At 40.7% G+C, this 121896-nt stretch overlaps 8 protein-coding genes across 10 annotated transcripts; 3 read left to right on the forward strand and 5 right to left on the reverse strand.

Annotated features, from left to right (window-relative positions):
* Positions 1–32977: 32977 nt before the first annotated feature.
* hmx2 (H6 family homeobox 2) lies at positions 32978–35318 on the reverse strand. The gene is made up of 2 exons (XM_069692591.1): positions 34869–35318; positions 32978–34174 (listed from the first exon to the last, which is right to left on the reverse strand). Exons 1-2 carry the CDS (start codon positions 35140–35142, stop codon positions 33627–33629), a joined length of 822 nt encoding a protein of 273 aa, XP_069548692.1. The 5' UTR covers positions 35143–35318; the 3' UTR covers positions 32978–33626.
* Positions 35319–40995: 5677 nt separating this feature from the next.
* Positions 40996–44137, reverse strand: hmx3a (H6 family homeobox 3a). Its single transcript, XM_069692842.1, has 2 exons — positions 43472–44137; positions 40996–42559 (listed from the first exon to the last, which is right to left on the reverse strand). The coding sequence occupies exons 1-2, from the start codon at positions 43758–43760 to the stop codon at positions 41934–41936; spliced, it is 915 nt and encodes a 304-aa protein (XP_069548943.1). The 5' UTR covers positions 43761–44137; the 3' UTR covers positions 40996–41933.
* A 20091-nt stretch (positions 44138–64228) lies between these two features.
* Positions 64229–68218, forward strand: ikzf5 (IKAROS family zinc finger 5). Its single transcript, XM_069692853.1, has 4 exons — positions 64229–64313; positions 64454–64621; positions 65034–65207; positions 65289–68218. The coding sequence occupies exons 2-4, from the start codon at positions 64489–64491 to the stop codon at positions 66251–66253; spliced, it is 1272 nt and encodes a 423-aa protein (XP_069548954.1). The 5' UTR covers positions 64229–64313; positions 64454–64488; the 3' UTR covers positions 66254–68218.
* Positions 68219–68323: 105 nt separating this feature from the next.
* Positions 68324–74416, reverse strand: LOC138617667 (CUB and zona pellucida-like domain-containing protein 1). Of its 2 annotated transcripts, XM_069692843.1 has the most exons (15): positions 74321–74416; positions 73598–73642; positions 73420–73518; positions 72726–72770; positions 72548–72646; positions 71833–71868; positions 71655–71753; positions 71535–71570; positions 71317–71461; positions 70916–71121; positions 70344–70516; positions 69994–70224; positions 69755–69915; positions 68634–68878; positions 68324–68504 (listed from the first exon to the last, which is right to left on the reverse strand). In XM_069692843.1, exons 1-15 carry the CDS (start codon positions 74382–74384, stop codon positions 68458–68460), a joined length of 1731 nt encoding a protein of 576 aa, XP_069548944.1. In that variant the 5' UTR covers positions 74385–74416; the 3' UTR covers positions 68324–68457. The 2 variants fall into 2 exon arrangements, with proteins under 2 accessions (XP_069548944.1, XP_069548945.1); XM_069692844.1 differs by lacking the exons at positions 71833–71868; positions 72548–72646.
* Positions 74417–74439: 23 nt separating this feature from the next.
* Positions 74440–76762, reverse strand: LOC138617668 (CUB and zona pellucida-like domain-containing protein 1). The gene is made up of 5 exons (XM_069692845.1): positions 76698–76762; positions 76404–76457; positions 75263–75407; positions 74958–75154; positions 74440–74816 (listed from the first exon to the last, which is right to left on the reverse strand). Exons 1-5 carry the CDS (start codon positions 76747–76749, stop codon positions 74671–74673), a joined length of 594 nt encoding a protein of 197 aa, XP_069548946.1. The 5' UTR covers positions 76750–76762; the 3' UTR covers positions 74440–74670.
* Positions 76763–79236: 2474 nt separating this feature from the next.
* agt (angiotensinogen) lies at positions 79237–83615 on the forward strand. Of its 2 annotated transcripts, none has more exons than XM_069692846.1 (7): positions 79237–79343; positions 80716–81166; positions 81302–81668; positions 81937–82061; positions 82233–82381; positions 82715–82871; positions 82963–83615. In XM_069692846.1, the coding sequence occupies exons 2-7, from the start codon at positions 80759–80761 to the stop codon at positions 83137–83139; spliced, it is 1383 nt and encodes a 460-aa protein (XP_069548947.1). In that variant the 5' UTR covers positions 79237–79343; positions 80716–80758; the 3' UTR covers positions 83140–83615. The 2 variants fall into 2 exon arrangements, with proteins under 2 accessions (XP_069548947.1, XP_069548948.1); XM_069692847.1 differs by having other exon boundaries at positions 79286–79343; positions 80737–81166.
* Positions 83616–84294: 679 nt separating this feature from the next.
* Positions 84295–94043, reverse strand: cog2 (component of oligomeric golgi complex 2). The gene is made up of 18 exons (XM_069692848.1): positions 93881–94043; positions 92695–92856; positions 92304–92369; positions 92136–92216; positions 91840–91943; positions 91508–91616; positions 91135–91314; positions 90757–90881; positions 89848–89974; positions 89568–89707; positions 88624–88685; positions 88377–88528; positions 88082–88267; positions 87798–87870; positions 87359–87501; positions 85487–85626; positions 85095–85278; positions 84295–84925 (listed from the first exon to the last, which is right to left on the reverse strand). Exons 1-18 carry the CDS (start codon positions 93935–93937, stop codon positions 84827–84829), a joined length of 2190 nt encoding a protein of 729 aa, XP_069548949.1. The 5' UTR covers positions 93938–94043; the 3' UTR covers positions 84295–84826.
* A 952-nt stretch (positions 94044–94995) lies between these two features.
* Positions 94996–119726, forward strand: pgbd5 (piggyBac transposable element derived 5). Its single transcript, XM_069692850.1, has 7 exons — positions 94996–95731; positions 101264–101694; positions 106095–106229; positions 109048–109228; positions 111031–111228; positions 112551–112656; positions 113865–119726. Exons 1-7 carry the CDS (start codon positions 95338–95340, stop codon positions 114058–114060), a joined length of 1641 nt encoding a protein of 546 aa, XP_069548951.1. The 5' UTR covers positions 94996–95337; the 3' UTR covers positions 114061–119726.
* Positions 119727–121896: the final 2170 nt, after the last annotated feature.

The raw sequence follows: 121896 nt of genomic DNA on the forward strand, positions 1-121896 counted from the left end.
GCACAGAATGTTTATAAAAGTGGGCGTAACTTGTGGGTCTGAAAAAAGAGGCTGATGTGAAAGTGCCATAGAGCACAATACCACCGGTTGCCTCTAGGGGTTGGCTAAAAAAAAACCTCCATAGACTCACATTCAACTTTTCTTATGAAATACAAAGTCACTAAAGTCTTTCCACAAATTATTATGATCTTGTTAGCTAAAGTTAATCCTTCTTATTAGTTTTCTGGTGATCCAACTGAAAATAACCCTGTCATTAATCAGATATGAGTCCTCAAAAAGCCATATTTCTGGGGGCGTGTGTTTGATTGACAGGTCTGTGGTGCAGTCAGGTTCCCACTATAAGTCGGCGGGGTGCAGTGTTCTTGGGTTTCCAATCAGATCAAGTCAGATCCACTGTTCGTTTCTTCCCAGCTCATCCTAATATAGTCACCTCTGGCTCCAAACAGCTCGGAGCTAGCAGGATGGCGATGGCCAAAAAGTCAAATTTGAGTTTTCATAACGGCAGTTCACAAACCAATGGGTGACATTACTGTTGGTTGCCACTTGGAGGGAGGTCAGATGACAAAGTACAAAAAGTTATAAAGTTGGGAGGAGGTCGGCGGTAGGTGGATGGAACAACCAGAGCTTTCCCCCAGACGACCGGTGTTTGAGTCTGAGTAAGCAACAGTTAACGTGGATTTCTTTTAGATAATGAAAGCAAGTTACATACATAATGTTACGTATTTAATTTACGTATCGTATGTTAACTAAGTTAAGTAAAGTTCGTAACAATACTTGTATAAAATTACTTAATGTAACCCAAGCGACGGTCTTTTCCTGAATTTCACCACGCGATTTCTATATTGCAAACCTACGACACCTTACTTTTCATGCATATGCTTGGCAAAACCTGACACTGCCACAGTATCCTCTAGTGAACTGACAGGGGTGTTACACACTTTGGCGTGATACTGGGTTGTAATAGATGTATTATCTCCGTCTGCTGTGGCACTATCAAACCAAAGCCAAATAAGTCCGTTGGGAAGACCCAGACTATAACTTTTTTTTCCCCCTTTAAATACAACCCAGAACCGCTCACGTCACGGTTTTGATTTAAGCCAGCCATGAGGATTAATATATGAATATCCAGAAAATATTTCATGTACAGTATATGAGCTAATGAGCTTAATCTTAACAGTCTTTCATTGATGTTGGTTCTCCATGAAATAGTCCAAATCTAGACATAATTTTAAATCAGTTAAAAAAAAATGTCTCTTTGGCCCTTAAAGGCAAAGACGATACATCCTGTATCAGGTCACTTTATCCAGGTGAGTTCATAGCTGGAAGACTGGGTTACCTTATACTGTATTTTCCATCCCAGACATGCTCTGTACCATCAGACACAGCATACAATCTGGTCATGCACACTTGCCAAGGACACTACCAAAATATCCAAGTCCTTTGATTAAACAGGGTAGAAACGTCAGTCAAATGTTATCATGAATGTACATGTTTGGTTGTTTAGTATAATTTTAGTTTCTTATTATGGCCAAAGAATAGATGGCTTTAAAGGCCAATGAATATTGCATATCATGTAATGTCAGTGGTTTTCATGCTATTCCAAAAAGTTATCGCACATCTACAGACATTTCTGGAATGTGAGGTTGTCCTCCTCAAGTGAGATGTTCGGTGGACAGCAGTAGTTAAAATAATCAGACTGCCATTATCGCACAACCCACAGGAGCCTACAGACATAATTCATAACCCACAAGAGCCGTGGAGATGACGGGTGTGTCTCTTTCATCAAGGGGAAAACTTATGTTTGATTGAGGAATTCTTTGAGTTTTTTTTTTGCCAAATTTCTGAGACAGCTTTTCCTCTCTGTAATGATAGTTGTGGTTGGGTGTTCTTGTAAAAGCATTCATATTAATGTTAAGGTAGGTGTTTGTGATGCAGTTTTTACTTTCCTTGGATATAATCTTTTTTTTCTTTTGTTTATTGTATCCTAGTGCTACAAGCTTTTGACAAAGTGACCTCTCATATTTTTGTCATTATGATGAAAGTTCTGTCTCTATTATGCTTTTATATATTCTGGTTCTTTGTAAAAGCAACCTCTCAGCTGCTTCCATACCAGGACCAATTCACCTGACCCAATCCATTCACCTCAAGCCTCTCTCTGAGTCAATCGTAAATCATGAAAAAAATGGCTGAAAAAATGACAACGGTGACAGTAAATAAATGTTTGTTGTTTCTTTCCCTTCCTTGTTTCCCACCCTCTTTCTTTCTCTACTCTTTGTAATGGATGGGATATTGTTGGTGCTGCCCTCTGGGCAGGCAGAGTTGTTTACTTGGGTGTAAAGTCCCTCATCCACCAAGGGTCTCTGTAGGGGATGTTCCTGCAGCAGCCTCTCTCCTAACCTCCCTATAGCTCCAAAAGTTAATAGCATGAAGGAGACGTGATTTATATATCAGCCGTAGCCCACCACCAACAAACTGACTTCTTTGTGCTCATGGCCTGTTCAACCAGCTCCATTAATCAATAAAGATCACATTTAGAATTCACTCCAAACTCAGTAGATGATGATTTAATTTCTGGAGAGTTTTTTCTAAATAAATAGTCACCCACATTTTGGAAGTAGCTTCAGGCAACACGACTGAGTTTTCATTGTTCCTGGTGTGAAACTTTTTCAAGAGAGGATGCAACATGGACATGTAAAATATCAACATGTTAAAGCTGAAATAAAACTCAATTCTTTCTATAGAAGCTTTTGATTTAGGAAATGAATGCATGAAAAGACAGAAGGATTATATGTTGATTACGTTTAGCAGAAGTTTCCATTTGTTTACAAGCCGTGTGACCAACAATGCAGTGAGCCATTTCATCTGGCCATTAACTCAAAGGGTCATTTTCACGTGGACCTTCACATAATGCCATTCAGCTGAAGTATTGCCTGCCTGTTTCACCTTTAGATAGCCCCTTATTCAAAGCTTCCTGATGTTTTTAACGCTTTCGATTCTATTCAGATTACGATCACAAATGCATGTTTAAGGGAAATTTCCCATAAATTGAAAGCCAAAGACAAATGTCGGTAGAATTCATACATTAATCATAAAGCACGAGTTATTACTTTAGGCGTCTACATTGCTGTGGCATATTGTGCAGTGTAAAGGGAAATTTGTTTGCCATACTATTACTGGAAGTATGTAAAGTTGAGTACGCATATGAACAATTGCATGTTTTACACAATGTCATCTGTCATATAAACGTTACCACTGATTAAGATAAACAAATTAGCACTTCATAAGCTGCTCACATAAAGGTGTCACTTGCTTATCTATTATGACTGTACCCTACTTGTTCCAACAGGCCTTTTAACAGGATATCTTCAGTTGAGATTACAAGGTGTCTTGTTTAGAAATGAAAAATGAGGAGTTCATGCTTCTTGGCAGTAACACTTTTCATATTAGTTTTTTTTTTTTTTTTTTTTTTGAAAGAAAGACGTCTGCACTGACACTAATCCCTGTTGTGTCAGCCAGTGGTTGCCAAATGATAGTATATCATTTCCCTGACGACGTGCATCAGTATGTGTGTGTGCATGTGCGAGTGCATTCTTTTCATTTTGGAATATACCGGCACATTTTGTCACTGTAACATAAGCTTTACCATCGAGAGCCATGGCAGGGCTCAATTTAACCACAACTGTTTACAGCTGTCAATATAGGGACCAACACCACAATAAATGCATTAAATTGCATCTGGCCCCATGTCACTGAAAATAAGGTGAGTGGACAGGCTGTGTAGGTGATGCTGGCTCTCACTATTATTACACGGCTGTGTCTTAAGGGTTGTCTGGGCTGCTGTCCATTGGATTTAATCAGCCTCTATTACCTGCTACCCTTTTCACAGTTAAAATAATCACCCACAATTACCCACATAAAGGGGAGAGCTGACAGGAGAGTCAGGGGCAGAGAAATCACACACAAAGTAATTTCTCTCCACCTTGGTTGCTTACGTGGCTTTTGATGTTTTGGGGTGTATAACAAAAGGATTGAGGGGTGTCTGGCACGACCCTCCTCTGTAGTAGATATGGAAATACCCTTTAAAGCACACACACACACACACACACACACACACACACACACACACACACACACACACACACACACACACACACACACACACACACACACACACACACACACACACGCAAGATACAGACAAGCATGCACAAGATGCAGACCCAGACATAATATAGACAGAAATTACATGGTGTCACATACATATACAGGACACACTCTCAGAAGTAAAGCCACATATTTACAGTATATACAATGAAAAATGTTTTTAATACATGAACAAATACAGGCACATACACAATATGCATGCTCACACATACATGAATGCAGTGCACAAGGATGTACAACCACACACACGCACACGCATGCACACAGACACCCACCACCACCACCATTAACTAAAGAGGACCGTACAATTTATTGTATGTTACAGATGAAAGAAAAAGTGAAAATAATTCAATAATTGAGCACCTCTAAAATGAAGAAAATAGAACCATGAGAGAAGGGGCATTGTGATCTACTGTACTTTAATCCTCAGCACGCCGCTGTAAAATAAGAGACACCATTAAATGTACCTTTGAAATAAATGGGCCCAATTACCAGGACGGCTGGGACTCTCTAATGAAGCTTTTGTCAAGGCTGACAAACATGGTAAAGGCACTCTCAAAACTGGGTGAGGAGCAGGAGGTAGACATGGGGGAAATCATTCAAAACTGATCTTTCACATAAAAGGTAAATTCACACAAATGGTAATGGCAGCAAAGTTATGATGCAGGGTCCACAGAAAACACAGCTGAAATCTGCCTATTTGACGAGATAAAGAGTGAATGATAGCAGTCGCAGCCGCATAAGAGCAGAGTAAAAAAAATGACCCACAATTAAAATAAAAACATGCTAAATGTAGACAATATGAACATTAGTCGCAATCATCACCAAGAGGGTTGCTCAGTTACATTAGCTGTGATGTGTTCAGGAAGTAAGTCGTGTTAAATTGGTTTAGGAGAGTTGTTTTGATAATGGCGTTTTGTTGAATCTCCCCTTTTTAATTATCGGGTCAGAGGGTAGCAGCTCAAACTCCCTCTCTTTCATCCCTCTTCACAACAGTGAGTGCTGCGACCCTTCCCACAGCAATACAGAATGCTGAGCCGCTGCTGTAAAACATAGCCTCATTTACTGTAGTTGAAGCTCTTTTTCTGAGAGCAGTATGAACAAAGAAATGCGGTTGCTTTGCATAAAAAGCATAAAATCAGGTGCGCTAATTGTGATTGTCTTTTTCTCAAGCAACAACTTGCCTTGTTGGGAATTCAAAAAAGAAGTATTTATCTGAAGGATGATGAAAACTCCAAATCAATGAGATAAGATCTGTGATATGGCATATCATCTGATGACCTCTATATGCCAATGACCCAGTTCTTTCCTTGGAAAATTGCACTGCTCGATTTCGATCGATCCAAGAGAGAACCAGACCTTAGACATGGATCTCGTAGATGATTTTGGACACAACAGCTTGTCAAAGGGTAAAGGTTAAGGCCATGAGTGTATGTTGAGGCCCAGACACAGGTCAGAAGGTCTCAGTCAGGGTCAATACCCCAGGTGACCCCAAGTCTGCACTCACAGTTGCATGTTGCACTCACGTCTCTGTGTATTATGCACCACTTTCACTGATGCTTCCCTTCTTTGTTGCAAGAGGAGGACAGGCAGTGAGACTTCACGTAGTCAACTTTGGAGGTCGTCAATCCTAATGTTCTGACTCTTCCCAAATTTTTGGAGACTTACTTGAAGATATGATTTTTAACTGGTGACATGTTTCAGAAATCTTTGACAGAAAATTATGCTTTGCTCTAAGAGATATCTGTATAACATATTATAATATAATTGGCTTTCATATGCTCTATATACGCATATAGAGAGCAATGGAGTTGATAGTACCTTAACACAAATCCAGTCAAGACTTCTCTGGACTCTAATTTGCATTTCTCTTTTGTTTTGACTTAAAAGCAATTATTTAATACAAATAAGCACAGTATATGCAATAGATTAAAATTATACACATAAATACTGAAGACAATTCAGTCAAAACAGGTACAAGCAGAAGCTGACTTGGTTTTAAAAAAATAATTCCTTTTTAGGGTGCTTTGTAAAGATCTCCAGGTCGTCAGAGCATAGAAACTAAAAGCAGATCTTCCAAGCTCAGTGCACACATGAGTGATGGCCAGTCACTAGATTGAGTATGATATTGTACAGAAGTAAAATAAGATGGCTGCTTCTCAATAAAGGCCTTGTTCATAAACAAATACATGTCACTGACATAATTGAAGTGAATGTAAATGTCTTTGTCTATGAATGAACAAACGTTTTGATGAATAAAAAGAGTATTTGTTCATACCTAACCCAAATAACATGTCAAATAAGAAGTATGGAAATATATGGAAAGGTTACCTCTTCACTACTATTTTTATTAAAATAAATTGGTTTTTTGATAAGAAAGAATTGTTATAACTATTTAAACAAATACAAAAACATACAGGTTAAGATAATTTCATAAAATCACCACATTAACATGAGAAATGACTTAAAGAGTATCTAAGAGGTTAACATGTAAGTTAAACACATGATCTGCAATGCAGCCATTTCAGTCTCAGCTGGTGCGTTAAACATAACAGAGTGTAATGTGTACTGTCATCCTACTGTACTATTAATTTCTTCATTACTGTGTTATATATGCGTATGATTAACACTCATTGCATGGCTCAGCTCCCAATCTCTCTGTCGGAGGCCTCCACTAAAGACAGCTCAAGCTTGAGAGATTTTTTCTTCAGTCATTTAAATTTTTACACTTCCATTTACCCGCCTTTTAATTTAGCGTATAATGATGCCATTAGAACAAAATCCATCTGGAAGTTCTGTTGGGAGCGGTTAATGTTCCATGGCTTTTTGCTGCTAATGCCATCGCGCCTGCATTGGCAACAGATGCTCTGAAAGCAACAGATACATTCTCTCCCAACATCATTACAATCACGCCCGTGTCCAGGATAAATGTTGCCGCTTGTTCAGGACTATCATACCTGCAATGGGACTGTAAAACACAAAGGAGACTGCAGACTATATCGCCGGCAATGAATTCAAATTTTTCAAGCTGTTTATTCACAAGCTCGGGGTGTAAGAGCGTATCTCTTATCCCACACAAACGTGAAAGGCAGTAAGTCTCTGAGATGGGATGGTAAGGGGAACAAATGAGAAAGGTAAGCATGCACATAATTAAAATTTGCAAGTGTTTGGTTTAAACAGTGCACATGCAGCGTTTTGTCATAACAAAATCTCAACTCTTCTGCTCCCATTGAAGCCATTATAGTGACCCCACTCCCACCCACCAATGAACAACCTTGGACAGTTCATCTTCTGTGATATGAAAGCTACAGAAAAGGGCAAAAAAATTGTTTTCAGTTGCAATTTAGGTGATTAAGTACTGTAGATAATTAATTGGAATAACAAACAATTTCCTCCATGGTGGATTACTGATTAGTCCTGCTCCCCTATGCTGCCATGGCCTTTTTATCTTTTCTGCTTCAATTATGTTAATGCTAACTTTCTCTCCCAGAAATTATTGTGATTAATTTTGTCCTGTTTTGAATTACAATTGCACTGGCTGCTAGCACTTTAAAGCATTCATTAATTCCCAATTAGATTGGTGGGCTCATTTTCTCCAGTGCTGCTCGGTTCTGTAGCGCTTTGTGTTTAATGTGCTAATTGGGTGAGATTAAAAACAACTAACCTCTTATGAGAGGAGAAAAGTTATTCAACGGGTACATTAGCATACTTTATCCCGGGATGCTTAATTAGATATTGCCGCAATAATCATGACAACTGACTAACAACTGTTGTCAGCAGTTGGATACTAAAACTGAAGTAAGTTTTGGGTAAAGTTTAATGGATGTGGCGCACGTTGGCTTTCCCCAGTTCTGCGCATCTTGCTAATGTGTTGTCTGTGCTTATCTCCAATCATCCAACATGTCTAAGACAGTGTGGTGTTTTTTTTTTGTTTTTTTTAGATATCTGCATTTCATGTCTTTTCATGTCCTTTGTTACAACCACTCGAGCAGCATTAACAGCTCACTACTCCATTTACCCAAGACTTGGATTGTCTCTAACTCATTTACCACCATCAGAGGATCGACGCTTCAGGCAAACATGAGTGGGGTTGGATATAAGGAAAAAAGAATGCTTTCATGTCCCGATGTGATCTCTTCAAATGAGACCTGGAACCTGGGAGTGAAATATTGTTTCGCTGTGTGTAGGACACAAGCTTTTTCATCAGAAGATGAGAGATACTGGTGTGTGTAAGCACAGGAACTGGTCTTGAGAGGTTTGGTAAAGAACTGGGATTGTGCAGATCAAAGGAATATAAACCTTGATCATTGCATCTACCAGAACTCTATAGAGGTTTCTGAGGTCTATACTTTTTCTCAGATTTTACCAATACTTCAGTCTGTCTTGTCCTTTAAGTTTAAGTAATATAATTATAAAATTTATCTCAAGCCTTTTACAGACGTGCTTGACTCCTTGCGTGTTTCCAACCTTATCCCTTACTCATGGCTTCGTTGGTTTATAGTACTGCATCAGGCTTTCAGTCGACGTGTCTCGGCCAACATGTCCTAGAAAATAAAACTGCAAAATATGTTCTTAATCATTGCCCCTCAGAAAAACACATATAGAGCTTTATTCTAAGTGCAAGGTCGACAGCACATGTCACAGGTACATTTAAGGCGTGTCTCAATCCACTTCTGCTTGTTCAAAATCAGTCCATGGTTCAAATGAACAGCACTATCCCAAATCAAATCCAACATTTTGTTGACCCATTCAGCCACACCGACCTCCTTCAACATAACATCATGAATGACTGATAATTACATCCACCAGCAGAGTTTTTTTTTTTACTTCAACATCTATACGAGGTGCGATCAATAAGTTCAGAGACGGTTCCTGATATCCACAAAGGAAGTGCAGCACAGTAATACACATGACCCAGGGGGAAGCAACAAGTTTCGGCAGTACGTTTTCAAAGTTACATCACTTGGCGAGGTGTTTTGAGTGGCATTTGCGTTGCAAGAGGGGCAGGACGTCACTGTACAAGACCAAAGAAGGCAAGTCAGATCAGAAGCGCAACCAAGAGCTTGCTGGTGTTTTTCTTTCTTGTGCATCATGATTCATCCACCAAAGTTAAACTGTCAAAGCCAAGTTCTACTGTGCCATTCTGAAGCGTCTCAGAGGCACAAACGACCTGGTACTGCGGTGCAATGGTAACTGAGTTCTCCAAAATTACAAATGCACCCGCTCACAGTGCTTTGAAAATGAGTTTATTGCTCGCAATAACAGAATTGTTGCTCTACACCCAACCTACTTGCTGTTTTTTGCTCCTTGCAACATCTTTCCGTTGCCCAAAATCAAGTTGGGACAGAAGGGCCTTAATTTTGGCTCTATGAGGATATCCAAAGTAAACTGCTTATTATGCGGGACACAGTTACAGAACAGGACTTCTGGGGAGCATCCAAGCTGGGCAAATAAGCTGGGAGCAGTGCATAGCTGCACAGGGGGATTTTTGGTCATAGGCACATCTCCTTACCTTTGCTCGCACCTTATATGTTGCATTGGGCCATTTTCTGGAATGGCTGATGTTTTTACTTCTGTTGACAGAGTATTTTGCAGCTAATAATTTCTTTAAAATCTGAATTTATATGTCCAGCGTCTGTGCTAGGGCCGAATAAATTTGCAAACTGTTGGTTGTTTTTTTAGGTTTCCATCTCTGTGAAAGGTTTCCCTAAGTCTTAGATATGTGATTGCTCAGTGGGTATAATCAGTCCATGTAGATTTAAAATGTGCCCCATACAGAATCTACTCCACACATATAGCACTACAAGACCCAGAAGGAACTGGACACGGCCACAAGTGTGGATAAGTGAGTATAATGACATCTGGTGTAAATAATAATGAAGAGGGGGTACTATCATCTCAGTTCCTATGTTGCTTTAACCTCTTTCATGTCTCAAGTGCTTGGACACTGGCAAAATCTATTAGTACCCTTTTAGAATTACAATGCAGTGAATATCATCCTATCTAGTGTTTTGTTCAGGTAATTCATGGAGCACTTTGAACAAAACTGAAGCATCAAGATGAAAACCATTGTGCCTTGTGTACAAATGGACACTTGCTTATTTCATTGCACACATTTCATCTATATGGAAATGAAATGATGCACTCTCAAGCCTTGTTTGCTTGTTTGTGTTGTCCAGCAGGGACAATGGAAGGAAAATAAGAATTGGCTGTGTGCTGGGAACTTTTGTGAAGGAAGCTCTTGTGGCATTATTTCAGGGCAAGAGGAAAAGAGGGCTGGATAAAAGAGATGTCCAGTGTCACAGGCAGCCCAAATTCCTATTTTGGTGAATAGTACACAGGTTTTTGTGAGTATGATTGCCATTTTTGCGGTCATGAATACATGCTTTCTTAAAGATACAAAAAAGTAATTAGGCTGTATAACCCTTCAGTTGTTTATTTTTGGTTTAGCACAGTTGAAGAAAAAGGGAAAGTAACAGCAATTTGCGTATTTCTTAACAAACTGGTTGTGCACTTTAAAACTATGTTCTCTTTTATTTTGATATGTCCTAACCGGACCATAAATATATTACAGATAACGCAGTATTATGATTTAAATGTCAAATAAATTAGGTCAATATCAAAATGAACGCGCATGTGCGTAGTGGGGAATAGAGGTTAATAACTTGTGAAGCAGCTACCGAAGGAAGCAGAAAGACGAGACTTAAAAGTTCAAACAAACAGGCAGAGCGGATGAAAATATGAGAATATTATCAAGATATTGTTACTTTCAAGAAGGAGGACAATAGATAAGAAATAAAGGAAAATCAGAGTCATATTGATTAAGAAAACAAGGAATTGAATGAGATGATTTCTGTATGTCTTATTTGGATTTGGTCAAACAGGTGAGTCACATCAATGTGATTTAGGAGATAGAAAGATCAAATACTTCACATGGATTTCCAAGATGAGCATGTACAAAGGCATGCCTTCCAATATCAAACATGGTATTTTTAAATGTGCATGTAGTTGATTGAGAAAAGAAGCATCTTCAAGCCTTTCAGCCACAACCTTTTCAATTCCCAACTTCCATTTCCTGCCTGAAACAGAGTACAAAGAGATCATTGTCTGCTGGTCGTGTCCACTGGCATTGGGAAGTTAAGGCGGAGAGAATTAGGAAGGGGCAGGAACAGGTCTCCCAACTACAAGGTAACAAGGGAAAACCAATCCCACCTGGAATTATCTTGATACTGGAGACACAAGGCTCACCAGACAGCGGATCAATGGGTCTCTGGGAGGAGAAGGAAAGGAGGAGGGGTCCAAAGCAGGATATTGCCCCAAAAGAAAGTGTGCCACGCTGTGTCCAAATTACCCCCAAAGTTGTGGAGGATCCAGTTACCTGTTCAGATGTTTTAGTTTGAATGTTCACTTGTCTGTTTTGGCTGTATGCCCACGCTACACCTACCAAGGATCTGGCTTTGGGACTAGTATTACAGATTACAATGACACAGAAGTGTCCAACAAGCTTTATTCTGTTTAGATTTACTACACAACATAAAGCACATGTCAAGCTGACATGAGAAAAAGCTTTGTTGGATTGGATCCGGTTGTCATTTGGAGGTGAAATTGCTTCTCAATTTGAATTACTTTAACAGATTTTGATCTGGTTTTGGAGGTCAAGCAAGGAAAACAAGCAAGTTTGGAAAAAGTTATACAGCAATTAAGTGATCAACAAGATGAATTGAGCATCAGAAGAATGGATCTGAATGGTTTAAAACAAAGGTTTGCACAGGGTCTCCAATAGTGTGTGTCATTGCTGGTGCCTTTTACTTTCACGACAAATGTTCATACAGACTGAAACACAAAAAAAGTGACTTACTTATAACTGTCAGCATTTACAAAATGCCTGACAAAATTAAGTTAAAATTTCAAATACAATGTTAAGTGATGCCTCATTCATTGCTATCACATAATAGCAACATTTTAAACAGTAACTAACAGAAAAAACAAAGCCTACAGTGGGTACGGAAAGTATTCAGACCCCTTTACATTTTTCACTCTTTGTTTCATTGCAGCCATTTGTTAAAATCAAAAAATCAAAAGAAGAATTGTATCTGGTTAACGATAAAGCGGATTATTGATGTCTGTGTTCTTTCTGCACATACCCTCCCTTTTAAATGCGCGGGAACATATGCTTCTTCCTAAACTTTTCCAAAAATGGCAGCTTCCAAACTAAACTGGAGCACAGCTGATTATCTATGATACAAACTCTTAGAGAACTGAACATTACTGACACCTGGCATGCATTGTTATCAAGCTGTTTCTTGATTAAGAGCAACAAAAAAATTGCAAATCCTGCCCTGAACAGATGATTACCCATCCTTTTTTTTTTTTTTTTTTATTAACCATTTTATTCAGCGAAGACCTGCCCTACTCTGGCTCTGATTGGCTAGTACTTGATGTCTTTGTTGTTTGGTTGGTGAGATGGTGGATATGAGGATCAAAGCCAATGATAAGAAGACTAGTGGCGGATTTTTGCAGGATACAGTTGGGGGAAAAAAATGGGTCAAATTTTGAAAACACTAGAATGCATTAGATCACATCCATGGAAACAGTTGATCCAAAATAATCAATAAGAATGAAAAAAACATTGTGTATGTAACAACAGCTATTGAAGTACAACTCCACTGGCCTTCCTTTGATATTTCATTGTTTTTGTAAGGCAGCTTCCAGGATCCATTACTGATCAGTTAACAAGTGATATATTCATAAAGTCTTTAGGAACATGCTGAGAAAAAAAATCTGACTTTGCCCCTTAACCTAGCTAAGAAGTTTTCTTTAACAGTCTCTCCACCACTCTCATCTCCAGACGCTACCTGTTTACTTCCCAGTACAAGCAGATTCATTAAGACTGAGGCTCTCTTGTTTTCCTTTATCCACCAGCGCACATTGCTCTTCCCCTCGCCTGTTGTCTGCCTTTATGAAAGCATTAGGCATCCTCTTTGAGCCAACACACATTGGAAATGAAAGAGCAGAACACTCTTGGTCCTCGCCCTCCCAGTCACCACCACCATCCCAGCCCTACAATGCACTCTCGTCTAGTGCCATGTTTCAAGCGAATGTCATCATCCAACATCTATGAATGAGTAGAGCGCGCCACGTCACATATTGATCCACTCCCTTTGTGAGGCCTTCCAAGCTTGTGATAATTAGCATCGTCCATTAGCGACTTTGCCGAGCTAACATACCCATTAAGAGTCAAAGCTTCTGTTCTTCTCTGTGAACATTCATTTGGCCCGGATTTTCTTCTTTAAAGAGCATAATAAGGGAATGGTAAAATACATTGTGGATAGATGAAAAGTGGAAAATATAAAGTGGGTGTTTAAATGCATTAAAAGGCATCTAGATTTAATTAACACCCTAGATAGCTGGCAGCTTTGTTCGTGTGCTGTAAATGATCATCTTAGGAAAGAAGAGAGCTATAATTTTGAGTATGTTTTTTAAAGGTGCTTGCGGAGACATTGCAGGGTTAGGGTCACAACCCAAAGTTATAACTTCTCTTGGCCCACTTTACTACCAAAAGAGTCCAACACAATACAGCACGTTTTTACTCATCCCCTGTATTTTTGCAATTTGCCTTTATTAGGTAAGGAAAAGGTGTGATGCTGAGAGACTTGTTAGGAACAAGCACACGACTTCCTGACTCATACTGACGATGTTCATTTCATAAAAGTGGACAACAATAGATAAAACAGGAGATGGACAGGTTTGTGAATGATGATGTAATACTTCAGGAAGAATACGATGTTCGGAGATCCATCTATACAGAACATAAAAAGTAGCTTCAAACAAAACATGTTGACACTTTGTGGAATTGTTCCTTCGGCGGTCCAGACCGGGGTATTGATTGCAGAACAAGAGGTTCACATCTACCTGTTTACTTTCTCTGTTTACTGTTTGCATTTCTCTGGTAAGCAAAGATATTATTTCTCTGTTGAGGACCCTAGAAAAGCAGCCACCCTGCGCTCAGTGTTCGACCCCAGCACCCACTGTAGCACTACTGATATAATGAGACACTGTGGAGAGAAACTACTAGTACCAGTAGAACCTCTCGGTGAGACATCCAAACAGTCGCTTCCACTCTCGCCTGTATGGATGGCGTTCTGGGAGGCATGCATGTCATGTTGACCTTACTGCCCATCAGCTGGGTAAGAGGGGAAATGAGTACAGGGTATGAGAAGGAGGGAGCGCCAAAGTAAAGTGCTCACCCTGAGCCATTATGATTAACCATCAGCAGTTTTTGTGTAATCATCGGCTACGTGCACACTGCAGAATCCTGTATGGAAAGAGCTGCAGAGGAAAATCAATCACATTATATTACTGTGGACATGCTTTATTGACCTCTGTTGGTGTTCGCACATTTCATACTTGATTTGTATCTACTGGCGGGCATTTAGAACAATGTGGGCAATTTGGGCAATGAGGAAAAACAGGGCAGCATTTTCAAGCCCGAAGCCCATGTTTATAGATTGAGTGCTACTTCACGAAAAAGAGCAACCTATTTAGATGCACTTCCTGCATACATCTCATGAAATACTCAGAAGCGATTGATGAAACCGTTTGTGTGTGTGTGTGAGTGTATACGTATATGTATGTACATCAGGGCTGCTCCCCAATATGCTACTAACCGTTAATCGACCAAGTTTTCACTCGTTGTTTAGTCGTACCGAGGAACAAAATCCCCTTACGCTGCACTCAATCAGACATGTTGTCAGTAACTTACAACATTTGTTACCAGCCAAGCCTTCTCCTTTAGGAAGGTGTTCTTGTGTGTAAACAGGGGGTGACATGTTCAGTAGGCCCTTGTTGTGGGAAGTGAACAACTCTCTCATGTGAGTAGTAGCGTTAGTAGCACCTAGTCGCAGCCACTGTGAAGCGCACGCGACAGCCGTGATTAAGTTGCTTAATCAGCCAGAAAGTATCTACATAAGCAGAGTTTCAGCATAACAATTCTCCAAATGTGTGCACCATCTTCACTGCCCCAATAAGGGAAATAAAGGCCTGGTTCATGCAACGTTACAACAGCGTTGGTCACACGCTGTGCAATAGGTTTTATATTATAGGCTTTCTGAATTGTGTACACCTTCCACCTTATCTTCCCCTCTCTGTCACTCTCTCTCAGATACTCTCTTGCTATTAGCTAAGATTCAATATACTGTGTTGAACTAAATTAACAAGTGTTCAGTCTTCTTGCTGGTTGTTGAGACACATTCAAACTCATTACAGCTTTTGCCGGTAGCGTTGTCATTAACAGGCAACTCACTTTGTGCATGCGTTTGTAAAAGTTATATTTTAAAATCTCATTATTATCATTTTGTATTCCTCTGTAATGTAGCACAGTGTTAACAATAGTATAAAATATATAAAAAGATATAAAGTAAGTGATTAAATAAATTATATTACCTGCATAACTAGTCAACTATTGGTTAATGTATATGTGTATATATACAGTGGGTACAGAAAGTATTCAGACCCCTTTAAATTTTTCACTCTTTGTTTCATTGCAGCCATTTGCTAAAATCAAAAAAGTTCATTTTATTTCTCATTAATGTACACTCAGCACCCCATCTTGACAGAAAAAAACAGAAATGTAGAAATTTGTGCAAATTTATTAAAAAAGAAAAACTGAAATATCACATGGTCATAAGTATTCAGACCCTTTGCTGTGACACTCATATTTAACTCACATGCTGTCCATTTCTTCTGATCCTCCTTGAGATGGTTCTACTCCTTCATTGGAGTCCAGCTGTGTTTAATTAAACTGATTGGACTTGATTAGGAAAGGCACACACCTGTCTATATAAGACCTTACAGCTCACAGTGCATGTCAGAGCAAATGAGAATCATGAGGTCGAAGGAACTGTCCAAGGAACTCAGAGACAGAATTGTGGCAAGGCAAAGATCTGGCCAAGGTTACAAAATAATTTCTGCAGCACTCAAAAAACACATGAAGGACTCCCAGACTATGAGAAATAAGATTCTCTGGTCTGATGAGACCAAGATTGAACTTTTTGGCGTTAATTCTAAGCGGTATGTGTGGAGAAAACCAGGCACTGCTCATCACCTGCCCAATACAATCCCAACAGTGAAACATGGTGGTGGCAGCATCATGCTATGGGGGTGTTTTTCAGCTGCAGGGACAGGACGACCGGTTGCAATTGAAGGAAAGATGAATGCGGCCAAGTACAGAGATATCCTGGAAGAAAACCTCTTCCAGAGTGCTCTGGACCTCAGACTGGGCTGAAGGTTCACCTTCCAACAAGACAATGACCCTAAGCACACAGCTAAAATAACAAAGGAGTGGCTTCGGAACAACTCTGTGACCATTCTTGACTGGCCCAGCCAGAGCCCTGACCTAAACCCAATTGAGCATCTCTGGAGAGACCTGAAAATGGCTGTCCACCAACGTTCACCATCCAACCTGACGGAACTGGAGAGGATCTGCAAGGAAGAATGGCAGAGGATCCCCAAATCCAGGTGTGAAAAGCTTGTTGCATCATTCCCAAGAAGACTCATGGCTGTACTAGCTCAAAAGGGTGCTTCTACTCAATACTGAGCAAAGGGTCTGAATACTTATGACCATGTGATATTTCAGTTTTTCTTTTTTAATAAATTTGCACAAATTTCTACATTTCTGTTTTTTTCTGTCAAGATGGGGTGCTGAGTGTACATTAATGAGAAATAAAATGAACTTTTTTGATTTTAGCAAATGGCTGCAATGAAACAAAGAGTGAAACATTTAAAGGGGTCTGAATACTTTCCGTACCCACTGTATATGCATATATATATATATACATATATATATATGTATATGTATATATATATGTATATGTATATATGTATATTTATATATGTCTATATATATATAGACATATATATGTATATGTGAATATACACACACAATAACACATGCACACATACACACACACTACGTGTTTGAAATATCTTGCTCAGGCAGACAACAGTAAATAACGGTTGGATGTCTCATTATCTGAACACCAAGCTGAAGCTGCATTCATCCAGAATGCATTGTATCTAAAGGTTAAGAGTAGTTATGAGAAAAGTAATGTATTACTAAAATACCTTTCGGAGTGAAGTACCTTCTGATATATTTTCCTTGGTAATGAAAGTAGGATTCGGTGGAAATGTATTTGGCGGCCCATTTCTTCAAGCCTTTATTCACTCTCTCCCTCTTCAACAATTTATCTGGGGAGAGTGAAGAGCTCACAGCTAGCGAACAGACAGTAAACATTTTGTTATAGTCAGAACCATCTCTTATTACTGGTTTTTCATTAAAAAAGAAAGCCTTTCGAAGCATTCAAAGCATTTCGGCGGATGAAGATGCTTCACAATTTTCTCCCTCTCACCCTCTTTCTCTCCTCACTATACCTGAATCCTTTCTCTTTTTGATGCTGTTAAGGGAGTAATTGAGTGCAGAAAATGGCTTGGCTTATTTGGACTGAGCCTGATCCAGAAATGATTAAAGCTAAAGGGGTTTGAGGTATTCAAAGAGAGAGAATGACAGAAAGAATATGGTTAATGCTTTTTTCTTTTTCCATTTTGTGAGGAGAGAAGGAGACGGGAGGGGTGGTCAGGCTGAGCACCGAGCAGCCAGACAGGTTGGTGTTCAAGGGGACTCAGAGGGGCGGGGGGGGGGCCGCACAGAATAGCCCCTATTAAAAGCATCAGGGTTGTCAGAGATGGTAAAAAGACAGGAAATCACTGTAAGAAATGAAGCTTCTTTTACCAATTACTGAATACCGAGTGCACACCTTGGAGCTCTTTGTCCTCTGTAGCACCAGTTCCCTGTCTCTCAACCCCTTTCTTCCCGTCTCCGTCTTTCTCTCTCTCTCGCTGCCTTACAGCCTTTGAGTCAGATGCATTAGCACCAAGGCCTGGAAAAGAGGCAGCGTTTTCAAAGCCCGGTTGGACTCACTTCTAGCCTATCGTTGTGGCTCCTTTTCAGGCTTTTATTCACAGACAGCAGGGGCAGGTCTGAAAGAGACGCCCTCAACCTCTCCACTCAAACATTTATCTCTCCCTTTTTCCCTTGCTATAGCAGAGATGATTAGCAAAGGGAGCCATTTACTGATTCGCAGCGCCTTTCCATACAGCGTGTTCAAAAATAAAAAAAAGGGAGCGCATTCAGCATGTCTGATTAACACACACCCACACGGTGGTGCACATTCAAACACGTACTCTCAAACAAACATGTAGCATACATGAGCGGAGTCGAGCACAAACATACCCAAATCTGTATAATTCAAATTATGCAGTTTGGCTATGGGTGGCAGCAGTATTTTTTTTTAAATAAAGTCCTTTTATATCATCAATAATTGATATGAGTGTGCGCCTTTAGTGGAGAATCTGTCAGGTCATTCAGTTTGGATAGATGGGCTCTGTCGTGCCCTCTCACCTCAGCCATGACTCTGGGGACCTATAAAACACCTCGCAGACTAGCTCTCCATCCCACCTATTGACCAAGTCAGTTAATTACTTCCCAGTTAAAACAATACCAGATAGCTAATGCAGTCTGTAGAGACCATTTAATGCCTTTGGTTGTGTGGGTTTGTAGCCTGTTCATGTGTGTAACAGCCCGGCAGCACTCCGATACGAGTCCACGGGAGCCATCTTAATGTGGTCTCACATCGTGGATTTTGTGAGGTTTGTTGCTGTGGATGCGGTTATGGTGATAGCCACTGGTAATGGTGTCGTTAAAGAAGATATAGCTTCCAAATTAGAGGTTCACAGAGCATATTTGCCATGGATATAGCTGCCTTCAGGATCCATAACATTGTTAGTGAGTTTTCATAGACCGTGCTGACGGATGCTGTCGGCTTGTTCGGGGTTTGCTCTTATCAAGACACATGAGGATATTATTATGTAAGATTACTCATTTTGATGGGATTTAACTCGAGGTCTGTTCCTTTGCAGCCACTCCGAACACCCCAACCCCACCCGCGCTCCATTCCAATCCCTTTACATCGTCCTCACCTCATCTGTCATGCCTGCTGTCAGACAGCAGGAGACACTTTTCAAATCACCCACTGTTTTGCCACGAGCGTTGCTTTGATGCTAATAAAATGTCCATTCATTTGGAAATACATAATTTCATTTTAGCTCCCTGCATGAGTACAGGTATTTTTAATGGTTTCAGATTTTTGGCTTGGTGTTAATGTTAACCATGAGGAAGTTGCCAGAGTTGACAGGGAGAGTGTGTGTGTGTGTGTGTGTGTGTGTGTGTGTGTGTGTGTGTGTGTGTGTGTGTGTGTGTGTGTGTGTGTGTGTGTGTGTGTGTGTGTGTGTGTGTGTGTGTGTGTGTGTGTGTGTGTGGCATGAGGCATTGCTGGTCTCTGGCAGCCATTTGCAAGGTTAATGTTGTAGAAAACAACATCCATCTCTCCGCTCCCCCCCTCTCAAAACAATTTCATTAGTCCTAGTGCTGTGACCCCTCTTCTTATAGCGTTGTCAAATGTGACATGCATCATATTATCAGCGAGCGATGCAATCAATAAAATTCCAAAGTCTGTGTTGCTGCCAAGTTGCCCAGCCAGTGTGCATATTTTAAAACACAGGGTCAAATTGGGATTGTACTGCATATGCTGCCTGGCCGTCTCCCATTCATCCCCTGTTGGCTAATAAATAAGACACGCTGAAGGCACTGACTATCAATAACAATAACAGAGTGAGTTTAGTTTGAGACCTTATGATGAACGAAGCCCGCATGGCTTTGTACTGCTTTGTTTTGTTGCTGACACATTGGCGTTCCGAGCGAGTAAGTCTCACAAACATTTTGATTAAGGGAATTACATTAGTTTAAAAAAATTCATCCAAATCAGCCATATTTCTCTTAGTCCGTCCTGTTCAGTTAAACTATGTTGAAATGTAATGACAAGCAGCCGTGTATGCCTGTGTCCACCTAACCTTTGTGAAAAATATATACTTAGGTTCAACTACAAAATAATGGACTACCGATGAGGTAATAACATAATAATAAATAGTTAATTTCATTATAACAAGAAGTTTTCATATTATAACACCGTAACTTAAAAAACTTGAATTTGTGGTAGCATTAAAAAAAATAAAAAATCATATTGTAATGATGTGAAAAAGATCCAGTTAAGTTTCAAAAGCTTATAGCCTGGCAATGGCTCTTTTGTATTTATTGCTTGTGATAAGAGTGGGTGATTTTAATCTCCATAGTGTGTGTCATGCAAGAAAGCCATTAAAAAGAAATGGAATAACCAAAGTTGTCGTATTGACATTTAAGATCAACTTTTAACTCTAAGCATCATCAAATTAAAAGCCCTTTGTGGTGTTTCAGTAGACAGAAACCCTTCATTTCTTACAAAGGCTTTTAATGTGAAACATTTGCAGGAACGTGTTGTGACTAAAACCAGACAATCCCACTTTAGAGGAGTAATCCAGAACAACCGTTAAATTGATTATATTGTTAACTTTATTAAATTACAACAATTGCAATACCCAAGCTACATTATTGACTATTGTATGTAAATTTGTCACCACAGTATTTTTTTTATTTTTTTTAATTTTATACACTTTATTAATCCCCGAGGGGAAATTTCTTCACTACAGCAGGGAGGCTCTCAGGGGGGGAGATGCTGCAGCAGGCTGCCACTAGCGCGGCGCCAGGTAACCTGACCTGAGGTGCATGTTTTTGGATGATGGGAGGAAGCCGGAGAACCCGGAGAGAACCCACGCAAGCACAGGGAGAACATGCAAACTCCGCACAGAAAGGCCCAGGACCGGATTTGAACCCCGAACCTTTTTTGCTGTGAGGTGACAGTGCTAACCACTGCACCACCGTGCCACCCTTAAGTTACGCAAACTAGGCACAACTTAACAGTTTGCATGCCTATGTGTGCGACCATATGCACGTCACAGGTGCGCTCCACTGCTCCAACAAATAGCACTACACCCCTGCCTAAACCAAACAAAACTGCAACCATTTTACAACGTTAACCATGTGATTATTGACCAGTCCAATGCACATGTCTCTGGTCCTGTCCAGTGGTCATATATGTCCTCTTGGAAAAGACGCTATTCTGTCGTTTAGGTATGCGGACGTGTTGGTCCTATACAGGGTGCTGAAAATTCTAGTATATGTTGTTTTGAGATTCATTGGAAATGTTTGTCATTTCGGTATAGTGTTGAAAGAACCACAGGCAAACTTGCCATAAAAGAGTCAGAGGTAATGCTTGCTAAAGAAAAGCTACAAGAATATAAAAAAAAAATATATATATATATATATATAAATATGCACAAAGGTGTGAATAGATGTACTGTAACTAAAGCCTTTACAAAAACATCAATTTCCTAAAATATCTTACTGACAGCTGATGGGATTCAGTAAACTCCTCTCTGCTATTTCCAGCACTGACACTGTCAAAACATTGATGCTGCTGCTTCCTGCGAGTGTGTCAAATGTATTTTTAAAAATGGACAAAACAATGGAGGGAAGGTCTCATGTTCAACCAAAGTTAGAGTCTGACACATTTATAAAATGACCTGCGGGTAATCAGTAAGTAAAATATTCTTAAGCCTGAGCCAACAGAAATGGACAAAAAAGCACTGATAAATTGCTGTGCTCATTGTGAATTCTATACTCAATTGTGGCATTTTCCAGGGTAAATGGAATTGTACATTAAAGTCTGAATATGCCTGACTTTGGGGGAGTGATACATTTTATTTTCCCTTTTTTCCCACAGATGTGGCCCGTGGAAGCCACAGTATTGCAGTGCTTTCAGTGAAAAGGCCATCTTTAGGACCTCTTGATCAATCTGTGACCTTTAAGTACATAGCCATCTCGTAAATAGGAGGGTGCGCTTACAGAGACTTCAAAAGCAAGGGGACCCGATAATTTCAAAATGGAGCGGTGTGGAGTGGCGCTGGTGGGGAGTCCATAAAAGCCTGCCTTGTTCTCAACACACCTCCTCTTTGCTCCACAACAGCCAGTTAGGGTAATAGCTCAAGGGAGAAAAGGGAAGAGAGACAGAGTAAGAGAGGGAGAGGAGGAGGGATGGATGGATGGAGGGAGAGAAAAACAGGTAATTACTTGTAATCATTGGTTGAGGAAGAGCTGATGATCCCTTCAGTATAACAGATTGTACTGTTCCCTGTTGAAAAACACTGAGGGGACCGGATGTGGTGCTGTCGGCAGGTAACAACTGGGAAATTAGTCGGTAACCTTAAACCCCCCTCGCAATCATGGAGAAACACTCTTTCTCTCCTTTTCTCTCTCATTGAGAGGAGTTATATAAATCTCAATGTCCCACTCAATAAGCACTGTATAAGTAGGGACTATGGGTCCTTTATTATATTACAATCTTTTTTATTTAGATTGGACATCAAGTAGAGGGAAGTAGTTGTGGTTCAACAAGGAGACATGGTGATACAAACAGAAATATTAGAGTGAGAGACAGAAGCACTTGGAGTTTTAACTCAGTCTTGAAATATATTAATGAAATAGTTCTGTCGAATACCTGTCAAATGCTTTGATTTAAGCTAAAGCACTGAGTCAAATTCAAACTGTGTCCAATAGGCAATAAAAATCAAATGTGATTTTATTTTTTAAATTTTTTTATTTAATCCTTATGCTGCAACAAGATTACCCTGTAATTCGCCAGCAAATAGCTTCAGTTTTCTGAGCCCGGCTGTCCGGCGATGCTACCAATTTGCAGGTAAAACCTTGCACATCAAACATAGACTACAACATTAATTAAATGAAACTGCCTCTGACCATTTGGTGGACTGTGCCGTAACCTTTTCCAGAAATTACCGTCCATTGATTGCACACACTATTACTTTTTTTTTTTTTTTTATCCAAACAGCAAATTTTTAGTACCTTACAATAATAGATGGGAGAATTGCAATGCACCGTAGGTAAGCCAAACATGGGACATTTTTGAAAAAGTGTTGAAAAAATATGGTCACAAAAAATAAAAGAAGCGAAAAATGTCTTGTGTATCCAGATCATTCACTATGTCGGGATAAAGCCTGTTTGTCAAAGAGCACTTCAATTATATTTGCAGCAGTTCAGTTTCAAATTGCTTGAGAACAACTTAACATGCAGTTAATATCATCAATGCAGCTGAACAGTCGCTCAGAGTATCACTTGTATTTAAATGATTTCTTACACTGGCTCCACATTCGCAGTGATGGGCCACTAGAAGTGTGGACTTTAGCAGAGCCAGTGGCACCGGAAGACTTATTGATTTCAAGCAGTGTCTCTTCTTGGGCTCAGCGCGACTAGACAGTGGCCTCATCACAGTGGGAGTCTTTAGTGGATCAATTGGGAGCACTTGTGCCGCTTGTACCTGTTTGTAACTGATAAGACATCACTACAGAGAACTGATAATGATTAGCTGAGGATAAACACAGAAAATCAACATAGCGGGGAGGAGAAAATGAAGAAAAATATGGGAGAATTAGCGAGGAACATTGATCGTCCACTGTCTTTACAACACAAATTACAGCAGTACTACTTTGTTTCAGTCACAACACAGTAACAGTAATTAATCCATTATTTTTATCTGCAGCAAGAAATTAGAATCACCAACAACAAAATAAATTCTGGTGCTGCAAACTGCATCGTGGCATTTACTTGGAACTGCGTGACAAGGTTTGCTAAGTGGCCATTTTGTTGTGTCACTTAAGACTCATGAGATCATTGGAGTTTCATCCATTTCCCATAATGGTGACACAGAGAGCCCATATCCTGATCCCGCCCCAGTTGAAAAGGGAGTCATGAGATCATTCAGTCCTGACCTAGATGCTGAAGAGCGTGCAGGTTATATTTAAAATGAAGGCACATAACATTTGAATGAAGATGGCAGTTCATTGGTCGAAATGAAAAAAAAAGATGTTTGTGAAAGACGAGGCTATAAAATATGAATGAAGTCAATGAGGGAGTGTCGTTTTGAGAGCAGATGCCTCTTGTGTTGACATGTGACAGCACTAACTGTTGTCATGGGAAGCCCATCACTTAAAGCAGGTCAGATCAAAATGTGCCGCTGGGAGTTATGCCTTCCGTCAGTGCTGCCAGACAATGCTACCCCAGTGCAGGCGTAATTCTCACTCTCAGTTTGTTTTCAACATTACAGTATCACTCACATATTATCCACACCCATGCAATATCCTGTTTTTTTTTTTTAAGTCCCCTTAGTCAATGCATAGTTTTTGTCATGGCCATTCAAAGGGAATTACCAATAACTCAGCTAATAATAAAAGGCTTGTAATGGATACATAGGGGGTTTGTCGTCTCGCTACAGTTTAATCTGGCCTGCAGGTACTCCGGCAGTGGAGGACAGGTAACGTGAGACTCAAAGATTCGCTGCATTAGTTCTGCTTAGCTAACCGTGAATGCTAATTGCAGGAAGAACAAACTGCTACTCTCCCCTCCTTTTCCTCTCTCCTCCCCCTTTGGCCAACAGTAGCGCCCGCTGAGAAGCACAGAGAGTGTCATACAACTGTGCTTGGAGTGGGAACAAAGACGGTTGTTCTGCGAGCAAGATTCAATGTGTAGAGGGAAAACACAGTTGAACATACAGCCGTTGACTTCCCCACAGCCATGATGGTGTCCTTTTAATGGAAATGATGAAAGTATGCAGGGTGAGGGTTCACTTTCCAATCTAAGTGTACACCAACTCATCGTCAAATCAGGGAAATCTTCAGGAATCAGTTTTAAATTCAACATGTCATGTTAGACAAAGTGCTACTAGTCATTAGTCCTCTCAAAGGAACAGAATATCTAAACGTTTAGGGCTTCAAACCAAATTAATCAAATATATGCTAATGATTTGACACTGTATTTATTACCGTGCAGTTGAAGTTGTCCAGGAACACAAATTTAAGTCCTCCCAGGACCAGAAACCGGCACTGGTAATATGTTACCAAACCCCTCTTTGAAACAATCAAACTATCCCATTATTACCCAAGAGATCAGACTGCAACATTATACCAGTTGCAAAAGTTCAGCATAGAGGTCTAAAGTCACAATTTAAAGACTGCTCTCTCTTGAGAGGAAACCAACCGTGACATGCCTTCACAAGAAAACAAGACAATAAAAGAAAGAGGACTAAGAATGGGAGAGTTAAATCCAGTACTAGCACTGATACTGATACTAATCTGTGGGCAAGGTCAAAGACCCAGTTACACACCAGAGGCTACAAAGGCTCAGAAATGGTGGTCAGCCTGAGCCGCCAAACCTGTGATCACTCTCTGAGGTTCTGACCTGGGCAAATGAGAGGCCACTACCCTGGTGGCAACCACTATCTCCTATCAGTCTTCTATCCAGACATCTATAGACTACCTGCAGGCCCTCGGGAAAGAGCTATCATATAGCCACTGTACCCAGCACTCCTGTCTTTACGTTGCAGTGGAGATTTATTATAATTAGAAGATTCCTTTACAAAAGCTCGGGATCAGCGTTTCTCCGAGGATCTCTGTGCAGTCCCAAGGGGGACACCCTTTGATCCCAACCTTCGAACCCTCAGGGTTAAGCCTTCCCTTTGCAAATGAGTTTGACATGATGGACCACTTCCTAATTGGCCAATTGCTCAGTGCTATTTCTGGGTCCTGCTGGTTTAACAAGTGTATGTTTTCCTTCACACTCTCCAATTCTTACCACATCAGTCCTGATGGCTTTGAAGTGAGTCTTTAGAGCCGACACATATGCTTTGCTAAATATCTCTCATGCGTGGAAAAGTTTAAATGGCAAAGCACTTGCATGTAATATAAGAAACAATTAGTTTGGGGTTTCCTTATAATCACATATGAAAATAGAAAAGGCCATTAGATGTGTCTAATCTCGACCCAATTATTCCTTTAAAATTAGTTCAAATCAGTGTTGTTTGTGTCCTACGTGTTTTCTCTCTCCTCTCTTTTGTGTTTCTTTGACTCTGCCTCCTACAGTGTGCTAGCCTGATCATGCTGAAGGCTATAGTAGCTCCTTAACCATCAGAGACATTGGAAAAGAGCTGGTGTCGAGTCCCACCCTGCAGCATGTGGTTTGTAAGTTTCTGCCCCTCCCCACCTCCATCTTTTCCCCAATCAGATTAGTTTGTCTAATAGTGAGAGGAAAGGTTGTTGCCAGTGGGCCCTGCAGGCTTGGAAGAACAGGTGGCCAAGTGCTGAAATGGTTTCTCTGCATTGATCTAAAAAAAAAAGAAAAAAGAAAAGAAACAGGGCTGATGGAAGCCTGCATCCATGTTTGGATTTTAGATCATCAACATCCGAAAGATTGTGCAATTATAGAAGATGACAGCATTACCTCTAGAGAAAATGCAGGAAACTTTTTAAATTCAATTCTTCATTCAATCAGTTATCAAAACTAAATTGCAAGGATGTAATTGTGCAGTATTAGACTTTACATTTCCTGTACAAATCCCTAAAATCCCTTTCAACTGGACCTGTTTTATGAGACCTTCAAATCTACCTGCAGACCGTTATTCAGATGAATTACTCAGTAACCTTTCCCGATGACCTCTGCAAGGTTTGTTCATCTGCAAGACCATGGGAATCTCCCCTGCCAAAATATCTCCTCCCCAATACACCGAGAACGTGCCTCACCAGCCGCCTAGCACCGAGACGGATTGTTTAGGTGAACAGAACTAGTCAGGTCAGGGAATCCTTGGCCTCAGGCCAGGCTAATTCCTTTCTAATGTGACGACGATTCTTTTGAAGAACTGTTTTCTCGCTGACCAAATCTCTTTAAAAGCATCTTGGGGGTGCAAAAGGGGCCGAGAGGGAGTGCGCTGTGGCAGGCCACACCAGGGCCAGGGGGGGGGCTCAGGTTTCACCCTGCCTGCCGTGATGCATTGTTGGTGGGACGCCTAGGCTCCAGTGCTCCCCCTCCTCCTCTTCCCCAACCACCACCTCCATCCTCCTCCTCCTCTCAGCACTGTCCCTCCAAGAGAGGCTGCCGCAGAGCCTCACAGAAACTCTGACACCAGTCCGGAGGATGCACTCTGCACATGAAACCTTACACTCAACTAATGGTTACAAATGTGTTTTCAAAGAAATCCCAGGTCCCTCGTATAAACCATACACTCACAGTCCTGGATGTGCGTGTGCACACACACACACTCGCTGTGACAAATAAGGGAACACTGGCAGACAAAATTGGCAACAATTGGTGTTGCTGAACTGGGAGATTTAAAAAAGACTGTATTACTGTTGAGATATGAGATTCTTATTTTAGCTCACTCCTGGGGGAGATAAGACAGATAAACAGTTTATGTTTGATTTGTAAAACCCTAATGATATATTATTTACAACAGCGATAATCAAACGTATCAGCAAGTCCGCTCTTCAAGGAACTGCCTTTAGAAATTGCAGGTGGCTTGTGGCTTTGACTGACACTTCACACGGATTTCAGTGACCTCTTGCTTTCTTTTTCTCATTCCCTCAAAGACAATGTATTCCCTTCCAAGGGAGTGATCCCTAATTAGCTGTCAGGTGATAGTGTGCTGCTCTCATTGTGCTCCCTGCTGCTGCGCTGCGGGCTATGTGGTCAGCAGCCAGTCTCAGACTGAAGTGACAGATCATCTCTCTATACACCAGCCCCCCGCAGCTGAAAGAGACCACTTGGTTCTTACAAAGAGATCCCAACTCTCTGTATTAAGAAGACCTCAATATCATATCTCATAACAAACAGATCACTGACCCAACAAAGACAAAAGGAACACTTGAGAATGTACCTGTGCTCTTACAAATAAAAACAATAATGTGTGATATGTTTATCTCCCCCCAACAGATGACAGATGACTGGATTTAGATCTGAATTATTCAGTGGTCTTTGTGTTTGTCAGTTTGTTCTGTGTAGGTGATTTTAATGGAGCGATACTTCTCATATCATGTTCCAACATTCAGTGAATCTGACAAAAGCTTTTGGAAAATCACAATCACATATTGCCGTATAAGTGCAAAAAATAACTATCCTTTCCTGTGTTTTCCAATAAAAGCCGTATCTTCTCACTTCCCAGGATATGGCAGGTCAGTCCTGATATAAAAGATATGATTTCTTCCTGTCTGTCTGTTAGGTCCACTGCAGGTCTCCTCCAGACAGTTCCAGTATCCACCCAGGCAGTAGAGGGACCTTGTTTGAAGGTCATGTCAGCACCAGGGCGTAAACGTTAGACCTTTTTGTGGTCAGGGTAAATGTACAAGGCCGCCCTGCGGGACCACTCCTTCCCTCTCTTTAATCGGCGTGTAACAGGCCCTTGTAGAGCCAAACTGTCTGCGACACATCAGCACTTAGAAATAAAAAACCCTCAGCCAACCCTGCAACGGCTGCGGTTGGAGTACGGCAGCTGGATCATTTCAGAGGGACAACACAGACAGGGCTGCTCACTGAGGGGAAACAGGAAGGGGAAAATCCATTCTGTATTTTTAAAGCATCCAATTCGCACTTTGAAATATGAATTAGTTATTTATTATCCCTAAGATACACAAAAGAATTGCATATCTCTCCACATGATATCATCAAAATTTAAATTATGGAACAGCTCCAGTGACTTTGTTGACACAGTTGCAGTGCAGGTGCATTTTATGGCTCCATTGTTGCCTGTTAGCATGACAATAAAAAAAAATAAAAAAATAGATTTACATTACCTGATTCCATTGTACAGTTGTTTGCAAAACATTCATAAGATTTGTCCGTGAATGACATTAGACCACAGTTTTAGCTCTTTGGTTTTAAATTTTTGCCTTTAAAAAAATGAAGCAAGAATTTATCATTTATTTATAAATTTGTTTTGTGATATAAAATTTGTGTCTAAATAATTACAGAAATGTTCCTTTGACTAAGAGTCACACTGTAAATAAAAAGTAACGAGACAAAACACTGAATATAGAGCCGTCTCTCTGTCAGTGAAGCCAATCATTTGAAGGAGCCGAGAAAGCAAACTTAACAGTTCTAATGCTCCGGCCGAGAAACTTAATTTACCAATTTGCAGGAAGACAAGATGGCAGGAAACAAGCCAATTTGCCACGTGTGCAGCGCACAACAAACCCCAGCCTTGCTCCCCGGCCTCATGAGAGGTAATTATCCCTAAAAAAGAATGCCATGGTGGATTAAGATGTAGCCGCATCAAAACGAGGGAGACAGCCTCATTACAAGTAATTATGAGGGAATTAGAAACATCATTTAACTAAACGAGCAAATAATGTCCAGGATATTGAAGAAGCTGCCTGCACTTCTGCCGACCACTGCAAGTCCCATTACAAAAATTGTAGGTCTTTAATAGAATAATGACATGCTTTATCTTCCCTGCCTCTCTCTGAGAGGGTCTCCGAGCAGAGGGAAGGGCTGAGGGAGAGAGGGGAGGATGTGAAAACAACTGTTGCAGCACTCTCTGTCTCTGTGGTCTCACGCTTGAGTGTGTAGCATAAGGCCTCCAAGATAATCCCCCTATTATCCTTACAAATACAAAATGGAGAGCAGAAAATTGTATCTCACATCCATTATTGTGTCAAAGGTAATACTAATGGACTTGTCTCTGGAGTAATAGCCGAATTCTCCACACGTACTGTAGTCTATAATAGTTTGATGCATATTGGACAGTGAATGGCACTTCAAAACAGGCAGTTCAAGAAATGGTTGGTAATTTAACAATGAAGCATAATGCCTTTTGCCATTAAATCCCTAATCCACAGTATTTTTTGGGTAAAATATTGTTCTTGGCTAGTTTAACATGGTGATGGAGAGATTTTCATTGTGGTTCAAATAACAGAGCTGTTTCTGTTTAACCTTGAGTTATAAACATCTCAAAATATATCATACTGTCAGTCACAGTATGGCAAGTTTAAGCAGACTGATTCTCAGACTGAAATCCATTTTTTTTTTTATTTGTCCAGATAACAGATTTAAAACTTTACTCAAAAGGTTGGTATAGCCTTTTTCATTAACTACATTCATAAAGTACCCCAACTAATTTCTAAAGCTGTGATTTTACCATTATTTTATGTACTTAGTCCATATGTTGCATTTACCATGCACCCTTCGCCTGGTAGCATATTCCTCCCCTCTTAAGGAGAAGGGTCTGTGGGGGGGAGGGGGCAAACACAATTTCCCTTCAGCTCCTTCATTTCCAGTTGATATAAAACAGAATCATGAAAAATCACTTCTGCTCCGAGCTCTCCTTTTTAACCATTAACCCATAAATACAGAAGCTGGTTAAAGCCAGCGGATGACAGGGCCTGCCTCAAAAACCTTGTTACGCTCTCCTCAAATTCATTTAGGGAGCAAACAGGTCTTGAGAGTTGTCTGGCTTAATGCATCGCAATTGCTTTTAAAACTCTCGTCTTGAGGCAGACCCGGGGCTCTGCATCTGCTCGTGGTGTTATACTTCATAACCTTCCACTCTAATATGACGCCACACACACCCTCTTTAAATCAAATGGCTGTAAATACGTTGGGGAGGTAGTTGAAAAGCCCTCATCCAAATAAATGCTGAAAGGATGGAATATGTAAAAAATGTGATCCTCAGATATTAGAAGAGAATATTATAATAATGTTGTTGCCGCCCGTTTAAATGTAATGGGGTCTCTATTAAGTTAGTTTTGATCTACATCTTTATTTCTCACGATGTAAAAGAGGTGATATGAAGAGATTTTAGTATAATTCATTATGATCTTGTAAATATGCTCGAAAAACTATCCGAGAATCCATTTGCCTGGTGCACTCCGTCTTTGCCTCTCCCTCTCCTCACTGTGTATAGCCCACAGTTTCCATTACTCCCATCATAAATTATACCACAGAGTGAATTACACTTGCTTTTCACCTTACCAGGCAGGTTTGATGAATCCTAAGGCACAACATATCATCTCAACAAATCTTCATCACCATGCCAGTCGCTGTCTCTTTGCAGTTTAAACCACTTCAAATCATTTTCATTGCCTCGCTATTAAAATTTGTAATTCACGCCTGCCATTGCAGTGATACATAGTTACATCGAACCCCCTCCTCTTCCTCCCACCTATCCCTCTCCTTCACTCTCTCTCTCCGGCTCTTATTCCCTCTTTTGCGCCTTGCAAGCATCACCACACAACTCTCGCTCGTTCGCTCGCTCACTCTCTCTCTCTCTCTCTCTCTCTCTCTCTCTCTTTCTCTCTCTCTCTCTTCCTGTCTTGTAAATCAAACAACCTCAGGTGACAGGTCATGCAGATTTCCCACAAGTCAGTGCGGTACAAACATCCATCCAAAAGAGCAGCACATTGCCGTCACACCTGATGACATAATGACCACTTGGAAACTAATAAACAGCTTCATTCAACCAAAGCTATTGCTCCTTTTCATAAGCGCATCCCTCTCTCTATCTCTCTCTTCTCTCTCTCCCTCCTATCTGTCACAAATTCATCCTCCAGCACCTCACCTCTTCGCTGGTGCCGGAGTTACCCATAAATCACTGCTGTTGTCTAACGCTATCCATTTTCCCAGAAACACAGGGCGGCTGTTGCAGAAATTGGGTCAGGCATAATCTGCAGGGCAGCAGAGCCTGGCTAGTCATGATTCTGCTAGGTAATGTAACCATTAGCACACAGTGAGAGATTGGTGGTGGGATGGGTAGATGGGGGCTGGGTGGGTGGAGGTAGGTGGGGGGGGGGGTCCCTTGTACATGATGTGACACCCAAGAAAAGCCGGCAAATGACACAATTTTATCGCTCACCATCAACCACGGGACATCTGTGTGTGTGTGTGTGTGTGTGTGTGTGTGTGTGTGTGTGTGTGTGTGTGTGTGTGTGTGTGTGTGTGTGTGTGTGTGTGTGTGTGTGTGTGTGTGTGTGTGTGTGTGTGTGTGTGTGTGTGTGTGTGTATTGAATTGTTATGAAATAGTAAACTCTGACAATGGGAGTTGATTTATTGCAAATCTAAACTCGCTTCTGAATTAACAGGTTATGGTGTCTGTTTATGGTGTCCAGAATTCAAAGTGTGGCTGAATCAGTAATCCATTACACGGACGGAGAGAAGAGTGCAGTTTAATGCCAGCCAGAGTCTTGAACTTTGACAATATGCTTCTATATTATAGGTTTCTCCTTAAAAGGCCTGATGCTCGGGAGCCACAGGAGGCAGACTTCAAATGAGAGAATGCTGTCCAGAGGCGTGATTGGCTGGTGTGCATCTCTTTTCCAGCCTGAAATGTGCTTTATGTACTTCTTATAAAGCAGCTTGTTCAGATCATCCAACTCTTCATTTACAGCAGTGATGTGGTCATTCGCAATGTTTTACAAGTACAAAATTAATCTGGGAAAAAAAAAAGACATGTTTCCTTAATGAACACATCTGCAGTTTTAGACGTGATATTTTATTCTGCTTTTAAGCTCGTGTTCTTAAGAATCAAGCAAACGTAAAGCTATAATATAGTATGAGCCTTTTAAGAGGAAAAACTGAAGTACATTTGACACTACATCCCCACAAATGCATTTGCCTTCCAGAGATTCAACCTGGAATTAAAATGCACATTTCAAAAAACTCACAAACGAATAACTGATTTAATAATAAGATGTGAGAGCCAACAGAAATGTACTGTTAACAGTATGGTTTTATGTTAATATACTTAACGTCTTTCAGGGTTTTTTTACTCATTTTAGTCACGGTTAAAGCATTGACGTTCTTTAAAACACCTCTACTGCAGCCCTGCAACAAAAATGATGTGACTATATCATTACCTTTTAACATATTCTCACACAGGATTGTTACAATAGATTGCATTATAATAAAATCACTGAGTACTGTTTTTGTGCTCTTCAGGGGAGGAGAGTTAACAAGAAAACCAAAAAGAATTTATCACAAAGTTTGCAGCTGCTTTAAGTCTTTGAAAATGAAACTGTCAATAGTTTAGTTTACAAATGCAAAAAAGTACATACAATAAAACCAAGCAAGTCCAATTTTCACTGAAATAGAAAATTTATTGAATGACAAGGTTATTATTGAAGGTCTAAATTACAATAGAAACAATGATATTTTTCCTGAAATGGAAGAATTGTGTAATTCCTGTCAGTATTAGATCCATGTCAGGTGAAATAAAATGACTGATGCTTTATGATATGTTTGACAAATGAATAAAAACTGTGTAAAAGCAGGGTTTTTTGGAATCATTTTGTCTCAGGTGTGATATGAAGGCTTAACTCCAATATTTTACCGGTTAAAGGAGGAGAAGGAAAATAAAATAAAAGTAAAAAATTGTTATAATTAATTATACACATGGTGTATTTTATACATATAGGGAAGCTTAGTTGCTTTCTCGTGAGACATACAGTTGCTGCATAATAAGGATTTTCTGAACAAATAAAGTGATACAATTAATATACAGGGGTTATGAAGAGACACATAAGAATGTCGTATTGTTCTGTAATGCGTTTTTTTTACGTGGACTGCAGTGGTGAACATACAGTAGAGTCAATCAATACTCAATTTTGTTATACAGGTTGTATAAAGGTAAAGCTGGCAGGTTGCTCCCCGGGTAATACAGGGGCGTCGGAAAGGCGATAGACCGGGGAACTGGAACACGCAGTAAGGAGTTATCTCTGAAAACCAGCGGCATCCCCACTAGTGTCTGTGCGGAAGCGTGGGCCATGTTGGCCGCCTCCAGTTCAGCAGAGAGCTGTCGTTTCCATTTGTTCCTCCTGTTCTGAAACCACGTCTTGACCTGAGTCTCCGTCAGCTGCAAGCTGGAGGCTAAGCAGGCCCGCTCCGAGCTGCTCAGGTACCGCTTCATGTCGAAGGTGGACTCCAGCTGGTACACCTGACTCCGGGAGAAAACCGTACGCGTCTTCTTCTTGGCCGAGTTGCCCTGCTTGTCCGCCCCATCTGACTGTCTCTCCTCCGACAGAGGTGACATTTGATGGCACGGTCTCTCCTGCTCCTCTTTATAATCCTGCAGCAGAGGCTGGGACAGGTGCGGCCGCCGTGCCAGCGCGGCATTTCCAGAGAGAAGTCCTTTAGCTGGACCTAAACGCAGCAGGAGGAGAAGGAGGTGAGGTGGTGCGTATCGAGGATTTCAGCAGGATTTCGAAACAGGCGGCAGATTAAAAAAAAAAAAAAAAAAAAAAAAGATTTAATTTATTTTAGACATACTCAGTTTGAGAGTTCGTCAAGTGTGAACTCTGACTTACTTAATCGACTGCAGTGACTTTTTAAATAAACAATTCAGTATGAGTAGCCTTTGCTCGGTGTACAGTAAGCTATTAATTAAATCCTGCTCTATTTAACGCTCAATTGACGACGTGTAGTGCAGCCATTTTGGAAACATGTTTCATCAATTAGCAGGCTCAATTAAATTTGAAATGAGAGGAAAGACAGAGGGCTAATTATTCGACCCTCCACTCTTCTGCTGCTGCTGCTGCGATGATAGTCTGCATATAACAAATAAATGGAAGTGGATAGGCTGCATGACAGTGCTACAGTCACAAACACCAGCTAATGAAGCGTGAACTGAAGGGCAAACAAAAACAATAAACAAGGCCTGGTTATTCTTCTTTTTAAAAAGGGAACCATCTATGTGGTACGATATCTAATATAAAAAAAAATGTCACTCAGCAAAAATAATTCAATATTAGCAATTGATGTTGTTATAATACTACTACTACTACTACTAATAATAATAATAATAATAATAATAATAATAATAATAATAATTCCTCACCTAAACAGGAAAAGTTATGGGCTTGGTGCTGGCTGCACGGCTCGCTGTGACCCGTGTCGGAGCAGAAGCAGTCAGCTGAGTCCTCCCCGCCGCTGCACTCCTCCTCGGAGGACACCGACAGCGAGCGCCGCCGCGCCGGTGGCGGCGGCCCCTTGGAGAGCTCCTTGGTCCCGGAGCGCGGCTCATCGGACGGCGTGCCTAAAATGGACTGGATGGTAAAGCTGGAAATCGGGCCCGACGAGCACTTGCTCCCGCTGTCTTCTGCGCTACTCATTCTCGCTTCATAACAGTATTGAAGTATTGACTGAATCGGTCTGTCCCCTTGTATTCCGTTATTGCTTTCTACACGTGCGTAAAAATTACGAAAGCGCCTTTTGTCCGCTTTTTTTTTTTCCCCCAAGCCGGTTTAATTGAGGAGTTTTCACATTGAAGGAGTTGGAGGTGTTTTTTCTAGAGCTCGGGGAACATGAGTGTATTCCTGGTCCTCCTCCTCACGCTCTGGATCAGAGGCAGCAAGGTTGCGTTGCTTCATTTGCATGTAGGTAAGCTCCTCCTGGGCCAATCGCAGCCTCCAACAGAAGCCCGGAAATTTCAAACTCCTGTCAAGCTTCTGAGACGAGATGAGGAGAGCGAGAGAGCCGAAGAAGAGCAGGAGGCTACATTTCTGCATTCACACTAATGTGACTATAGCCTGTTGGCAGTGACTCGGAAGTCAGCTGCAAACTTGACTTCTTTTAAATTGTATTTTTGTGGAACACAATTCTTACAACAAATGCTCTAGGTTGTTTAAAGTATTTTAGATCATACGTAAAAAGAGTGTAAAAGAGTACCCTGCACCATTACGGGCTAATCGTTTAAAGTTGACTAAATAAAAACTTTTTTTTTTTTTTTTAATTTTATGAATGTACGTCGTATCTTCAGAAAATATTTAAAGATAGATATTATTTTTTTTGTATCTGTATGCTGCTATAAATACTCTTTAGAATATTGTATGTGGCTCGATTATTGTGAAATTTCAAAAAGCGTTGTTGGATATGGAAATACGTAATATAAATATATTCTCTGGTCCAACCTGTACTACCAAGAAAAGGCTCAGTCAGCGGTGGATGACCTTACAAGAACTGTCATGTCGGCTTTTTCCAAAATTATCCCATGCATGCTAAATTGGACGACGTGACGGCAACACGAGCAGTTTTGGAACTAAAACAAAGGCCTAACTAATTTTTCCTGAAAATAATAAACTCATTCCGCGTCCATTATCTACGATTAAGAATTAATTTGATCATTACTGAGCTAATCTGCCTCGTGATGACCGCGCGTGGAGTGGAGGCCGGCTAATTGATTGACTAATTGATTGGAGTGGTGGGGGCTGAGTGTGTGTGCGCGCGTGTGTGTGTGTGTGTGTGTGTGTGTGAGAGAGAGAGAGAGAGAGAGAGAGAGAGAGAGAGAGAGAGAGAGAGAGAGAGAGAGAGAGGACTGGGGCGCTTCCCACCACTGCCCTCCTCCCACCTTCACCACCCATGTTCTATCTGTGTGTGTGCCTCTCTCTGGTTGTGTCTGGCTGTGGGACAGCTGCGGGGCTTGAGCTGGAGGTTCGGGCACATTATCCCGCTTTTACTGCTTTGTAAGGAAGCCCCAGACACATTACAAATGGTCAGCTTTAATCATCATGTCAGCGCCCTTCCCGGTAGCAACACAACCGGCGTTCGGTATTAAAAACAGGTTGGAAAAAGGAGGAGAAGGCGACACCTAGACGTCATGCTGATGAAGGTGATGATGATGATGATGATGCGGACAGCAGATCCTGTCGTCGTCATCTTCATCATCATAACAGTCAGACAGATGCATCTGGATCCACACGTAAATATCCTCAACTGGCAGCGGGGCCAGCAGCTGCTAAACGATCTTACTAAAACGCTTACGCAGGGGAGGCTTTACGGAAGGGGGGGGGGGGGGGCAAATATATGAGGGCAGTCAGAGCGGATGCTGGATTTATAGTGGTTACACATAAGGCGTGAAATCTGCAATGACAGTTAAATGGGTTTATTTTATATGCCGTTCTTTTCAAACAAAGACCTTTGTCAGCGGGGCCGCCTTCATCACTTTCAGACGACTTTTGCAAAGTGAGATTAGTTCATCACGGAGATAGTGGACATAACAGGCTGCTATTGTGCTGCAGAGAATAAATTACACGTGCCGTTTTTATGTCAGAGTTGGCGTTTATAGGCCAGTCGTACAGGCCGTGCAGTGCAGTTCCTTCTATTAGTATGGAAATGTTCACCCCCTCGCCCATGTTTCCACGTTTCAAGGCCTGGCGAGGCCCAAACAGCAGCAAAGTTCGTGCTCTATCACGATGATAGGTGGTGTATGGCCGCCCTACCGCAATAACAGAACAAGATCTTTAGCAGGAGAGAAAGGTCTGAGAAAGACAGATGAAGTTATGAGGCGCTTTGATCTGGGAATCAAGCTTCGATAAATATTAAACAAAGACCCTTTACACGTGTGTATTATGATATATGGCGTGTCCAAGTCTAGAATAAGGAAATTACCAGAGAAAATGATATCAATAAATTTTCTAAGTATAAACGTTGATTATGTTTCGATTTTCATTCAAGAAAGCAGGGCCTGCTCTTTTTTCAGGAGGCGTTTGTGTGCGGCCGTGCGCGCACGTGTGTGTGTGTGTGTGTGTGTGTGTGTGTGTGTGTGTGTGTGTGTGTGTGTGTGTGTGTGTGTGTGTGTGTGTGTGGAGGGAGGGAAGGAGGGAGGAAGAGAGAGAGAGAGAGAGAGAGAGAGAGAGAGTTGTAAACGCAAGCAGAGCACCGAGCCCTGGAGGTGTACAATTTATGTAATCTGAGTGTGGAAATGAACTGGGTAATTTATTGGAAAACACAAAGTCAGGAAGATTGGATCAGTACAGCCTATCCAAGGGCTCCTATCCATCAAGTTCCAATTAACAACCTAACCATTGAGTTTTAATGGCTTTCCAATCTACTGCCCTGATAGACTCATCAATTCCTCGGGGAGAAATTAAGAAAATCGACCGCCCCTCGGCGTTTCAGTGTCATTCTTCACAGCAACTATATGTCAAATTAAAAACACAATTAAAATTTAAACTGTTCCAATCAGACGGTGCCCCGCAACCTATGTTTCACTTAATAGAACTTTGATGAAAATCTGATGCTCGCATTCAATCAGGAAAGCAAATGGGATGGGTTTAAAACAAGATTTCCTCTTCAAGAAGTGTCAAAAGAGTTGTTCAAACACGAGAGTTTTGACGCGTCACTGAGGACACGAGGAGCTGGCATCACTTTTGTCTGGCCTGTGATTATTGAAATGTACTAGTAGTTTGTGTCTATAACGGGACGGCATAGTTGAGGCACGAGATCAAAATGTGCCGTTGAGATGATTTGCTTGAACTTCTCTATACAATCACATTTGGTCTATTTTGCCAGAGGGAGACATACGAGGATGTTTGTCATTCGATACGAATTGTCAAAGGGGTGTACATTTAACATCTAATATATAGCATAGTTTTAAGACTTTAAAAACATGACGTAATTTCTGACTTGGAACCCGCCAACTTCCCAAAAGAGCTCAGAGAACTTTATTTATGCCATTTTCTTCAGTTTTCTGCCATAACTGTGCAGCCTGTAAGTCACACCATAACAAACTTTAGTCCAACACACAGGTGAGCAGATCATGCAGATGCCAGCGGCTGCAGAGAAGAGGCTAGCATTATGCAAGGTGGACGGGCCACTTGTGTGTTTCCAAACTGGCTGTAAAACCTGTGATAGGGCTTAAAATTACCCATTCGGCTCTCCATTTTAATGTAATACACTGAGCGTAGTCCTCGGTCACGTCCGTTTGTCCCCGTTCCTGCAAATGTACTTTATCTGATTTTGGCCCTGCTGCCTTTTCTCCTTTACATAAAGATGTCGCACAAATGGAAATTATCGAGTGGTAGGCAAATTATTTCAAATTATGCGCGCATACCAAGGTCATAAGCAGAGCCGAAGCGGCGTGTGAACGTTGCTCTTACTTGACGCAATATGCTGCAGACGTTTACAAATCGATATGTGCCAGAGGAATAATGCCATACCAATCTATTAATTTGCAGTAATGGGGCCGTGTTGAGTGTGCATGGTAGGTACACGTCAATACTTGGGTGATCTGACGATATTTGAATGAACCCTTTGTCTCTTGATGAGGTCATCATTTAGAGTTTATAGCTGACTGATTCATTTCCAATAAATGTATTAGCCTGCAGATGAAACCAGAAAATGGCCTGAGAGGCAAAAGTTGTTCTGACTTAGAAATGAACGAGCCTCAAAGTTGGATTTTAGTCATAATGTCATAATTCACTTTTGAATTTCAACAAATTTCTTTCCAATATTTGGTCAATGCATATGTAAGAGAGTGATCTTTTATTGGATTTTTTTTTTTTTTTTTTTTTTATGGAGCACAGTGCTGTCTCCTACAACTGTCCTCAAACTATAAAGGTATCAGTAGTTTGGCAGCCTGCCTTAAACACTACAAGGAGTGAATCAACTATGTGTTGAGAGCGAGTGTTTTAATTAAGCTGAGCATGCAGATGCATAGTTGCAGATTCTCCAACCTGAACACGGTCATCTTACCACAGTCTGCATAGAAGCATCGCTTTCAGATTGAAAAGCAGAAATTGTGTTTTACTTTTGTAGAAATAAAATATTGAATCCAAATTATTATTATGTATCCCTGGTATTAAAACATTATTTAACTTAGTGATAAATAATGACCAATTACTTATCATCGGCATGAACTGAGTTGTGGCCAAAGAGACTGACTGGAGTGTTCCCTCTCCTTTAATAGCCTGCTCCTCTTGTGTCTGCATTGAAAGTTTAGAAAGATACAGTCAGATTAATAAAAAAAAATTAAAAAAATGGATGAAGTTTAAAAAAAATTAATAAATAGTACTGCAGTAGGAGATGAAGTTACTGACAGTCTCGGTATGATGTCCGGTCAAAAATCGGGAGATGAGATTCTGATTATTTCTTTAGTTGTATTAATTTCTATTAATTTTAAGTCTACTATTTTGGATGAAAACGAGCAGCATTATCTCAAACATCTTTAAAAAAAAAAAAAAAGTTGATATCTGCAAATTACTTAATTCACTCCGTAGAAAGTTGCATGTCTTCGTTGAGATAATCGCATAGTGTCCAGTGACACATGTAGGATCGTATGTTTTACAAGGTACCAGTTAATAATTCACGTGTCATTTTAAAATTTCACATCTGTTTTTTAAAGATGAACCAGTAATTTAGGCAACTACACAGCAATGTTTACCTGTGGAGACACTACGAGAAGTCATTTACAGATTAAAAAAAAAAATACATATGTCGTCTTTTTATGTCCTCTATCCTAAAATAATTTGCACAACTGTCCAAACACGCCACATAAATATAAGTGGTATAACAAGTACTCATTGTAAAGAGATACGCCTTTTCATAGAAGTAAATAAAAATAATTTTAAAATATATATATATATATATATTGAAAACGTGCGTAAAGTAGGCTACAAATATAACTGCAAAAAGAAGTGATGGCTTAACAGTCAAGGCAACGACGTGCTGCAACACCTAAAAAAAAAAAAAATCAAGTGGCGTTACTACATTACAAAAAACACCAACACCAACACACGGCCATGAGAGAGAGAGAGAAAAAAAATGTTAAAAGACACCATCTCATACTTAGAGAGTAATTTCCTCTTATGAATACATTACCCATAATTTTGGCAAGATGGTGGCAATTACGCATCTAATTGACCGAGCCACTTTTTATGTAAAATAACGTTTTAAAGTACATAACACCAAGATGATTATAGAAACCCACCTGCCCAAGCTCAAAGTGCGCGTGTATGTGTGTTTGTGCATGTGCGCGCGCAACGAAGACTGGTTTAGAGGATTCAATTAATTTTAGCGTAATCTATATTTTTTTTTAAATAAATTTTTTTTGTAATTATATATAATTATAAAAAAATATTTAAATTAAAATGGCTTAATATAACCTCCTATTATATCCGAGATTTACTAATCCATTCCAGAAAATAAGTCATACAAAATGTCCTAAAATGTAAGGAATATTCTCCATTTATTTCACAACATGTTCAGCAATACAATATCAAAACGTTTTTACTGTACAAAGGAGAAGCCGCATGAGGAATCCCCGCGCCTCATTAAATATATACATTTACAGATTTTGTACCCCAGTGTATTCGATATTTTTGCCGCTCCTGTTCAAAAACACAAAGTAGCTCAGGAGACACTGGACCTCACACTTGTGCTTGAAAGACGTGTCCATGTAGAGGGAACAAGAGTAAGAATTTCTAAAAACTAAACATAAAGCTACATGGGTATTTTACAGCTCAGTGTCTTGATTGTCCCTCGTCAAGCGCTTCAAAAAGCAAAGAAATAATAATAATTACAACAAACCCTCGTCAGTATTCCAACATGAAGAGAAGAAAACATGTTTCCTGTTTAGTGGATTCATTCATTCACAGCACACCGTCAGTGTATTGCACATCATCGTGTTATTAATTCTGGAAATGTAAATAAAAATTAAATGAGTGTGCTCGATGATAAGCAGGCCGTGCCTCGAGTCCGGCAATTTTTGTAAACAATGTAAATTTTTTTGTACATCACAAAGAGTTGGCCTGTCCAGCAACAGTCATGGTGTAAAAACTATTAAAGAAAATAAAAGCCACTCATGAGGCAGTGTAAAGCAGGTGGACTCCTGAGATGATGATCACGTATAATAATAATAATAATAATAATAATAATAATAATGAAATCAAAATTGTCGGTTCACGTGTAAACGACACCCTTATGAAAAATGACGCAATATGTTTGCCAAAATAGGTCCGTGTAGGCCTGACAGTGACAGTCTCCTCTTGTTTTTTTTTTGTTTTTTTTTGTCTTTGTTTCTTCATTTTCTCAGTTGTATAAAAATAGTATGTATTTTTTTTTCTTTTTTTTTCTTTTTACTTGTTTAATGAGTTGATAGGAATTAGACACCTGCCACAAGCTACTTTCAAACCGGTCTGAGCAGCGGCACAGATGTGACGATGGGATGGGAGTAGTAAACGCCGGGATGCGGGAAAGTGAGCAGCGGCTGGCTCACGGGCACGTTGGCACCAGCGCCTCCGCTCTCGGAGGCCGAGTTCTCGTGGTAGAGGATGGGCACACGGACTATCCTCTGCGCCGCGGCATGGCTCAGGTTGGCAGCTTCCAGCTCCGCTGCCAGCTGCCTTTTCCACTTGTTCCTCCGGTTCTGAAACCAGATCTTCACTTGAGTCTCCGTCAGGTGGAGGGACGCGGCCAGGCCGGCCCGCTCCGAGCTGCTCAGGTACCGCTTCATGTCGAAAGTGGACTCCAGCTGGAACACTTGGCTCCGGGAGAAAACTGTGCGCGTCTTCTTCTTGCGGCACGTCTTCTTGTCCTCGTCCCTCTTCTTCCACTCCTCCAGCTCGTCTTTTTTGGCTTCTTCCGTGTCGCTTTCCTCCAGGATGATTTCGTCACTGCTTTTGTTGTTGTTGTGCTCATCCTCCTCGTCGTCGTCTTTTGCGTCTGACGGCTCGGATTTGAGTACCAGATCCGGGGAGTCTCTGTCCGTGCCCGAGGTTGGAGGAGAGTCCCTGGCTCCTGGTTTCTCGGGTACTGAAAATGTGGACACATGCAGGAGACGTGGTCACAAACACTGGGACATGCTGTGGGCATTTATTACAGCCTGTTGATACTGGGAAGTCACGGGGCTTTGGAAAAACTAAAATGGTCATATATAGTGCTGGGAAAACTACCCTGCGTCGTAAACATGAACCATTTTAGAGGACTGATAACACGGTCTTAAACCATATCATAACTGTTATTTTTACCCGACTAAACACAACACCTTTTTAAAGAGGAACACATAAAATAAATACAAATGTATAGGCCTGTTTTATACATTACTTTCCCTGAAACAAACCAGGATTTTAGAATCGCTCCCCTAACTAAATAAACGCCAGCAAAAATTCCATTTCACTTTACATTAAGGTATGATGGTGTCATTCATATCAGCGAGTTGGAAATCCCACGTGAATAAATCACCCAGGCAGGTAAAAGGGGCTGTCAGTGACCAAGCCTCAGGGGTAAATGTGCCCGCTGAGCGCCAATAGACAAATCAAAAGCACGCTGCGCATCGCCACCCTCATCCAATGATTTGATGATGTCTACTTCATTTTAGGCACAGTGTGTTACTTTATTGATCTATTATCCCACGTCGTGGCATAACAAAATAGGCCTTCATAGAGGACGAGGTGTTAAATCATTATACGATCTGCAGAGAGATAATGCATGTAATCCTCCTGTCACGAATACGCACAAAAGTCCCTTTTATCTGGTACATCTCTGAGAAGGAAGTTCAATGATTGGTTGCTGACAAGATGTATCACAAAACACATGGCTTGTTCCTGAAAGGTCCTGTGATCGTTATGTTTTTTTTTGTTGTTGTTTTTACGGAGTTCGCCCTATCTATTTTAATGACTGGAATTAAAAGGCAAAAGGTGTCACAGTTGCTCGTTAAAGTCTTACCTTCGGTTCTGTGGAGATGGGCGGCTGAGCTGAGGGCGTAGGGGTACCACCACGCCGAGGTGCGCTCCAAGTAGTGAGCCGGTAGACTGAACCTCTGTGCGGGCAGGTCAAAGCGTGGAAAGTTGAAGTCCCCGACCTGGGAAAGGGAAAATCCTCCCTCTAAGGCCGCCTTGGCAGCAGCCAGTACGGGCTTGGGCTTGGACGGTTTGTTATCACAGTTCAGCAGGTTCTTAATGAAGAAAGGAGAGTCCTTGGCCGAAGCGCACGTCTCTTGCGTTGTCTCTGGCATCGCTGTGGTTGTGGTTGTGGACCACGGAAGTAGGAATTTTTTTTTTTTTTTTTTTTTCCTTTTTTTAAAAGGACCAAAAAAAAAAAAAAAAAAAAAAAAAAAAAAGCTAGGCTGACTTACAGACTGTCGATATCCTGGCTACGAGGAGTTCCTGTTTTACTCTTCTCGGAAACTCGATTTCACACCCGGAGTGCGCGTCAAAACACACGACCGTCTAGGTTAGAAAAATAATGAAATAAAGCGTTCAAGAGGAACAAAACTGGTGCAAACATGGAGATGTCTCATCCCGGACTCTTTCGTCAAAACGCAAACTGTGTCCACCGTGTCAGTCAGTCTGGCGTCTGATGCTAATGATGAAATAAAAATGTCATCCAAGTTAAATGCGGAAAGTATAGGCGATTGGGCATGTACAATGGCAAATGGGATTAAGGGAGAGACGGTGAGGGGAGAGGGAGAGAGGGACAGAGAGAGAGAGAGAGAGGGAGAGAGAGAGGGAGAGGGAGCGAGCGAGCGAGCGAGAGAGAGAGAGAGAGCATCCTCCCCTCTCTGTGCACTCTGGCTGCAGGCTGTGTGCGCTCGTCTGTTATTGGTCTCATATAGTCCAATTAGCAGCAAATGAACACAGGGCTGTTACCGCCAAAAAGGTAGGTATGGGCAGTCAGAACAAGCGCCTCATCACACAACTAACATTACAGACGGGCAAAAAAAAATCGACTACATGAGGTCACATAATCCACAGTTGTTGTTTTTTGTTGTTGTTGTTTTTTTTTAAGAATACATTTTGAATTAATTAACGTCAGGTGGATTTATTTTTAAATTCTCGGGGCATTATAGGCTTAGTACATTTTAGGAGTTGTTAGGCTATATTCAACTTCTAAAATGGTGAGTAAAAATCAACGTGTTTTAAAGAAATAATATGCTGATAAAAAAAAATAGCTTGTAGACCTATGCAGGAGGTTATTCGAGGCTTAAATGTGACGCTTTTATTTATATTTCTTATTTATAAACGGATTTAGTTGACAGATTATCTCGTGACAAATCCTGTGACGGATGAGTGTGAGTTCGACAACCGTTGCCGACAGCACATTATACTTCCACTGCCATGCAAACTTCTAAAATAACAATAATACAAACTTAAACTGAGCAAGTCTCTGAATCACGTGATGCTTTTAGTAATCTATTCGTTTTTAACCAACGCAATGTCGGCCTTCTTCTGCAGAATCGTTGATATTTGCATCCTGATTTGACAAATCAAATATCACCAACGGTGTGGTCTTTGGTCCCCATGCCAGCACTCGGATCATTAAATAGTCCCTAATTTTTGCTTCTCAGACTCAGACAGTATGAAAAAAGGCCTGGGATCAGGCTGCAGCTACTCGACGTGTCACCAATGGGCGATTAGATTCATATTTCTAATTCATTGATTTTCAGCGAGGGCCACTTCCACAATGTCTGCGCGCTGTAAAGTAATTTTTATCCACTCTAATCGATTTCGTTAATTCATCCCTCAGATTGCACTCTTTGTAAATGTGCTATGTATATTCACTCATTGATATTAATTGACTTGTTAAAAAGCAGTCCATTGGTTGGAGGCCGGTGTAGGAGAAGAACGGGGAGACAGCGACCTCTGTGGGCCACGAGGGGGAAATGCACGTGTGTGGCCTATGAGACGGCGTGTTTGTGCATGAATTAATCACGTCGTGGGGACAACACTGTCATTAAACTGGAATGTAATGCGGAATTTGGTGACCAAAAACTGGTCCTTTCAAGGCTAACCCTTAACATTTTGGATGAAAATTATGTCTTTAGTTAAAGTTAGCCATTGAAGCTTCTGGTTACATTTATAAATCTACAGGGAATGAATGCAAGTCCATACATTATCTTCCAAAGTGACAATAAAACAGACAGTAACAAGCCTGTCTCCTATGAACAGCATTCACCTTATAACAGTTTCATTATGTGTGACCTAACTGAGATGTACTAATTCCAGTTATGAATCATCATCATCATCTGTTCCCTGAAGACATTCATTAGCCATGCAATATGCAGTCATAAGGAGGCATGTGAGTGACAAGGTAAAGGTTGGACTGAGTACCACGGTCCCCCCCCCCATCAGCAGAAGAGTCGCTACATGTGCTGCCATGTCCGTGTAATTAACACGTGTTCATCATTTAGTGAGCTGCTCAAGTGGAGATATCCAGTTACTGTGATGTAATTACAGCATTTCCTTACCTGGCCATAATTGCAGGTATTTGAAGGCACTCTCAGGCTGAGGTGCAAATTGTGTATACTTCTTTTACAATTATTCAAATATGATGGATGGATTGTTTACAATGGATTAGAATTAAAGGAACAAAAGCTTTATGGCATGAATAAATACAGCTTTTGGAAACTAGTTGCAATCATTTACAAGGTTCACAACACTGCTGAACACGGAGAAGACACAACAAATAATGATTTTTGTAAGTCAGCAATAGATAAAAGATTTTAAAAAGTATTCACTTACAATAGTTTGACTTCCTGAACTAATTTTCCGAAAGTCAAGTCGTTCACATCCTGAAGTTTAGCGTTTTTCACAGTTGACAACTTACTATTATTTCACAGTTTATTCAACCTACCTACCTAACCCCATGTAAATAGGGCTGAATATTTGTCAGTAAAGCAGAACACAGACTTCTACCAAACTGACATCCCATCATCTTAATGTACCGAACAAAAGGCAGGTGATCAGGTGGAAGATGTAGAGGAAGCTCATGAAGGAGCAAAGCATATTATACAGTATGTGACAAACAATGTAACTGAGTTCGATCAGTGTGCACATATGATTACACTGTAGTCTATATTAATATCTTAATCCCTGGATAACATTCACTCTTGTATCATAATTTTTTGTCCACAGAAATTGCTGCACGGCCCGGTAATATTTCCAGCACAAATACTGCTTCACTATAACGGCAGCCCAACATGCTTAGCAGGGGATATAAAAAACAGAACAGATGCTAACTTTGAAAAGAAAGTGTAAAAACAAAGATCCTGTAGTCTGTGCTTCAAAAAATACAGTTCATATTATGCATTGATTAGAAACGCGCAGTACACTTTGCCCAGAGGCGATACAGGCCTTCTGAATGCTCCATAAGTCTATTTTTGTTGCTCCTCGGGTAGGTTACTATGACTTTTATATTATTTATTTCAAAGCGCCCAGATATTGATTATTTCACAAGGAAAAATGACAAATGGCAGGAGGGAATGACACGGTCAGCAGGTTCTATTAGAGAAATGATAGTGTTGCTCGTGGTTTGTTAAAAGGTCCAGTTTAGATACTTTATAGGTTTACATCCATCATCGTCTAATGACCTATTTGATGAAAAACACGCGCTCTGGTGACAACAGCCCTGTGCAGCCAACTTTGCTTTGTAATTGCTCCCATATTAAATATAGATTTTTGTTTTGATATCTTGTGAGAATTCCTTTCTGTGGGTCAAAATTGTGATAAAAGACATGGATGCGATGGCAAAAGCTCAGAGGGAGAAAACTGGAAAGAGAATGGGAAAAATAGGTGGGTAAGAGAGGTTGACAGTGGAACTGTGAATTTGTTATTTTGGGTTCAGAGCAGTCTTGCTTGAAGTATTCTGATCCTTTACTTGAGTAAAAATAGCAATACTGAAATACAAAAATACACTATAAATAGGACTTGAGTAACAGTACAAATATGCAAGTTTCCAAAATGCACAATGTCCTTAAATTATCAAAAGTATACTGATAGGGTGAGAAAAATGCCACTGTGATTGTTGGAATATATATTGCAATATATGATTGGATTATTGTTGCCAATGCTTTCATGTTTACCATTGCAGTGTGGCGAGTTGAAGCCAATAATAACCACATTTCATTTCAGCCTCTATCACGACAAACTAAACACGGTCAAATAGTACGAAATGACTCGTTCATGTAGACGCTGATGTCAGCTGATGAAACATTATCCATGCATGTAACCTTCATGAAGATATTGTTTTCATTTGGTGTGAGTAAATACAATGGAGTTTGCACAGAATCCTGTTGGACAACCAGATCCTGGTGTCAAACTGTGTCCACGCAGAAAGCAGCATTTATCACTGAAACCTGTCCACCCCGCGTCCTTCTTGCACTCTTAACTGTATACTCCAGTTGGAACGAGCCATTAAACCAATGAAGGCCACGCTGAGATTGCTTAGATTTAAGTATTGCATTTAACTTGTAAAGGAATTGGTGGCCGTCCACTGACCCGGCACGCTTTAATTGGGATTGTGCAGGTATTGATTGTAAGTGGCCAGGCAAATCTTGAATTACAGCCTGATTAGCTTTTACTGGGCCCCTTGCACCAGCCAGTCGAAGGAGCTCAATGTCCTTCAGCTAACACTTGAATCTTGTTACTTTCTGTGTAAACAGGAAACATATTCAAGATGGGGATGACAGCACTGCTGTAACACTCGATAACTGTGTTGACTGTCTTCTAGAAATGATCAAAAAATATGTTTCTCAGCATGTACCTTATGAGGAGATGTGGGCACATAAGATATATTCTCCGTTTTATCTGCCCTGCTCTCATTTTATCTACATTTTATCACCCTTTCTTTTTCTTTATTGTTTCTCAGCAGAGATGATGACCTCTGTAAGGTTTGGATGGAAACAGTCATAGGAGTGATGTAGCCCTTTTTCTCTATTATGAGCAGCCTCATCCGAGCCCCGTAGGCACCCGGCCTCAATGTCCATCCTCGGTACGTCCAAAAAACTCTGCCCTGGATTGTCAGCTTTTACCTAGCCAGCCTGTATGTGTCATTACAACTCGGTAATCTGGAGAAGGTAGCAGAAAAGTTCTCATCAGTGTCAGCCTGAGATATAGATATGGGCCGGATAACAAATGGCCAAATGCACAGGCAGCAGAGCAGACCATCAATAAAGCAATTTCTTGTGTCATAACAGCCACGCTTTTCCTAAAGCCAACCTTTCAAAACTTTTCCCTCTGCAAATCGCTGCAGCCCCCCCATTAGAGTCCTGCCTTGTGAATTTAATGGATTCCGTACAAATAATATTCCACCATAATGGAAAAGGTTGAAGTCACTGAAGACAGATGAAGTCATAAACACGTATAATTGAGAATCAAAGACCGATAAATTTTAAACTGCTATCCATTTTCTCTTTTTAGATGATGATCTATGTCAGCGCAGCAGCAGGAAAATGGAAGAGATTATGGGGAAAATTATAACAATAAATTTTCTAAACATACACCTTGATTATGCTTCGATTTTTTGGAAGGGTAGAGGGCGAGGGAGGGGGTTAGAAAGAAAGCTGGGATTGCTGAAAGCTTGCCGGCTAAATGGCACCATAAAATAGGTTCCCTGCTCTTTTGCCTGCAGAGCGTAGGCATGCCTGGAGGTGTGATCCCCCGCCTCCCCCTCTAAATGGGGGGAAATGAATTGTGTAATTTATTGCAAACGTGCACACAGTGAGATTAGATCAGCATATCCCATCAAAGGAACAACAATCAATCAGCCTCTAGTTAACAGCTTGAAACACATAAACCAGGGCACCTAATGGCTTTCCAATTTAACAGATTGATAGACTTATCCGGTCCTAAGGGATGAATTAAGAAAACCGGGTACTTTCACACAGGCACTGGCACTTTTGACAGGACCTTTTCCCCCCCTCTAGCTTTACTTACCATCTTTACTTCTGAATATAGAGATAAGGTTAACCTGGAAATAAAGAGAAAGTCGGTTTTCCCTCTCTTTTTCCCCCTTTCTGTTTGAGAAAGCACACTGGAGCTGATTTGTTATTCAGATGAGGCGGGAGTGGAAGTGTGTCAGATGTGGAGAATGGGCTCATTTTAATGACCTGATTATCGCAGGTCATTTGGAACTGTGAAATCAAGGGAGCTATTCAAAGCCACTTAACAATATCTAAATGTGACCCGGGTGCACCATTCAACCAAGAATGTAGTTTAAAAAAAAAGGAACTTGTTTGTTTCATATCTTACTAATCACATAATTGACTGATGCAAACTCATCTGTATAAATACTAAAGGATTAGTTTGGTATTTAGGGAAATATGCTTATTCACCATCTTGCTGAGGGTTAATTGAGAAGATTTATGCTACTCGTGTATATGTCTGCAAGTACAGTTAACATGAGTAGCTCAACATGAAGACTGGAAACAGGAGGAAGCAGCTGACCTAGATCTGCCCAAAGATAAAAAGACAGCACCTTTAAAGCTCACAGAATAAAATATGTTTAATCCCTAAAAAGTTATTTAAATTGTAAAAATGCCAATTTGCCATTTTATTGGGGTTTATAATTCAGTACAATCCATTTGTCAGCTACCAGCGGAGATTCCAGGAATTTATTGGTTCCCGACAACAAACCTGTTTTGTACAAATTAAACACAGATAACGTGTTAACTAGGTATGCTGCTTTATCTTGATGCCTTTCAACAGAGCCATAGTAGCAGTTTTCCCATGATTTCAGAAAACCTTGAACAGGCAACAGATTAAACATACAACTGAACTCAAAACTAGTATTCCCGCCGGGCAGTCTTTTTGTCTACGACAACTAGTCAAGTTGCAGTTTACATCCGTCAGTTCAGACTCATAGAATATGTGCAAATATATCCAAACAAATTTGGAATATGGTCACAATCTCCCCTTTGGTTTCTGGGTTGTGGCGTTAAATAATTGCAAGAAATGTGGTTTTGCAGAACGTCGTGATGTTACAGTGAAGTTGACCTTTGGGGTATAAAATATCATCACTTGATCATTTTATCATATTAGACATTTGTGTACAATTTTGTCATAATTAACTTGTGAATTCTTGAGTTATTGCCACAAATGTTTTATGAAGTCCTTTGACCACCATAATCTCAAATTTCTCCTTGAGTCCAAGTAAACTGTGTCAACTTTGAGGAAATTCTCTCAAGGTGTTCCTGAGATAACGAACAGATGAACACACATCCTAAAAAACATGATGCCTCCAAAGTCTGTCGCTGGTGCGGAAGCATAAGAATCAGCAAAGCCCTAGATTTTATGTTGATATCATGGTATGAGACTAGATATTGTTTTAGAATTTGGATATCATAATATTATGAAATTGCACAGGTGCTAAATTTCCCAGTTTTAAAGGCTGCATTACAGTAAACAGATGTAGTTTTGTGAACTTACCAGCAGGTACTAGCTGTTTTTTTCACTTATTCTTCAGTAAATATATTATCACTGATGATTATTCATCAAAAATCTCATTTTATAAAAGAGCCAATATTCTTCCCTCATCCTTTACCAAAATTCATATTGTCTCAGTATGGATATCAAGGTATTTGGCCAAAAATATAATGATGTTTGATTTTGTCCATATTTCCCAGTCGTACCAGATACACTTCAAAGACCCATTCAAATAGGGTTAACTGGCTGTACTGTCCTCTAAAGAGCTTGGCTACAAACCCAGAGCCTTGACCCAGGGAACTTATGTGTAATGTACACTCAGTGTCACCATATTATCTTGTCCACATCCAAAGAGACAGCTGATCTCACTGTGTCACTGCATAATTGAGGAGCTGCTGGTATCAAGGTTGGGCTCCTGACAGAGATGAGAAAGTGTTACCCTAGTCCCCCACAAGCAGACCAGAGGAACTGACTGGAGTGAGACCAGAAACACAGACAGGGTGCATCCACAGGCCAGAGATGGCTGACAATCTCCCCATAGTCTCAGTCCCTCAGACAGCCTTTGGAGCCAGTGGTCCATAACATATACACATATACACTCCAGTGCAATGTGACGGAAGTCCACATTAAAGAGTCACCGGATCTTCTCGTCAGATCTGCAGGGCTGTAGTCAATTTCGTCATGTCTCAGACACTTCAGAGAATGGATTAAGATTCAGTTCATGGGTTGGAAATGAGCCAAAATTGATTCCTGATAGATCAATAAATTGGGGAATGAATAAGAGCCCATTACCAACCAATCAAACCTAATAGCACTTTAACTGCCTCTTTGTTTCTGCTTTTCCATCAGCTTAGTGGAAAATCTGCCACTAGACACGGAGGGGGATGAGCACAAAACACAAAACAGGAACAAGACTATTAACCTAAACACGAATCTCACTCTACAGGTCAAAGATCAAATAATTTGTTTTCCTACTTGACACTAAAAACTCATATCCTGCCTGTAGAGACAACTTTGCTGACCCTCTTGTTTGGTCTGCGAGTATACCAAGCACCACATGATCACAACGAGCACCCAAACACGACTGCAGCCCCCCCACACACACACACACTCACACGGACACACTCTCCTCCTGACAGACAGTAATTGGTGTTTGTTTGCTCTCTTTCCTCCCTCTCTTGTGTCGTGGGATGGTAAAGAGTGTTATTACTGTCAGCTGATTAGTGCAGCTCCTCTGCCTCTTCCAGCAGCTGTCAGGACTGTCTAATCAGAGGAAATTTGAGCAGAGACGAGAAAGGCCTGCCTGCCTGCCCGCGCATACACACACACACACACACACACACACACACACACACACACACACACACACACACACACACACACACACACACACACACACACACACACACACACACACACACACACACACACAAAGTGTGTGACAGAAGGATTCATACTTATGTGCTTCCAATGTATGTATTTCTTACAGAATTATGAATTCAGTCCAAACAAAAATAAAAGTTTACAGCCACCCGTGTGTTTAGATACAACACAAACATTGTTGCAGCAGTTTGAAGAAAGACCTTCCTCGTTACAATAAGACAAAGCCCCCTGATCGCAACCCCATCCAACAACTTTGAGATGAACTATAAAGCCGACTGTGAGCCTGACTTTATCTACCAATATGAGTGGCCACTTTCACTGATGCTCTTTTAAGTGAACAGGGACAAATTCTAGCCTTCCAGGTGCCAAAAACCTGACTGTAACAATGGCCTGTCAATCACACCAGACCAGTACCCCCAAAATACCTGTCTTTAAGGTCTAATATCTAATTAATTATAGAGTTATTTTCAGAAGGAACACCAGAACACTGATCAGAAGGAGGGAATTTAGCAAATGACACCATAATGACTTCTGGAAAAAATGTATTGACTTTTTATTTTGTGAGAGAAATTGATGCTTTTGGTTCCAGCTATTTTGGGGGCCTGTGGTATTACTCTCTGATACTCTGTGGTATTGCACTTTAAGGCGCTTTGCATTAACTTTACTTTTCAGACCTGGAGATTACGTCCATCTATACATACAAGACTATGGTTTGGCATGACATTTTAAGCGTCACATACAGTATTGCATGCATGTAATGTTTAGGGCATTTATCAAAGTCATACAAATTACACTTGCTTTAAAGAGCCACCTTAGTTGTAAAGCTGTTCTTCCCTGGGTGTGAAGAATTAATCATGCTTCTTATCGTGAAGAATAAGAGGAACATTTACAATAACTAATATGCACAGAGCAGGAATAGACTTACCCCACTCGCGTCCCATTGTCCATTCTTCGTCTTTGTCCTTTTAACTCTGTTATTCTGCAAAATATACAGAAAGGATTTTTTTTTCATTTGTTGTCTAAATTCTATAGTATTTAATATCAATCTAATAGGAAATTTTATAATGAGTAAACAGGGAACAAATTCTGGAAATTTGCCTGAAAAAAAAACAAAAAGAAAACTAAATTGGAGCAGGAAAGGTTTTTCTGAGTTACACCAGATGAAACCAAGTAATAATATATAATTTAACTGAATGTGTTACTCACAACTAATAATATTTTGTATACTCAGATGGTATGTGTTTACCTCTGTTTCTGTACTGCAGCCATCTCTAATCTATACTTAGCCAACCTAAGACTCCTCCAGATCTCTCTTAAATGTGAGACAATTTTAAGTTGTTACAATTTTGATAAAATGTTTAGTCTTAAATTAAGACAGGCATAGTAAAGTACTTTTACTTTTATCCCTTCACTCAAGTCCAAAACTTTTTGCAGGTTGATAAATTAGGGCTATAGTGTCTAGTTTTTGCCATGTAAATTAAAATATACATAGAGACGAAAAAAGAAGGCAAAAATACATGTACATAGATTATTTAAATGTAACTTAGAAAATTATATAAAAAAATTCACCAAACATTAAAAAAAATTACAAAATCACGTTATATCAGTTATAAGTTATAATTTATTTTGCTCATTAAGTAAAAATGTGATACATGAGGGACCAGTACCAAACCCTAATGGTTCTCTCAAAATTGCTCTTTTAATACATCAAGCATTCACACCAAACCTTGACAACTCTATCTTCCTCACATCTTAACGCACCCCAAAGTCCTCAGGGCACCAGCAAAATTAACCATTTAATAGCAATAAATAACAGAGTCTGACTGAAGGGGACTTCAACTCCCACTCTCTCTCACAGACACACACAGAGAGGGGGGCGTGGGGGCTCATATGGCTGCTTAACATCAAACACCCCAATCAAATGTTTTATGACCGAGATAGCACACCATGTGTAACACACGCATGGTTTCTTCATTCACGTACAGACCAGCCTTATAGGAAATGACAGAAACTCATACTACAGCCTATACGGTTGGTGCTTTTAAAGTTATGCACACTGTTTCTTAGAGGGAATAACGGACATTTACATCAAACAAAGTCACGACAAGAACAAATCTAAAAGTTTAGATGTTAATATAACAAGGTTACCTACAGGGGTGTAATGTAACTAAGCACATTTACTCAGATACTTGGGTAGTAAGTAAACACTTATTTTAGTTAGATGTAACTCGACACCTTTGGCTACTCGGCTACAGCTGGAGCTGGCTGATCAAAGCTATGGAAAGCTCCACCCCTCAACTTGATGGGATTGGTTCCCCAGATATGTGACATATGAAGTCCAGGCTATTGGAATCAGTGTTTTTGAGAGTCAGCAGTTCAAAAGCGGAAATGTTCAGGCATGACATTAATTGCTTATTTTGCTCATGATTTTTTGACATTTCCATGAATGCCTCTTACTTCTTCCCTTGTTTTCAATTTTTTTTTTTTCTGTTTGACAATGTATACGGTTATTTGGCCATGTTTTACTCAAAATGGGACGTTGATTATTTGTAAAACGCATGAGTGCAAATCAAATCAACATTCCGTAGGGACAGATGAGAGCTGCCTACCTGTGCACACGCAGGAAAAGGGGGCAGTCATTGACCAATTGATTTGATGTGAAGGAGGGGTATTCTTTTTCCCTACAGTGGAAAGACCTTGACCGTAAGGCTAGCAATCACTCCACCTCCTTACTTCCAACTACAACTCCCTCTAATGCCTAACTGTGTCCTCAATCTCCACTCCAACGGACCCAAGTATGGAACTTTTCCGTCAGCACCGTTATGTATTTGGCTTTCTATTTCACTTTAATAGAGGAGAAATTGGCAACATATTCTTTTACAGCCCCCTGGCACCATTAGAAAGCCTGCTGTCATTTGGATTATTTATGAAAAACTATTTCATGCTTACTTACATTTGGTGCTTATTTTCCCCTAGTGTGACCTGCAGCAGATTTAGTTCCATTTTGAAACCCTTAAAGCCAATTCTTTATGTCTGCAGGTCAGCCTTCTCAATTGAGTCAAGATTGAAATACCAGTGTGTAGTGGGAAAGGTATGGCAAGAGGAAACCAATAGTCTTTTATTGTGTAGGGGGGCTATAGTAAAGCGAAAAGGAAGGGGGATACTAAAAGCGATAGAGGGGCACGGGCGAGGGGGAAAAGGGTGATTTTAGGTGGATATAGAACTGGAGACACCTGCAGAAATAAGAGGCGATGCAAATGCAGCAACAAAAGTTGAAAAATGAATGGCGCACAAACATCCAGCTGCTCCTGAGCCGCAAAAGACAACAAAGACCGGAGAAGAACTGAGTCAGCAAATTGGCATAGAAAGCAAAAACAGAAAAGACATAAAAAGAAAGTGGTCTTAAATCCGCAAGACTTTATATTTCATCCAAAAACATGTCAAATACTATTCCTTGCACAGTGTTTTACAAGGAATACAATGATAAACTTTGCTGGGGTGTTTTGCTTTTTTTCCCCCTGTGTTTCTAGAATCTATACTCCTATTACTGTCTGTACAAGAAAATTGGTAATCTTTGTCGTTCAACATATCAAATAAATCAAAATAAACCTCCCACTAAGGAGCTCGACAGGCCAAGACAAAGCAGTCACACTCCCCTCGGAGCATGCATCCATACTCATAATGCTATACTGTATGAGATGGGGCCTTTCACTCCCCATTGAGCACACGCACACAAACACACTTTTGATCTGGGTTTGGCCTGGGCTTTATACAGTGACCTTAATAAATTGCGGCGTGGCCGGGCAGGTTTGTCACTGTCACAGGTAAATGATGTAATTAATGAGGGTGTAGTGGAGTGGATGGGAGCTGGGGTGTTAGCTTTTAAACACCTCTCCAGCTGACTGGGTTTGGGGAGGCCCAGCTGGACACAGCCGACAGATCGATACGGGGTCAGGGGTCAGTCAACCCTCCCATTATGGCCGAGGTGGCTCCCATCATCATCTGGCTAACGACGCCTGCAGGAGGGCGAGCGACGGAGGCCCCTACGGGGAGAGGACGCAGCTTCTGGAGCTTCAAACTGAGACTGGTTGAAGCATAAAACGCCTGTCTGATGTGTACATCTGCATATGATGTGGTATCCGGATTGACTTTGATGTGGCTGGAGACTCTTTGTAATCTGATACCGGGAAATGTGAATCAGCTTGTCAGATCACTGCGGGTGATAATGATAAGGATGTCAGCAGTTCCACACTTTTAACTGGAAGTTTGTATTTTTTTCACATTGAAATGCAGAAGCCCAGGTACTCATTGAAAAGGTACTCATTCAAAGGAATAATACTTCTTGCTCCAAGTGCAGTTTCCTTTATGTTCGGGAAAAAAACAACACATTGTCTTAACATAACAAATTTCTTCACAAGTGCCATAAAAAAAGACACTAGAATTGAGAATGTTTTTGACTTGAATTGATTTGGATCTAAAAATTGGCAAAATAATCACACCCGGTAATGTAAAAATAAATGAACCCATCATAACAACCCAACTGTATCTGCAGTGATGGCTTGTGGCTAATGTCAGTACAGTTACTGACAATAACAAAAAAGGACAAAGAGAACAGCAGGGGGAGCATGGGAAACTGTTCCTGGTTAGACTGGTTTAAATCAATGTGTAAACCTACTGATAGAACTCATTATGTTACACTTTACGTAATGATAATCACTGTCAAATCTACTTGCCTTGAGGTAGATTTCACTTCCCTGAATTAACATGAAGTGCATAAAAACTGTTCCACCCTCTTACCCAGAATTATTTACCATTTGTCCAAGTGTAAACTACAAATAAAAAAAATAAATAAATAAAAACTTAAACTGGCTAACCTTCTCTAACAGATGGTAACTCTACCTATATTGTAAAGTGCTCTTGTGAACTATTATGGTTTTTGTAGATGTAGTGACCCAAAAGAATTAGATTTTGTAATGGAGGTCAGTATATTGCGTAACATGGAAGTGTAACATGAAGCGTCTTCTTTTAATCGATACCTCGGTAAGTAAATGTGTTTTATACCAAATCCTTATAAGCATTGCAGATAGACACCAAAAGGGATTGTTGAGTTTGTTGAGAGGTTTTAATCTGGTTTGCTGCTGAGATTTCTTCAGAATTTATTTTTCATTAAATGTTTGGATTTATATTTTGGCCTAGAAATGAGCTGAACTGAGTTTTCTGAAACAAGCTAATATTATTTGATCTTTTTCAGTTTTGGTAATGTCACTTTTCTAAATGTAATAATTAATGCTCAAAACCCGTTTCATTTCTGAATGGAGTTAAAGTCAGATTCTGAAAGGCATCAAGCAACTCAAAGTTGTACAAAATAATTACAGTTTTTCACCTCTATAAGTAATGCGCAAGTTATTCTTGTCTGTAAAAAGTTTTTGCAGTAAAATAAAATTTAAGAATTGTAGAAGTCTTCCAGGGCTGAAGCCTCATTAATGTAAACCTTCCCTCACATTATGGACTGTGCATTTCAGACCACTCCACTACACAGACTCAATCGCCCCTTCAGCAGACCCATACGAAGATCAAAACTCAACAGATAATTTAAGCGACCCTCACATTTGTTAGAGCTTTGAGTTTCTTCTATCCTATGTGTACCGTGACCAGTTTTGTTCATGATGTTGCTACATTATTAATATTACAGCAGGGGAGCATGGGAAATCGTTCCTGGCCAGATTGCGTTTGATCAATATCCTCAAAGGGCAGAAGCCTCATTAATCTAAAACTTCCCTCACATTAGCACGACTGTCCAATTCAGACCACTCTTTACTCAGACTCAATAGCCACTCAAACAGATCAGATCAAGGAATACTAGAGCCAGTTTTCTTAATGATATTGATGCATTGTGTTTTTTTTTTTTTTATAAGGACCCTAATTTGTTTTGTTTTTTATAAAATATCCCTGTCAACATGTTTTACTTATGTCCAGTAAAAACACTATTGAGTTTATTTAGTACTTTTTGAAAGGTTTCCATGAACGCGATCGGGCGAATAACATTTTATTACCTTTGAAGGTCGTTTGTTCTGTAGTCCAAAATCATGACAAACACAACATTTTCCCAAGATTTTGTGCTTTTTTCATTCATTAAACTGGAACTCTTTGTGTCCTAATTAAGACAAGGTAAGTGAAGTTTATTCATACACTGTAGCACCTTTCAAAAACAAAGCAACTCAAACTGCTACCAGACGTACGGCACTAAGACGCAATAAATCGAAGGAAAAAATGTACATGAAAAGTATTTTAAATTAGAAGAACATAAGTACTGGAATTAAGTGTTACTCATTTAATGAAATCATACATTTTGCATTAATGTCGTAAATTGTAGCTGGTACCGGCAAATTTGAAAGCAAAAAAGAGCAGAGCTGAAATAATTGGTCAATTAATTGATCAGACAAGTGAAGAAAATCAAACAGAAAATATTTTGATAAATCAATCATTTCAGTCATTTTTAAGAGTTACGTAAATGTCCATTTTTAAAAATGTTCATTGATGAAACAATTATCTGAAACCCCAATTAATAAAAAATATATATATATATTGGCAAATTAAAACTAAAGATTATTTTCGCAGTGCTTAAATTTTTTTTTTTTTTTAAAAGAAAGATCTCTGTTTTGCTATGAAAACGATTTGTACTAAATGTAAGCAGTGTGGCAGACATGGAACTCTACATGTTACCCATTGGTGTGCACGGATGTGCCAGTGGATGCACTATATTATCTTCCAACGGACAGGCTAATCCATTACCAGCCTTCTTGCGGCATGAGTGAAATGCTCGTATTAGGGCAACTGTGCGTTCAGAAGCATCATTCAGGACGATGAGCTATAGCCAGAGAGTGACAAGCTAGAAAAATGTCCCCACTTTTCAGGCTGTACAAATGACGTTTGGCCACGATAACTCACAACTGGACACTTCATTTCAAGTTGGGAGCTAGCTGGCCAGTCAAAAGCTATTATACCATCTTCTTTATTTGTGACCCATGGTTTTGGTAGTGGGACCATCAAATAAATACTGCTAAAATGCCACTTCAGTCAAAAATATTGGCCAATTCTTTCTCTGCCGTGACCGGGCCCGGATGGCAACCTGTTTCTGATGGTATAAACCTTTCAGAGTCAGGTGGTCGGGCAGCCGGCCCAACAACACCATGAGTTAGTGTTGGATACATATGCAAGCGAATGAGAGTGACCAATGCTGTTGATCCCTTGCAGCCATTCTCAAAGCATAATGGTCAAATGAATTGATTACCAATATATCACTGGGGAATTGGTTGCTTAGAGGAATAATTACTCACCGATAAAGAAGAAATGGCTATGAATACATTTCAAGGATGACAATCTTTGAGGAGTAATAGTATAATTTGTCACTTGTGACAGTCTATTTGATTGTTCTCGATATTTCAGCCTGCTGGAATATAGGACAGAATCACACCGGGTTGTCAGAGCCAGGCTGAGGTAGGTGTGTAGGGGGGTGTGTGTGTGTGTGTGTGTGTGTGTGTGTGTGTGTGTGTGTGTGTGTGTGTGTGTGTGTGTGTGTATTTGTTGAGTGGTGCTTTAATACGGTAATAAGGCAGTCAGAAGAACACACTTGCAGACTTCCTCCGGTGACAGCAGCTTTATCGTGCATCACCTCATAAAGTCCCATCATATCTGTTCACCACTATTATCAAATGGGTGTTTAGCGTGCTTCTGTGTGTTCGTGTATGTGTGTGAAAAAGAACAAGAAGAGAGAATCTCACGTGTGTGTGTGTGTGTGTGTGTGTGTGTGTGTGTGTGTGTGTGTGTGTGTGTGTGTGTGTGTGTGTGTGTGTGTGTGTGTGTGTGTGTGTGTGTGTGTGTGTGTGTGTGTTGAGGCTGATGAAGAAGATCAGCATGAAAAGTGAGTTGATCCTGGCTGAGGGCAGAAATCCTGTAGGACCACAAAGATTTTGAGCTTTTTGTAAGACAAATAAGCCTATCCTCCCACGCTGAAGTGAAACATTTCTCTTTTCGTTCCCATTTCCTCCTGAAGGCCAGGCAGCTGTGGTCAAACTTGGGTCAATAAAATGTCTGTCTGTCCATTGAGTTGCCACATCTATCAAAAGATGAAAGTTTGTCTTTAAAGGAGAGATAGAATTCAGCGAGGAGAGACTGGGACCTTTCTGTGAGGCATGCAGGAAATTAATCAAGGAAATGGGGTTTTTGGTGTGCCTATATCACATCTAATCTATCCTTTGTCCACGTGTAGCCGGCTCCAAGCCTCACCAATCAAGAGCGACACGCTGGTTTTATGAAAAGCCACTTGTTCCCTGCATAATTGGGGGGTCTCACTGCTGAGTTAAATGAGAGGTGGAGGTGGAGGGAGGGGCAGTCTTGTTTGCCCATGTAAAGTGTGATCCAGATAATAGCATTCTCATCAAAGGCGGCAATTACATTCATTACAACGGCGCAAGGCGCGCCTGCAAGGAAATTAAGTGGTGAGAGGAAAGAAAAGCTTAATATATACCTCCTTTATCCTATCCCCCCACCTCTCAGTTCTTTTTCAAATGCTCCACGTGGAGCGGCAGACCTCAAGAAAGAAACAGTCTCGGTAGAAGAAGAATAAATCTCGTCAAAGTCCCCCTTCAGCTTTCTGCCTCCAAGAGGCTCACGTCTACCGTTACTATGGCTGCACTTGTCTCGGATTAAAAAGCTTTTCCACAAGGGTGATCTCTAATGCCGCTTTTACACACGCCCAACAAATGACACCAAGTCTTAAAGACCTTCTCTAAATTAAATTCCAATTTCTTTCAGGAGAGGAAGAGCAAATGAATTGTCTTGTGTGGCATTAAACCACAAACGGCCTGTAAATCAAGCGGTTAAGGGGAGAAGGGAACCTTTTCATTCAGCCCATTTAAATGTGAATCAGAGCAAGTGGATAACACTGCAGCCTTCTCAAAGGCAGGTGTTGTCCCCGAGCCCATTCTACATGTGGCACTGTGTATATTCTGAATCACTCATATAATTTAGACAAGTCTTGTAAAGGTTTTGAGTTCAAGTTAACCAGAAAATGTTAAGTATCTGAGTTATTGTAGCAAAATAGACAGATATTTTATCTTTATCTTGTTTGATATCCATTAGATAATATGTATGTTTATTGCGCCTGACAACAACTTCCAACACAGTTTTCTACATAAAAAACAACAACATTTACAATAAAACGTCACATACCGGATGTAAATGTCGGTAGAAATAACCCCTAAGCCCTATTAGAGTAATATCTGCTGCCAATGTCATTAATACATGCTCACCGATCTTTAACTGAACAGCTCAATGTATCGTGAAGTGAACATGTCATTAATGCAAAATTAACTTTGACCCATTATTCCCCTCAAGTATATTTAGGCTTAATAAATCATTCCTAAAAAAAAAAAAAAAATCGAAAGGCCACATTGGTTCTAACTTCAGGAAATGCTTAGCAGGAAATACAACATAAGATTATTGTTTCAATAATTTAACTAGTAGGAATTAAAAAAGCAAAAACTACTGAAACAAATGAGAGCACAGAGAAGTGCACACTTTGTCTTTTTGCGCCGACAAATCATTGCGGCTGCGTGTGAATTATTCAACAGGATCAGGCCCCGGTGGAAACCTGAGCATAATTAAATTGCAATAAAATAACATTAGTGTGGACAGGCTGTTAGGAGGTGATGTAATTGGCTGCTCCGGTGGTCATGGTTCAACTGATAAGGTCGACTGTCACGTCTTCTGCTGGGCCTGTATGTGCTATTTCCAGGGACAGGAAGCTGACACAGACAGGAGTCACTGTAACTGACTGTAGGGCACACTGAGCTGTCCAAGCGTGTACACAGCGATAGCCCCGATCAGGGTAACATTGAGTAAAAACTTATCAACTATGAGCACATGTAGAAGACTAAATACACCTTCTTTTTTTTTTTTGGCTTTGAATCTCTTGTCATTTGTATCTTCTATCCTGTGGTAGATTAGGAATTAGCCCTACACATTTCTCCACTGTGGCACGTGCGCCATCTTGTGTACAAATTATGAAACTGCACCAACGTGTGAAAGCAGGCTGCAGCAGGTGCACATTGCGGGACCCCGCTGTGCCTGTCAAAAGAAGTTCAGAACAGCATGTTAGAATTTTACTCCGTCTTTAAAGTGACACAGAAAACACACCAAACTAAAAAAGCAAGCCAATATCAAGACGGGTAGATAAATGGTCACCTCTAAAGAGCGACTCGTGTTACAAAGTGAAGAGGTTTAGATTACTGCTGAAGCACTATTGCGCCGGTTGTACTGCGGTAAAAGGATCCAGTGGCCTCACGCCACTTGGCCATTTATCATCCTCTCCTCAGTGGGTTTTCCTACAACTTTGACACAAATGGGGCAATGCGATCTTCACCGAGCGCTTATCGGTAAATTATTGATCGTGATAAAACATGAATGAGTCAATAGCTTTTGATAGTATTGCAATTGTTGTGCCTCATTTGCCACTTGAGCATAATGGCAGCCTGAACATCTGAAAGTGTGTCACGGCACGGATGTGAATGGACAAGCTATCAGTTAACTTCATTAGCTGTTGGCATGAGATGGGTGCTTCAAACCTGCGTCTGAATTGTTTATTTATTTTTTTAATTACTTTGCTTAGAGTACAAAGTGCTTTGTTTAAAATAAATACGGGCGGTTTCAATACTCGTACAATTTGAGACAAATTAGGAAACAATGACAATATTATTTCTAAATGACTAATTTGGGCTTGAGAGGGTAAAAAAAACAAAAAAAAACCCCACATTTGTATGTTCTTTCAGGTGTAAGTTTGAACAGTTAAATGGTGAAATATGAACCCATTAGTAGCACCTCACTGGTTGGACTTTAAAAGTTTGTTTTAAATTTTAATGCTTAGACCACGCTGGGGAAAAAAAAAAAAAAAAAAAAAAAAAGCATAGGCCTACTACAACATGATTTTGAAAGCTGATATAATTGTCGTCTTCGTCCAAGGTGACTTGTGGAAAAGTTTGTTTGTAGGCCGAAATGTTTGGAAAGCGCTGCTTCACACACTTATTATGAAAACACGAGTTTAAAATGATTAACCGACCACCTTTGCCGTCTGACAGTAAGTCATAAACCGCAGTAGCGTGTGTTTGTAAAAAAAAAAAAAAAAAAAAAAAAAAAAAAATGACATTATTTATGATAAACTTTCTTACCTCATCCTCTGTAGTCCGTTAGGCGTTGTCGACCGCCAAAAACGGATCATTTCTCTTTTTAGACACAATAAACAGCAAGCGGGGCGCTGTCCATCCATATTCTGCTTTGCAAACATTTGTCATTGAAGACTTATTGGTTTTATACAACGTGCGAAGTTGCACTACTTTTTTTTTTTTTTTTAATTTTGGACTCAAATTACTACTACCAGCGCGACAGCTGGCTGGTGGGAACCTTCCTTCGCGGGCACATCAGAGTCGTCGGACGGGTTTTTATCAGCGCACACGCAGTGAACTTTAACCCCTTTATAACAGGGTTTTTTTTTTTTTATTGTTTTGATTTAGCAGGTTCGCTTTTCGCATGAAGTGTTTATCGAAGAAAAGAAAATCCCGTAAGGTCGTAGCGGTCTAAAAGGTTTAATCAAACGTAAATCATGACGGTGTCGACATAAACCCGGCGTTGCCGTCGACAAAAAAAAAAGATGCTTTTCTCTTAAGATAAGCTATAATAATAATAATAATAAAAAACAACGTTTAGCTGTGCGGGCTAACGCGGCGCAACGTAGCTTTGACAACAACATGACGGTGAAGAGGAGCGGCGTGTAGCGGCGACCGATCAGACCGTCGGGGTCGCGCCGATTTCCTGCTCAAGTCGCCGGGTTGTCTCGTCTTTGTGTCTGGATTATCCAACAAACGGCATTTCAGACCAAAAACCAGAGGTTGCGTTTAATCGGCAATTTTTTATTTTTTTCCTTCGAGAAGGTTGGTATGAATCTTTGAGAGAGAAAAACCCAGTTTACTCTGAGTGATACTGACTTTTTTTTTTTTTTTCCTAAAAACTGCTTGGTTGCATGTGTGCCTTAACATTTTCTTTTTTTTAAAAAAACACGTCTCTTTTATAGTGTTGGGACATTTGCAGCACTACCAGTTTCTTTCAATGGGGGAGGAGAAGCCGGACACGCTGGACTTTGTGAAGGATTTCCAGGAGTATCTGAGCCAGCAGACTCAACATGTCAACATGATATCAGGCTCCGTCAGCGGCGTCAAGGAGGCGGACGAGCTGCCGGCAGGTCAGCGCTGATTTTGTCATTTAATGTTTGTTTTTTGTTTTTTTAAAAAACCCCACTACGAGTAGATTTTTGGCTTCCGGTTGACGTTGCAGTTTTGATAGTTTCTGTTATCCACTTTATCGTTTGAGTGCTGCAGAGTAATGAGCCGTCGTCATCCCTTGTCAATATCCTTCTGGGATTCATTTTATTTTATTTTTTTATTTTTCAAATCGTTGGCTTTTTTTTTTTTTAATTTTTTTAAAATAACAATTTAAAAACTGCTGTCCTGTCACAGTACGAATCGAAATAAGACATCGCTGCAGAATCCGCCACTGTTTCCCTAAATAGCAAAGTGGAACCAGAGTTTGTGTTTTGTGTCGTTTTGTGGGGTTTTTTTTTTTAACAAATCCCGTCGATGTTCCCCGTAACGCAGACTGCAGTCAGAACGGACTGGATCACCCCTCGGTGGACATGTCGCTGGAGGACAGCTCGGGGATCTTGGTGGATGGTTTTGAGAGGACCTACGACGGCAAGCTCAAGTGCCGCTACTGCAACTACGCCACCCGAGGCACAGCACGACTTATTGAGCACATCCGAATTCACACGGGTGAGTGTTGATATATTTCATCTTCAGGCGCATACCACTGACCAGATTGTTTTGTTAAGGCTGCTTTGCTCATTCAAACAGGAGAGAAACCTCATCGCTGCCACCTCTGCCCGTTTGCGTCCGCCTACGAACGCCACCTGGAGGCCCACATGCGATCGCACACGGGCGAGAAGCCGTACAAGTGTGAGCTGTGCTCGTTCCGCTGCAGCGATCGCAGCAACTTGTCACACCATCGCCGCAGACGCCACAAACTCCTGCCGATGAAAGGTGCTCGCTCACTTTCCCACAAGAAGATGCTGAGTGTTTTACAGAAAAAAGCCAGCTCGCTGGGGTATGGTCGCCGGCTCCTCATCAACTTCAGCCCCCCCTCGATGGTGGTGCACAAGGCTGACAACGTGAACGACTTCTCCCACGAGCTGCCCCACTTGCGTCAGGAAACCTACGACGCTCAGAGTCGAGCAGTCGAGGACGGGCTCGCCGCAAATCAAAATCACCATCACCATGATATGGTCATGGATAACCCTCTGAACCAGTTGTCCACCCTGGCTGGCCAGCTGGCCAGCCTCCCTTCAGAGTCTCAGGCCCAGACTCGACCTCCCATGTCTCCGGGAGCAGAGTCTATCGTCGACGAGAAGCCCTTCCTCATCCAGCAGCCGCACCCTGCCACAGCTCCCGTGGCTGTCACAGCCAGCATGGTTCATGCTTCTTCCTCTTCTCCAATCACCCCGGAGCCCCGGGCTCCCCCTCACATCAATTGCAGTCCTGGAGGGGGACCCTGCAGCGAGCACAGCGGGCGCACCAGCACCCCGAGTATCTCCAACAGCCAACCGAGCACACCGGCCCCGGGCCTGTCTGCCCCACACCAGGACCCCCACATGCTGCATCACTGCCAGCACTGTGACATCTACTTCCCTGACAACATCCTCTACACCATCCACATGGGCTGCCACGGCTACGAGAACCCATTCCAGTGCAACATCTGTGGCCACAAGTGCAAGAGCAAGTACGACTTTGCCTGCCACTTTGCACGCGGGCAGCACAAGTAATGGACGAATGAGGAAACTTTGAAAGAACTCTTAACGGACAGCTTTGTTCTTTTAATTCCATAGTAATTTTATTTATTGGTCTTTCCCTTGGCCTTTATGTAGCCTAGCTTTTGAAAGTTGCACTTAACACAGGAAAGTGTCAACTCTCAGATGGTTTCATTTTGTATAATTACAGGTGCCCATTCAAGTGTATTATAAAGGGGTGATCGGTGTTTTCGACAGGTTGAGAATTTATTTGTGGTGGTGGAGTCGCATACGTATACTGTCAAAAATCAGGAACACAATTCCCGTACTTGGACTAACTGATAAATATTTTAAAGGCAGCGGGTTAGCAAATTTCCAACACCGGTTTGGTTTAAAAAGAAAAACATTGCTGTAAAAGGGTCTGCGGGTCTGTTGGATCTTCCTTTAAGCACACAAAATTAGCTTATTGGCAAAACCTTCCAATGTCTTTCAGATGGAATACTATTCTATACTATGTAAAGCTGCTGAAATGCACTCCTTCGGCAATTTTATTCGACATGGACAAAACGTAGTTGTGTTCCTTTCCAGTGAGGCGATAACCTCGCGCTATGGGCAGATTGCATATTTAGAGGAAAAACCGCACACGTGCAGTGTTTTTATTGACTGAAATCCCCCTAAAAGCAGCGTCACCTCATGGAGGAAGAATATTTTTACTGTAGCTCACCTGTGCCTGCCAATGTTAGTTAAAGGGCGGAGGGCCTACTTACTCTCAACAGCACGTCCCCTTAGAAAAATTAAAAAAAAAAAAATACAAATAAGAAGAAACCTGTTTTTCTGCGGGGAAAATGTGAGTGGTCCACACAAATGAATTCTCAGCACTCCTGGAGCTCTTATCGAACGACTGCTCTGATGATGCTAACTCAGGAGTGAAACTGTTGGCCTTGAGTGAACTTTCTTAAGCCTTGTTGAAATCATTTCAGTGCTTGGTGCATTATAACGCGATACAACGTAACATGATTTCTTTGCAGTGCCTGACATAGTCAATTTCTTGTGTGTCCAAGATAGAGAGGACTGTTACTTTGAAGACTAATAGATATTACTACAATACATTCTTCTTACTATAACAGATAGACCCAGGACCTTTGGGAAAAGTTTGCCCCTTGTAGTTTTCTATAGTAGCCATGATATTTTCTTTTTTTTGTGCTAAAATTCTGTTCCATGAATGCTGCTAACTTTGGAATCAATGCCAGCTGTACTATGTAGATGGCATCCACAGTGAAACCTGGCCAAACTTTGTATCAGTGGTTTTTGGTCGGCCAGCTAAGTTGTTGAACTCGACTTGTTCTGACGTTCCTTCAGTGCCCTTCCTTGACCACTATCATGGTACTCACTTTGTTTAAAGAGTTTAGCGTGTCCTTTTAATTCCACCATGTTACATTCTGATCTTTGAATATTATATGAAGCCACTTTGATATCCAGTATCTCCGTGTTTAGGACAGAATCACCTTGTCTTGTGTCTCATGTGAACACTTTCAGAATTGCCACGTAGCACCGGGGTTGCCAAGTTTTAGCCTTTAATATAATACGAACTTCGTCATATGGATCCCAGTGCTTTTCTGAATATTTACTGAGTATTGTATTCTGAATGGTTGAATAGATGTTCAGTGTCAAAAAAAAAAAAAAAAGCTAAATCGTGTTGCAATACGACTGCTACTTTAGCAAGATTGTCCTGTGTCTAGAGTGCTGTTGTCTGTTGCTTAGCAACATGTGTGGAGAACATAGTTACTGTTGTTAGGACCACTTCCTTGTTACCATACGTACCAGTAATGGGGACATCCAGTAATGACTGCCTTATGTTCTCTTAGTGTGTCGTAGGTTCATAGGTTTCGGTGAATGTTAAAGCCTTTCGGCGATCACTCTCTCCCTCTGGGGAGACAAATCATTTTATTGTGAGATGGATTAATCTAACTAATTTATAAGTAAAGTGTTTTCTAACTGAAATGCATTTTGTCTTCTGTTTTAATTCTTCAGCAGCCTTTTTTTTATGGGATGTTAATATTTCATGCTCATTTAAGAGTTTGACATCATGAAGTACACAAACACAGATTGTCTTTCGATGATGCTTTTTAATTGGGTAATGTGATAAAGAGAAAATAAATGATGAGTATAATTCAGTGTTAAAGTGCAAAGAATTGAAAGAGCTCTCAAAGTTGATTGGAGCAGGTCACTGCAGTATCAAGTTAAGCCTTGTTCTGCTGGTCAGTCTCCTCTTCCTTTTTTTCAGGGTCTGGCAAAAAGAAATATGAAAATAAGTTGTCTTGAGTTCATGATCATTTTTCTTTCTTCTATCCTAAATATTTTACAACACTATTGGAAAAAAAAATAAAAAAAATAACGGGTACCAATGCATACAGACCTTTGAGTCGAATGGGACCCACAAGTAGAGTTTCGCTGTCATGTCGCGACCCCAGGTCTCTGGCGATTCGTTTGGTGCAGCCACGACGGCAGCGTGAATTGTATTCAGAGGCTGGGCATATCAGGACCTTGCACTGGATGTACACCGACTCTGTGGCCCGCAGGAACTTGAAGGCCTTGAATGTGAAACGGGCATAGGCGCGGGTGCCGCTAACATAGGCCCAGTAGGTGTTATCTACGGAACATCTAAAAGTGAAGTAGAGCGAATGTTACTGGGGGAAAAAAACAGGTATTTTAAAAGTTGTTGTTGTTGTTTTTTAAGCGGTCGTATCACAAGCAATTTGGGAACCATTGGTTAATCTTAAACGCTGATATTTATGAACTCATTTATGCAGCCCGGTGTCACGCCAAAGTGTGTGACACCCCCCCCCCCCCCCGGTTGACTAGGGCACACCATGTCAGTGTCACGTTTTGCCTCGCTTACATGTGAAAAGTGCACGCGTGCACAACTGTATAACTGTTCATAACCAAACACAGGACATTTACCTGGGAGCCTTCTCTTTGAGTCCTTAAGAAAGCAAAGGTAAATGTGAATTTCATTTAAGTAATGTGTGACAATTATTGACATAATTTAACTTATTTAACTCACATAGCATACTTTCAATAATTTAGATAAAATGACCTATTTCAACCCAAACTAAACCTAAGGCACTTCTCTTTGCATGCCGAGGCGAGGCAAGTTATGACGCTGACGCAGCGTCCTAGTGGACTGAGAGGTGTATTACACGCTTTGGAGTGATACCAGGTTGCATCATGTGTTTTATGAAAAGTCTTTATCTGTATTGTTTATAGCTATATTTGCTTCTGAAATGTAGTGGACTGGAAGTATAGTGTCAGAAAAATGGAAATACTATATGTGAAGTACAAGTACTTTAAATTAGTATTTTTTTAGTAAATGTACTTGGCCACTTTGCCCCACTGATGTTTGGTGATATTTACTAGAAGTTTCAGCGATACCAATCCCCTTGTTCTTATTTACAAAACGGTAAAAAGCCAGTACTTGTTAGTTACTTCATTACACTGCCAGGTGGAGTAATAAATCAAGGTACACTCTCGTCTCACCCGTTGCGGACCAAGTAGTATGGTCTGGTCGTGAAATCAAAGGCCGAAGGTGAGGCCACGCAGGTGTCAAGAAAGATGACCAGGGAGCTGTTACCCTTCCTCAGGTCCACTTGGATGTACAGGTTCTGGTTGAGGTCTACTTCATAAGGAACTTCAGTCACCTGAAAGTGTGAAAGCAAGGCATCAGCATCGTGTGTAGGAATTTCCTCCACAGTCACCCCTCAAGTACCCAAACGCACCTTATAGTAGAAGCTGCTGGACGTGTAGAAAGCCATGCTGGTGTTGAATCTGCCGGTGCCTATGATGTTGCTGCTATCAGAGTGATTGACATGATACAAAATCTGGGACACAGAGTCCTGCTCCATTCGACAGCTGACGTTCAGCTTTAAGTGAGGCTGGCGTGTGATCTCGTCGGAGCTGGAGGCGTAGGCACGGAGACTGTTGGTGTACACCACTCGGCCATTGTCAAACTGTTCAAAGTAGAAGGTATTGAAAAATTAAAAATCTGCATGTATGTATTTATCACAGCGATTTGTGGGGGAAATGCTGGATATTGTTAATATTTTCCATAAGGTGATGAGTTGTCTACCTGTCTGACGTTGCCACAAGTGTTAATGGGGAAACTGAAGACCACCTGGTAACTGGAAATCTGGGGTCGGCAGTGCGGGTCGTTCAGGTACAGATTGTGGCCGTCGTAGCCCAGAGAGTTCAGGTAACTCCTCGCAATCACAATGTTCATGTCTGAAGAGCAGTCCACTCGACCTAACGTAGGAAGGTGTTTACAAGGTAATCACAAATGTTCAAATTTTTTGTCACTCCAGCTGTTTAGTTGGTCCACCACTTTATTCCCAAATAATTCCACCCAGAGGTTCGTGGTTCTCAGAGGAAGAAACCAACAGATTTGAGATCCTCTGACTTCCCATGTACTGCCACTATGACATTCACTATTATATAGATAGCCATGAAAATTGGTACAGATATTCATGTCCCCTTCTAGATGAACTGTAGAAACTATAGTGGTCTTCTAGCTTTTAATCAATCATGGAATCAAAAGAGGCTTATTAAAAAAGTAATGGTTAAAATCAAAGAAGAGACTAAAAAATATCCTGCCTGTTTTACTTTCATATGAACTAAATCAGTCCACAATCATTCTAATTGTACCGTCACTCGGTTGCAGAGTGCTCTTGAACTCTGCGTTGAACCCTCGGTCGACCACAGAACCATCAGTCCGGAAAAGCACGGTCATGTAGTTGGAAGAGGATTTGAAAGAGCTCAGACTGTTGTTGCAAGCTTTGCCCAAATATCTCGAACCAACAGACGGCCCATCATAGACTGCAATGTAGTCACAGGAGCAGCAGTTCTCCAGCCTGTTTTTAAAAAGATCATAAAAGCCATAAATTATTATAACGGCTGACTTATTGAAACAAAAGTTGAAAAATCACAACCGATTTAGAGAGCTTAATTCTATTTTATTTTGCCCCAGTCTACGTAATTTCCTTCATCACTTAATAACCCACTTGTAAATCACATAATGATGCTCATTTTTACGATTCTTCACTCACTGCAGGAATGTGAATGCCAGGTAGATTCTTTGGTCGTACGCAGATTGGATCTGCCAGACACAGTAGGCGTTGTCGTGGTAGTAGCCGGGGTGGTTGGGGCTGGAGAAGGTCCCCGAGCCAAACAGAGAGCCTCCACATGGCCTTTCTGCAGGTGAATAACATGTCATTGCAATGAACTATAATTGTAGGGAGCTAATTTTGCACAGTGAGAATCTTACCTGTCGGTGTCACGTCTGTTGTGGAGTAGCAGTAGGCTGTTTGAAAAAAAAAAGTTTCAGAATTACTTTTATGACATCTGTGATCAAGGGGCGTTGAGATTTGCATGACGTGACACTCACAGTAGTAGTCATGACAACAGTTGCCGTAGTATTGACAAGAGCTTCTGCAGGAGCAGCTTCCCATGTGTCCGCCGCAGTTGTAACGACATGAGGGTTCAGCTGAAAAACACAGGAATCATGTCAGTAAGCTGCACTGCAGTTTATTCACATATACTCCAGGCTGTTGATGTGTTCATACCTGTGCTGGGGTCGACAGTGGTTGACTGGCACTCAGCTAAAACAAGAGAAAAATCATTACAAATATTTCACATTTTCTTTATGTGTAAAACACATCTTCTGACACGCCTGTTGTTTATTCCTCTGCCACAACTTTTCGACATTAGAAAATGTTCAATAATTTTGATGAACTTTCCGAAACTGACAGTCCATCATTCACACCTACTTTGAGCAGTGATTGACTGCTCTTTCTATTTCCGTCTCTTGTCATGTGAATAACGTCTGAAAATGTGAAGCGTTATCCCCAAATTTAAAACAATATTGCATCTCCCTCCTCTTTAAATGCCATCTTCTCACTCTGCTGACAACACGTTGTGAGTTAGTTTTTTTCCGGCACAACCCAACCTCGACACTTCTAGACAGAAAAATCTCTGTTTAGACAAAGTTTGGCATTAAATTGATGAAAATACACTTCCTTTCAAATTATTAAACATTTTCTCCTTGATTTATAACCCTTTGGTTTAGTTCTGCCCCAATTTCCTGTTTCCTGTTTCAACAGGAAATACATTTCCTGTGAGTTTTAAATCCTCTGATAACCACAAGATCTAGATTATTATGCTGTTTATGAGTGAACCAAGTTATATACTGACAGCACCTTACTCAATTCACTGGCATCACAATCTGTGATCAGAGTGTGCAGGGCTTCTCCACCGAGCTTTGAGTGACAGAATACTCACAGTAGTAGTCATGACAACAGTTGCCGTAGTATTGACAAGAGCTTCTGCAGGAGCAGCTTCCCATGTGTCCGCCGCAGTTGTAACGACATGATGGTCCAGCTGAAAAACACAGGAATCATTTCAGTAAGCTGCACTGCAGTTTATTCACATATACTCCAGGCTGTTGATGTGTTCATACCTGTGCTGGGGTCGACAGTTGTCTCAGTGGTTGACTGGCACTCAGCTAAAACAAGAGAAAAATCATTACAAATATTTCACATTTTCTTTATGTGTAAAACACATCTTCTGACACGCCTGCTGTTTATTCCTCTGCCACAACTTTTCGACATTAGAAAATGTTCAATAATTTGATGAACTTTCCGAAACTGACAGTCCATCATTCACACCTACTTTGAGCAGTGATTGCTCTTTCTATTTCCGTCTCTTGTCATGTGAACAACGTCTGAAAATGTGAAGCGTTATCCCCAAATTTAAAACAATATTGCATCTCCCTCCTCTTTAAATGCCATCTTCTCACTCTGCTGACAACACGTCGTGAGTTAGTTTTTTTCCGGCACAACCCAACCTCGACACTTCTAGACAGAAAAATCTCTGTTTAGACAAAGTTTGGCATTAAATTGATGAAAATACACTTCCTTTCAAATTATTAAACATTTTCTCCTTGATTTATAACCCTTTGGTTTAGTTCTGCCCCAACTCACATTTCCTGTGAGTTTTAAATCCTCTGATAACCACAAGATCTAGATTATTATGCTGTTTATGAGTGAACCAAGTTATATACTGACAGCACCTTACTCAATTCACTGGCATCACAATCTGTGATCAGAGTGTGCAGGGCTTCTCCACCGAGCTTTGAGTGACAGAATACTCACAGTAGTAGTCATGACAACAGTTGCCGTAGTATTGACAAGAGCTTCTGCAGGAGCAGCTTCCCATGTGTCCGCCGCAGTTGTAACGACATGATGGCTGAGCTGAAAAACACAGGAATCATGTCAGTAAGCTGCACTGCAGTTTATTCACATATACTCCAGGCTGTTGATGTGTTCATACCTGTGCTGGGGTCGACAGTTGTCTCAGTGGTTGACTGGCACTCAGCTAAAACAAGAGAAAAATCATTACAAATATTTCACATTTTCTTTATGTGTAAAACACATCTTCTGACACGCCTGCTGTTTATTCCTCTGCCACAACTTTTCGACATTAGAAAATGTTCAATAATTTTGATGAACTTTCCGAAACTGACAGTCCATCATTCACACCTACTTTGAGCAGTGATTGACTGCTCTTTCTATTTCCGTCTCTTGTCATGTGAACAACGTCTGAAAATGTGAAGCGTTATCCCCAAATTTAAAACAATATTGCATCTCCCTCCTCTTTAAATGCCATCTTCTCACTCTGCTGACAACACGTCGTGAGTTAGTTTTTTCCGGCACAACCCAACCTCGACACTTCTAGACAGAAAAATATCTGTTTAGACAAAGTTTGGCATTAAATTGATGAAAATACACTTCCTTTCAAATTATTAAACATTTTCTCCTTGATTTATAACCCTTTGGTTTAGTTCTGCCCCAATTTCCTGTTTCCTGTTTCAACAGGAAATACATTTCCTGTGAGTTTTAAATCCTCTGATAACCACAAGATCTAGATTATTACGCTGTTTATGAGTGAACCAAGTTATATACTGACAGCACCTTACTCAATTCACTGGCATCACAATCTGTGATCAGAGTGTGCAGGGCTTCTCCACCGAGCTTTGAGTGACAGAATACTCACAGTAGTAGTCATGACAACAGTTGCCGTAGTATTGACAAGAGCTTGAGCAGGAGCAGCTTCCCATGTGTCCGCCGCAGTTGTAACGACATGATGGTCCAGCTGAAAAACACAGGGCACAAATTGGTTTTCAGATTATTATTTTTTTTCTTTATGTTTTCCATTTTTGTTTTTTAAGCCAAAAAGGTTGGGAACCACTTATTTAATCCTCAACAAGGATTGTATTTCATAAAACAGGTAGATGTGGGTTTTTTTTTTATCTAAAATCTTAATCTATAAAGTAACAATAGTTAGAATATTATTTCCCTCTGAAATGTGGAGTAGACATACACTCTATCATAAAATAGAAATTCTCAAATAAAGTACAAGTCCCTTAAAATTGTACTTAAGAAAAGCATTTGTTTACCATTATAGTCTGGACAACAGTTCCCGAAGTATCCACATCTTGAAGAACAGGAGCAGTTTCCAACCTGGTAGCCGCAGTTGTACTTGCAGGAACCTCCATTTCAGATGAAAACACAAAACATTTTTCATCTCTGACATCTCAGGATCTAGTCTGATGTTGACAGAAAACTCCTAGATGTCATTGAATTGGGAACACTGGACACTTTGTAAAATGATCTGAACCAGAGGGACTTACCCACAACTCTGAAGTCAGCACGAAATCCTGACAGGCTAACAGAACTATCACTCCTGAAGCGCACAGTTAAATAGCTACTGGTGGAGTGGAAAGTGGCGGCGTTTGTGCCACACACCTTCCCCAGAAGCCTGCTGTTAACAGTGCTGCCATCATAGATGTCAATTCTATCATAGCCACATGTTGGGTGATTCTCAAGGCTACACATGCAAAACAAGAACACAATTAAAGCTACAGATAATACAGAAAACGTAGTTAATGATCATACATGCAAACACACACATTACATATGCAGATTATTTGCTTACCTTACATTAGAGAACTCCAGCTCAACAATGGGACTACCTGCTCTGATGTACCATGTACAGTCTGTATACTCTGGGTACGCATTTGGATAGTTGGGACTGTAAAAAGTGCCACTGAAGCCAAACAGGTAGTCTCCACAGCGTACAGCTGAAGAAACATATGGTCGTGAAAATTTGAAAAATACAAAACAGAAAGAATGGAAAAACAACAAATGAATGACAAAATCAATACTGATAAGAAGAAGTACTGATGAAAGTAATCATACAAGTAAAAAAACAACAACGTTGGCCTTAGTAATAAATGTATTTAAATAACGTGTGATACAAAGAATTTAAACGAATATAAGGGACAAACTATGTTTGCTGAGATTGCAAAAAATGTAAAGGCTCACACATGGACTGCTGATTATAAATAGGAAAATTATTTTCGGGTGGAGCACAGCTATCTGATTGTAATTGCTAACCTTCAGCACTGTATAGTAACATATATTTAAACCCAGACATATGAGCTAATATTATGCTTCTTATTTTCATAACACTTATTTGTTGTTTACCTGCAGGACCTGTTACGCAATCTGTGTGAGACACATTAGAAATTGATAGATTGAAAACAAAATAGCTGCCCCCTCGCTCTGGAACTCCCTCCCCAAACACATCCAAGACTGCACTTATCTGGCCACATTCAAATCCCAACTGAAAACCTACCTTTTTAAAGCTGCTTTTAATGTTTGATTCGTGTTGTTTTTACTGTCATCAGCGGATTTTAATGTGACCGTTGTGTGATTTATATTTATATTGTGATCTATTTCATTATTTTAACCTGTAAAGTTTCTTTGAGTTTCCTGAAAAGCGCAATGAAAATAAAAAGTATTATTATTATTGTTATTATTAAAGGTGGACAAACAGACTGATATTTCACTCATAGACGGGCATCAAGACATTCTGAGACCAAAATCAAAGACACATTGGTTATCCAGATAATCCTTTCACATTTATGTTTACTTAATGGCTCTGATTTAACTGTTGGCTAAAAATAATTTTAAAAGCATCAAGCCATTCAGATAGAGACAGCATAAAGCAAACAACACAGACAATAAGAACTAAACTAAAATTACATGATCTATTTTGGTGGTTGTGTTTGTACCTGGAGAGTCTGATGTTGAATTCATTGCCTCAGTTGTCATGTAGCGATCAGCACCTGATGGATAGGGAGACAAACATGAGAAAAACACAAAGTACCTAAGTGACGGCGTCAGAACAAGCCCAAAACAAAACTGTCATGACGACAAAAACTCATTTACTGAATCTTTCCAACTGCTCAGTACTCCATCTCAGCTTACTGCTGATCACCGCATGAAAAATACAAATGCAAGACTGATGTTTGAATGTGAAAGAGACACACACACACTAACATACACATGCAAATTGAGGACAATACCTTGGACTCCATGTGTGGCGAGCACACCGCAAAGAAACAACAGAGTCCACATGATGTATTCGTTCACCTTCCAACCTGCTTCAGGTGCTGAACATTTCAGCTTATATACGCAGCCTGGAGTTTGTTATAGCACCTATAAAGTTACTTATTTCACCAAATGTCAAGGTGATAGATTACTCCGTTATCACTGTTCATGAGAAACACACTCATGGTTAACCATAAAAAATAAAACACAAACATTGTTCCCCTCCGCTTCAGGATGTGCTTTAAGATATTTGCTTAAGCTAGACAGGAGAACTTCATGAGAGTGTTGGGAAATTTGCAAATGAGCCGGCAATAAAATATACACTGATGATTGTATGTCTGATAAATTAATATTGGCTGAGCATTCATTGAACCATTGAACCACTGAACCAGCGGTACACTTTTGGACTAAATTTGTGAACATTACAACTTTCAAATTAATGGAGAAATTATAATGGTGCTGCTTTTTCAGCTGATGTGAAAGCCTAGAAAAAAAAAAAAATTCACCATAGAAAAGTATGTAATTGTCCTGTTAGCCTGCACACATAGGCAACCTTATAAATCTAATTATTTTAATGATAAAAAGCTGAAAAGTCACATATTAGATATTGGATATACAAGAAAAAAAATGTGTGTTTCCGATAATCACATTTCTTAACAAATAATATTATAAATATTCACAGTCTAATAACACAATTTTATACATTGTATTTTGTACAATTGTAGCTATGCCAGTGGTTAGCGATGGCTGTGAATGTGTTTTTTTGGCCAGTGCACCACAGTTCAGACTGAAATATATTTAATATAGTAAAGTATTAAACTATTGGGTGGTCAATGAAATTTTGTGCAGACGTTCAGGTCGGGTCAAAGTTTATTGTGTCCAAGACAAAGCAAAAGTTAGCATACTACGGAAACAATGACATGAAAACCATTATACCTGCTAACATTAGCTTGTTAACATGCAATGTATACTGTTTTGTATTTTGTGTATTTGCAGCTCTATATATTCTTCAGTTATTATTGATTAATGGATTATTATTAGCAATACTGAGTAATAGTACATCTAGGATAGTCGGTTTTATCGTCACAACTTTGAAAATCAAACCTAATCACTGTAAACCCCCCCCCCCCCATAAAATAGGGATATTGAACAATATATTATTATATAAATCACGTTTACTTTACATATTTATATCAGTACATCCAATACAGCAATGTTATTTACTGGTGTCAATAGTGTGTTAGATCTCAAAAGTAAAAAATGCTCACATTTCACAAATGGACTGAAAGGAATAAGGCTGCTCTTTAAAATGTATGTTTCTAAAATAGTTGTTTGTAACTCTCCACGCAGCCATTAACAAACTAAAATCTCTATCAAAATAAAGTGATAAGACATCAAAGAAGATTCACAAAGGTTGCTGTCATACATTAATTGCTGTCAGCATTAAATAGAGTGAAAAATGAAATAAAGTTTTACTTTTATTTTATTGACTCATCACTTCCCGTCATTAGATATTTTTTTCCTGCAACAATATTTGTAAAAGATAAACCAGGACTGTAAAACACTGGACATGATGATGTTTCTCTTTCTGGTGAGAAAATCTAGTTGACCCTGCCCTGTTGAATCAGGTGTGGGTGTGAAGGATTTTCCGCAATCCACAGCCCGGATGTTACCTTTAGTAAATATGCTCCACATAGCTTCATAAAGAACTATTTGAACATTTGAACAGTGTTTGCTCTTTTCCCAGGACATGTTTTTATCATTTTAAATCAAATTGAAAAGATCTTAAAGACTCATTCAGATAGAGAATTGTATTTATTCTTAATTCTGTAGGATTAGTATCTCAGTTAAAGGGCTTCAATGAACATGACTGTAAATGTATGATAAATGATAAAGTTACAGTAATGGCATGAAGTGAATAATGAAAATAATATAACAGACTCATCCATCCCCTATGGATTATATCAGAAAATGCAAACCTGGAGAAAGTGAAGCAGTTCGTAGAGATGAAAACAGGATAACAATAAAACAATAACAATCTCATTATCTGGCCAATTTGTGACACTTTTTTAATTTTCTCTATTTTTTTTTCTTACATATATTCTGCGACGTGAATTTGGTTTGATGCTGATTTGAGACATGTTTACTTAATTGACCTCTAGGTTGAGCAAAATTACAAAGAACATGCGCAATGAATCCAGAGCACTCCCCCCACCCCCTTCACAAATAAACATCCCCACAATATGGTGACATTTCAGTGAGTCACACTGCAAAGAAGGAAAACACAAACGAGCCTGGTTGTGCCCCTGCTTCCCCACTCCTACTCTGTGGAGCTTTCCCTTTCACCCATTTCATCATGTGCTTTTGCATCATCCTCCTATGAAGTCAACATGCAGAGGGACATTGGGTGGTCCCTTTCTCCTCTCTGTCAGACCTATTTTTTTCTATAGCAGCAGCTCGTCAGTACAAAGCGGGCTGTGAGTGACGGCAGCAGAGCCCCCGACTCAATGCTGCTTTGAGTTAATCAGTAACCAGAGTGGGAGCGCCACGGCCGGCCCGGCTGGGTTAAAGTAAGGGAGCAGAGGAGCCAAGACCTCACTCAGCTGCAGCAGACACAACCGGTAAGAACCCATTCTGACTTTTATCGCAGTGATTGCCTTTTGATGATGCAGCGCAGTTAATTGTCAGAGATGAGGGGAAATGTAATTCTAGTTTCGAGTCCTATAATGAGGACTCATATTTATTATTTTATTCTTCGATACTAAAAAAATAATGTTCTAAATGTCTGCAAAAAAGGTATGCAAGAAAGCTTTGACCAGCTTTTAATTTCTAGTTAGGTTTAATTCAAAGGTTATCTACTTAAATAGCGCTGCTAATTTCTACCAATAGAATTATTATGGACCAGATTGTACACAAAATCTACTCCATGTTCTGGAACTTGATAAAAAAAAAAAACATCGGCAATCATGAAACAGCCATGTTATTTACCTCTGAGTTCTCAGATACACAAGTAGTGTGCAAGAACATTGTAGTGCACTGATTTTTTTTTTTTTTTTTTTTTATTGATTAGGGACCAAGGCCATGTCCTGTGGTACATGTCCACATAGAGGAAAATTTTGTGTTTACACACCTCATCCAAGAGTCCATCAGTCCACATTTCTGCATGTTCACGTCAAAGGATAAAGTCCTATTTTTGCCTAAGGGCACCAACTAAAGCTGTTCCCCCCACAGACATCTATATTGATCCTTCAAAATATCAGTGAAAGTTTCAGTTTAGTTTAGACAACAAACTGCTGTACGTGCATGCGAAAGTTTGTTGTGAGACTTATTTTCATTCACTCATTCCGTGGTTCGCTATTACATAAAAATACAAGTATCGTATTTTCCAATCATTTTTCAGAGTGAACCATTTTGACTTGAAATATGGTGACAAGTTGAGCATGTAAATTTGTTTGAGCACACTCAGTTTGTGTCATAAGTCTGAAGGCAGCTGGATCCAAGTAATCTATATTTAAATGAGAACTCCATCTTATCTTAGTCGGTGAACACAGACAAACACACACACACACACACACACACGCGCGCACACACACACACACACACGCGCACACACACACACACACACACACACACACACACACACACACACACACACACACACACACACACACACACAGAGAGAGAGAGAGAGAGAGAGACACGTAGATGTGTCTTCATTATCTATGCGACCTCTTTCGCAGAGGGTAATGCCTGTTCGCATTCACTGACCAGCAGGAGAGAAAACACACAAAGAGTAATCTATCAATCACTGACATGCGGCTCTCTGTCCAATGTTCCTGCCAGCCAATCCCGTCAGAGACACAGAACCAGATTCAGCCAGATTTGTGACCAAAGCCGTTTTAATAGTCGTGTAAGATTCATAGCCGACTCGGTGCTCAAACTTAAACTAAGAGTATCTGTCACCCCCTCCCCCATTCCCCCCCCCCGTCACAGGGAATTTGTTTTGTTTTTAAGGTAACTACCAACTAAAGGTAAAATGCAGAGACCTCTTCTAGTCCTCCTACTATGCTGCTGCCTCTCAGGAAGCCAAGCCAACCGCGTCTACGTTCACCCCTTCCATCTTTTTGCTGCCGAGAATGTCAGCTGTGAGACCCTGCAGACGCAGACGGCCAAGCCTCTGGAGACACTTGCCGTGGCCCCACTTGATATTCAAGTCTTGACACCGGACGGCAGGGACCCGTCAAAACTGGACGCACAGAAGCAGAACATCACAGAGAGGACGGTGGTCCTGGCAGAGCTGCTGAACACTCTGGGTCTGAGGATGTACCAGTCTCTCAGCAGCAAGCAGCAAAGCACCAACACCTTGCTCTCTCCAGTCAACACCTACGGATCCCTTGTCACCTTCTACCTGGGAGCCTCCAAGAAGACAGCAAACTCATTCCAGGTCTGTGCTTTGAATTTACTCTCACGAATGGGTTTGAGGTGAGCAGAACCTGCTGACCCCTCACTATCCCAACAATGTCTTGCGCTTTCAGTCCACAGAGAAGTAAACTTTCTTAAATCACTGCTTTCCTTCCAGTGCCTGCTTGGCCTGAAGCGTGGTAGCGACAGAGAGGACTGCGTGTCCTTGGTGGACGGACACAAGGTTCTCAAGACCCTGCAGGGCATTAACTCTCTGGTGGACGACGGACCCAAAGATGAGATCACTACCCAGGTCTGGACCTTCACTCGCCAGGATGCTCAGCTGTCCGAGGACTTTATTCAAGGCACACAGGACTTCTCAGACACGTCGTTCATCCGAGGCGTGGACTTGTCTGAACTTCAGGAGACAGAACAGCTGGTGAACAGCTTCGTGGAGAAGACATCCGACGGGAAGGTGAAGAACATCTTCAAAGATCTGAACTCCAGCAGTGACCTTCTCTTCCTCTCCTCCTTCAACTTTCAAGGTCGGTCTCTCTCTCTCTCTCTCGAGTTGATAACGTAGAGTCCAGCGTTGCAGGCTATTTTAGAAGTGCAGTGTAAACAACAGAGACAACATTTAGACTTCACATTGCCAAGATACAGTCTGAAAGTACCAGTCAAACCCTTTCAGTTGACTTGCATTGACACAGATTCTTGCAAACTGAAATCCTATAAATACCCATCCTTAGAGTCCCATTAACTACTGCTCCACTCTGCAATACCTGACTGTGGTCTTTGGTTGTGTCTGTTTAGGCAACTGGAGGACAGCCTTCCAGCCAGAAAAGACCTCCCTGCAGGAGTTTCATGTGGATGAAACAACCACAGTAATGGTTCCACTGATGACCCACACGGGTCACTACCACTACCTGAATGATAAGGTAAATTTGACGTTTTATGCTGATTTGTTGGCTCCTTTGTGTATCTGTGTTAACCTCATATTCAGAGCAGTAATGTATGAAACAAATGTGAACAACAGGCAGGTGGATTGAGCTTGTTAAAATAGTTATGTCGTCACTCATCTGTAATATTTTTGTTTCGTTATGTTTAAGGTGCGGCGGTGCACCGTTGTGAAGCTGTCCCTGAGCAAACGGTCCTACATGTTGCTGGTGCTGCCTCATGAAGGGGCCAACCTCAATGACATAGAGTCCAAGCTGCGCACTGACGTCTTGTCCGGCTGGCACTCGAACCTCCAAGAAGGGTGAGTATTGTCCTTTTTAAAACACTAAATCCCCACCTCGTATCACCTTTGACTGCTGCTGCCGTTATTATATTATAACAGACGTGAAGCCTGAAGAATCTTTTGTCTGGTTTTAGCCCAAACTCATAGACTTTGAGCTGAAGTGTCATTTTATTGGCTTAAAAAGCAGGCCAGTTAAAAGACCATAGTTACTGTCTATCAGCTCCCCAGTCATTAAATCAATCAAAGGCAAATGAGGCTATTGATAATTAGGGAGAAACAGAGTCAGGTACAATCCCATTTGAGTTCACAAACTTTTGATTTTAAAATTAAAAATGTGTTCTTTCCTTCCAGTCTGTTGGAGCTCTCACTCCCGAAGTTCTCCATGTCCTCTATGAATGATCTGCGGGACCTGCTGGCCAAAATGGATCCGATACTCGAGGCCCAGCTGCTGGGCTCACAGGCCGAGTTCAGCCAGCTCAGCAACGCCAAACCCTTCACTATAGATAAGGTTAATGAGATGAGGTGTTAGCTTGTCATAATGTTAAAACCACTCAACGCGCATGTGTGAGTCATTAACGGATCTCTATGTCTCCTCTCAGGTCATCAACAAGGTGCTGTTTGAGATGTCAGAGGAAGGAGCAGAACCTCAGGACAAGAAACAGGAAGCAGGCGTCCCTCTAAAACTGTCCATCAACAGACCTTTCTTCTTCTCTGTTATAGAGGGAGATTCTAACTCCATCTTCATGCTGGGAAAGATCGTCAATCCTGCACTCTAAAGATATATAGCACGTACAACAAACAGAAACCTCTGACATGAAAAATGTCCAACATATTCGGCCCACGTTTCTGCAGGGGATGAAATCAAGTCATTCCGCAGACTTCTTATTTAGATCATACGTTGTTTTTCTTCTGAAGTAATGGCCACACACAACACATGAGAAATGAAGCACAACATCGCTCTGTGTTAAAGTTATCTTTCACCACCTAGATGATGGCTCTACAAAAGCTCCTGTTTCAGTATTTATAAAAAAAAAAAAACATGTTACTTCAAGCTGAGTTGTTTTCAAAGCAGCCTGTTCAAATTTTAATTTTTTTTTTTTTCTGTGAAATTTATTATAGCAGAGTTCTGTACATTATTTTTTCGGTAGAGTAGGTACAGTAACCACAAGAACACGTTGCATATTGTAACTAAGAGTTTATTTTTGTTTTGTTATGATTTGTGACTGCTGAAATAAAACATTTTGTTTCCAAATATGGCAAAAAAAAAATGAACTGTTTTTGATTTCAGACAAAGTTACGATTGTCTTTCATGTGATTATTTCAGCGATTAAAATGAGACTTGTATCAATAGTCATCTAGTCAAGTCAAGACATAAGACAAATATTCCTGGGAATCATCAAAGCTAGCCAAAACACGTTTCACTTTCCTAGATAATCACATATTTCTCATCTTACCTTTCAGTACCTTACAGTATATTCTATGCATAAAAAGAATAGTGAATACTGTACATTAGAAATAACTCAGTCCTTCTCTCACAATCCTGATAACTTTGTAGCCAATGACAAGCTATTGTCATTGTACGACCAATATACTGCAAATTACATCTTACTCATGATATTAGAAAACGTTAACATTTTTCAAAAATAAATCTATGAAATATGGAAATATCCATATCGGCACTACTGAATGTCAACAGGTGTCAGCATCTTCCTGCTCCCTCAAAGTCTGAAACCAGTGATTCAAGGACACGTTTTAAACTTCAATTTAGATATTGTGTATTTGTTGTTTGTTTGGGTGACGTCATGAGTACACAGTGTTCAGAGTCCTGCAGTTTTCTGTGTAATCCTGAAGGAAAAAAATTGTAGTCAGTGCAAACATATGACTATTATACAACCACTTGCAGATAGCTAATGACCACACCGAATCCAAAATATACCCAAAGTTCTTTATTTTGATTACGATAAACATATTATATTACACAACTTCGATTTGAACGTGTACATTAACAGACTTATTCGTCTGAAATGAATCCATCACCAAGTAGCAGAAATTAGACAAATATGTTATAGTTGACATTCTCCCTTTATAACTTAGACTTGAGACTCTCGTTACGCAACATTCTGGCTCAGCAATAGTTTGCATAGAGCGGTGCGAATCTCCAGCATCGGTCATTGTTGAAAACATTTCATGGACATAGTACCCATGCAGCTCCTTCTATCCACACCGACTCCAGCAGAACCCGCGATGATCCCGTGGTAGTTTCCGTGCCTGTTTCCAACAACCGTTTCCAGACAACTCGGGCAGCTTCCCGTTTAAATGTTTGTGCTCAGTGGCTCCGAAGTCTGCATTGATCTGATCGTCATAAGCTGCGACCAGACCACGAAGTCGGCATTTCCTTCCACGAGTCTCCAGGAAACGTGGAGACGAGTGTTGGAGGGTTTCGGTCGCTGTGGAGTCGACTTTTCACTGGTTCTGTTCGGCGAGCTCTCGGGCCTCTCTCACCAGCTCCATCAGAGTGGAGAACATGGCGATATCATTTGGCTGAAGACCCATCTTCTGCATCTGAGACACACATCAGCACAGAGCGATGACACAGAAGTTTGCAACACAACTTACTCGTAGTTTTTTTGTTTTTTTTTGCCTGATGAAAGTGGCATCGGTTGTCACACGTTTGAGTATATAGCCTGACACAAGACCGCATGCGGTCGTGCACTCGTCAAACGGCACGTACCTGTTCCCCCAAATATTCCACATCCAGAGCCAGCTGAAGGCGAATCTTGCTGTCGTCGGTGGGTCCACCGTTTGCTCCCGCTGTGGTGGTCGTGGTCGCTCCCTTTCTAGCTTGCTTCAAGCGCTTCAGGCTCTCTTCCATCTTTCTTACCGAGCTCAGCACCTCCGAGATGGTCTCATAGTACCTGAATGCGAGGTGGAAAATGAAGCTGAAAAGCACAAACCCTGCGGGCTACACAGCTTTACGAAATGAAAGAAGTCCAACTTCTAGATGGAAATGTAGAAGAAATGCTTTCTTTCTCGCAGTCGTATTAAATGGGATAGCTCGCTACGTAAACATCAAGTTCTTCCAACACTTGCCCTGTGCGTGGGTCTATTTATGTTGGAGCTTACTTCTGTGTGCAGTCGGACAGTGCAACTCGCAGCCAGCCTTGTGCTGTATTGGGAGTGACCAGCCCTGTCGAGTCAGTCAGCAACTGATGTAACGGACGTAAGGCGTTGTCCATGTACGCTGACGCACGCACCGGCAGATCCTACACGGGGAGGAAGGAGAACGTTAAAGGCGCAGCCTTCTTTATATTTGCAAGTCAGATAGACCCTTTCTATTTGCATGCGTTCATGGTACATTATTTTGTTCACGTTGGGGATGAGACTCGTTGAAATCCTTTCCAAACAGCTGCCGTCTTAGATTCCTCCCTCTTGAACTATCGAAGGACAAACACGTTGCGGACTACATTTTCTTATAGAGCTACGTAGTCAGTAGACATCCAAAACTTTTTTTTTCCAAATGATGAAAAGCATTCAGCTAAAATGTTGTCGGTGAGTTCCTGTGGTTAACGGCTCACTCTGCTGCAGTAGCCTCACCTGTCTCAACTCCACCAAGCTGTTGCCAGCGCTGGAGAATGAGCCGGCTGCCCCCGTATCTCATTCTGGTATAAAATGCTGTGGCTCGTTTTCCGTTCCTTTAAACCGATCACAGTCGTCTTGGGCGCCGCTAAGCCCAGGATGCAGCGACGGTGCCTTCGCCAAATAGCGTCAGAAGTAACTTGTTTTGGTGGAGCATTTGCATGTGTGGAGGCGAGCCGCATCATTAAAATGGCTAAATCCTTGCAAAAGGCCGGAAACCCCCCTTCTCCCCCCCAAAAAAAACAGCAGGCCAGCCTTATTGTTTGACCCGAATCTTTGTAAAACCTTTTTCAGCCTTGTCGTTTTCCGTTGTGACGGAGATTTTGAAAACGGTAACGCACGGAGCGCGAATGTCGTCTCAAATAATCATTTATACGAAGATTCTACATCGGAGGTGCAACACATTTGAAAACTTTCAGAGAGGGCCTCAGTTAGTTGGACATGTTGGTATATTTCATCAAATCAGTAACTTTCTCAGCATTTTCAACCAGCCGGGAGCGCACTGTGTACGCACTGTGTATTCGGGAAATACAACAATGACTATAAAATTAAGACTCTGTATCAGCAGATCCTCAGAGTTTCCTGTAAGGAACTTGGATCACAATGAGGGGAAATTACCTGATTAAGACGCCCTTGTTCATCAGTTATCATCGATTCAGTGTGCTATCACGGCAATAGTGAATCACAACAGCAAAGGGTTCGCCAGCGCGGCAACAGAAAATGTTGATTAGCGAGAAAACACAATGTCATAGATGCAGCTGAACACAACTCTGCAGTGGGGAGGTGGGACTGGTGGCCATTAGGAGGCAGACAGACTTTCAGAGACGGAACGTATGAACGAAGATGTTTGACAGAAAACTCTTGGCACAAAGTCGACTTACTTAAAATCAAGTCCAGTAAGTGGAACTTGGATTTTTTTTTTTTTTTTGGTCAAACTGCCATTTCCAAGGTTAAGTATAAAACGTTATGCTCAATTCATTTATAGAGCTCAAATGTGCTTAACATAAAATAAATCTTTTGATTTGTGTTCGCTGAAACATCATTGAGTTCAGTATAAGTCTGAATGTTAGAGCCAGCGATAATAATGTATTAGCCTGAATGCCATTCATTTATTAACATGCAATATCGCTCCATGCTGCATTACAATCTGACCAGTCAGCGCATTTTAAAAGGGAGAAATTATGACCTTTAATTATGACATTTCCATCAGAAAGGAAAAAACTTCAAGTACATCGGCCCTCAAGGTTTTGCCTTAATCAGTGCTCCCAATGCTTGCTTTAAGACATGACAGGAGAGAATGTCGCATGATGCAATATAGGAGAAACCCCCTGCGTATGCCATGTTTGCAGCTTCACTTACTTTATTTGTCCTGCGGTAGAGTCGCGGAACCTCAGAGGCACTTTTCAGGAAGCGACAGCATCGTTCAGTCAGATGCTGCGTCATCCTGGTGTTCAGAGTGGGAATGCTGCTTGACAGGCAAGTCTTGGAGACTGCGAGAGCATCTGACATTGAAAAGAGCACAAGTAAATGAAAAAGTACACACAGTCTGAGTACCTTCGTGTTAAAGTCAAAGAATGACTTAAATGTCAGTGAACAGTGGCCTTTATGATTACATGACCACGCGTCCCCTACACACATATAAACCCAGCAAATATTGCGTTGAAATGTAGTTCAAAAAGACTCGTCATTTTTTATTTTTTTTTACTTTTTCTACCTTATTTACTGCCAAAAGAAAAAAAATCCTGGATAAGATCAAGAAAACAAAGTGAAACTTTAAACTGAATAGTGGGCAGCCGACCTTCCATGACGGCAAAGTTTTTGAATCCGATGGCTTCTAACCGCTGTCTGACCATCTCTGACAACTTTGGGATCTGAGAGAAAGACAGAGAAAGTCCGTTTGAAAACAATAAGAGAGGAAACTAGAAAACTAAGACATAAAGGAAACCATAAAGAATTCACTGATGTAAAATTCAAGCGGTTGCCCCCGTACTGTCAGTCTACATGGTGATATGCTGTATATATATGTTAGCTGGAATTACATATGTCAGTACATGTATTTAGTTCGTGTGTGTGCGCGCGCACCTGCTCCTGCAGCTTCTGGATGTCCGCTGCGATGTAAACCAGCTGTTTGGTGGACAGGGAGGCGGGGCTCCCGCTCTCACTGCCGCCCTCGTCCAGAGACGTTCGGCTGGATGTGGAGGAGGCTGAGCTCGGTAGAGGCCTGGTTGGCTCTTTAGTCGCTTCAGAGGACGGAGTCTTAGTCAACACCTGCGCGGACAGCGATCGGGATGAAGAACAAGAAGACGGAAAAAGCTGCCGGCTATTCATTTGGAGATTGCTTCCTTGACTTCTTGCCCTCCTCTTTCTGTAAGCATACCTCATCAAGAAACTTGGCATATCGTGAGTACAGCTGCAGCGTAAGCTTCCAGAAGCGATGGGCCAGAGGAGCTAGATAGACGTTGTCTGACCAGCACCTCACAAGGCAGGACCACAACACCACAGATACCTGCAGGTGGTACGGGCTGCCAGCTGGACAGACACGGACAGACACGGACAGACACGGGGTTACTGGAGGTACAGTATCAGGTACACAATGGTGTTTTTGAAAGAGAAGCAATTCCTACCTGGTGCTGCCTCTAATCCATCATTTATGGCATTCTCCAGGCGTCCTGCTGTTTCCTTGTACCTGAAGAACAAGGCGAGACATACAGAGAGGGGAAGACAATCAATGAGTTATCAGCTTCGTTCTTGCATCAGCTCTGATCTACACGAGCTCATGGTGTGAAACAGCAATGTGTGTTTTGGACTTCCTAGAAAAAAAAACCTCAACTGTGTATTGTGTACTGTGTAAAGTATTGTGAAATGAGAACACAAGCTCTAATCTTTGTCTTGACGTGCAGTGATGAATCTGTGTGTTGTGTGCTTTGAAGAATGTGTGTGTGGGCGTTGTGTGTCTGTGGGGGGCGGGGGGAGGTTGACAAACAACTTTTGACACTTTTACACACAGATCAATGGCCATCCAGTCAAGGTCCAGCGCCATGTTTCTGGGTTATGTTCTCTAATACGCTGACACACATTCTCCATTAACATTTTTGCTTCTTGAAAACTCTCAGCCATAAACAGTTTTTTCAGACTCCTATAAAAAAAATTAAAAAAAAGGTCTTTGTTCGCGTCATGAGCATCTGCCAACCTGTCTCCATTTCCAAAGAAATGCTGACAGGCCGCTATTTTAAATCCGAGGTTGTTTTTTTTGGAGTACTTAAAGCAAGACCTGTCAATTCTTCGAAATATACGCTGCGCAGAAATTCCACCGTCAACAGCGTCCGACTACATTCATTAAATGTTAAACATAACACACCTATTATGCACTGCGAATGTGAACAAAAATATCAAGCAACTCCCTTAGAGAAGCGTTTGTAACGAGCAGATAGAGAGCATGTTGCGGTGACACAAGAACACGAATAAGGTTGAAGCTGCATTTTACAGAATGTCGTATTCGGTGCGCGAGTATGCTGCAATCGATTGGCTGCTAAATGCAAAGTGCAGAGTGTATTAAGGAAATATGCACCGTAGCTGAAAGTAGACGGGCAGGTTCCATTTGTTGTGGAAACTGATATAGGAAGGATGCACTCTTAGTCTCTTCACACAGGCCTGCGAGCTGCACTGTCGCTCAAACCTGCGCACAAACTCCATGCTCACGCTGTAACGCTGGAAAAGACAATAAGGAGAAGACAGAAGACACAAACACACACACACACACGGGTGAACAACACAATCAAACCCTGTAATATGCAAAACTTTTGCAAAGTGACTGCATACAAACACCGGCTGTGTCACTGTGACTGTACCTCATAGAATATGTCAGGGTTTCCAGGGTTGAAGAGGTAGGCCAGCCTTTCCTCTATTCCTTTGATTATCTCCGGCCACACGGAGTTCACCAGGAAATCGTAGCCCGGCACTACGTCAGCTTTGTCACTGAGAGGAGAGGGAATATTGCAAATATGCTATGATTTTTTTTTTTTTTTTTTTTTTACATTAGCCACTGATTCGTTTCGTGCGGTCGGTCTGGGAGTAGTAGGAGTTGCTTCTGGAAAAACGCTTTGAAAAAAAAACCACGAGACAGAAACTGTAATGACGCACTATCAATGTATTCTTTAAACAAAATAAATGAAGATCAAAACCGTGTAAAGAGGATCTAACAGCCTGGTCAATGTGCTTAAACGAAACAGCGCGAGAGAGATGAAAGCGAATCATTTGCTTTTCCAATAGAGGCAAGAGGATTCAAATCACAACAAAAAAACGGATTTGTCTGTGAATCCTTTGTGAGAACATAAAAGCTGTACAACGAATGCCCGTTAAATTCAAGCCCTTGCTGAAGTAGTTCACTAATGCTGATGCTATTGACGTCCAAGAAATCTCCTGCTCCGGCCGGATGAATGTAAACTTGTAATGCTCTGTGGGTAGATGATGCGCACCAGAAACCAGCTAACTTCTAGTTTAGGACTATGTTAAAATGAATCAGTATCAAATAATGAAATCATCTCTTCTGGACTTTCCACATGTTATTGGACCAAATGGATCAAATTCTGATTGGTAAAACAAGTCATTGCGCAGGGCTTTGATGCCTTTTATTTCATATAACCACTGCAACAGTAGCAACGGAGTCGGCTACGGTGGAGCCGATGACGCAAGTGTTTTTGTAATTATTCTCACTGCCAGAAGGGGGAGACAAAAGTTCCTCGCTGCAGGTTTAATACCTGGATATGGCTCCTCCTGTCACCTCTTTGAGCAGTCTACAGTGGTGAGGAACAAACTCCAGCAGTCTAGAGTACATCAACTGGAGACCACTTGGACTGGACTTCACCACTTCTTCAACTATCACCTAAAGGAGAAGCAGACAAGAGGTGAGACTTTTATTGCTTATCAAAGCAGGATATTCGGTATTCTGCTCAAATTCAATTTTTGATATTGATCATTTACAGAGTAAAATTTCTTGCCATATTAATTATGAACTAAAAATCCTTCCATTAACAGGAGTATTACACTTCATGGGCATTTAGCTTTTCTGAGCACAATACAGTTAATTATAATTGATTACCCAATTTAATGTATTGTATATTGTGGAGCATGTTCACCTGGTCCATGTACGGTTTGACCAGCACTTGTCCCACCAGTGCTTCTGCATCTCGAGTCTTGTCTATGGTGGCATATGTCCTCAGGCAGTGACGCACCATGTCCACGTTGGACGTCTGCAGGCCCTCAATCAGCAGGCCCTCCAGAGACTGCTGCAGCATCGAGGTGATCCCTGCGATACGCTGCCAGAAATCATGAAATAGGGTCAAATATTTTGAACATACCACCTACTAGGAGGACTGGAGAGAGGCTGGTTATCTTTGTTAGATAATTAGGAAGAATTGACAGAAGAGCAGCCAGTCAGACAAACTGATCGACTTATGGCGTGGTTCTTAATTTATCAGCTGTCCGACTGTTTGACCCATTAACACTTACAGGTCTGACTTTGTCCAGCAGGGGCATGCCTTTGCTCTGTACAGCGTGGAACTGCAGCTGGTTGAATTCTGTGGCAATCCTCTCCAGGATTTGACCTGCTAACAAGGGACTGTACACAGACCGAGAGAAAAGTCAATCATACGCGCGGATGTACGGCCGTGCAACGACCAAGCTCAACACATTTAATAAATGTAAAACAATGGTTTGAAGTGAACAAAAATCCCAAAACAGAAATACACCGAAATTCAATAACGCATCATTTCTTCACGTTTAACTGCAACCATAATGTACGAAGTGACACCAGTGGTTGGATTTTCACGTCAGCTCCTCACCTGCTGATTTCCAGAGAGCTGGATTCCTTGGAGTTCTGTGAGTGGAGGATTTTCTCAATCTTCTCCACAGAGCGTACCACATGAATCAGCCTCAATACACACACCTGAGGGATGGCGACAATAATAGGAAGAGGACAATTAATTGACATGGCCCCATAGAGTAGAAAACAATTTGCTATTGCACAAGTGTAGCAGCATGCTATTCTCTATAAATTAAAAATGTTTGTATTATACATTAAAAAAAAAAAAAAACACTGAATGATTAAAGTATGAAGTCGGACAGGAAGAAGAGGAACCTTTTTTTTCTGCAGGTCTTCCTGTTTGGACAGCTGGTTGTCTATAGCCTGTATCACCTCACTTACACAGGACCGCAGACTCTGCAATCAACAACAGCCAGAAACATCCATAAATAATCTGTGGCAGGTATTTTCAAAGTTTATGGTATATTCAATCAGAGCACCTACCATAACCTCCTCTCGTAACTGTCCCAATGGCACAGAAAGCTGATTGAGGGCTTTGTCCATCCCCACCTGACACAAAGGAGCACCGGTCAGATTAGAAACAGTCTACCTTCACACATGCTGAAAGTGACCGCTTGACACACGCAAATAACATTATTTTTCTTCTTAATTGCATATTTGGCAGTGTACCGCGTTCACGCTGTGATGACGAGGATAATATGATTCATCGGTCAGCAATAATGCCGTCACAGATTTTTCCTGTGATAAACCGATATCTCCAGATAGTAAGGGCCAAATAAAGGCTCCACAAAATATACCGACATATTTGAACTGGGATTCATCAAGCCACTTTGCGAAAAATGTCTGACAGAAGGTAACATTAATAATGACCAACCAGGTTGGTGGAGAGGTTAACAAAGTCCGCGTAGTCCTTGTTGATGAGCTCCACCATGGCCGTTTTCAGCAGCTTGTAGTAGAGCTCCAGGTCCTCCCTCATCTCCTCCAACTGGACCTGCTTGCGACACTCGGCCACAAACTGGTCAACGTCAAAGTCGTCCTGCAGACAGAGAGGTTATCGGCCTCGTACGCAGAAAATAACATCACTGACACACGTACGGGCAAGCTACATCACAGGACACACAATTACAGTCAAACCGCCCCCCCTCTGTGGTTTTTTCCGCAGGACCCATTTCAAAATAAAAGCAAAGTTCCAGAAAAAGTGACTTAATTGGTACAATAAAAGAAAATTCCCGATTTTGATTCCAATTTAAATGAAAGCCTTCGGAAATGCCACACAGGAGCTACAGTCTTTCTGAAATTCAGATTTAAATCAGAATGCAAATTTCTTGCTTCCACAGAACAATTTAACGTCAGAAGGAAACTTGAAATAAGTGAGCAAGGTTGCACTGGAGCCAAGTGAGTCTCTTGAGTGAAGTGAATATGGCAAAGTTGAGTGAAGCAAGTCAGGTAATCTTGGGTCACATAATTAAGGTACTCGGTTGCAGAAAGATTTATCAATTGCGGTGAGGAAGCAGGAAATGTGTACGACAAGTGGTTTGCTTGATTCAAGTTAGTATTAAGATGGTTCGTGTCTGCATCCACTAAATGTCACCATTACTACATTTCAGGGACATTAAACTGTGCAGTCTCAGTTTCAAGGGTTGCAAGTCTGTCTATGATTTATTTATTTTTTTTTCCCCTGATGAAACGTATATGATATCTCCCGAGGGCTTCAATTTGTAAAATCAAAATAAGAGAATCAGTTCACGTCCCATTATGTTCAACAACAGGTTTTTGAAACGCACTTTTACCGTATTTTCGGTACACCTGTATGTATGTGCACGTATGCATCTAATGGTGGTTCTTCGTGCACAGTGACGTCTATCCGAGACTGACTATTAAACGCCTTCTGCTACAAAAGGGCTAAAAATCTAAATTTACTGACGAACAAGTGTTTTAAAAATATATATATATAGACTATCAACGTCAACTATCGATGTTTAGCCAGCTTGGTGCTAACCAGTTTGACAGCGCTGGGTAACGTCAGCTCTTTCATAAACGTGACGTCAACAGATTCTTACCTTCATAAAAACATCCTTGTCGAAGCACAAAGAATCTGGTCCCTTTGGCAGGTTCATTGTGAACTATAAATCAGAGCTAAAAAAACAACAACAACAACAACAACATTCACAGGAAAAGGGACAAGCCTTGAGTTAGCCGCTGTTGCCAAGCTTCCGCAAACATGGCAAGCGCACCAACGAAGAAGAGTCGGGACGGTTTACAGTGGCACTCGTGCGCCCTCTAGAGGCTGGTGTTACGCCACAGTTCGTGACAGTGCATTGAGACCGGTAAGAAGTTCCTAACAAGATTAAATGATGAATTATTATTTTATATTTTTTTTTGTAACTTCCTAATGCTGAACTCCGTTTGGCTTCTGTTCACTCCTGATAGATTTTATTTACAGCATTGTTTTTGTTTTTTTTGTTTTTTTCAATTTTCAGGTAGCCTAAAGGTCAACAGATTATTGTATATACAATACTAATAGAAGTTTTTAAAAAAACAACATTTAAAATAAAGGAGGCCTTAAAAAAAATTATAAACGTTTTTTGTTGTTGTTTTTTTTCCCATCAGTCAGCTGTCTCCGTTGCTTCTGTGCTATGTGTAGCCTGAGGTAGCTTATAGTATCATCTACCCATGAAAGCAGGCTTGCCTCTCATTTGCATAATTCAGAGAAAAATCCATTCTTGGACACTCAGTGTATTGAGGTCCTCTTTTCTTTGTGATGCGCAGTACTTTTCATCAAGATTAAATCTTAAAGAAGCCATTTCCTGTGCCAAGCTCCAAAATTGCAACACAATGGAAATGTATGGTGCCCGTGTATTCGTATAAATTGCAGCCCACAATTCAATACAACTGAATAAAGTTTTCCCACTAAATATGGAAAAAAAAATAGGTCTGTTTTGCTTTGCTTTGTCATAATTTTCACGTGTTTGTTTGTCATATTATCATTTTCTCTGTGCAACATTTGATTCAAATATTCAATCATCATAATATTTCTTCATTTCAGCCTTCAGCCGCTCCTCTGAGTTTGGGTTGGAAAATGCTTTCTTATTGGATAACGGTGCAGGGCTTTGGTGTCAGGTGATGCGGCGGCTGCCACTACTCCCTGTATTTCTTCTCTCTGTGTGGGAGAAATCGCTGCTCTCTCAACCCGGATGCGGTGCCATAACCACTGATCATCTTGCCCAGTGCGCAGCGCTGTAGGCAGAGAAGGGGACGGAAATATTTCAGTACCCTTGAAGCGGACAGCTCTCCCCGGATCCACACGCTCTCTGACCGCCGGGGCTCTGCAGCAGAGCCCGTAGGGCAGGTGGAGCACAACCTGAGACTGGGGAGGGTGTAGCGGCCAAGCACGTCCCTTTTCTGGGAAAGTCGTGACCACTCGCACGCCTCTGAAACCGTAGTGAAAAGGTGAGGAAGAGGGTGCGGGTTGGGGGTGGGGGAAAGGAAGAGAAGACGAGCAGCACCACAGAGAGAGATGGCGGAGTGCGGGCGGAAGGCGCTGTCTCTCCTGGAAGCGGCCCGCTCCCGGTACGAGAGCCTGCAGATATCCGACGACGTGTTCGGCGAGTCCGGGGATGACAGCAGCGACAATCCCTTCTACAGCACCTCCGGGGACTCCGACTCCGACAACTACATAGCCGAGGTAGGCGAGGACGAGAAGCTGCAGCAGCAGCAGCAGCAGCACCACCACCACCACCACCACCAGAAACGGGGCGATAAGGAGAGCGGGCACAGCGGGGGAGCAGGTGGCAACAGCGGGAGCAGCGGAGCCGGTCCTCCGGGCTCTCTGTCCCGTAGTCAGGCCGAGGTGGAGGGCTGGATGGAGACTCTGCAGGAAATCACGATGCCGTCGTACAAAGAGACATATGGTGAGACGTGATGCAGGACAAGATGAATAAGGTCATTTTTTTGCAGTGGAGAAAGCGTTGCCCGCGGCTGTGGAGTGATTGGATAGATACAGACAGTAAGAGTGCAGTTCACGTTTTCCAGGTCAGCCAGGCCATTTCTGTGGCTCTCAATCTGGAGCCAAAACAGCACACAAAAGGCTATTTGTACAACTGTAAGCTTGTTTTATATTCATGTGTGTGTGCTTCTTCTTTGTGTGTAGATAGTGAGTGACAGAGAGGCATGACACTGCATCATTAATTACAGTATTAAGTTAAATGGCTGAGCCTTTGATACTTCACCCCTTGCTGTTGTGGTGCACATGCTGTCTTCTCGTGTGTCATTGCAGGCCATGCTGTTTAATTTAGAGAACAGCATGAGGTCTCTCATGGCTCTACACACATGCAAGTGCATACAGGAGGCTGGCTATACATACATTTGTGTATGTATGCAGAATTAATGAACAAATGCTGGTCTATGTCCTTCTGTGTGTTTATTAACAGAGTTCATAACCGTATGTAGCTATATGAGATGTATTCTGATTTTGGTGGCATGCTTTCTCTTCAAATGTTTGTGTGTTTCTGCAAATAGGTGTGTGTGTGTGTGTGTGTGTGTGTGTGTGTGTGTGTGTGTGTGTGTGTGTGTGTGTGTGTGTGTGAGTGAGAACAGTTTTTATATGTCACAAAATGTATGCAGTAGGAATCAGGGAGTGGGGATTGGAGTTTTTAGCACAGCACCTTCTGGCTTCGTTTGAATTTGTTCTCCTCTCCCGTCGTTTCTGCCGCCGCTCAGGCAAAGGCTATTGTTGGGATTGCCATCCTGCGCCCGCCGTGACATGTTGCACGCTTGCAGACTTGGAGGTGATCCAGGATATGGCTGTAGCACATATGGACCAAGCCCCAATCTGCTCACACATAACCGAGGACCCCATTTTTGATCAAAATAATTTTTGACTGCAGATAAACTGCCAGGAAACCAGTGCAAAGAGAGTAAACTGTGCTGGTTGTGTTTGAAAGAAAGATCTGTTTTGCAAGCTGTTCTAAAGACAAGAGAAAAAAAAATATCTATAGCTGAAATATAAAAGACGACATAAGTGTCTGATCATGAGATAAAAGTTTTAAAAGGTCTGCCGCTGGAACTTTAGGGTATGAATTGAAGGTAGTGGCCCTGGCTTGTCTCAGAAAACAAAATTGAAGGACACACAAAAATAGACCAACTCGCCCTTTTTGCCTTTGAATTTTCTTCTTTTTTTTTTCAGTCCCATTTATTCAGCTAACTTCAGCTTTCCTGCTTTGTGAACATCAGGCCTTAGATATGGACAAGTGTCTGTTCTACTCACTCCAAATAAGAGGTTCCTAGTGAGGTTCTTTAATGAGATAAAGGGTCACAGGATGTGCTGTACTGCCACATCCTGGACTGACCTCCTCCATTTGGCTTTTGTGGTTCTGTTGACTTAAGCAAGGGTGGCAGCAGGTGTGTCGGCCCGCTTTGTATAGTCTTGGTCTGATGATTTAAAATGCAGTTGGTGTGTGTGGGCCTGCCGTCCTCTATCAGGGGTGAGATGATTAAGAGCTGCCTGGATAGAAAGCATAATAACACTTCAGACCACAAGTAGACAAGACCGCTGTCAGATTTAATCGGTTTGAACAGTTAAGGCTGACTCCATTATGGGCATTAGCATATCTCCATAAATATGTGTTTCTGCAGATTTTAATGGCACGGGAAGCTGCTTCCGCCTGATGATGTTTTCAGCTAAGTCGGCCGTGATACGCTGTGATATTTTGATCATGTGTCTGGATTTCTCTGTCTGTCTGACCACCTGTCTGGCTGTCTTTTTGTCACTTGCCTGTCTGTCTCCCTTGCCCATTTCTCTGTCTGTCAGCGTGCTGACACAGACGCAGTGTGGATGTGACGGCTCCACTCTTTGGACACTGTGCACCCTGTACATAAATGATCAGCCACTGTCATAATGCATTGAGTTAACCTCATACAAACTCTCAAAGATTCCAGCTGGTTTTTGTTTTGCATTATTTTGCTGTTTACAGCAGCAGATCATCGTCACTTGCAGGTGCAGAGTTTTGAAAACCAGGTGTTCATGGCTTGCATAAAAATATGGTTTGCACGAGGTCGAGTTTATAGGTGATGTGTTGTCTTTATTTCAACATGAGATGGATTCCCCTGCAGTGTGAGACAGGTTGAAAAGGACCAGCCCGAGGATTATGAAGCATACGTCCACATCTTAGATTATGTAACCCCCTTATTGTGATGTTGAAGGGAATTAAGGAGCTATTTATTCATTCACTTGGCTGAGCTGTCTGATAGATTACTGGCCATCTCCATATGTCAGTTTATCTCACTGACCATGTATTTCTAATAGTGTATCTCATATTAATGTTGCCTCTTATCATCGCAGAACCGTTAGGGGAAAAAATAATAACTTAAAAAAAGATGTACAAAGTTAAGTTTATATTACATTTTTATGTAATGTACTGTTTAAGCATTTACACATATTGAATGATAGTATAATTTATCTAAAGCAGTGATGCATGTCTGATTTTTTTTTTTTTTTTTTAAACACACTTATCAAAAAATGCATTAAACAAAAAAAAGGAAAAAAAGAAAAGACAAATATTCAATCCAGTATGGACATGCAGAGACAAAAATACAGAATGACAACAAACAAGAGCCCCGAGATTATGCATGACACAGGAAAATTTAACATATTTCGATCTTGGTCTAATGACATTCAGTGAGACTGTCAGGTCCAGACTGCTGTAGTCACTGTCACTGACAAAACATGAACTGTAACTATTGAAGGAATCGGAATGCATAAATAAATAATTAAGTGCACTATTATGCCTTCTTTTCCAGGCTTTTGAAACTAAGTTAGCCCAGACTAATAATTTTTTCCACTGGTTTATTTTTTCATGCACCAGAATAGGTCAAGATTTTGAACTATTTAATGGGAAATGAATGCTCTTAGTGCTGTATGCAACAGGATGAGTGTTTCTTTCACATGAGTGGAGTCAAAAATTTGTCACACAAAACCCTTTGAGTCAAGATTTTAGTCACTCAAACTCATGTGCACTCTCTTTAATTCCCCCCCACCCCCCAAAAAAGAGTTTAAAGCATGTTCAGTCTACATGAAGGATTTATCCATTGCAAATACACAGTAATCTCTCATTCTTAAATCTGTGGTTATGAAAGCTCTCGACAGGCAGATGCTTGTCCCTCGACAATCGAAATACTACAACAGCTGGTAATCACGGGGAATCATACCTCATCTCCGTGTGTATGCGCAGTGTAGGTGGACTTTTGGAATGAGCAATGTGGGGAATGTGTATTTTTAAGATTCCCATGTAGTCTTCCATCAGCTACCATTAGTAGACTGAAAGAATTATGTAAATGTTTAATCCACTTTCATCATCGTGATGCAGGCTGGACTGGAGATGAGTTGGCAGGACCGTATGAAGAAATATCTATGGAGGAAGAGTGTATTTGCTCAGCGGCAGATGAAACAATTCCATTATCCATAAGAATGATGAGTCCTTCCTCAGGCGGCATTTCTAGCTTCATTCGGAGATGAGCTAAGGTGAATAATTTTGCCTCAGTTGACCTTCCGTCTGAATGTCTGCTGTTTTATTGAGGAGTGGCCTCAAAGTCATGCCGCATTTTATATTCAGGTTTCAAGTCTAATAGCATGCAAATGAGCGGACTTTGAGTGGCTATTCCTGCTGTCTCATCCACAAGCTTCAACTGTGTGGGTGTGCTCGTACTCCACTGTCTTTTTTGCTTACTTCTTGTTTTGTCCTCCTCCACACATTACCAGTTTATCATTTAAGGACAAAGTCTTGTGCGTGTTATCTTTAACACATCATTAAAAGACTGAATCAAAAGTCCTTCATTCCTTTAATTGCAGCTCGCTACTCAGGACTAGAGAAAGCAGAGAGAGAGTGAAAACCGTGTACAGAGATAATGAGATTGTGCTGTTCAATTGAGCCCAAAGTTGTTCTGCTCAACATCCAAATTCCCTCTCGCGCATCCAACAACCTCAGAAAAAAATCTAGAATTTACCAAACACAAGACAGTCGCTGCAGAGTGTATCGACTGTGTGGCTTCAGTGCAACAGCTAAAAGGCTTACAGACAGGGAGCCTTTAAATGGGACGTAAATGTCACTTTACCATCCAGTAGTGATGGAAAATAGCTAAAGGCAGAAAAGTTTGATGTCCAGCCCGGCTGTTTGAGTAGACCAGTGCTTCTAAGTCTTTCTTGTCAGTTTCACCCACACACTCCTGTCAGATGAGCTCAAGTATCCCTTCACTGATGCTGCCATTGATACATTTTGGCAAACTATTTCAGCTCTATATTATACCTGTCACTTTTACTGCATAATGGTTAGCATCGTTTCCATTCATTTATATGAAAACAGCAGAATGAAACAGAAATGTCATATTTCCATCAACATTTCCACTGTTTGCGGTTTGAGTGGCACTATTTCAGTGATGTAATTTCATTGTGTCCCTTTGTTCTGCTATGGTTTAATATATGAGTGGAGAATCAGCCAATCGTTCATCTCGAGGCACTTCACCTCTCGTGTTCAGGTGTTCCAAATGGCTCTCTATGAGGATATGTATGTTTTTAAGTCAAATTTTAATTTCAGTTCTTTCAAATTATTTGGCTTTTCAGATGTCCGGTTCAAGTGCTCGGAAGTGTGTGTGTGTGTGTGTGTGTTTGCAAATCCACAGATTTAAATGCATCCATTCTTTGGTTTAATGGGTAGATAGTGCTGTTTAAACAGCACCATCTCTGATCAGCTGATGCTTTATTGACAGGCTTCAGATGTCTTTCATTTGTGGCTCCCTCGCGAGTCGACTACGCTGGAACGCAATTTTTGACTCATTGCCTCTTTTTGACTCATTGCCTTTTTTTATTTTTTATTTTTTAAGTGCCTCATTAAATCAGTGAGGCACTTAAACCATTGACAAGCGTAAAAATGCCACGGTGTGACAAGCTTTACAGTGTGGTGGCTGTCATGTCGTGTAAACTTTCTAACTGCTGCTCTGGGCTCCTGACATTCAAGCCAAAAGCTGCCGTGGCTGATTCACAAAAAAGCCAAGCGGCGGTATGTAAACTCTGAGGATTTAATTCAATATAAGACCTTAATTTATGGATGTTTTCTCTGTCCATGTTTCTACTTTTCTTTTAAGCTGACAATTTAGTTTATGTAAGCAAGAAACAGTTTGAAAGCATCCCACACAACCTTGACAGTGACAGCTCAACAAGATGTAATTTTATTGTCTCAGTGTCTAAAGATAATTTTTTTTATCTTTTTTTTTATTTTTTATTTTTTTTTGCAAAGTCAATCAAATTGAAGGCCTCGTACCAAAGTTTGAAACCTGGGATTAAGTGACAGTTTTGTCTGAGTTAGTCCAAATGGGACTTGGATTCTGTCATTCCGTCAAATTTCGTTTGTCATAATATTTCCTTCTTTTTTTCCTCCATTTTCATGACGCAGGCCCCGCTCAGAAGATGCCAGCCTCCGCCACAGCCTTGGACTTCTTCCAGCTCTTTGTCCCGGACAACTGCATCCAAAACATGGTCACCCAGACCAACATGTACGCCAAGAAGTTTCAGGAGCGCTTCGGCTCGGACGAAGGCTGGCGTCCCGTCACGGCCCAGGAGATGAAGGCGTTCCTGGGCTTCGTCACCTCCACCAGTGTGCATCGCTGTGAGTCGGTGCTCAGCATCTGGAGCTCAGGCTTTTTCAGCAACCGCAGCATCGCCTTGAAGATGAGCCAGGCGCGTTTCGAGAAGATCCTCAAGTACTTCCATATCGTGGCTTTCCGGCCGTCACAGGGGAGCAACCAGGGCCTTTACAAGATCCAGCCCTTCCTGGACTCGCTGCAGCAGTCGTTCAGCTACACCTTCAGACCCTCACAGACACAGGTGTGTACAGTAGATAGGTATTTTGGGGTATTTAGAGACAACATTTTGCATGCATATACGTGCCTGATTCTCACACTGATTCTATATTCTCTTCCTGGCATAGTAGCTGCAGCCTCGGCATCTTAAACTCTCTATTAGCTGAGACCAGAACCCTTCTGCTGTCAGAGGTCAACACATTTTAACACAACAGTTGACGTTTTATACGATCTCATGCTCGTCCCAATTTTTTAACAACTTGTAGAGATCATTTACACAGCAGACATTTCAGGTTTTAATATTCAACGAGAGATGAAAACTTTTTTGAATCACGGTTTTATCAGCTATGCAGTTGGCAGAGCCAATTCTGTTTTACTTCAGGGTATATTTAAATACATTCTCTTTTAATACAGAAGCCAGGGAGTTCCTGAATTATTCTGTAAAATCAAAATGTAAATTATTTGGCTTGGATGAGGCTGAATTAACTAAATAGCTCCAGAAATAATTCTTAGTTTGAAAACTGTCTTCACAGCAAGTATCTGAGAAATCATTATTTTTTAGCAGGTTCCCTTCCATTCGACTTAAGCTTGGTTCTGTACTGTCGGCATTAGACCCATATTTATGCAACTGGGGCAGTAGAGCGGCAGCCTGGCTTCTCTACTTTGGGTGGGCTGGTCTTTTTTTAACTCCTACTTTACTTTCTGCTATGGATGAATAGCAGTGCTGCAGGTTTGAAAGGACACATGAAAACTCAACCTGTTTTAAATCCACCCGGTCCTTCCATATCATTGTTCCATATTTGTCCAACTTCTTTTTTGTTTTTATCCACATGTGATCGCAAAAAGAGAAACCAATGCCTCTCATTAAAGAAACAAAAAAGAGGAAGCAGCAAAAGTACACAACTTGCTTCCTTTAACGTACTGGAAATCAGTGTGTCTAATTAATATTAGTGTCACTATAACAATGGCACCCAGGAATTGGGCTCAAGAGCAGGTGAGCGTTTAAAATCCCAGTCTTTACTTTCTGTCCAAGCTTTTTACACAAAGCAAGCATGAAGGAGGCAAAAGCAAAATCAGGTAATAACAGGTCAGGCACAAGGACAGGAAAACATGAGAAACTGCTGGAAAGTGGAAGTGGGTAGGTTGCTGTGTATCCCTGATTGACTGATTGGTAAACAAGGCACAGAAATTAGCAGTAAGTAAAGTGTTGATGACACCAGAGATTGACAACTACAAAATAAAGCAGGAAATAGTTACCTGAACTTGGTGTCACAATCAAAAACAAAAGTCAAAGACATCATAACATGCAGTTTGCTCTTGGTTTTCTACATTGTCCCATGTTCAACCTTTACTTACTCATGAAGATAGCTGCCATAAAAGTCACGTAGCATAGCTTCCACTCAATTTAAAGGCTTTTCTCATTTTGCTACATGTTCTTCCATAATGATGACAAACAAAATGTGCTTCATCTTCAGAATCGGTTGGCGGAGGAGAGCACCAGAGGTGGCTAATCATATTCTCGTAGCATGTGTTGTCACCCTTGCAGCCACTGTCAAGCTCTTAAAAAATTATGAAGTACTGGAAAGCAGTTGATTCATTTGCTTTTGAGTCTGTGTACACTTTGAGTGCAGTAACCTCATCTTCACTGTGAAAGATGATGTCAGCGCTGCGATGCATTTGGGAATCCAGACTCAATCCTGTTCTCATATCACATCCACATAATTCAGCTTTGTCATTTTACCATTTAAAATAGTTTAAATATAAATGTTGTTGTTTATTTCTTTAGCATGTAATTAGTGGTGGAGTGGAACGGTTTTATGCTAAAGCTCTCTATTCGCTTAAATCTGAAAATGAGAAAACTGAAACAATGGGGGCAGGCTGACTGTCAGACAGCGTCTGTGCGCATGTGTGTCTGCGCGTGTGTGTGTGTGTTGTCAGCAGTGACATGGCACATGTGTATCTAGGCCAGTTTGTTTTATCTGTTGGTTTTCAGTGCCAAGGGGAGAGAGTAGGCCCAGATATTCAGAGTGGCACAGACTGAAACTGTTGCTCCACAGATGATGGAAAAGTAATTTACCCGTTTAATGACGGACTTTCTGAGAAGGATGGAGAAGGAAAGAAATTGATGTACATATTTGAGTCTAGGCTGCACCTAATGGGGATTTTAATCATCAATTGATCTGTTGTTTATTTTCTAGATTGATCAATTAATTGTTTGATCCATAAAAAAAAAATCTGAAAAGAGTACACAAATGCCCATTACGGTTTCCAAAAGCCCACGTTCACACATGTAAAAAGCAGTCCAAAACCTGACAATATTTAGCTTATATTATAGAAGAAAAGCACCAAATACTCCCATTTTAAAGGCTGTTGCCTAGACAAGGACCAGCTTAGTTATCAAAGTAGAGGCTGCTTATGTTATAAAACTATTTGTTTGAATTCAGGATATTTGTTCTACATTTGAGTCTCTACAACCTGGAAATATCTGCCAATTTGCATTTGCCAACATGTTTGTGATTGTGTGAATATGAGCGCTAACTTGCAAACGATATCAGTGCTGAATATTAGCATGTTGTGTCAGCTCCTTCTGGCAAGGATGCTTTACATTTTCTTCGTCAGTCTGGCAGTTTCATAGTCGCTCAGATGTTCTGTCGAAGCTGCTTCAGATTGATTTGCAAATGTAAAATCTTTAAGAGCATCTGTCGCAGCCCCCGCTGCACATGCACTGCAAGACAGCGCGCGGATAAATGGATTTTCTCCCTTTCTTTATCCAATGCAGGATCAATGAACCCTTGTAAATGATTTACTTCTAACGTTCATGTACAAATGTAACCACCTTGTTTTCAGCAGTTAGAAGAGGTTGGCGGCAGTAGCTATCACTGTGCTAATGTGTGGCAGCGACAGGATGACATATTTCAGAAAAGGCCCTTGTGGTTTGGGTGATGTCATCCATCCAAAGGCTAAATAGCCCCATTAATTTTCAGCTGGAATAATCCATAACTCCACATTTGACTGGGAAATGATTTGTTGCTATTGGTGCCAGAGCAGGACAGAGCTGTGGGTCGCCTCTCACTTCAGCTTCAGTCAAATCATGGTGGTATCTGGGAAGAGGAGGACGGGAAGACGCAGGCGGAAGGGGGAGAGAGAAATTTGAAAATGCAAATATTTGTTGTGCGCTAATACCTCCACTTGTGTGTGTTTGGATTTGTGAATGTGTGCCCGTTTTTAAGTATGTTCTTTAATCCTTCCTGAGAAATTGATCCTGGCTATCTGATCTGACCCATCCAAACTATTTAGAGACAGTGAACAGACCTGAGAAATAATAAATATACAAGAGGAAGATGGCACAGTTTACCCCGCTTTTGAAATATCCAACTAAACTATACAATATAATACATTTCTTGCATCTTGTTCATCATTTTGATGAAAACAAAGTCTTCACTGACCACAACAGCAAGAGGCGGCATGACTTCTTTAGGAACAACTATCAAAAGTTCAAAGATATATTTAATTTATTATCACAGGAAGTGGAGGAAAACAGTTGTTTTTTTGTTTTTTTTACGTGAGAAGTCGGATCAAGTGAATTTTTGTAAATACCTTTTACACTGTCAAAATTGGGACATTTATTTTTGGACTTAGTGATTAAACGACTGATAGTTTCAGCTTTACTGAGTTGGAGTGCTTACTTTTAAAGGTGGAGAATCATAAAACTGTGAACTCTGTCTGTGTTATATTTTGATGTATTTTACATTTTTATCCTTTTTTTCACCATGTTTAGCAGACAGTTGAACAACTGTTTTTGTGTGATAGTTTCTCCCGCACAAGACTTATTTACTTCAGGGCAAACTGAGTTTACTTAAGGAGTAAACACCTTTTTTTTTTTTTATTTTTTTGGACAAAGGAACAGTCATGCTCTGTCTATTTTGTCTTCATTTATTTTTGTCTCTTTTTCATTTGAACATGAAAGCACCGTCTTTACTTTATTTTGTGTTTTCGCGGACGTGGAAAGGAGGTTATACACCACATACAGAGAATAATACCGCTGGGATAACACGGGAGTGCAGAAGCTAAGGACAAAGCAGCAACTCTGACAGTGGAGAAAAATAAAACTAACAAGCGAGGAGGCATTTTTCAGAAGAGTTTTGCCAACAGAGCTGCACAGCTGAGAGCATGTTTCTGCTGAGAAAACTGTTTTTTTGTCTCTCACGGTATCGCACTCAAAAACACATACAAGACTTGTGAGGATCTTCGATTGGCTGCCTTCTTTCTCTAACCCTTCGCTGTAAAGTTACATCATACACAATCTCACTTTCAACCCTCACACACAGAGGCTTGTTAAGGCCAGCTATTATATATAACACCTTTTGTACTTGTGACTTGGTTATTAAAAGACGTACTAAAGACAAACTGCCTTTGTGTTTCCAGGTTCTTCATGAGCCCTTGATAGATGAGGACCCGGTGTTCATCACCACCTGTACAGAAAGAGAGCTGAGGAAGAGGAAGAAGAGGAAGTTCAGCCTCTGGGTCCGACAATGCACCTCCACCGGATTCATCTGTCAGGTAGCTGCACAGACTACTGTATACTGTTGTAGTTGGAGGAAGAGTGAATCATTTATCATCAGCAGTTTCAGGTGTGACTTAAAGAAGGAAGAGAGAGTGAAGAGACGAGAGAAAAAAAGAGTACAAGTTTTTGTCTGCTTTGATTCTATTTTACTTTGCTGCTTTCAAACTTCGAGGCAGAAATCTAATATTTTGCATCAAATATGCAGGACAGAAGTCTGCAGATAGCCTGAAGTCAATCAGAAAGGCTTTCATGAACTCATTAGAGACTTTGATCTTCCCCAAACTTCAAATCTCATTCTCAGGTTGTCGATGTGGCATCATTTTGAATTCAACCAATTACTTTTGCTCACTAAAAAGAGGAATCCTGCTTCTCGTTGGGTTTTTGCAAAATTGAACTTAAAAAATGTATCTTGACATAAGAAATGGTTTCTGGCTAAAAATTTTGGCTGTCAGATTTTTCTTTTGATGTTGTTTTAGAGAGGAATAGTTAATGGCTCACCATTAGATCTGTGCCATCACATCTCAGGCAGGCCAAGCTGCTCTGCTGACTAACAGCCTCGCCCTGACTGCAACCTTCCACTCCTACACTGGTTGTTATGTAACACTACCATTTAATTGAGGCCCAGCACCGCAGGAGGACTGACAGACCTGTTTGACTCTGACCATTATAGAGGTCATTACACTGGATGCGGAAAGAAAACCAGGAACCACATCTCCCAAACTATTTCATATAGTTTTATTGCAGAACTTATCACTATTTATGCCACATGACATCCAACATTATTACTCCTCTAGACTGCAGGTGACTAAATGTTGTACAGATCTTCCATCCAGCCACTCACACACATGCAGGCTCACACCAGCACACATACAAACATTTGCATAAGTGTACTAACCCCCCCCCCCCCATTTTAGGTAAAGCAACACATTAATCATAGCTTCATCATGAAGCACGGAGGACCCACAACACTAAGCTGAAATCTAATTCTAACAACCACCAATGAGGAAACTTCAAAAAGGTTTCCAAAAATCTCTTCTTTTTTTTTCTCAGTATTCAGCTGAAAATGGTACTTATACACACACACACACACACACACACACACACACACACACACACACACACACACACACACACACACACACATTCAGTTTATATATTGTAGTGTCTACGAAGAAGAAACAAGATATCACCTGCCTTAGCATCTCATACAAAAAAAAATGTAACACTAAACAATATTCAAGTTGAGTTGTCTTGTTTTTATTTGAGAATGACCTTCCCAAGTACAAACGTAACGAGACTTTTAGAGCAACTGGGTCAGAAGTACAGGAACCCAATAATACAAGATTGTAAATGAAGAGCATTTCACTGCACAGAACCCATAAATGGATTGATGTCGGGCATAAAAGTACGTACACTGCATTGGAAGAGTTTCCTCCTTCAGTCTGGATGTAGGCCAGAATACCATTAGCAGACAGAAGAGTGTCCCTGTTCAGAATGTTAATATTTTTTTTCTTTTTGCTAAATTGATTCAGATCAAATGAAATGATTAATCTAACCATTCATGTTGTTTTTTGTAATCCCACATTTCTTGTGTAAAAACATAAGTTGTGTGCAAGAAGCATCCCAGAGTCTGTCACTTAAAGCAATATTGCATTATCCCATCCATTTAACAAATAAGCGTTAGCATTCATAGTGACTGCAGCCATTTGGCAGTCACTCAGTTTTTACCAGTGCGCTGTACGCTGACGTGTGTCTCCATTTAGATCCTCTGTGTCTAAATGAATTGTGTCGAGGGAGGGGGTGGGGGGGGGGGATCAAAGAAATAAAATGAGTTAATGGAGTGAATCAATGAGATTCCATTAGCCAGGGCACCACACAGGGATACACAAACAACAACAACACACACACACACACACACACACACACACACACTACTGATTACTTAGTCTAATAGTTACAAGTCTAGATGTGTAGATGCTCGCTAATCAGGCTAATGCCATCGACCTCGTTAACAACAGCAGAAAGCTCAAAAGGGACAGAGGATGGTTTGTGGGTTTATTTTTCTATTTGTTCATGCTTGATAATGGCTTTCTTTGGAGGATATTGTGTTTCTTTTGAGACTTTTATTTTCAAGCGCATCATGTACCAGTGTGTTGAGCTAAGAAGTACAGCTGAGCCCGTCTTGATCCAGAGCAACAGATTGTCAGGATTCTCCTAAAGATTTAACCCTTTTAAGTTTGGACATATTATTAGCTCCTTTTTTGCTCTAATGTCCACTGTATTATTTTTGGGAGACATTTTTATCCATTTATCAGAGCATCAACAGAGGACAGATGGGAATGAAATGCAGCAAAGGTCCCTAACTGAACTCAAACTTGGGATGTTGCATGCCTTAAAGCTGAAGCTAAATTCTTCAACCACCGTAATGCCCATAAATGTAGCCATTATGACTCCTTGGATGCAAGAGCTAATTAGGCACTCGCATTTGTTGTAGAAAATCGCAAAGAGTCTCGCAGAACAACGTATATCGAGGCAGGCTGTGCAAGTTCTATAGAGCTTTCCAAAAAACAAAGGATCTTTACAAGAGTCTTTTAAAAAAAAATATTTCTCTGAGCTCAGCTTTAAGTAAAAACAAAAAGCCGAGTCTGGAATGGCCTTCACTACCGGTAAGACTTTAAGAGAAGTAAAATCCTCAACATGGTGTTTGTTCTATAACACAGTATTGTAAAATGATCACTTGGATTGTAGTATTTTCTAACCGAGAGAACAATAGGATGATGCTATGTAAAAAAAAAATATTAAATCTCTGTGCAGATCTCGGTCCATCTGAAGGACGGCCAGGGCACCGACGGCCTGGCCACCTTGAAGAACAAACCTCAGCTCCACAGCCTCGTGGCCAAGCAGCTCTGCCAGAACATCTCTGGCAAGAACACCATCATCTTCACCGGGCCGTCCATCACGAGCCTCAGCCTCTTCTCAGAATTCAGCAAACAAGGTACACAAACAAGTTGTAGCAGTAGATTGTCTATTTGTCGGTCTGTGTCTGCCACGCTGCCTGAAAAATACCTTTTCTTCTCCTAGCTTCCTCCTCTTTCATCTCTCGTCTTCACTCCCCTCCCTCATCCTCTCCTCTGGTGCAAATATTTTAATCTCTCTCCTCATCTCATCTCGCTCCCTTTTTGCATTTTTCTTTTTTTGTGTATTTATTTTTAATGATGTTGTGTGATGATGGTATCCCCAGGCTAAACAGCACAGAGAGGATGGCAGTCTGTTGCATTTCAATTTCAGATGAGCCTACACAGCACCACAGAATGCAGATAGAAGCACAAGCATGACTTGGTGGTTATACAATAATTTTGTCTCACTTTTCAATCCTGAATTTTCTATTTTCTATCTTTTCAAATCACTTCAGAATCAAGTGTTTTCTGGGCAACTTTATTGCCTCATTTTCCTAAATATTCACACTCATGACTCCAAAATTCCTGAAACAAGGAGAAATTGTTGCGAAAAGAAGGAGACAATATCTCCCCCCATTGTTTATTCCTTTGAAAAAAAATGCATCTCATCACAACTGACTTCCTCTGAAGGACTTCAGTAGGGAGTGTTTATCCTGGTCACAGCTCAAAAAATCAATAGTTGAAGTGGACACTTCAGTAAAACACAATTTGCTATAACCAGATATTAAGAGACTCTAGACTCTTGCCTTTCTATTATTAGCTTTCAAATAGCTCATCTTGTCATTGTGTGCTATTTTATCAGAGGGATCACATAAGATATGCAGGAAATTGTTTTGGATGAAATTGTGATATTTTTTAAAAATTATTTTTTTATGCTGATAATCCATTTTTGAAGGTCTGGTTTTTATGCCTATTATACCAAAGGAGCCTTTTATCATGAAAGGATAATCCTATTTTAGTTGGATGAATCACATTTGAATGCTCCATTTTCTTTCATAATAATAGCAGATGTGGGACGATGTCATTGTGTCATAAAAGGCTACAAGTTAGTGAAAAAGTGAAGGTAGAAAATTAACATTCACCTCATCGGGCTCCTTTGATGATCTCATCAATTTGAAAATCAAAGTCTTTACATCCCTGTTTTTACAATGTTTTTTGACGAAACAATAACGGAAAGCAATTTTAAATTCAATCGGGCAGAGCTGCCATGCAAATAAAAAAGAAGACCTGCGATATAATCAGTATTTTTTTTTAACTCTGATTGGGTGAAGCCACCACGAGACATTCAGCTTGTGAAGGCATTGTCCGACATTTTTCTTTCAAATTTATCTTGCTGGATTAATTAGCCGAGTTAATTGCTGTGCAGCACTTACCGTGGACACACACACGCACACATGAAAATCCTTCTCCAAATTGAGAACATTAACAAATCAGCAGCCGTCAGCCACATGATTGTTTCGCCTCTGCTCATCCATGTAAGAAATAAAGAAAGAAAGTGGCAGAAAAACAGTAGTAAAGAAGATTTGTTTCAGCTGTGAGAGACATAAACGGTGTGAACAGTTTGCGCTGTAGTATTTGAGCATTATTTGAAATTGGTAAAAAAAAAAAAAAAAAACATTGAAATTTCATAAAGCCCAAGCTGCAACACCAAAATATACTTTATTTAATAGAAGACTTATAAAAACTGTTATTATTTATATTTGTTAAGCTGCAACCAAGCAATCTGAGGTATGCAGCATCATTCTCACATCTGTGTTCATACTCGGAGAATGTCTGCGATGCAGAGATATTTGTACAAATACTAACATGTCTTCCTGTTTGTCCCTGCGTCTGTCTCCAGATATTTATTGCTGTGGGTTGCTGAGCACCAGAAAAAGCGACTGTACAGGCCTTCCACAAAACATGCTGGTCTGCGGCTCCACGCCGGCGCAGCGGGGCCAATCACGCGTGATGATGAAAGGCAGCATGTCACTGATCAGCTGGTACAACAAGGGCCACTTCAGGTTCCTCACCAATGCTTACTCCCCAACAAAGCAAGGTGAATAAGAAGATCTCTTTTCAAAAGCATCTTAACACGATAGAAAAACTGATTTTTGCCACAACAAAGTAAGATTAAAATTTGTTGGATTCTTAAAAGGTCTTTTGCAGAAAAACACAAATGCAAAGACTTTATTCTGCCACTGATAAAGAGTTTTTTTTTTTTTTGTGAAACAAGGATTAACTGTTCTGTCATTTTTGGATGCAAGTTACCTTCAGAAGAAGTTGGCACATTGTTAAACATTTGTGTCTGTGGGAATCAATGAGAGCTTCTAATCCGAGGTAATCCATTTCCAGGAGGCGACAGGATGGTGATATTCACCTCCTCTCACAGCATAATCCACTCTTGATTAAACAATTTTGTTGGGTTTTAAACCTCGTCGAAGGCTGCAGTGTGTTGGTGCTCTTTGAATGAGGAGAGTGTAAGTGAAGCTCCGGATCAGTTAAACCGTTTTTATCCGGTATTGATTTTTCTCTCACCTCTGCGTGGGGGTGTGTGTGCAAATGTTTTTTTCACTGTGCTTAAAGAACAAAATGGTTTCGATCCCATCAATAATACCAACTTTTTTTTCTTTTTTTTACAATGGAGCTTTTAAAGAAGGAATGAGAAATTGTTATGTGGGTAATGTTATGTAATTAACTCGCATGAGGATACAGAGTGAATCTGAAGAGTTACTGTATGTGCATAAACAGCCACTCCTGTTTCTTGGTAGATGTGTTTTAATTTTGTCCAAACTTACACTAATATTGTTAGGACGCACATCTAAAATTTTCCACTGAAGATTTAGCCTGATCAGACAGATACAGACCAAACGCGAATCTGGACCTTCTTCACAGCTGATTTAACTGTAAATACAATATGAAGCATAATGTTTTAACTGCCTGGGGCCCTTCTTTCCCCAAATACATGAATTGGATGCCCGATTTTGGCAGATAGTTCAGTGTTCCCAGAGCAACTGAGATGTTTTTCTAGGGCAATGACAGTCCAGAAGAGCGCCATTGTGCGTGCTAGCTCACTGTCATGGCTAAGCGTGGCTTTAAAAAACACAGAAGCATTGTTCATGATATTAGTTACAGCTCTTAGTTTCCTGCTGTGAAAAGTTCAATTCGCTGCAGTGAAAAAGAACCGTTAAACAAAGCAGACCTCCAGAGACCAAAAAGCAACTACGAGGCCAGGAAAAAACAAAAACTAATAAGAAGTAAGGAGACACACGCCTGGGCAGCCTCTGTCATGCTCTCTCTCGTCTGGTTTTAAGCCAGGTGAGAAAACAGTTGACCTCGTTATGTCTCTCAATCTCCGTTTTTGTCACGCATTTGTGGCAGGTGTGATCATTAAGAGGAAAAGTGGGGAGATCCCGTGTCCCCTGGCTGTCGAGGCCTTCGCGGCGCACCTCAGCTACATCTGCAAATACGACGACAAGTACAGCAAGTATGTGCATCATTTTACAAAACAGCAGTTTTGAGTCAAGATGATACAATTTCCATGTAATCTTTGAGGTTTTTTTTTTTGTTTGTTGACTAGAAGCTTGAATCAGCCCTATTTTAGACATTACATGACATATTCTGCCATAAGATTGTAATTTTTGAGATAAGAAATACTTTCTCCTTCTTTAACAAATAAGTCCAAACAAAAGCCCTGCTCTATAGCTGAAATAATCATCTTTTTTTTTTTTGTGCCAGATTCTCCTTTTATAGCGTTTCCTTATTTGGACAGTTGGTCAGACAAAGCAAAACATTCTTAGACATCAACTTGAGCTCTAGGAAATTGTGGTTTTTCACTTTCCCTGGCGTTTTATCGCCTAAACCAGGGGTGTCAAACATACGGCCCGCGGGCCGCATCCGGCCCACCAGGGGGTCCAGCTCGGCCCGCCGGATGACTTTGCTGAGTGTGAAAATTACAGAAAGACATAAATTGCATTACTATGAGAATATGGAGGTTTATGAGTACAAACGTTTTGTAATTTTTTTTTTAATCAATCCAGTAATTGCTTCAAAAACAGCGTAAATGCGATGTCTGCTCCGGAGGCAGCAGCGCTCGCTGCTCGCTTTGTGACAAGTTTGACGTCAAACGCGTCACAAAGCGAGGGAATCTGTAGAGCAGAGCCCGGGCAGATAAACAGTGGGCTGATGTCTGAGTTTTTGGTCTTCATGTTTCTAGTTTATTGTAGAAAGACCTTAAAATAGGGTTTATCATCCAAAAACCTTCACCAATGATTTAAACATAGAGAAATATTGTTGTTATGTATGCGTTATTATGCTATGATTTTACTGGTCTGGCCCACTTGAGATCAAAGTGGGCAGTATGTGGCCCCTTAACTAAAATGAGTTTGACACCCCTGGCCTAAACTATTAATTGTGTAACACTATATTGGTGTCTAACTGACATGAATGAGTCAGTAGAAGACCGAACAATGGTTTTATTTTTTCCTGTTTGTGGTCCAATTGAATTTTGTCAGCATTGTCTGAAGTGAAGTTGTGTGCTATTATCCCGTTTGTGACACAAGTGTAGCCATGGCTGCTATTCAGCAAAAAATTCTCACTTTAAATCATATTCTTTATAGTGTTAATGTTAATTTATTTAATTGAAAAATCTTTGAATAGAAACTGTGGAGTAAGCAACTATTTTTCCTCACACAGGTACTTTATCTTCCACAAGCCCAACAAGACCTGGCAACAGGTGTTCTGGTTGAGCATCAGCATCGCCATCAACAACGCGTACATCCTCTACAAGATGTCCGACACCTACACGGTCAAACGGTACAGCCGAGCGCAGTTCGGAGAGAGACTGGTCAGAGAGCTGCTGGATCTGGACGACTGCTCCCCCACGCAGTGAGGAGTAGAAGGAGGAGGCTGACGAAGACAGAAGGAGCGTGCAACAGCAAAAACACACAAACACAATCTTCACAAATGCATTTACACTCGGTCGTACAGACTCTGTGTCTACGTGATAATACTGAAGCAGTGCCAAGCCTGTGTGTCTCCTCCTCTAGTTGTTTTTTTGTGGCTCTGTAAATATGCATTAGCTACACACAACACAATCATGAGCCATGGGACAGTTCACATGCCTCAACTGCGACTACTAACCACACAGATTTACTAAGGATTTGTTCGCAGGAGCGACTTCACAAGCAGAGATGAAGGAAGGAACAACGAAATGAGGAAGGTTTCACTCCTAAATTATGTCGGCTTCAAGTTTTAACTCGCTTCAAAGAGTGAAATCGTACGAGCCTGAATGAATGTCCCACGCGAGTGTTCAAACATCATATTCATCAGGCTGAGAGGCTACATGTAGCTCAAAATTTACACTCTGCGAAAACAACTGTGACCCCTGTAACAAAAACTTAGTAAACCAGGACTGTGGTGTGTTCACACGCTGCATGCATCAAGAATCTGGATTGTGATGTTCTCTTGTTCAATGTGAAAATGATTTCAGGTGAGTTTTGAAAAATTGTTTGTGTGTGTATGTATTTAGTAAGTGGAACTGCCATTTGTGTGCGCGACATTGAGCCCGAGGATGTAAATGTTACGGCTATATTGTGACCCAGATGTGTTGTGTTGCTGCATAACTGTACTTGGTAGAGGAAGATTGTCTCTTGATGTAATGCCGCAGCCAGCAGTGTGTCACCGGTTCACAGCCTCCAACATCAAAAGGCCAAAAGAAAGACCCTGAAAACTTTGTTCCCTATTTTTCTATAAAAGTGAATGTGACTAAAAAAAAGGCAATAATTTGAATTAAAAATAGGAAAACATTCTTATTCTTTACTTCCTATAAATTCATCTTATTTCTTCAGAACACTGTGGTTGTGATCAGATTTGACAACATAAAGTAACAATCCGACAACTGTTACTAGATTTTAATTTACATATAATAAATGCTAATTGTGGTACAGAAATAGGTGACATATTTTTTTCCCCCAAAAAAACACTTCAAATGCAAATAAGGACATTTTTTCTGTTCCAGATTTGGCAGAAGATTTTGTGCTCTTGTAGGATTGCAACATGAGAAAATTGAGGGTCTTAAACAACAAAATCTAATAAGAAATGAAATCAACTCTGCAGCCTGCTTTTGTACTGACACCACTTTCATTGGCAGAAAAAAGCAATCATCTGCTTCATTACAGTTAAATGTACTTGAGCTTTTCAGGGTAAGAACACGGTCAAAATCTCCTTGATTAAGCCAGCGTTGCCAGGCAACGAGTATAATCTTGGCCAGTGGGCACGGGGTTTGGATGACTTTGCTTGGCAAGATTAAGGTGCAGGAAGTTTAAAAAGTGAATCGCTGCTGGCATGTAAGATGTCTCGGAAAAACAAATATTGCAACAAATCTTAACGTCGGTAAAAAGGCTTTGCGGATGTGAGGCGCTTAAAAAAATGACTGAAATTATGTTGTCAAACACGGCACTTTCTTTTACAAAAGTGACACATGATTTTACAACTGGACATTTAGGAGAACATTTTTCAGTAGTAATACCTGCGGGCATACTGTCAGACCTTCGGAAAATCACCTTTTACTTTCGAAATGGAAGCCTGGCTTCATTTTGGGCAGTTGATGTGAGTGTTGCTTTCCTCCATCAGCACATTTCTTGCCAGGCAACAGATTTAGACCTGCCATCTCTGGTGCAGCCAATGGAAGTGCGAATAGAGAGGCGAGCATTTATCTGACACTAGAACTACCCCACACTGCTGTCTGCAGCTTTAAGAAGGACTCTTTGCTTTGCCTAACATGCAGTCGACATGTTATTGTCACGCTGGAATCATGTTATGAAGATTTGAAGTGAAAGGTTTTGGTGTATGCTTGCTCCGTCGTTATGGTTCAATGTGTGAATACATATTACAGTAATGTGACGGCAGTCTTTACGCTGGTAGAGCAGAGATGTTGAGTGATTCGCTGGCAGGACTCATGCACTCTCCCCCCCCCGCCCCCGCCCCCTACACCCATCACAGTCTTGCACTTTGAGGAGAGCTGTAAAGTTAGCGACACGTGTATTAGATAATCCTTTTAGTTTTAATTTTGAAAAGGAAGATCCTATACACTGCTCTCAGATAAATTCTGTAAATATAAGTAGATAAATGAAATGGATTATATAAAAATACACCAATGAAATAAGATGGAAAATTAATGACTATAACCAAAATAGAAAAGATTTCCACTGTAGATTTAGAGTACAAGGTACAGTATGTCTGTGTGTGTTTTGTTTACAACTTACTGTGAGTGTATGTCCATAATCACTTGTTACTGACACTCAAGATTGTGATTTTTTTAACTTTTTCACTAATCCAAGGCATTGCTGTTATTGTTCCTCTCGTGCGTGTGCACCACTGAACGTTGTTGTCATGTGTCTACTCACTGTTCACCTTCAAGTAATACCGTTAACTATAGGAGGCACTTCTGTCAGGTCACATGTTTGTCAACTCATGATTTTAATACAATACTTGATATCGGCAGATAACATTTGGTATTCGGTCAAATTGTTAAAAATGAAATCCAGCTGTGGCCACAATGGAGGGACATTTAGCCCCCCTGAGTCTGCACACTATAGTAAAGTAAAAATCCCCACGACTGAAACAATACATGGGTTTCCAAACCTGTTTTTAACGACATTTTAAATTTGCGTGGAAAAGCAGAACATTTGAAAGGCAAGCTCAAAGAAATTTGTATTTTCATTATTTTCATTCATCTGAGGTTTGACTGACGCTCTTCTAATGATGTCATATTGCTGTGTCCTCTTTTTCTGAAAATGTTAAATGGTACCTGACTGGATAATTTCTCTAGCCAGCTGTTCACCTTGATGCAGCCAAACTCATATTAATCACATCAAAGTAGAGGATGGAAACCGACATTAATTCAAGTTCGGTTAAAATTTGGATGGAAACTTGATTAATGGAGTTCGCCTTATAGCTCTGCAGCTGGATGAGAAGTTCAACCAGCGCAGGTCAGAAAACACAACACTGTAAGCTTTTGGGATGCTTTTTAAAACAGTGCTTAAAAGTACACAATGCAATTTTTTGTCCTTAATTTTTTTTTTTTCAATAAATAACTGGCTAAATTTAGACATAATGATGTTTCATCATCATACTATCAGTGCAGCTTCAGTGACATTTGATACACAAGACTGGTTTCAGCTTCTAAAATATTAACGATGAGTCCCTGAATTCAAGAAAAAGATCTTCCTTTCAGTTCCACAATTTTACACCTGACATTTAACAATCACACAGGGAGAAATCCACCATATGAAAGTCAGAGAAGACAAACCTCACTGGGCTTTAATGCAAGCGTGTATGCCTGCTAGGCTTGTTACAGTCTGAGGAAGGGGCATTGATGCAATCATCACTAAGTGAAGCAGAAATAGAGGAGGCAGGTTGAGGGAGAGCGAGTAGTGCACCAGAAAAATAAAATCTTTGACTGCATCACAAATTGGTGAAGAACACATAACTGACGAGGGTATCCTGGCATAAATGTATCCCTTACAGTGTGTCACGCAGGCATAAAAATGAACCGTTGGGACGACTGCATTTGTAAACGGGCATCGAATGTGCAGCTCATGCTGAAGCATGTGTGACACACACCTTAAGACGGCACTCGCCAAGGACGTGTGTGACATCCGCAGAGGTTTTCTTTAGCGCTTATATATTACTATGCTCGGACCACAAATGAGGAGAAATTATGCACTGGGGACCAAGGTTACTTGGCAACAAATTATATGTATGAGTGTGAGAGGCAGAGAAAGGATCGGTTTTTTAACTTTTTTTTGCCACTATATTGAAATATTGTTATCACCCTAGTTGCAGAAAGAGAGCTGAGTGGCTTCATGCGGTTTCCTTTTCATCATGGATCAGAGGAGAAGAGCCGAGGACCCTCCTGTGATGCTTTTGTTATTTCAGTTCAGAGAAGGGTTGCATTGCAGCCCCTTTGTTGTAGATCAAAAACATGGTGTCATTTGAAATTCTCAGGTTGATCTCTGATGTGATTTAAAAAAAAAAAGAAGAAGAAATATCCCAGGTACTCTGTTTAGCCCTCGCTATTGATCAGCCGTGAACCAGATATTTATACAGTGCCTTTTCTGCTCCTTTGTTCCTGTCATTGCAGTGGTTCAATGTTGTTGATGTCGACGTGACTGACTAGAACAGAATAGATTTTTTTTTTTTTTTTTTAAACAAACCCTGTCCTGCATGTTGTGGAAAATAGAGACTAGAGAAATAAATGATCACGTTCACAGTAGAGATTTAGATGCTGAAAATGTTTAATGCAGCCCTAGTGTCTCATCCCACTGCTGTAATAACTCAAGTAATATTTCACATTTTTACACAACTGGATTCAACACTACATCCATTAACATGAGTTTTTATCACGTTTCAAAAGCATAGGTCTGGATAGGCCTATGTGTATGATGGGTGACTTCACATGCTCCAAAAAAATACAAATTCAAAAGATCATATTGATGGATGTTAGTTTCCTTTGTGTTTATGGGCAGACTATTGTGTAGGAACCTTGTTTGGATGTTGGAGGAAAGAGGGATGTTTGGGCCCCACAAAAGTAAAAAATCTTAAGATCCTGATGCCAAATATAGCCTTAAAACAAATTATACCCACAAATTTAAACTAAGTCCCAGAGGAGAAATGTCACTTCATCCAACTGCAACAAATTCAATTTTTGTATCTTCTTTCGGAGGTGTCTGATATCTTCTGACAATAATATGATGATCCCAAAACCTTAACTGTGTTAAAAAATTTAAATCATTACAAAATTATGCTATAAAATGAATCCGACTCACTGTCAGTTGTATTGTAACAAAATGCAGTTGCGTATAAGATGATGTCAATGTGTGTGGTGTGCTGTATGTGCCAGTGTGCCATCTCTGTCCGTCATTACGGGTGAGACAGTTGTCAATTGTAAAGATATTTAAGAATCTCAATGATTAGCTTTGGATGTGATTACGAATTAAAAATGGCTGACCTCAGGGCTTCATAACTAATTGCTGTACAATATATACATTTATTGAAATTGTATGCATACAGTAAATGAACTTCTATAACCCTACCAGGTGCTATAAAACCACTGTAAAAGGGATAGTAGAATTAGATGTGTTGTTCTTATTAGGAGCTCAACAACAGTGAACACCAGGGTCATATATTGCAAGAGTTGTACTGCTAAAAACACCATCGGTGTTTACAGATAAAATGTCAGAAGTAATAATATGACCAGGCGCCAAAAAGCGGTTGAAACTTTTTCACTTCTTATGATTCCGGTTTGTAATGTTGGCTGCAGGATGTGGAAATGCCTGAGCACTGTGGGTTAAAGTGCTATCTAGCTTCACAGACGGGCCAGAGGGATGTGTGTATGTGCATGTAATGTTAAAGTTGGGTGGAATAATCTGTGTAAAATAACTGGTGTACGCTGGACCAAATAACTTTCTAAAATGTGTGAGGTGATGAGTTGTACAAGGTTGTCGTGTAAATGTGTCTTCATTAAAACTCGCCACACGTGGCTGCCCCATCGAAGAGTTGGAGAAGCTTATTACTTTCTGTAACAATTGACTACAAATCAAAAGGAAAACCGATTTGGCGTCAAATTAGCGTCACGGTATTTTTTTTTTTTTAAGGATTTGAGCGTAAACTCTTTGGTGTTTTCACTAAGTCTCTGTGATGATAAGTTTTTTTTACCGTATGGAATCTCTGCACAATAGATTTCCGTTCATCAAACTTCCATGTGCAGCTAAAATACTTATTTTATGAAACATTTAACGAGTTGTTGTTAAACTTATCAGAGCAGAGTGTTGAATTTATAGTGCACTTTAAATAAAGCATGATTTCTTCAAAAACTCCACTCGACTTAGAAACTAGAATTAGCACCTCGTGGTTATATCCCTCCACCGAACCAGGGAAGTTGCAGTTTACATCCACGTCTGTCCAATTTTACACGCACTGAAGACTTCGAAACAATTCATCCAATGACGCTGATTCATGAAGAACCCAAAGTTGTAGCCATGACAGTAGACAATGCTTTAAATATGGTTGTTGTTACGGTTTTATTCTAAAATAATGGATGCTTCACACACACCCTCAAACCGACAACACAGCCAGATCTATACAATCAGCACAGTTTCAAGGTGGACACCCAGGCTTAGTGTCACCAATTCAGTATCTGACCAAATATGAAATATGGTCACAATCTCTCCTTCTGGCCCTGAGTCATGGTGTTGAATAACAGCCAGAAAAACGTTTTTCGCTAACTATTAAAATGTCACAATGAAGTTGTCCTTTGACCATTTGGATATAAAATGTTATCACTTCACCATTTTATTGTGTTGCACATTTGCGTGAAACGTTCTCATAATTAGCATAATAATTATTGAGTTATGGCCACAAATATGTTTTGTGAGGTCACGGTGACCTTTGACCCCCACACTCTAATCACATCACCCTCGAATCCAAGAAAGCATTTGAACAAAATCTCAAAATACTATAGCAGGGTCGACTGTTGTACTCTGCATGTGGCAGCACATGTCTGTCTGCATGATCAATCGATCCAAATATTCTACGTAGGATAAATCTCAAAAACAGTTGGGCTGTCCTGCCTTGTGCGTCATTAAATGACGCTGCCCTTTTCTGACACCACATCTCCCCTGATTATATTCATTCCGTCCACTTGTACATACATGGGATGTGAAACTACTTTTTGAAATTAGTTTTCTATGTCTGGCTGTTGTTTAAAAGTTGCTCACATAAAAAAAAAAACAATACGTGTAAATGTTTCAAATGTTTGCATTGCTATGCTTGAGGCTCTCTTCACTGTAAAGTCTGTTAGTTTAACCTGGAGAGCAGTTCTTCAAGCCTCTAATCCAGTCATGGTACCCAATCATGTAAGAAAAGACAGATTGATGTTTTACAATTTAAAAAAAAAAAGAGTGACTTCTGTAGGGTCATTAAAAAACCCTATAAATTCACTTTCAGCCCTCAGGCTTTCAAAAACATTCGAGCAGGCTCAGGCATTTTCCCTTTCTGCTTTCCTCTGCAAAGAAAGTGACAAAACCTGACATGAAACCCTTCCTAAAATGCTCGGAGGAGATTGCAGACAGTTAAATGGTCATAAAGCATTTCAAATGTTTAGCACTGATTGGACTGACAAGACAAAGTGAAGAGGCAGGAATGGGAGGAGAGTGTGGGAAACCGGTCCTGCAGTGGATTCAAACGCAACGCTGGTATCTCCACAGGAGCCTGAAGCCATTTGTAGAGTCTGATAAGACCGCAGAGAAGAAGAAACCAGTAAAGACAGTGCTGGTAATGATAAGAAAAACAACTTCCTTCTAATTGTATCTTTAACGACTTGTAAAAGAAATTCCATACATAAGGGCATAGAAAAGCACTTACTGTGATATATAGCTTTGTCAACTGCAGCCAGATGAGTTCTTGTTATCACAGCTACGTTTAAAAGGGACAATAAGTAACATAGGACTTTCATTATTTTTTATCAGCAACTCTATGAACAGGTTTGTGCCTCCACACTGTAGTTCCACATTTAATTGTTAAATAAACTGAGTACGAATGCAATTTGGAAACTTGCACAAACCTTCTAAACAGCTTTAACCATCATTAGACTGCATTAAAGGCCAGTTAGTAACTATTCATGTAAATACAATATGATCAGCACTGTAGTCAAAGATAAAGGATG

The sequence above is a fragment of the Brachyistius frenatus genome, unplaced genomic scaffold, assembly GCF_029030835.1.
Source record: "Brachyistius frenatus isolate BFR_SWC_R1_liver_20210118 unplaced genomic scaffold, ASM2903083v1 Contig_13, whole genome shotgun sequence".
Lineage (NCBI taxonomy): Eukaryota > Metazoa > Chordata > Actinopteri > Embiotocidae > Brachyistius > Brachyistius frenatus.

Coding starts and splice junctions, on each gene's coding strand:
- agt (XM_069692846.1), top strand. CDS start 80,759: ATGCAGAGACCTCTTCTAGTCCTCCTACTATGCTGCTGCCTCTCAGGA. Junction 81,167..81,301: donor AGACAGCAAACTCATTCCAG/GTCTGTGCTTTG, acceptor CTTTCCTTCCAG/TGCCTGCTTGGCCTGAAGCG. Junction 81,669..81,936: donor CTCCTCCTTCAACTTTCAAG/GTCGGTCTCTCT, acceptor GTGTCTGTTTAG/GCAACTGGAGGACAGCCTTC.
- hmx2 (XM_069692591.1), bottom strand. CDS start 35,142: ATGAGTAGCGCAGAAGACAGCGGGAGCAAGTGCTCGTCGGGCCCGATT. Junction 34,175..34,868: donor CCATAACTTTTCCTGTTTAG/GTGAGGAATTAT, acceptor TGCTGCGTTTAG/GTCCAGCTAAAGGACTTCTC.
- LOC138617667 (XM_069692843.1), bottom strand. CDS start 74,384: ATGGGAAGCTGCTCCTGCTCAAGCTCTTGTCAATACTACGGCAACTGT. Junction 71,754..71,832: donor CACTGTCGACCCCAGCACAG/GTATGAACACAT, acceptor TGTGTTTTTCAG/CTGAACCCTCATGTCGTTAC. Junction 71,122..71,316: donor CTGGCATTCACATTCCTGCA/GTGAGTGAAGAA, acceptor TTTTAAAAACAG/GCTGGAGAACTGCTGCTCCT.
- ikzf5 (XM_069692853.1), top strand. CDS start 64,489: ATGGGGGAGGAGAAGCCGGACACGCTGGACTTTGTGAAGGATTTCCAG. Junction 64,622..65,033: donor GGCGGACGAGCTGCCGGCAG/GTCAGCGCTGAT, acceptor CCCGTAACGCAG/ACTGCAGTCAGAACGGACTG. Junction 65,208..65,288: donor GCACATCCGAATTCACACGG/GTGAGTGTTGAT, acceptor TCATTCAAACAG/GAGAGAAACCTCATCGCTGC.
- hmx3a (XM_069692842.1), bottom strand. CDS start 43,760: ATGCCAGAGACAACGCAAGAGACGTGCGCTTCGGCCAAGGACTCTCCT. Junction 42,560..43,471: donor CCATCTCCACAGAACCGAAG/GTAAGACTTTAA, acceptor CCACATTTTCAG/TACCCGAGAAACCAGGAGCC.
- LOC138617668 (XM_069692845.1), bottom strand. CDS start 76,749: ATGTGGACTCTGTTGTTTCTTTGCGGTGTGCTCGCCACACATGGAGTC. Junction 76,458..76,697: donor CGCCACACATGGAGTCCAAG/GTATTGTCCTCA, acceptor CCTATCCATCAG/GTGCTGATCGCTACATGACA. Junction 75,155..75,262: donor CTGGAGTTCTCTAATGTAAG/GTAAGCAAATAA, acceptor TTGCATGTGTAG/CCTTGAGAATCACCCAACAT.
- pgbd5 (XM_069692850.1), top strand. CDS start 95,338: ATGGCGGAGTGCGGGCGGAAGGCGCTGTCTCTCCTGGAAGCGGCCCGC. Junction 95,732..101,263: donor GTCGTACAAAGAGACATATG/GTGAGACGTGAT, acceptor TTCATGACGCAG/GCCCCGCTCAGAAGATGCCA. Junction 112,657..113,864: donor TACGACGACAAGTACAGCAA/GTATGTGCATCA, acceptor TTCCTCACACAG/GTACTTTATCTTCCACAAGC.
- cog2 (XM_069692848.1), bottom strand. CDS start 93,937: ATGAACCTGCCAAAGGGACCAGATTCTTTGTGCTTCGACAAGGATGTT. Junction 92,217..92,303: donor AGTTACGAGAGGAGGTTATG/GTAGGTGCTCTG, acceptor TGTTGATTGCAG/AGTCTGCGGTCCTGTGTAAG. Junction 85,279..85,486: donor CTGTCCGACTGCACACAGAA/GTAAGCTCCAAC, acceptor CCTCGCATTCAG/GTACTATGAGACCATCTCGG.